Source organism: Papio anubis, chromosome 13 (assembly GCF_008728515.1).
Source record: "Papio anubis isolate 15944 chromosome 13, Panubis1.0, whole genome shotgun sequence".
Lineage (NCBI taxonomy): Eukaryota > Metazoa > Chordata > Mammalia > Primates > Cercopithecidae > Papio > Papio anubis.
Window position 1 is genome coordinate 42,569,984 of NC_044988.1, and position 144,179 is coordinate 42,714,162.

General features: G+C 37.9%; 1 long non-coding RNA gene across 1 annotated transcript; it reads left to right on the plus strand.

The window, feature by feature from the left end:
- The first annotated feature begins 48,053 nt into the window (after nucleotides 1–48,053).
- On the plus strand, nucleotides 48,054–113,237 carry LOC110741423. Its single transcript, XR_002517591.2, has 3 exons — nucleotides 48,054–49,178; nucleotides 100,970–101,057; nucleotides 110,499–113,237. It is a non-coding gene; the product is annotated as an uncharacterized LOC110741423 (long non-coding RNA).
- The last annotated feature ends 30,942 nt before the right edge of the window (nucleotides 113,238–144,179 follow it).

Below are 144,179 nucleotides of genomic sequence, written 5' to 3' on the forward strand. Positions count from 1 at the left end.
CCCAATATAAATTAATTAAAGATTTTCATTAAACCTCAATCCTGGAACATTGAAATAGACTGCCTCAATTGTTTTCGTTTTAATTTGTGAAACACAAGTGTTCCTGAATCATGATTCCTAATATTTTCCTAGGAATGAGACTACATTAAAATCTTAATTAGTCCCTTAAGCTTTACAGACATTATTTTATTTTTATGTCCGATGCCAGTTTAGCACAAAGTACTTTTGCAGTAATTTTCCTTTGGTATTCTATTTTTTTATCTTTGAGGTTAGGCTTTGAGGTTTATGGAGAACACGTACGGGGAGGGCAACTGTTACATCAATCATATTTAATCAGAACCTCTTTTCAGAGTTACTTGCATGGTGAAACTGAAAAAAATCTAAACTGAAGTAAAAATTATTATTTGAAATCCTTTTTAAAAACTATACCAAAAAAGTACTTTATTTATTGATGCAAGAATGCTATTCACTTTGCTACTACTACATGTTGAGTTTTCAATCAGAAAGTGGTGTGTTATCGTTAGGCAATATAGACTAACATTTTAATTTCAAAATCATTAAAATACAAGGCAGAAAGGAGGTCTTTGTGTTGTAAGTATGATTTTTTTTTGTCTGATTCAAGACAATTAAAATTAGTCCTATCTTCCTGAGGCTGTCCCAATGGGATATATATATATATATGTATATATGTTTGACTCTATTAATACACTATATTGATCTACAATTCATCTAATTGGTGAGAGGATGTTAATGGATTCCATTAGTCCATTTTCTAATTTCCACATGTTCTAAGGACCATAAATCTTTACTTCATCTACTTGTAAGGAAGACGCAGTTCCACTAGAACTGGCTAAAAACAGGAAAAAGGAAATTTCTAGGAAAATTCATTAGTACAAGTAGGATCCATTCAAATATTCCTAAAGTCTCTCCTTTAGAGATGTCAATTCCATTAAAAAAAAACACCTGCTGATAATAGCATATTACAAATGCAAATTTGTGCAAAATCTGTTCTGTGATATTAGAGGTTATTCAGTTGGTCCTGAATCCTCAATCCCAACTGACCTGCACCATTTTTGCTTGTGATTGTTACAGTGATTTTAAGAAGTGTTGTCTAGGAGAGATACTCTATGCAGCTAAGACAAGGAGGTCTACTCATTAGGGTTACTATAAGCAAGAGAGAAAATGCTTGTTAAATGACGAGCACAGTGCCTGGAACACACAATAAGTACAGTGGCTATGATTATTACGAGGGCCACTTTATCATCTTTAGTAGTTTAGACAATAGTGACGGGAGTTGTAAACAAGTGCTTGCTGTCATCCTTCTTTGAGAGTATTCTCTCAGGTATTTATCTTATACCTATAACAACAGTAGAAAACCAGACATAATCTTAAAGAACCCTAGAGCAGAGCTGATCGAATTGTTGGCTAACAGTGCTAAACCCATCCACGCCAAATAAAACCATCTGGGAATTTGCAGTATTAAAGCATTAGACTTAAGAGTCTTGGATGGCAGGGAGAGATGACCCAGACAAGGCCCTTATGATGCTGAGAAGAAATCTGATGACCAAGGAAGAAAAGAAACTTGCTGAAGATTCCAAAGCTATTGAGTTTAACAAGCCATGAATATAACTGAGATTTTCATGTCATACAGCCCTGTACTCTTTCCAATATTTCACAATGTTTCCACCTTAGTAAACGCTGATTTGGGAACCATATTCCTTTGTTTGGCTTTACTGAATATTTGTTGAGTGCCTGCCATGTGCAAAATGCTATGCTTAGTGTTGTGGAAGGTGTGAAGATAAACAAGAGTTTGGCCTTCAAAGAAACTTACATATACATATATATATGTTCCTTATATGTAAATTTACATCACATATAACACCTGAGGTTCCAGATGGTCCAATCTCTATGTGGTGTAACATATAAAAAACAGCAGTATCTACTGGCTCTTTGAAGAAAACTTCAATCTTGAACATTCCTTAAAGGAGTTTTATACAGTATACATATCTATTAGAAATATTTCCTCTTTTAAAATTTCTTATTTATAGATGGCACTAAATCTTTTCATCTCTCTCTCATCCACACAGCCTCCTCATTACCACGGTCCTACTTCATCACCATCTTCTCTGTTGTATTTTTTTAATGGAAAAAAAAAAAGGAAAAAGAAAGAAAAAGAAAGCAAGCAAGCAAGAGAGAAAAAAGGAAGGAAGACAGGAAGTGGGGCAGTGGGGTAGAGGCCAGGCACAGGGGTTTATGCCTGTAATCTTAGCACTTTGGGTAGCTGAGGTGGGAGGATCACTTGAGATCACGAGTTCAAGACCATCCTGGCCAACACAACAAGACTCCATCTCTACCAAAATAAATAAATAAATACATAAATGCATAAACATTAGCTATTTGTGATGGCACACTCTTGTAGTCCCAGCTATTTGGGAGGCTGAGTTGAGGGGATCGCTTGAGTCAGGAGTTAGAGGTTACAGTGCACTACCACTGCACTAAGCCTGGGCAACAGAGGAAGACCTCGTCTCTTAAAAGAGACAGAAAGAGAGAGAGAGAGAGAGAGAGAGAGAGAGAGAGCTTTGTATCGACTGCTTTCTTTTGGTGGGGGAAGAGTGGTAAATGTTAGCTTTCTGTCTTCTTGAATTCTTTCTAGAGTCCTGGTAAAATTTTTCTTTCTACCTTTTAAAAAACAAGTAATATATAACAAGGTGATTATTGATGGCCACAAGATTCATGGCTGAGTTTCAATTGCCTCTCACACCCTACTTTCTAAAGCTTTTTGATTATCAAAGTAGAGAGAGGAACCTATGAGAATCACTAGAACTGCTAATGTATTCTTCGCATTAAAATAAAGAACACAATATTCTATTAACAGGTTGCACAAAAATTTATTTTACATGAAAAAAACTGATTTATTTGAGAAGTTATTGATATGCCTGCTTGGATTAGAAGCTACAACTTTAAAGGAGCCAGATGCGAATTATCAATCATCTGTTTTGTATGAGATGACAGGAAGACTTGGTGATTCTGGAGGGCAGAAATGTAGAAAGTGGGGGTTTGGGGTTACTGAAAGGATGTGATCAGAGTCTCTTTCATGATTCATAAATTCTTGGATCACTTTTTGTTTCCTTTCAGCTCATTCCACATTTCTTTATCAATAAAATAAACCATCCCATGCCTTATAAATGCTAGACTTTAAGCAAGAAACAATGATTTCTCACCCCAAAAGATCCACTGGCTTTAATATATGAGCTAAATGTCAATTTGGCATCTGTCATTTGCAGTAAAGACTTAGGAATTTTAACTTTTCTTTTAATCTTCCAAATTAGCAAGGTGACCAAGGGTCTCATTCTGTTTTATTTCTGCTGGATATGTTTGCTGATTCCTCTTGTCTGCAATCTATTTTAAAAGTTATCTAGGTGTTAACATGTCATTGCATGGTTTTCTCCCAAATTTTCCAATCTTTTTATGGGTGCTGTTTCAGTTTTTTCAGGTAGTATTTTCAAGCTCAACTTCTGGATGTTTCTTACCAGTGGTTTCATGACACCTGCTATCATTAATCTTCCACACCACAGTTTTGTCACAAGGAGTTTCATGCTGCCTGCTAAGACTCTGCAGACAGGGTTTGAGGGTCTTCTATTATGAATGTTTATTGACATGTCAGCCTGCTCTGTGAACCCTCCCACGGGAGGCATTTTATCATTTCCCTCCTCTCTATACCTATCGCAGTATTCAATAAATGTTGATTTTCTTGAATTGCTGAAGGCTTTTGAAACTGATGTTATGAAACATACTGAGACATTAGAGCTAAACTACCCAGTGTATTCAAGTCACATAGAACTAAAAGGACGAGCTATCACTACTTTTTAAGTTACTCTAGGATTTATTTTAAACAATCAAAGATTGAACATATTTTATGTGTCAGGTGCTTTACATACATTAACTTGTTTAATCTTATCAAACTATATGAAGGTAAGTACTATTATTATTATTTTATGGATGCCGAAACTGAGGCTCAAGGAAGCGTTGTAACTTGCCAGATGTTAGAGAGGTAATATGTAGCAAACAAGAGTTCAAATATTGTCTTTTCAGACTTAATCATCTTTCCTGCATGTCACGAGACCCCTGGCTATCTTTGTAAGAGGCAAACATTACTATAGTTAATGGAGGTGAACCCTAAGGAAAACATTAGTTAGATTGTTTTCCCTAATTTCCAACGAAATTGAGAATTTCTTAATTATGCTATTTTTTGTTTAATTATAAAGATTATGAAAATAAGATAATCTGAAGAGTAATATCAGGTAAATGTGGAATTTGTAGATGCACAAATATTATTGAAGTTTTTGGAGTCTGAACATATGTTGGACATTTAATAGACACAAATTCAGATGTGTTGTGCTGTTGGCTAGAAACGGTACAGAAGAAGCTTCATCTACCAAATTCTATCCCTTACCTTAACTCCTATCTTCACAGACATAGAAAACGGAGTTTATTCTATAGAGAGGTATATATATATATCAAAAATTCTTATTCTATGATAGCTTGCAGATTTGTTGGATTCCAAATCTTGAATTCAAATGGTATTGAACTGTGTATGTTCCATGTTAATATTTAATTGTGACTTTTTACATAAATTGTTTAAAGTTAAAACAAATCCCTCCCAAAAGTGCCCCATTCTGGGAGATTAGTCTTATATAATCATGTAATCACATTTTTAAATTTCCATGTTTTATAAATTAGAAGTGGGACTCCCAGTCGTGTGTTGGTATTTGGGGATAATATAGTCAGACGATTCTGCTAGGCATCACATTTTACTGAAAGAACGAAGCATATTTATCCCATTTATTATTATTTGATAATAAAAATATTTAGGCCAAGTAAATATCTTCTTATCATTCAGGATAACATCAAGGGCATAGGTTCTGAATTTTATATCTTGATATATCATAAAATTTACTTCATTTTGTTGTTGTTGTTGCTCTGCCTTTGTCTCCCCCTGTTGTCTTCGAGGTGTGGAGTTGGTGTTACATCCAGAGATTAATACTAGATATGATTGAACCTATCTGAGTGGCTGCATATAAAAGTTATTCTGATAAAGGCATTCTCTTATAAGTTCCTCTGATAAAAGTTAAAAACTTTTTTTTTTTTTAACTTTAAGTTCTGGGATACATCTGCAGAATGTGCAGGTTTGTTACATAGGTACACATGTGCCAAGGTGGTTTCCTGCACCTATAAATTTAAGCCCCACATGCATTAGGTATTTGTCCTAATGCTCTTCCTCGCCTTGCCCCCAACCCCCCGAGAGGCCCCAGTGTGTGATGTTCCCCTCCCTGTGTCCATGTTTTCTTGCTTTCAACTCCCACTTATGAGTGAGAACATCTGGTGTTTGTTTGGTTTTCTGTTCCTGTGTTAGTTTGCTGAGAATGGTTTCCAACTTCATCTATGTCCCTGCAAAGAACATTAACTCATCCTTTTTTATGGCTTCATAGTATTCCATGGTGTATGTGTGTCACATTTTCTTTATCCAGTCCATTATTGGTGGGCATTTGGATTGGTTCCAAGTCTTTACTATTGTAAGTAGTGCTGCAATAAACATATATGTGCATGTGTCTTTATAGTAGAACGATTTATAATCCTTTGGGTATATACCCAGTAATGGGAGTTGCTGAGTCAAATGGTATTTCTGGTTCTAGATCCTTGAGGAATCGCCACACTGTCTTCCACAGTGGTTGAACTAATTTACACTCCCACCAACATTGTAAAAGCATTATTGAGTCATTTCTTCTTCCCAAAGCTATGCTTCATTGGTGAAATAGTGATTCACTATTTCATCTCCATCACTTGGAGAGTAGAAAGAATAATCTTTTATTATTATTATTTTAAAACAAATATCTCCACTGCTTTGTTATAGCCTACATATACATTCTCTTAAAATTTCTCATAGGTTTTACTTCCATAAAATGATCAGTGTCTGTCCCATTCAAACATTTTCAAAACTGGTTAGTGGTGATAAACTCATTTTCAGAGGGACAGTGGTGACTGAAATGGGTATGAAAACATTATCAACTTCTGCCACCTAAATGATGATATGGTCATATTCTTGGAGTCATTCTGCATTTTCACATAGAACTTTATTTTCAATATTTCAAAATAAGTTGTCCTGCTATATTTCAAAAATTGAAGATGCCATCAATACTAAAATGTAATATCATTTTGTGACAATGAGAGAAAAAATGCTGCCAAAAAAGCTCAGGCACACCATCAATTATACGACATCTTCTTATTTTAGAGACATTAAAATGTGAAAATCTTTGCTTCTTAGAACTGATGAATGCAATATATATTTTTATTATTAATTATCCCAAATGACAGCAAAACTCAAAGCATATCACTTTTATTTGCTGGATCAAGCTTAATTTGATTCATATTTAGTACATAAGATGAGTGATTAAAGTAGGAGGTATCAAAACTTAACCAATTTACTTAATATGGATGAAACTCCGCTGTGAATGAAAGAATGAAGAGAAATATAAGCATCTGTCAGAACCTCCAGAATGTTTAGCACACTATTTTAACATTGGATAAATGTGTTTTGCACTACAGAAAAATGCAGTGATATGGATCTGGAAATCCTTACAGCTATGAAGCATTACTAATTACGATAAAATGTAACACAGTCTTGTAAATTTAAAAAGTGAAATCCAAAGCAATAACTGTTTTATGAGCTATACTTTTATTCTATGGATAGGCTAGATAACATATTTGTGAACATTTAGTTTCTGCACTAGCATGACAATTTTATCTTATTCTATTCAATAGCTGTTGTCTTTCTAAAAACATATTTATAAGCATACGCAACCTCTGAATGCATAAATTATTTAGTGGGAGAAAATTAAGAACTTTCAAAACAACATAAACTTTTTGAGGTCACCAAGGTACTATTAAGTAAATTATTGCCCCACAGTTCTAAATGGTACCTAGTAGCCAGGAAGAGTTTAATGCACCCTTCAAAGTGCCTAATTTACTCTCAGGGAGGAACAGAATAGTGGACAGGGTCTGGATGATGAATTACACATCGAGATGCATTTTCCCAAGTGAATTGGGCTCAGTGTTGTCTGAATAAAATTAATGCCTCACATTTATTTCAAACTTGTGAAGGCAAAGGTCTACAAATACTTTCAGAAGTCTAAAAAAGACCATTCCATTTACCTAAATGCAGTAAAGGGCAAGGCAAACTCAGTTACATAAAATTGGATTGTTGGAGATAAAATGTTGGCCAAGGCAACTGAATGAAAAGAATCCTGTGTATAATTTGGAAGGGTCACGGAACAAGCAAAACTGAGAATGAAATCTCATTTGAAAGATAGCTAAACTTTCTGTAATTCTTGGGTGTTCCAGAAAGGACTTACTTGCAAGAATTTAACCTGTTCAACCTTGTAGAATCTATCACATCTGACATCTGCCAGGATCACAACTGAAGGTGGTATGTCTCCAGGCCATCAATGCTGTTGTGTGTATTTGCTGAAAATTTTGTTTCTTTTCTTTTCTTTTTTTCTCTCTCTCCTTCCTTCCTGCCTGCCTGCCTGCCTTCCTTCCTTCCTTCCCTCCCTCCCTCCCTCCTTTCCTTCCTTCCTTCCCTCCCTCCCTCCCTCCTTTCCTTCCTTCCTTCCTTCCTTCCTTCCTTCCCTCCCTCCCTCCTTTCCTTCCTTCCTTCCTTCCTTCCTTCCTTCCTTCCTTCCTTCCTTCCTTCCTTCCTTCCTTCCTTCCTTCTTTCTTTCTTTCTTTCTTTCAAGTCTCGCTCTGTTGCCCAGGCTGGAGTGCAATGGTGCAATCTTGGCTCACTTCAACCTCCACTTCCCGGGTTCCACAGATTCTCCTGCCTTAGCGTCCTGAGTAGCTGGGATTGTAGGCATGTGCCACCATGCCTGGCTAATTTTGTATTTTTAGTAAAGACAGGATTTCTCCATGTTGATCAGTCTGGTCTCGACCTCCTGACCTCAGGTCCACCTCGGCCTCCCAAAGTACTGGGATTACACGCATGAGCCAACGTGCCCGGCTGAATAATTTCTATTGCAAATAAATGATAGAGTATTTTTGCCTTTTGAAAATTTTCCTTTGTTAGTCTTACAGTTTCAGAGAGATTACATGAACGTCTGGTAACTTACTTATTATTGCTTTTCCTTTGGGGAGTGATAAAAGATTCTGGAGTTATTTTTGAATCAGGGCTCTGAACTCATGTGATCCTTACTTCCAAACAGCCTTAAGCAATTGAAACTTAAAAGCACACTGACTTTGTATTATCACAGTTTCACTTTCACAGATGTCTGGCTATTCAATTCATTCAGTATCATATTTAAGACTACTATAACTAAACATAACGCTCTTGGACTGTAAGACCATTGAGGACAGATTCTATAACAAAGTAGATTGTGTTACTATTCACCAAATATTCGGGTTTCTCTCCCCGTGGTGCCCTCCCCCATAAGAGATTATGTGTCCCTTTTGGCTGAATTTAGGAATAGTCATGGGAGGAAGTGACATGTAAGTAGTTCTGTGCAGAAGCTTTGAGATTAGTGCTTGATTCACCATTTCTCTTTTCTCTCAATATCCTGTCAATATACCATGTCAAGGCTCCTCAATCGAACTGGGTGTCCTAGTGAAGATGATGATGGAGTAGATCCAGCGTTGACCTGTGAGAGACCTATAGCATAAATGAGGAATAACATTTGTTGTTAATGAGTGAGATTTTGTTGTCCTTTGTTACTACAGTATAATCTATCTGACTTACTCGTGCAAGTGCATAAGACCTGGCATTTTGTAGGTATTCAGTAAGTATCTGTTGAATGAATCAATTTTTAGACTTTTGTAGCAAATCATTGTGCACACCACCTGAAACTTGGTTTTGATATATCATAATTGCCTGTGGGTAAAAATAAGCATGACAAAACATGATTTCCCTCTAGCTCTGACTCTACCTTCAGAAATAGTCCCTCTCCTTTGAGAACTTTGGGAACATTCTTTTGTGCTTCATCTCATATTTTGTTCTTCTCCCCAGCTTCATTGGGAATGTGTCATTTTTTCTGTCAGTGGCAAACTGGCATATATGTCACTAGTTGTTACCTCAAGGCACTGCTGTTGATGATTTTAGACAAAGACAGCATCAAAGATGAACTTGACTAATGTTGAGGATACCAGTGTCAGCATCTACTGGGCAGAATGCTTTGCCTTGCTGCTTTTCTTCTCAAGAACCAAACTTTTTAACAAAACAATTCTTTTGGGGTTGATTTTTAAAAATTTTACTAGATTTCCATACTTAGAGTCAGTCATGAGTTCCTAGTTGCTGAGCTAGAAGATAATCAGAATGACAGGCATCATGCCTTATCCAGAGTCTGCTCCAGTTCCACTTCATGTCTTTGAACCACATTTGTAGTATAATAGCTAAAACCCACTGAGGGAGTACTTATATCCTAGCCACTGTTCAAAGAGCTGTACATATTTATTCTGTTGAATAAATCAGCCATGTGATGAAAAAACTGAGAAACAGAGAGGTTAAGAGACTCTGCCGTGGTCACACAAAAAGGTCATCCAGGCTGTCTTCTTTAGAAACCAGTCTATATTATACTTCTTAACTATATTTTGACTTTTTTAAAAATTTACTTTAAGTTCTGTGAATGTGCAGGTTTGTTACCTAGGTATACATGTGCCATGGTGGTTTGCTGCACGTATCAACTCATCATCTAGGTTTTAAGCCCTGCGTGCATTAGGCATTTGTCCTAATGTTCACCCTCCCTTGTCCCCCAACCCCCAACAGGCCCTGGTGTGTGATATTTCCCTCTCTATTTCAACTCTTAAAAAAAAAAATTCCTTTTGGCAGTTCCTTAGACATTCACATAAGCAGAACCCTAGTGGCCACATTCCATTTGCTTTCCATTTATGCCCAGTCAAGGTGCATTTCTATAGGATACGACCCAGTGTGCTCTCATGTTGTTGACAAACATTAAGATGATAATAATAATCTCAGACGTCATCTTGTCATTTTATCATGGCACATTCAGTATACTATTCAAAATCCATGAAATATTTGGAAGCACTGAATTTGCATTTATTATAAAATATGATATATTTAAAACGTTTTAGCTAGGACATATTCTCAATTCTTTGTTTTAAAATGGGATATGGGACTTTTATTTTTATTTTTCTTACAAATTGGTTTTTTTCAACAGAATGAGAAGACAGTTTTGTCAGTCTGTGTGATTTCCCATGTTGGATTGTGTAGAAAACAGATCTAAGTTGAAATCATGATTTGGCCTTGACAATATAAAATCCCTATCAGAAGTAAAATGCTAACTAATTATTACCCAACCACCAGTGACATACTGTATTGTAATTAAAATAACCTCATTTGTTTATAATGAAGATGGGAAATGTGAGAGAATATAATTCTTTCTGAATGATTACAATTCAAAATTATACATGTATTGTATTTACAACCACTAAAGGTACTTGTACATATTCTAATACACAAAAACTAGAATGGAATGAATCCCAATCATGATGGCTAGGTTAAAGTTGTGAGATTTGGAGCCAATTAAAAATTATGTTTTCAAAGTATTTGTTATTTTTAATAATAAAAGTAAAAAACAACAAGAAAATAGAACTTAATATTTAAAAAATCAGTTTCAACAAATTTAGCAATTATATCTAATAATACATTTAATTTCTGAAATTCTACTCTTAGTTATATTTATTAACAATTGGATTGTTGACATCTAATATCTTCCAACTGTATTGTTCTCGTTCTCTTCCTAAGAAATTCAGAGGAGTGAAGTGAGGTGCGTGGAATGGTTTATAGAAATAAGATAAGCAGAGATCTTATCCTGGCTCCTCTGGAATATATAAGGTAATAAAACTCCATACAGTTGTTTTTACTGGCAAATATTCAAATACCAGCCCTTGAGTTAGAGCTTCACTGGTCACAAGTTGGCAAGGTAAGCTTCTGTGCAATGTCTGTGAATAAGAGTCCCTAAACTGACTAAACCGACTAGGGAAATTGCCAGGCTGTATTTGAATGTTATTAGTAATGCTTTAAAGTGCTAGCAACAAAGATCCTAATTAGGTTTCCTTAATTCTACCCAAGGTAGTTCATGAACACAAAGGTCAAGTTCAAAACCAGAGGCTTTTGTATCTGGGAGGGTTGAGAAACGGGCAGCAGCACATGTGCAGCCACTTTTTTCCTTTATCCAAGGTAGACAAGAATCAACTACTTAGCGTTTTCATGATATTCCCACATTGGGTTTCAAACCTTTTTCATGAACGCTGTAAGCAGTTCATATCAATTGCTTGGAGTTATTACATGGAATGAAACTATTTGACATTCCACACTTAACCCACTGGCTTTTCAGATGAGAAAAGAGACTCATGGAAGAAGGTAGGAAACTAATTCTAAGCGTGTTCTGTTTTCAAGGTACTCTGACAGGTATTTGGCATGTGTTCCTTCAAAAAATATCATTAACATTCCCATTGGACAGATGATGAAACCGAGTCTCAGAGACGCTAAGCAATATGCACAAGCTTATAGTCCTCACTAGCTACAGATGCACAATTGCCATATGATTCTCTTAACCCTATCTAGAAAATTAATATGTTTTGCTCTACCACCAAACTATAAGGTAATGTTATTCTTTCTGTGAAGAAATTAATGTATGATGTTAAAAGAATCCTTCTTGGGTCAATGACAGCCACTCATCTCCCTGTGAACCAGAGAAACAGACTCATAAATAATAAAACACTATGCATAGCAGCCACCTGGCACCTAAATATTAATAGTGTGTATGTGAAACACTTTTATATAACCATACTAAAGGCATTAAATAAATGTCAGGGCTTGAAAAATTACCACTTTGGGTCACTGCTGGCCACTAAATTCTACAGTCTGACTATTAAAGCAGTGATTTTTTTTTTTTTTTTTTTTAAAGACATTTGCTTTTCTGGGCTTTTCTTTCCAGGAAAAAAAATGTATCTTTCTGAACCATAAGGAGAGCAGTTTGAAGCTTAAAATTTGCAAACATCATTACTATTTATGAAGTTTGAGCCATAGTTACTCCTAACAATTTCCACTCCTTTTCTCCGCACTCAGTGTTTGCAATCTCTCCGCAACCTGGGCAACTCAGACTGGCAAATTCTCCACAGCGCAGAGCAGAACCAGGACCCTCTGCCTGCATAGAGGACAGGCTTTTACCATCAGCGATGAAGTATTTGTTCCTTTCTCCAGCTCCTTCTGGGAAAATGGACTTCCCAAGAGGGAAGCTTTCTGATTAGGAAAGTTTTTCAGATTCCCTTTTCCTAGATAAATCATATTGTGAATTATTTTGTTGAATTCCTTTCCATTTGTTTTCTATTTAGTTCTTGTTTCATTCCCTGTAGATCTCATACATCCCTCTGAATAGTAAATTCTAATCTGTTTTCAAAATAAACATGAAATCAAAGAAAGAAATATTAGGAGGAAGGACAGAAAGGAAAGAATCCAGCTAATCTTTATTATATATTTAAAGCTTATTTAGGAGCTAAATCTTCCTCCACAGCTCTACCCTCACATCAATATATTATCTGACTTCTGTAAAAACAAAGGCAAACAGATACCAATTTTTTTCTAGTTAATTTTACTCAAAATGCAGAACATGTCATCTACATACCCCTGGACCTCGGCCGATTTCCAGAACTCTAGATCTGTTTCCAGAAACTTCTGCTGCTTTGTCAGTACAATTTCTGCTAGACTGACCTTATGATCTCCAGCATCATTTTCTAGTCATTCTTTTCCAAGCAAAGCCATAAGGATGGGAAGAAAATTCTCTGGAATGTGACAAAACTGGCACAATGAGAACCTTATAAGGTTTGTGCTGGCAGCAACACAAAAATCACACTGGCTAGGAGAATTAACCATACCATGTGTAGTTTCATGGTAGGTACTTAGAGTTCTCAGTAATTAATGTCCATGGTATAACCAAAAGCATATCATAATTTTATCCATGTTCTAATAGGAGATATATTGCTTTAAATATAATTGTATGTAATAGCCTAATTTTCTAGGCCACTTTTTGAGCTCTTCTACATTTTAGGACTAGAAAAATAGTGCCAGCATCTGACAAATATGAAAAATCATGTTTACAATGGATTTTAACATATTTTATTTCCTTAAAATAATATTTATCCTGAAAAGTATTCATTAGTGCCGTGTATATTTTCTGTAAGAAGAAAATAAAAATACCCCTATTCTGATTGCTAGGATAAAACCACTGATAACATTTTAGCTATTTCCTTCTAGCATTTTTCTGCACATTTAGTTACATATCAATAATCACATAATTAGAGAATACTGCACAATTTGCTTCATCCTTTTTCACTTATGTGATAATAGCTATTTCCCTATATCCTATTTGATGTTAAAATAATGAATCTCTTTGAGGAGAAAAGAAGTTAGTTTTTGGGAGACACCATTAAGTAGTTGCCTCGTTACTAATTCTTTTTAAATTAATGATAATTATTTATACTTATAATTTGTGCACTTTTTGTTCTGTATATTACACTTCAATAAAAAGCTTATTAAACACAAAATCTCAAATTAATTAAAACGTGATTCACCATGACTGCATAACATTCTATCATACATCTCAACAATGATTAATTAGGCCATTCTGCCATCCTTAGACATTTAGTTTGTTTTCAGTGTCTAATACAAATAACACTGCTGTAAATACATTGGTATTACATATTCATCTGTATCACATTCACTTAGGGTAGAGTTGTAGCATTATTTGCCTCTTTCTTGAGAAGAAATGCATTATAATGAAGGAGAACGATTAATGTAAATACATTTTCTGCAATGTATTTATTGATAGGGTAAACTGGTAGAACTCTTAAATTCCTATAGTTATAGCCTGAAAGAGAAGGTGGGACTGCAAAATCCTGAGTTGGACCCCACATGTGAACCAAGTTTCACCTGTATGTGAAACTTGTACACATAGGGGAGATATTCTTCATCCTAGCAAACTGAACAATTGTCTGTTCAATTCAATTGGGTAAACCATTTTTGAGCACCAAGTACATAGCAGGACTCTCCTAGACACTAGAGACAGAGATGCAAAAGGTACAGCTCTGTACTTGTTTAGAAATAAGAGTTGATCCCAGAGGAAGAGTCTCAAACTAGTGTGGACATGAATGTTCCTCCTCATTTCCCAATCCCTTTATCTGTATATTGGGATAATAATACTTAACCTTAGTGGCTTGTGGTGAGAATTAAGTCAAACAGCATTTACAGAGCACTAGCCAGTGGTGCTATTCAAAATATTTAACAATCCATATAAACTGGCATCAATCAATTGGAAGAAATGCTGGTTTAAACGAAGTGGAGGCAGGTGGTAAAGAATTGCTCTCCGACCTGATGCTTTCTGGCCGAGTACTTTGTGCCCTTGTGTAACATAGGTACTGACAATCATTAGTTTTTCTTTCTTTATTCCTTTTGATTTCCTCAGGTAAAATAAAATATCCCAAAACTCATATTTGCTTTTGAATGAAATTATTTTGCATTCACAATATTTGGAGAAGCAACCTCAGAGATATGGTTTGTGATCTAACACTCTTTCTTTGATTTTTACCCAATAGGAGTCACTGGGCCTCTTCAACTGTTCTTCCATTTATTTCCTTTGTGTCCAACTCCTATTTTTTTCTACTGCCAACAGTCACAGCAGCTTGTTAGGAGAAAAATTACATCATATATTTACTCCTAAAAATATTGGCAGTGAATATAGGAACCATGTGGGAGGTAGGGATGGGATATGGGCCTAGTCATATAAATATAGTAAATGAAAAATAAAAAACCCAAAACCCTATTTTCTGGGAGTAAGCTTTAGGTTTTTGATTACCATTTAAACTGTTAAATTTTACCTAATTTACTAAAGTAAAAATAAATAAAAAGGATTATTACAGAAGTTGAATAACAACTACAAGTATAAAACACACATCAATTACTGTAGATTTTTTTTAGGTGATTATGGTTAAGTAACTACAGTTCAATAACAACAACTTGGAAATACGTTAACATTTGCTCTTCAAATTGAGAAGATAAATACTTTACACTACAGGAATGAACCATCTGAGCTGCTCAAATCTCATATCGCCTTTGAGTTTCAGTAAGATTCCCGCATCTTGCTGCCATCTGAAAAATTTCTTTTTGGAAACATAGGAAATGTGGAGTCAGGAATGGAAATATTAGGTGGTGCAATAAGGAATGAGAGTTTTCTGTAAGTTCATGTCAAAGATGTCATTCAAATGCCCACTGCATAATATGGCTTTTATTGTACTCAACATGCTGCTTTGCCTCTGGTAAGTGCTTAATACACATTGAGGGAATGAGCAGGGACAGAATGAATGCTTTGCAGACACCATAGGTAAAGTTATATCTTTGGAAAGAATATTTGCTCTGGAACCTGAATGTCCATCAAAGGTGCACTTGTTGACTAATGTTGAGGATACCAGTGTCAGCACCTACTGGGTATGATGAAACTGAGTCAGAGAAGCTAAGCAATATGCACAAGCTTATAGTCCTTATTACATAAATATAGGGCAGAACCCTTTGCTTTGCTGCCTTCTGTTCTCATAAGCCAACATTTTTAACAAAATGATTCTCTTGGGTTTGGTTTTTAAAAATATTTTACTAGATTTTCATCATTAGAGTCAGTCATGGGTTCCTGGTTGCTGAGCTAGAAGATAATCAGAATGACAGGCATGTGGTGTCTATGAAGCATTCATTCAACACAGGTTGAAGATCTCCAATTCTATTGGTTACTATCTAAATGAATATGGGAAAATAATTTAAACTTTGATCCTCAGAGTCCTCATATGTAGCGTGAGAAAAATAATATATTTGGAGAATTGCTATAAAGTTTAGAAACAATGTGTATATAGTGACTGGTCAGAGTAGAGTCATAAGTAATAATAACTATCATTTATTTGCTGTTTATAAGTAACATAAAAGTCTAGGAACTATGAAGTTATGGGACTTTAAAAACACAACAACAAACAAACCTCTCCTTATGGTATCCTCAACACAAATGTAAATGAGCAAATTCAACAGTTGTGACATAAGAGAGGTAAAATTAGGAAAATATCTCCAAATAAACATTTTTAAAATGAAGGCTTTACTTCTCTTTGAAGTTTGTGTCGAGTAATGTTGATTTCCACAGTATTTCAATTTTTAGTATAAATAGCAATGCTTTGATCTTGGTAGGAGGCATCCTCTGTGAGTTCTTGTACAATATGCAGGTGAATACCAATCTAAATATTTCACATTTCATCTACCTTCTCATGAAGCTTTACTGGATCAAACACTGTAGGAAAGCTCATTTTTTGAAAACTCTGATCCAGCCAAATTAAAAACTCTGATCCAGCCAAATTCTCTGGAGGCAAAAGAATGCTTTAGTTTGTCAATACAACATCTAAGGTGGAAGTAAGGTGGAGTAGAAAAATAATTACCTTCTTTCAGGAGGGCTTCAGTTACAGCCTCCTTTTTTTCTGTCACTATTAGATAAACTCTATGCAAGATTGTTCTCCAAGGTTTCTCTCTGTTCTTACCCTTTGGCTTCTTACCCTTCGGTCTTGCATTGACTCTGCTTTGCTCTCTGTTCTCCTGGTCATCCTCAGACCCAGAGCTACAGGTAGGGTAGGCTGCTTCTCGGTCTTTCTCTTCTCTCCAGCAGAGTCAGGGCCCAAATTGGGACCTTTGTGACAGAAAACAAAAACCATCTTAGAAAGGTAGGGAATCAGCAGGATTGGGAGAAATTGAATAAAAGAAGAAGAGTTACATGACCATTTCAGTCTATGCATTGGGGTGGGTGCACCAAGGAAACAAGCATTTATTTGCTGCCATACCCTTCTCCTCCAACACCCATCAAATGCAGCTCCAGATGTCTTTAATTTCTGTAGTTATTTCTGTAATTGTTTATTGTGGTCAGGTCAAATTGTTTATAGCATACTTTCTTTGGCCACCAGCATCAGTTAAATAATATTACTAATAGTCAATTTTCTCACTATGTGCCTGAATATATGCTGAATACATTAATCACTGAAGTTACTCCTCTCACTGACTGTTCAAAGTGGGTATTATTATCAATATCTTACAGAAAAGAGGAGCATACGCCCATATTTCAATCCAGATAGCTTGACAATAGAGCCTGAGCTCTATGTCATTCTACTGTATTCCTCTTTAGCTATGTCCCAACCAGTTTGTATTAAAAAGAATGAGGTGCCAGGTGCGGTGGCTCATGCCTTATTCCCAGCACTTTGGGATGCTGAAGCAGGCGGATCACGAGGTCAGGAGTTCGAGACCAGCCTGGCCAGCATGGTGAAACCCCATCTCTACTAAAAATACAAAAATTAGCTGGGCATGGTGGTGCGGACCTGTAGTTCCAGCTACTTGAGAAGCTGAGGCAGGAGAATTGCTTGAACCTGGGAGGTGGAGGTTGCAGTGAGCCAAGATCATACCACTGCACTCCAGCCTAGGTGACAGAGTGAGACTCTGTGTCAAAAAAAAAAAAAAAAGGAGTGAGGTATAGTGACTAATGAGATGCACACATCATGCATGATAAGATCTGACTTGTACTTGGTGCCTGCCCTCAGCAAAATTTCCTTTGCACAAAAATTGGGACACAGGAACACAATCAGACCTTCCTGGCTAATCTTCCTGCTTCTATTCTCACTACTCCATTCTAGCTCATTCTGAATATGGCCACTGATTGATCATGTTACATCTTGTTTTAAAAACTCCTTGGAAAAAAATGCAAAACAAAATCAAAATCAAAAACCTTCTCCATCATTAAATTCTTCTGTAAGGTCCCTTTGCATTGGAATTGTTTTGATTGTCTTGAGTGTATTTAAGGTCTACATTGTAAATGAGTGCTTGTCAACTTAAAGTCAGGTAAGCCAATGACATGTTTCCTCACATACACTGAGTGCAGAAAGAGCACTGTGCTCCATATAGTATAGTTGCCAATTCTGGGAAGTTAAAGATAAAACTGAATATTTTATTTTATATAAAAATCAGAAAAGTCAATGACCAGTATGTTGAATTTCCTTGTTTATTTCAGCTGATTATCAGAGCTGATGGTGTCACTCAGATTCAATTTATTGAATATTGGCTTGTGTAAATCTACAATCCACATGCAATATTAACTGAATCTGAGTATCTTTTACAATTGTTTCAGATGTATACACATTATTTCCCCAAGACAATATTACAGATAGTGAATTTTTATAAACTAGCATGGAAACATTATATTTTTGCATCGTATTTTAAGTGTTTATGGCACAATAGATGTATATTATTAATATTTTATGAAGTAAGCCATAGGTAAGTTTATTAAGTTCTTGATGCCTGATGTAGGAGCACTTGAGAGAGGACCTTTTCTTCATTCCTAATAAACTAAAAACAGTATTATTTTTGGTCTAATTGGCATAGATCAAGGTAAATTATATGACATATATTACCAATTAAGTGTCTACTGTAAGCATCGTTATTTAAACATAAACTTTTTAAAGCAATCACTAAAATACTTTTTCTTCTTCAACTTTTCCCTTCTCCTGCAAACCTGTACCGGTTTAGCTTCAAAGTTTACTACTGTCATTTAGGATTATTGGTAATCAGTTTCCATCTATCTTGCCAGTGCCTTTCTCTGGCACTCCCATCTGTAAATCCTGCCCTCCACCCAAACTGGATACTTCATTTTTCTCCAGGATGGTCATTGTATTTCCTTCTCTGTATGTATCTGTTGATGTTTTGCCCTTTTCTCTCACCCAAATGGATCCTTTCTTTTCTTCAGGATTCCATTCAAATTCCATTTTCTCCCCTGAACTGATCAAAACTTTATTTCCTTCCATTTAATATAGACAAAATCAAATACATCCACAGTTCAGCTTAGACTTATTGTTTATATAATTTACCAAATACTTAAATTTATGTTGTCTCACAGAAGACAGCGAGGAGTAAGCCAAAAAGTCAAATAACAGAAAGGGAGTTCCTCCGTACCCCTCCATAGTCCCTGAGGACATTAATAACCAACCTCTCCCATACTCTTTGCTGAGCCAAGACACCATGCAGACTTCTCAAGGTGGCATTCCACTACCAATCAGAGTGGGTGCAGATGACGGAGCAGTCAAATCAGAATCTGGAAGCATCTGTTTTGCTTCTGGCTGCATCTCTCAAGAGCTGTGTGAATGGAAGCTTCTATTTCTTTATTTGAAATGGTATAATGCATATGAAAGCATATGAAACATTTTTTGAACTTAGATATTATAAATAGGCCAGGTAATATGGTCTCAAACTATTATTTCAGTCTTGTATTGAGATAGAGCCAGTGGTGTGCCCATTTAACAACCAGGTCTCCAGGAAAAAATAGCTCTGATTTGTAGCATTTGCTGACTTCCTTGGTGCAAATACCACATGGCAGATTTTAAAATACCAAAGAGACATCATTGAATACAGACTTGGAATTCACAGCAATACACTGTTATGCAGTGTTTTCATTGTACAGATACAGTAGATGTCAATCTCCTCAAGAGCACAAATAATAGTAGAAGGTAGTAAAATAATTCAGAAGTGATGATGTTTGAGTATTGCCTTTTGTTTTAGATCTACATTTAATTTAATATTTAGTATTTAACAATGGCTGTTTTTAGCAACTGGCCTGCAAAATTTCTGACAATTTAACAATTGGCTTTCACGAGTGGGCATGAGTCAGCTCTAGCACACTCTGGTAGCATCCACATTTTCTTCTCCAAATGTATTAGCGCAAGGCGAGGCACAGTAGCTCATGCCTGTAATCCCAGCACTTTGGAAGGGCAAGGCAGGTGGATCACCTGAGGTCAGGAGTTTGACACCAGCCTGGTCAACATGGTGAAACCCCGTCTCTACTAAAAGTACAAAAAAAAAACCCAAAAAACCAAAAAAACAAAGTTAGCTGGGCGTGGTGGTGGGTGCCTGTAATCCTAGCTACTCGGGAGGCTGAGGCAGGAGAATCGCTTGAACCCGGGAATCAGAGGTTGCAGTGAGCTGATTTGCACCATTGCACTCCAGTCTGGGCAACAAGAGCAAAACTCTGTCTCAAAAAAAAAAAAAAAAAAAAAAAGTATTAGTGCAAGAGCAGTGTTTGACTGAGTATTATACTCCAGTGTTTACACATAAGAACTTAATTTCTATTTTTTAAATGAATTGCAGTGTACTTAAAAAAAAAAAGACTGATTCCTCGACATATTTAAAATATGTATTTATTCAAAAACTTTGTTTAGTGTGCACAATTTGCCAGCTACTCTGTTAAGCTAAGATAGGAGGAAAAACATCATATGGGTTAATATTTAATCATCAAATATTCAAAAGCAACTGCTCAAAAAAGTCTGATCAATTATTTGTGAGTTCCTTATAGGTCCTCTGCCCATGCTTGCAACTAATAAAGGCAATAGCCAGGAAGCTCTGTTTTACCTTCACTCTTTCACTTTGTTCAACTTCACCAAAGGTGACGAAACAGCAAGTACTGGTTTACAGTTACGTTTCCATTTTCCTCAACTCCTTACTTTTCTGATTTCCTCCATTTTCTGATTCCCTTACACCATTGCTCAGCACAGGGGACCTTAGCCCAAGCAGCCCCCTCCATGGCAAACTCTCAGATATACTACTAGGCCTGGAGTGGGAAATTGTCCATGGCTGGGAGATCTGCTCACCTACCATGCCAATGCCCACAAACTCCCTCAGAAGCAGGTCCTGCTATTATTCACACTCTATGAGTGATGAAACTGAGGTTCCAAGAGATTACTTATCTTGCTCAGAATCATTTCACTAGTATGGATTACAGCTGGCAAAACTCTTATTGTTCCCCGTCACAAGACTTTGATTTTTCCTCCTTCATATAACAGAAGAATGTCTTGCTCCAAGTTTGTTTTTTTTATTTTTTTTATTTTTTAATTATACTTTAAGTTCTAGGGTACATGTGCATAACGTGCAGGTTTGTTACATATGTATACTTGTGCCATATTGGTGTGCTGCACCCATCAACTCGCCAGCACCCATCAACTCGTCATTTACATCAGGTATAACTCCCAATGCAATTGCTCCCCCCTCCCCACTCCCCGTGATAGGCCCCGGTGTGTGATGTTCCCCTTCCCGAGTCCAAGTGATCTCATTGTTCAGTTCCCACCTATGAGTGAGAACATGCGGTGTTTGGTTTTCTGTTCTTGCGATAGTTTGCTGAGAATGATGGTTTCCAGTTGCATCCATGTCTCTACAAAGGACACAAACTCATCCTTTTTTATAGCTGCATAGTATTCTGTGGTATATATGTGCCACATTTTCTTAATCCAGTCTGTCACTGACGGACATTTGGGTTGATCCCAAGTCTTTGCTATTGTGAATAGTGCCGCAATAAACATACGTGTGCATGTGTCTTTATAGCAGCATGATTTATAATCCTTTGGGTATATACCCAGTAATGGGATGGCTGGGTCGTATGGTACTTCTAGTTCTAGATCCTTGAGGAATCGCCATACTGTTTTCCATAATGGTTGAACTAGTTTACAATCCCACCAACAGTGTAAAAGTGTTCCTATTTCTCCACATCCTCTCCAGCACCTGTTGTTTCTTGACTTTTTAATGATTGCCATTCTAACTGGTGTGAGATGGTATCTCATTGTGGTTTGGATTTGCATTTCTCTGATGGCCAGTGATGATGAGCATTTTTTCATGTGTCTGTTGGCTATATGAATGTCCTCTTTTGAGAAATGTCTGTTCATATCCTTTGCCCACTTTTTGATGGGGTTGTTTGTTTTTTTCTTGTAAATTTGTTTGAGTTCTTTGTAGCTTCTGGATATTAGCCCTTTGTCAGATGAGTAGATTGCAAAAATTTTCTCCCATTCTGTAGGTTGCCTGTTCACTCTGATGGTAGTTTCTTTTTCTGTGCAGAAGCTCTTTAGTTTAATTAGATCCCATTTGTCAATTTTGGCTTTTGTTGCCATTGCTTTTGGTGTTTTAGACATGAAGTCCTTGCCCATGCCTATGTCCTGAATGTATGGCAGTCTAGAGAACCTTTCCAAAGTGAAGGAGAAGAGGTAGACAGTATATTATATTTAAACCTGATTTTCAAATAAAATTGCCTTAACAGTTTGTATTTGACTTTCTCCTCATTTAAACATAATAGAAGGCTGAATAGTGATGTTTTGATGTTTGAAGGCAAGTAACCACAGGATTTGAAATTCTCTTAAAGAGGTGGGTTACAACCTGCAATTGGGCATGTAAACTATGAACCAAGTGGAAAGTCAACTCTAACGAGATTTTCTCCTCCTTCTCCTTCTTCTTTTACTTTTAATTTTTATGTAAACACTTATATTACTGAGGTATACCATAATTATTGTTTACTTCATGGTGCAGGAATACCACACATGCAGCACAAAGTGTAAGAAAAATGTTACTCCTGGGATTTCAAGCTCAGGTTAAAAAATAAGACAACAGTCTCATTATTATAGTGGGGAAGGGACAGATGCTGCTGACAGTTATGACTCCAGAAAGCCAGATTCATTTTTCAGGAGACTGCTAAAGCTAAACACAAGATATTTAAGAACAAAAGATGCAGAAAAGGAAGATTTTTAAAGGAATCTATCATTTGGAAATATGGGACTGGTGGAACCATAGCCACTGTGATATGAACTCAACTGAAATAAAGCAAAGCAAAGTTCAATAAACAAAGCAATCAAACCCAAATCATATTATGTTGGCTCAGATTTGCATTCTGATAGCACTAGAAGAATTTTCAACTTCCGGAGGGATATATCCCCCCAAAACCTGTAAGAGAACAAAAATAATGTGACAAGGAAATTTTCAGAAAAAAAGAGAACAGAAAGTGCAGCTAAAATATCAGTTGGGATATGATTCTCTGACCAGAGATTTTTATGAGAAGGAGGGCAAAAACCAATAGAAATGACTAAGTTCACCCTTTACTGGATTTTTATGTAATGTGGCTATTTACACAGTAGGCCAATACACAGGTGCCGAGAGAATGTGGACCAAGAAAGTGACAATGGAGTAGAGAGCTAGGTCCCAACTCATCCATGCCAAAAGCCTACTGAAGGTCTTCCACTTTCTGGGTAAGACATTCTGCTGCTAGGCACAAAAGGGCTTGTATAAGCCACAGTCAGAGAAGACACCAAGCCTCCATTTAAGGGAGCAGCTATGGTTCTGTTTTGCCTACTCTGTATGCTAAGGAGGATGAGGTTTTGTGTTATGGAGCCAAGAAAAGGAAAAGTCAAAATGATTAAAAACATGGAAGCGATTTTAAGTTTCAAATAGAATTCAATGCTGGAGAAAAAAGTCAAGCATCATCAGATATGTCTAATTAATAACAGGTCAGTTCCCTTTCTCCATACGTTCTTCCCTTCTGTGAGACAAAAATGATCTGTTAATTTTATTCCAGAACAGAGAGAACCTCTGTGACTTTCGTAGACATTTCTATGCATTTAAAAGGATAAAGTAAATAATTTTCTGTGATTTTTCATTCTGGATAAATGTACAGTCGTTTAGTTAGGCCAGTCTAGGTAATAATAACAATAAAATATAGGGACGTACAAAGTGTTCTAGCATTTAATTCTCATCACTACCCTACAGTGGAGAAAATATTGCTATTATAATTTACAATAAGGAAATGGAGGCTCCCAGAGTTCAATTTACTTGCTCAGAGTCACATGGTAGTAAGTAGTGACTATGGTTAGGATCCCAGACCTTTTGTGTCCTTGTCCAGCTAGATCACATGTCTTTCTTAGACCAGTGACAAAACTCATTGAAATTACACAGGAGGGTTCATTCTTGGCCTTTTGGTGTTTTGCTAATATATTTTGGTACCATGGGCTGAATTAATTTAACAGAGTTGTCTATTTTTTTCAAACATTATTAAAAAATGGACCTGAAGGAGGATTATGAAAGCCTTTTCCTTACAAGGTCTGAATCACAAATGTTACATTTGAGAGATTACAGAATTATCTCCTTACGATAATAAATAATTTGCATGTTGAAAATTATAATGTGCATAATCCTCATTTGTGGTAAATTAAACCTGAAGAAAAATTATACAGTAAGGATTGAGAATCATTTGAAAGTCAAAGGGGATGGTTCAATGAGGAGAAAAAATGCAATATGTAGTCACTACTAAAAGCATATATCCAAAGAATGTTTATACCAGTAAAGTGGCAATGGGAAAAAACTACATATATAGCATGATCCCAATTTTGTTTAAATAAATACCTGATAACTCTGTGTATGTATGTGTGTGTATATGTAAGTTGTGTGTGTGTGTGTGTGAATATACAATTGGAAGGAAATATTGGAACCCACAATATCTTAATAGTGTGTGCTTTTGCTCTATGATGGGACATAGTTGATTTATGAATGATTTTGGGAGCTATGCTGGCATGTAGTTATGCTGTGGAGTGAACAACTTTGACTCTGAAGTCCATCACTTGTTGTGTTCCCTTAGGTACCCTTTGCCTTCACTGTTTCATATGAAATGGGACTAATATTAGGAACTACCTCATGGACTGCTGCCAAAATTAAAGAGGATAAATATTAAAATCTATTAAACAGTATGGTCATTGCACACAGTAATTCTTCAAATATGGCAGCTGTTAACTGAATTTTCTTCTTTTATACTTTTCTGCACTTTTCACATTTTCTAAAAACTTTGTTTTTGTTTTATAATCAGAAAATAGAAATAAATCCACAAAAGTATTTAAAAGTGAGAGAATTAATTTAGCTAAATTTTTAACCAGTGAGTTGGTAGGAGGAAGTGTGGTAAGACAAACTTTTTGGTTTGCCACATTTTAGTCTTTTTAATTTAACTTAATTTAATTTTTATTTATTTATTTAATTTTTTGGAGACAGGGTCTCACTCTGTCAATCATACTGCAGTGCAGTGGTATAATCTTGGCTTACTGCAGCCTCGACCTCCTGGGCTCAAGCTATCCTCCCACCTCAGCCTCCTGAGTAGCCAACACGCCTGGCTAATTGTTGTATTTTTTGTGGAGACCAGGTTTTACCACATTCCCCAGACTAGTCTGGAACTCCTGAGCACAAGGGATCATCCTGACCCGGTCTCCCAAAATGTTGGAATTACAGGCATGAGCCACCATGCCAAGCCTTAGTCTATTTTAATTTTAACAATAATTTGGTAAGATAAGGAATGTTCCCTGTCTGCTTTTATAAATGAGGCTTGGATCCTGGACCAGGCTATCATTGGTCGTTAAGGGTTAAGAAATGAAATTCCAATTGGGTCTTGCTGTTTCCAAATCTAAACATGCATCAGTGGTCTCCACTTTTCTTACCTACCCCTCCTCAAAGGCATGATCCCTATTCCCTGTGTCCCTACCTTTCTAGGCAGTTGAGTGAGAAAAATAAATCTCTGAAATCACTAGCAAAAGAATGAAACAGCAAAAAGCATGATGGGAATTCAGAAAAATGGTCAGAGTATCCTGGGGTAGTCAGAACAGGGAGGAAGCAGAAATTGTGTTGGGTCCTGAGGGATCAATATTACTAACACAGGTTTAAGGGATATGTCCGTAAAGGCATGTGACTAAAAGGCCAATAAAGTGACAACACTTCCTACCCTTCATCTAGGGTTTTCTTTTTTTTTAATGTATGGGAAAAAAAATGAAATGTTCTCCAGGTTTGCCACTACGCTTTCTTTCTTGTGCTGCCACACTTCCAGCGATGTTTGTTATGGCATTAAAATATTTCCCAGACATTTTTGCCACTTCCATCCAGTGACAGAATTTTAAAGGAGGTATATAGTGGAGTAAATATGCAAATAGAGAACTAAGGAATATCTGAGTTCTAGGAACTCGCACCCCCACAAAGATACACAGCCTCTCACAGTATACAAAGACTTGCACAGAAATCCCAACAGGATTCTCTTCACAAAGTAAATCACTGTATGAAATCACATGTTGGAGTGCACAGTTCAGAGTTACTGTCATCACATTTGTAGCTCTTTGCAGCTGAGAGATTGTTTTAATTACAAAAAGGAGTTCAATTCAGGAGAATCAAGAGAAATGAGGATGCCATTGGATAATAGGCTTGGATTTTAATAGGCACCCACTGATTTTGAGGCCTTGTTTTCCTGCTCACTGATCTTAAGAACATGTGAACCTACTGGAGACATTTTTGAAGGAAAAGCAGTTTGGAGTAACTTCTAGAAGATGTCTAACATCCCTGTGATACTAAGATTTTATAGTAATTACTACCGTTTTCCAAATACCTATTATGCGCTGGATTTCCATGTACTTATTTAACAGATAATTATCAGGTATCTAATCTTTGCTAGGCATTGTGGATACAATGCTGAACAGAACGGACACGCTTTGCCCTTAGGTGTCTCATAGTCTGGTAGAGAAATGCTCAATCAAATAAATGGTCAATCAAATACAATTAAATCTCTGTGCCACAGTGCAGGAGAAGTATATGGTGGTGATATGGGAGCAGGGCAAGGAAGTGCTGGGTAGAGCAAGGGCTGGTCCCTGGGTAGGGCTCCACCCCGGGGCCTGTGCCCACAGACCTAAGTAAGGACAGGCATTTCTGTTTTCCTGCCCAAATGTTGCATTTCCCAAGATCACCCTGGCCTGTTAACGCCCCCATCTTGTGCTTATAAAAACCTGGAGAACCTAGCGGGCATGCACACAAGCGGCCGGACGTTGAGAGGAACACATCGGTTGAAGAAGATTCAAGCAGTTGGACGTTGAGAGGAATGCGCTGGCATAAGAGCATGCCAGCAGAAGTCAGCAGGGAGAACAACGTGGAGTTTGGCCCGGGCGGTCGGAGGAGAGCCTGGCTGCTGAGCAGCCCGACTCCAGGGGAAAACCAACTTCCCACTCCATCTCCCTTCTGAGTCCCCCATCTGCTGAGAGCTACTTCCACTTAATAAAACCTTGCACTCACTCTCCAAGCCCACTTGTTATCCGATGCTTCCAGTACACCAAGGCAAGAACCCTGGGATACAGAAAGCCCTCTGTCCTTGTGATAAGGCGGGAGTCTAATTACGCTGATAAACACAAGCCAACTGTGGACAGCTGAACTGAAAGAGGACTTGGTAACACACTCCCACTGGGGCCTCAGGAGCTGTAAACATTCACTCCTAGACACTGCCGTGGGCTCAGCCCCACAACCTGCCCGTCTGCCTGCTTCCCTTAGGGGTTTTAGCAGTGGGGTGCTGAAGAAGTGAGCCACACCCCTATCGCGTGCCCTGAGATGGGGACAAGGGAACTGCTTCTGTTTCAGTAGTTGAAGACCACACAGAAGGGATCTACTTAGCAAGATCAAGGAAGGTTCCACAAGGAAGTGCGGACGGAGCTAAGATATGATGAAGGAACAGGAATTAAATACTTAACAGAGTGTGAGGGAAGGAGGCAAGCATGAGGGTCAGGCTTCCAAAAAGGTCAGTCTGATTACATCAGACAGAGCAAGAATCAGGGTTAAAGCAGAAGAGACTGCAAGGAAGGAAGGAGCCAGATCATGCAGATCTTTTAGAAAAATCCGTGGTCACCAATTTTCACCCAGCTCTGTGAATTAGACTATATTCTCACTTTGTAGAATAGCAAGATGAAGCTCAGAACTGAGGAACTGGCCTGTGGTCACAGAGCCAGTAGGTGCTAGAGGTGGGGTTGGAATAAAATCTATCTGCACACTTCAGCGCCTGGATTTTGAACTGATTGAATCTTCCAGGGTTTCACAATCTGACATGGATGCATTGTCCAGCAGATGTTCCCCGTGTGTGACCCATTAGGGACAACTTTATTCCCTGGGCTAACTCGTTGCTCTCCTGTAAACAGTGTACCAAAGGGAGGATATCCTGCTGTGCTCTGCCAGGTAAAAATTATGTCTGCTTCAAAGTTGAAACCTTATTTTTTTTTTCTTTTTTTCTTTTTTTTAAGACAGAATCTCACTCTGTCACTCAGGCTGGAGTGCAGCGGCACCATCTTGGTTCACTGCAACCTCTGCCTCCCAGGTTCAAGGCTCTCATGCCTCAGCCTCCCAAGTAGCTAGAACTAGCGATGCGTGCCACCTTACCTGGCTAATATTTTTTGTATTTTTAGTAGAGACAGGATTTTGCCATGTTGGCCAGGCTGGTTATGAACTCCTGGCCTCAAGTGATCAAGGAGTTCACTTTTGGGAGGCCCACCTCGGCCTCCCAAAGTGCTGGGATTACAAGCACGAGCCACCTCACTCGGTCTTGAATCCTTATTTCAAACAGTGTCTACTTTTCAGTTTTCTGATCAAAGTCATCAGTATTCAGAGCTCCCCTGGATTACTATGGTGCATGTTTTTCCCCAGGAAATAAAATAATCAGTTACATTGTTTCATTTGCATAAGACTTTCTCTTGTTTATTGAGCAGAAATAGCAACATTAGATGTTTATTATGTACCAGGCATTCTGCTAAAGCATGTTATATATATTATCTCAAGGCAACCCTAATTAACCACACAATGAGGTAGAGGTGTCCCATTATTCCCTTTTCACAAATGGGGAAATTGAGCATCACTGAGTTTAAATGGTTTGCCTTAGGTCACTCATTGTATAAATGACAGAGGTAAGGTTTGAATCCAGAAGACCTGTCTGACTCCAAAGCTAAAGTTTTAACGTAATGTATGAAAAATTCAACTTTAAAAAGATAATTCGTGTTTTTAGAGAATTAGTGAAATAAGAAAATTCCTAAAAAGATTGCATGCCAGGATATACTGTAATTCAACAATAATTACATTGTTAAACAAGGAAGAACTCATCATAAAAAGATTCTCCTTGGCTATGATACCAATTATGGATGCTTTAAGAAATCAGTAATTTCCTAAATTAAGATACAAAGTTTAAGATGCAGGAATAGTTCTTTAAACAAAAGTGATTTGCTTTTCAAAGATGAAGGATACATATATTTTGAGGCAGTGTATGGGGGGCTGGGGTGGGGAGGAAGAAAGGGAAAGAGAGGAGTGAAATATTCTATCTAGGTAATGTTTAACAAAATTACAAGTTTGTTTTCAAAGTTTATATGGTAAGAGGGTATGGTGAAGAAAGACCTCATCGTTAAGGCAGAGAACATCCATAGAGCAAGATCTTGTCTCTGTAGGGTTATATTTCTTCCTTTCTAAAAAAGAAAGGTTTTCCTTCACAGTGCATTTACGTCAAAATTCTAAAACCTCTCACAAGAGCCTATCATATCAACCTTGTCAAGTCTCACTTGTTGAAATGAGTGGGATTTGAAAACTTCTGAGTGTGCTATTACATTTTCCATTTATGTTCAGGGAATATGGCTGTGTGAAAAGGAGGCCAAGAGTTGTGGGGGTGGTGGATTTGAGGGAGAGACAGCTCTAAATGAGTGAAACCAAAGAGACTGATTGTTTCAGGTGCTGGAGGGTAGTCTCCATGAAGGACTGGGCAAGGACTTTGAGAAGAAAATTCATTTTGCTTTTTACATTTCTTAACATTTATTGCCCTCACTAAACTACATGTTACCTCAAATATCAGAGTTTAAATACAAGAATCCAATGTTTCTTTGCTTCAAAACTTGTAAACAATTTACAACTGATCTATTTATTCTCGATGAAATAACAATAGACACTTCTTTTTATTTTCTTCTTGTCTTTTTTAGAGCTCATCAAGAGACAAGGAAGCATCATGTAGAAATTTGATACTTCTATTGAGATTTCTCAGCTTCTGGAAAACAAATTTGGTATTTGTGTCAGGTTAGAGAAAATGCAACCCTAAACCTAACCTTCATTATATTTTAACCCTAACCCAAATTCTATGTAACAGAGGGTACTAGGCAAGGGAATGACCAGATATTTTTGAGTGAGGGCAGAAGTTGTTTACTGACGTTAGAAAATTCACATAACTTGGCCAGGCGAGGTGGCTCACGCCTGTAATCCCAGCACTTAGGGAGGCTGAGCCTGGTGGATCACCTGAAGCCAAGAGTTCAAGAAAATTCATGTAACTGTCAACTTTTAAAATTCTTAGTATTTGTGTTGCTATCATTATAAGTGAATATCTTTCAGGTTTACCGAGAAGCTTAGCCATTTTTTAAACAAAATTTAATTTGGTGAAGATGCTTTTTAAATAAGTAAACAACAAATTTCTGATTGATAGAGATCAAATGTTTTCTCCTAGCAACCAGTAGAGGGAGCTGTTGGCATTTGATTTGGCATTATAACTCGACCTGGAAGTTCCCTTAATTAATTCAATGTTTGAAATCAAACCACAGTTTAAATGTAATGATATTAATATGCAAGAATAGATGTGTAAACGTGGAGATTTTCCATTCCCATTAAACTTACTACACAACCACAGATTTCTGGTTCTTCTGTGGGCCCTTTTTAGAGAGCTTATGTTATAGAAATGTTGGCTGCTGTGAATTAAAGCTGCTCAGAATTGAGTTCATGTACCTAGGCAATGATTCAACATTTCTAAGACTGATTGCAAGTCGAGAAAGAAAGCAGCTTCTTTCTCCAGCTCATAAAAAAAGAAAGCAAAAAAAGATGTTTGACCTAGAATGATACTTGAAGTTTTCAAAAGAAAAAAATGTATATATTAGGTTGATAATAAGTTTGAGTATCTCTAATCCAGGAGGAAGAATCCTCTGCAGTTAAGGTTCTGGGTATATTTGATGCCGTCCTTGTGGTGAAATATAGCATATTGATTTTTCTTATATTCCCTTCACCCCAAGTTCATTTCCACAGTTATAGTTTAAAAAGCAGTTATTCACAGCCTAGTGTTTAAAAGATACTTCTCCTTTTTGTAATAGATTTAAACTAAAATGGATTATAAGTAACAAGTCCAAGCACTTCACCAAGTATTATCTTTATCTCAATAAACCTTAATATGTAATGTACACACAAAGTTGTAACTATCTCCAGATAACCTAGCAGAGAGCTAGGGAAAGGATTACTCTGATAATAGTACTTCTCAACCGGCCTCAGAATTCAGTTGTAAACTCTCTAGGTAAGAGAAAGGTCGAAGAGAGAGTTGGAAATAATCATTCTGATTCACTTAAATGTTTCCCCTCGCTAATGTAAACATAAAAATAAACTATTGCATATTTAAATCTATGATATTACAGACATGAAATCTTACCAAACTTGAAATAGAAAATTACTTGAAAAGATAAAGAAGAAAGCAGTGTTCTGTTTTGATACAGATTAACAAATGAACATTAAGCACTCTACCCAATCGTTACCAATAGATTTAAGAAGATTACTCCTTAAGGCTACACTGAAAGCATACTAGAGATAATAGGGTTAATTGTGTTCTGAGTACATAAAGAAGTGCCACTTTCTGGGGACAGTATGCCACATTGCAATTTGCACATTAAATGCTAAACCAAAATCACTTCCCCTGTTCACAAAACATGTGGAGCTTCTTGGAAAGGAAAAAAAGGTGTTTTTTAACTGAGTGGGGACAGTGTTCTGTGCTATTTCCAGGAAGTGTGTATTTTCTCAAATTACTTATGCTTTTTAATGTGTTGGACCTGGTCTGTGTTTTGTGTTGATTTCTGGGCCTTCCAATCAAAATTAATTTTGCTATTCTTTCTGAGAGAACTTTTTAGAACGAAAAATGAACCACTCATACAGAGTTGAAAGACAAGGACCAAAAGTGCTGTATTATACTTCTTGAATGGTTTAAATCTAGCTGGAACAAAAACCCCCAGCACTATTAAAAATATAATTTTAGGTGAAATTTCGTTCCATGTGAAGCATTAATTTTAATAGAGACATATATAAGCTCTCATTTGAATAATAATGTAAAATTAAATTTAAATTGTAAATAACGTCCAGATACTAGTTGTTTCCTGGCTCAAATTCTTTAGCACATATGGTGCTAGCATAAGCTTGTGCCTGTCTGCCTACTCTGGGTAATTTTGCATGCAAATAGTTTTAGTGCCTATGTTGAGGTGCTAAAACGTGTTTAGTACACTTGAAAATATTTGCATTGCAAAAGGAGAGCGAATCTCCTGAGGAAAATCAAATTGATATTTTGTATTAAGAGACCACTTTGGACACTGCGTGGTATTCTTCTAGGGAGAATTCTGTTTACAGTGCAACTAGCATTTTTAATTGACCTTTAGAAAAGAAGGTCTGGCTTCAGCTTTGCCAGGTTTATAAACCGTTGGACCATCTTCTGGCAGCATTCACCACATTAATCAGTAGGAGAGAGAAAGAGAAGGAAAGAATCTCCTTGCCTTGGCTGGACTGTAGTGTGTCATGCCTCAATTTGGTGGATTGGTAGGATAAATATGTTAATTATAATTAAAAGTTTCAGCTGGAATGTGCCTAACTAATTAGCTAACTAACTAACCAACTAACTAAGGAAAGGCTTTAGTACAGTGGAGCGGCAGTGGGTGCTGGGTGTGAGGCCCCACACACTCTTCCATTTGCCTCATTCCCATCTGCTGCATTTATGGGAACCAGTTCGTTAAGAGTCTGAATTGAATCCAAATAAAATGCATTTCTGGTGCAAGCCCGATGACTGGTGCCATTCTACACTGCATTATGTCAAATTAGAGTTTGTTTGGAAAAGAGGTTACAGGGATCCTACGTAAATGTCGCTTGCATAGAACACTGATCAAATAAGAGTTGTGCACAAATTTGCCATCTAAATTCCTATAAACAAATCAAGCACCCCCTTCCTTGATTTTGCTCCTATTCACTATGAGTGATTAAAAAATTAGCGCTCCTAATAATAAATAAAATTCAAGAGGCAAGCTAGTAAGAGGCTTGTGAAACTTTTCTTGTAACAGTTATTTCAATGTTTTTAGATAATTGTATTACATAAACCAGTTCAGATGTAGTATATCCCTATAAAATGAAAGTGAGTTCAATGTCCATAAGAGAAACAGATGATACTAGGTCTACAAGAGGAATTGAAATCATGACACCCCTCTGTCTGCAACTCCCTCCTCTGTCGAGAAATGATGCCAGATGGAATCCTAATAACTCCCATTGTTAAAGCAGCTCTATCGCTTCCAGCCCAAGCACCATGCAGGAGTTACCTACTATAGATGCTTCTATTGGCTAAAATCTGCTGCAGGATCCAGATTTTTTTCTGCATATTTTACTCCTTCGTGCTTAATATTTTATTCTTTCATCCCTGCCACTTCTCACAGTGTGCAAGGTGCAGTATTTCGTGTCAATGAATAGCCAGAGACAGGTAGCAGGCAAGAGCCAAAAGGAACTCATTATGAATACAAACCAGTAAGGAGGAGCTGACTTACTGTGTTACTGAAACTTTGCTTGCAATCTAGTTCCTTTAAAACAATCTTAAAAAAAAAAAAAAAAAAAGCTTCTGTTGTCTGTGGGATCCTAGCACATCAATCAATCCATTAAGTAAGTAAATAAAGCAATAACTAAACAATAAATCATTTTGAATTTCACGCATGCACAAATCTTTTGATACATAAATGACAAGGTTTAGGTTCGGAGGCTACCACCTCTGTTCCAGTAGTTTAGCATACAAGATAAAGAGTTGTTTTTAAACTGTGATGCACTGCTCATTCTGGTCCCCACATCATGGGGCTTCTTTCACCCCTTTGGTGGTGGTGTGTGTATGATGCACGGCCTGGGAGTTGTTTGCATGTGTGTGTGGTGTGTAGGGGGGGCCATGCTGTTAGGGGGAAGCCTACCACACATTTCTGCCATCGCAGACGGTGGGCAAACAGCTGTCTCCACAGCTGAGACCACTGGAGCTGCTTGCGCTGCTCCAGTAACTCGAGAGCACACGGCTGGTCCCTGGATGGCACAGAGCACTGTGCCTGCAGCAAAGCGCCTGAGCTTTCCTGGGGCTGAGCGGGCGGGGTCTTTGCCACCAGACACAATAAGCATGTGAAATGGGGTTCATGAATTATTCATCCTTAGTGTCCTATGAAACAAAGAAATGATATGTTTGCTGGTAGATAACTGTGTTGTGGCATTTGTAAATCTTTCTGAATTTGGAGTTGATCATGTTTCTTGTGTTGGTGGGGAAATATGTGTGTGTGTGTGTGCGCGCGCGCGCGCGCGAGCATCCGTGTGTGTGTTTTTTCCCTAAAACAAAAATTTGGGATTTCAACACAATAATCTTAGAGCAAAGGTCTTCCATGAAATATTGGATGGATTGTACTATTTTGGCTCATGATTTACAAATTTTTAAAATCTCATTCAGTGAAAAAGGATGTTAAAATGGTTTCACTGCAATAAACTACAGCAGGATACCAAGTTCTCAAGGAGATTATTTTTTTTCCTTAGTAGGCATCCAGCTCACTTTTGCTAATGCAAGTTTCATTACTGTGAACTAGAGAACAGTGGTGCCTCCAGCATGATACTACGGCATCGAGAGAAACGATTCTTCACTTTCAGTAAAATATTAGTAAAAATGATACTTTGGCGAATTGAGCCCTAAATTGTTTTAGTGACAGTTAAATACCCACTAATTTAACATCAGTTAAATTGGCAATAAAGTGACCCCCAACTGAGTTAAGCCACCATCCTATTCCTGCACATTAGCTCCAGACCTGATGCCAGTGATCTATAAAGCCACTGGGTCGAGTTTATACATTTGCATAACAAATATTTCTGGAGCGTTGTATAAAGTAGGTAGCTACTCAAACTTATCATAATTGATATTTATAATTAGCATCTGCACATTCCTTTCATTTATTCTTTAATATCTCAAAGAAAAAAAATGATTTAATAGTTCTTCATTATCTTTGAAACACAACCTGGTGAAACAAATCATGGTAATGTTCACTGTCACCTCTTCACTAATCATCTCAGGTCTGTCTTCCAGTAGTCACTCACGCTTTCTCCATCACACTTTTTTTTTGCAGTATCGCCTCGCAGTCCCCCTACCTTTCAGGTTGCCCGTGAAGCATTGTGTATCCATAAACCTCCCACAATCTGATATATTTGGCAGAGAAAATCAGGGAGAAGGCACATTGACTGTGCTGAAAGAAAAAAAAAAAAAACAAGCAAAAACAAAATATGGATCTGCCAATTATATGCTGGAATGAAAATACAATTCCTTCTTGCTTTCCAGGTGAGGGAGTTGGCAGTTGGGGTGTGAATTGGTAGGTAGTAGGATTTTCAGTAAAAAGAAGTGCAGCGAATGCTATATGATGGGTGTTGTTTGGATTTTTTGTTGTTATTTGTTTCCTTAAGCTCCAATAATGTACCAGACAGTAGACTCAAGAGATATATATACACACACACACACACACACACAGGTAATGATTACCTTTCTTTACCTTGGACATGTGGGATTAATTAAGATTGTAAATAAAGTTATAATAGGACATAAATTGCTTCTTACCTTTTGGAAAGAAAATAGATGTCCAGTGCAGATAAATGGTAACAATGTCCTGGAACCAATGAGATAATCATTGGGCGTAGAGGTGACAGCCTTAAGAGGAACAAAACAGAGACAGAGCCCTAAAGGACTTAGGCAGAGGTTAATGGAAATTTTCCTGATTTCCCATTCACTGCTTGCATCACCTCTACTTCCTCCTTGTGTATTTTGTTTTAGTGTGAAGACAGCAGAAGTTGCTAATAATATTTCCTCCCCTCAGCCTGGATGCTTTTTCAGCTTCAGCTGGTCATTGAAAGAGCCCATATTGCTATAATTTTCTGGAATATTATCACTTGGTCTTCCAACATTTTGTTTTTAGTATATAGGAAAAAATCCTTTATGGGAATAACAGGCAAATTCATGTTTCTAATTATGTATATTATTCCATTTATATATCTGAGAACTAGGGTTGGGCGTGGTGGCTCACACTTGCAAACTCAGCACTTTGGGAGGCTGAGGTGGGTGGATCACTTGGGTCAGTAGTTTGAGACCAGCCTGGGCAATATGGTGAAACCCTGTCTTCTACTAAAAATATGAAAATCAGCTGGGTGCGGTGGCGGGCGCCTATAATACCAGCTACTTGGGAAGCTGAGACATGAGAATCGCTTGAACCCGGAAGGCAGAGGTTACAGTGAGCTGAGATCATGGCACTGCACTCCAGTCTGGGAGACAGAGCGAGACTCCATCTCAAAATAAATAAATAAAATAACTATCTGGGAACTATAAGGACATTTAAGTAAAAAGCATTTAAGGATATATGCTATAATAGCAATCAAAGAGAAGAATCAGCAGGAAATTAATCAACAATTTATAAAATTGATAGTCTATGTAAAGTTAAGAAAACCCAGGATCTTTGGATCACAGACACTTGGATTTGAATCCTGTCTCTGCTACATTTGTGCTACCGTGACATTTAACCTTGATGTTTAACCTTCCTAAATATATGTCCTTATCTGTAAAATGGGGACAGAAAGACATAGAATATTTGTTAAAGTTCAGAACTAGTGATCTAATATTTTTGAAGCATGCATGGTAATCTGTAACCCTCTAAAGACATTAACATCACCTGGAGAGCTTTGACAATTTGTTGATGCCCTGTTACCATCTCCGACCAATTACATTCAAGTCTCTGGGGAATGGACCTTCACATTACAGGTTTTAAAACCTCCCCAGGTGATTCTAGTGTGCAACCAAGGATTTCAACAACTGGTGGAAAAGTCTAAAACTGAATGAGCACTCACTAAATATTTTCCACCTTTCCTTGTCGATGTGGTGTGAACATTAGCCTAAAAAGGATGCAGATTTTTATGACTGGAAAAAATTCTCGAGGTCAATTCAAATCTTCGTGCTTTCAAGGTAAAGAAGATGAAACCAGGAGGTTAGTGGACTCTGGTCATATTGTTAATGGTGGCATTAAGACTGGGATCCCAGTACTCCTTTTAGAATTTCAGAGTTTTCCTTCCTACCACACCTTTTAACAGGGAAAGAGTTCTCAGATGAGGCTAAGCTGATCTTTCCTTTTCAGGAGTATTTTATGGCAATGAGGATGAAACTAATGTCAGAAACGAAGGATTAAACCTTTAACTATCATCTTCACCTTGGCCTAGTAGCATTCATTCGTAGAAACTTTTGAACAGAAAAAACAAATCTCAGCCCTGCTTCCACATGGAGGGCAATGCATATGTAGTGTGGCTTCTGAAATTTGGTGTCTTAAGGCTTCTCCATCTCACTGAGCGTTTCCTGTGTGATTGATATGGAAAATCTGAGTGATTTACCGCAACACAGTTATGAGCCATCATACAGGTGCATTTAATTTTTAATTACTCTTAAAAATGTTTTTAATAATTAGTAGCAATAACCACTAATTGGTATATAAGCCATTCTTGCACCAGCAGGCAAACTGTAGGTTTACTTCAGCACACCCACACCCAATCAACTGAAAATTGCTTGAATGCTTATCTTATAATTACTGTGCTTAATGCTGTTTGCATTGTTTGGAAGCTTTTGTGATTAATTGATTTTTTTTTTTTTTTTTTTTTTTTTTTACCTCTGAACCTGTAAATGAATGGCAAAGATTAGTCTTTTGCTCAGTGACATCTTATTTGCATTGAGTTGTTAGACCCATTAAACAGGAGAAATAATGGGTTTTGTTTTTACATGCCAAGTGTATTTCCTCTGTTTATGCTATGGTTATATAGACCCCACATGGAAGTTGCAACTGCTCTTACTACCTGCATGTCTTGTGCCAACGCTATGCAGAATGGCACAATTACATTTTTAGGCCAAGTATTTACCTCTACGCACCTTTATACCTTCCGCTTATTTTTCTGGATAAAGGGCAATAATTTGAGAATGCCTCTATTTAAATAGATAATTCAAGTTGTTTAGTTTATTCCTTGAGCATCAATAATTGATATATATGCATGCTAGTAATTGTGCTTTTGATCTGAAAGTGGCAGTCACAATTAAGCTCAGAAACAATCATAAAATAAACAAGATTATTGGTATGCTAAGGCAATGTTAGAAATAGATGATAGATCTGCCAATGTTTGCATAGTACTAAATGGCAAATAAAATTTTATGATGACAGAGGCAAAGGATAAAAATGTGACTTTGTAATTGTAGGCCATTTTATATTGGTGATGAACTGATGAAGACATGGACGTGGATATTTCTTACTCTATTGATTCACTCACTCACTGAAGAGTTATTGGGAATATGATGTGCCAAGCAATGTGCTAGACAATGAGGATCTGAAAAAAATAAGTCATTGTGGGAAAATGTGGTCTTGGAAATTAGAAAAACTCAGTCAGAAAATCTTGGTCCCTAACTAGTAACTGTGTCTAAGACATAAAGAAAATTATCTGATGTCTCAGAATATAATTTTTGTCATCTGAAAAGCAGGGAGAATATTAACTACCTTGAAAGCTCATTGTGAAAATGAAATGAAATACTGTACATGAAGTATTTTGTACTTGGTTGGTGTGCAGTATTTAATGCACGCATGCTGTAATTTTAATTAGACCAAAGAATCACAGTCCAGTGAGAGAATGCGATACATCTGTCACTTACAGGGTTCTTTGATTGCAGGCAACAGAAACTCAGAGGATCAACTAGAACACTGGAGAATCAGGCTTGAAAAGAGAGGAAGAACTAGGCACATATCTAAGGATTTGGGTACCAGGAACTTCTCAACAGTTTTGGAGGGCACTGCTGGTGTACAAATGCATTCAAAATTCCCTGCTTGTTTTTTTTATTTTTGTTCTCAAGATTGAAAGTCAGAGAGTGGGGAGAGGAGAAAAAGGCAGACACAGACAGAGAAAGGGGGAACTATGGATGCCACTAGAAAATAAAGAGTGATGAGTGATTAATAACCCAAAGTCAACACAAAATATTATGTAACACAGAAACTGATTACAGTGCCATGAGTAGGGTTGCCTTCACAGACATGTGATTTTGCAATTACAAAGGGCCCTATGCCTAGCAGGCCCCATACTTTGTTTAATGTTCTGTGTCACCATTTTGAAATTCTTAATAATTTATGAACAAGGGGCTCCACGTTTTCATTTTGCTTTGGCTGCACAAATTTCATAGCTGGTCCTGGTGCCATGTTCTAAAGTGGGGGTCTAGCGTAGAAGTACAGAGAAGGAAGAACATCCAGGTAGGGATTCATACAAAGACCAAGGAAGCATTCAAGGAATTAAAGTATCAGGCAGAGGTGGCCACATGGAGAAATGGGGAAACGGCATTTAGATGATAAAAACCTAGAAACAGAAGCCATCAGCAGTTCTTATTATGAGAGATATTAAGCTCAGTTCTGGCATAATTTTCACTGAGTCATTCTCTTTAAGAGCAGTAAAGCAACTAAATTATGATTATAGATTGCAGAAAACTCCCTCTGTCTAGAAGTCTGCAAAACAACAGAGGAGGCCTGCAAGAACTATAGGCACAATCCCACCAGTGCTAAAAAAAAAACAAAACTGGTGTGTTTTTAGGCCACTAGAAACTTATGACTTAACTGTCATCTAGGTCTTCCTTCCATCCAGCTTCCTCCTGAAGTCACTGGAAGTATGAGCTGTCCCCAGTGTAGAATCCTGTCTTCTTGGTACCAAGCTCATGTATTTATGGTAGTGCTTTTGAGTGGGACTGTGGGGCGAAGAAGTAGAGCAGTTTAGTTGCTTTCCATGTATTACTTTAGAATTTATGCAACTCTGCTTCTCAGTGTTCCCATAGACCATGACTTCTCCCATTCTTTTATCAAATGTTTTTATAGAATCTCAGGATTCTAGCTCAGCTCTTTTCCAAGGCATGAAAATCCTTAATGTGCTCAACAAGTACTCCTCTGGTTCATTCCAGTTTTGATTTTTTTTTTTTTTTTTTTGAGACAGAGTCTTACTCTGTCATCAAGGCTGGAGTGAAGTGGCACAATCTCAGCTCACTGCAGCCTCCACCTCCTGGGCTCAATTGATTCTCCTGCCTCAGCCTTCCAAGTAGCTGGGACCACAGTTGCGCGCCACTATGTCCGGCTAATTTTTGTATTTTCAGTAGATACGGGGTTTTGCCATGTTGACCAGGCTGGTCTTGAACTCCTGACCTCAAGTGATCCACCTGTCTCAACCTCCCAAAGTGCTGAGATTATAGGAGTAAGCCACTGAGCCCAGCCTGGGTAGATTTGATTGTCAAAAATTTCTTTCTGTTGAGCTGAATTTGCCCTCTCTGTAACATTCACCAAGACGTGTTTTGGAACCACCCAGATTAAGCCTGACTCTTCTTCCTTATGCAAATTCAAAACATATTCTCTAATTACAGTGAAAATGTTCTTTGCCCTGCCCCATTCCAGTGAGAAAACATGTATAAGATTTCTTTTGAAGAAAGCTTCTTAGAGTAGTTTGAGAATCTCCTATTAGCTGAATAGGATTATGGTATGTTTCCAGGATAGCACAGACCTGGAAGTTTCCCCTACAGATTCATTTTGTCTTCTAAACTTCATACTCTCTGTGGGAAACAACTTCTCCATTCCCTCTGTCATATGCAATGCACCCGGCACATATCCAGCTGAAGCCATTGCATGAGAGACAGAGCCAGTCACAAACACACTTGTGTCAGGAAGGATAGCCCAGACATTTGCCATCTGTGTCTCAGCTTTCTCCCGCTCTCTTCTTAGGTTGCTTGTCTAGGGACACACCCACACACTATTTTCCACCCACCCTGACAATGGGAAAATTGGCACATTGCACGATTTTTGAGAGAGGCCTTATTGTGCAAGATTTCCCCTGAATTATAGTGAGGTTTTTTCAAGGATATGCTGGAGTATCATGCATTCAGATGGGTAAGTTCGAGTTAATCTACTCAATAATAACAAGAAAATCATCTTCAAGATGACTTTTGTTTGTTTTGTAGGGAAATCAAGTCAATGCCTACAGGCTCTTTTCATGAGCATAAACATCCATTGCTTAAAAGGGAATTAGAATTGTAAATATGTGTATATTTTCCAGAGAGTCATGTTGACCAAGGGCCTCTTCCACAACCAAGAACTAAATATCACGTCTCCTTTTCTTGAGTTGCATGGCAATATGCTGCCTCTTAATGCTGAAACCAAAACCATGGCATTGTGCTTCCCTAGCCCTTGACTATCAGTTTCAGGAATACAATAAGAGATCGCCCAGTTTTCTTCCCTTGATCGTCTCTTTCTCACTTCTTATGCTCTAATTTTCTTTGTACAATTTTTTTTTTTGCACTTGAGTATTTGATCCCTAGCCAAGGAAGAACTGTTTAATCAGGAAGGACTTAACTGGAATTGAGATGATATCAGCAACGGATACAGAATTTCAGAGAATGTAAGGTAGAACTAATTATAAAAATAGAAGCCAGACTATTTATAGAGCACCTACCCTGAGCCACGCTCTCTGATGGGAATGAAGCATACATTTTCTTTAATCCTGCCTTGCAACTTGGAGGCAGAAATTATACATTTTAAAGATAAGTAAAAAGTAAACTGAGGCCCCAAACATTTACATAATTATCCTCAATTCAGCTTGCTTTTAAATGGTGTATGTAGGATTCAAAGACATTTGACCTAACTTCTAAAGTTAATGTTTCAAGTGAAGAAATGAATTAAAAATTCTGGTCTTGAAATACTTGGACTTGGCTGCATGTGATTTATACTATCTTATGATGCTACAAGATGCAGTGTGCATGCATATATCACATTATTTCTGGTGTAATCTGGAATTCCGTTGGCTAAATATTGAACTTCTAAGATTTTATAATGGTGATCAAGATTTTGGTAACAAATGTCTTGCTTTAAACCATTCCAGATTGGATGACAAGGACATTTATATGTAGAGCTATAGTTGATTTTGCAACAGAGAACCCTAATTTTTGTTAATTCTGCTTAATGCTGTTGGCATCATCATTTGTTTTCTTGTAGCAAATATTTAAAAAACATTAAAATATATATTAAAATATATTTTGGACATACACATTTATATCTGTTTATTTTTGTTGAAGACAATATAGAGCTGTATTCAGAGGTAATCTTTAGCTTCAACTCCATTTACTATTTCAAAAGTCATTCACAGTGTCAAATCACAATGTGCTTCACTTTTCTTTTTTTGGCCTAAGCATACTGTGTTTGCCTGTTCTTTTTTGCCTGCCTTAATAAAATAGAATGTCAGTCCTCTAAGGCTGGCAATGCAGAGAGATTTAAAATATAGGCAGGATGGCCAGATTGGGCAACTATAACGTGGATCCAGCAGGTCTGTCTCCTCTGTGAAGGAATTACTCATTCCTTGGCCACATTTGAGGGGGCTAGATTTCCTTTTATTAATTGAACTAGCAGTTGACAGCGGTAGACCAATACAGACTTACCTAATACAACGTAAATAGAGGCTCAGAGATCCATCCCAGGGGAAGATTATTACCGAATTTGGAGGATCCGGGCTTACTATTCTTAGAGGATCTAGTGGATTTTCTTGCTAGTATTATAGCGGGTTAGTATGTAAGTATTAGAAGGTTAGTTTCCTTAGAAATTATCTAAAATAGGAATTACAGGCAAGAGAAGGAAAGGCTAACAAGGCTAACATGTACTTTTTAAAAACCCAGGTTTTTCTTACTTCTCAAGGTCATTGGGAAATTCAAATCAGAACAAGATGTGAAATCACAATTCAAATAGTAAAGGATTAAACTAGCTGGTGACAAATCGATGCATATTATAGTCTGATTTAATAGTCATAAATCCTAATATCTGGTTGGGAAGCTTTTTTGGCTTTGCTTGTAAAATGTGTTGTTTGTGTTTATTGCTGGGGTTAGGTCATGGTGTGGCTGCTAGGACTCTGGGTTCTCGAGTTAGAGGAAGCTTACATTCTTCACAAGCTTCCTCACAATGTGACCTTAAATGCTTTATCATGTTTGCTGTCTGAAATGTGATAAAAATGCCCATATAGGGTTTGGTAAGGAGCACATGAATTAATATACGGAAAGCACTTAGAAAGTAGCCTGGCTCAGGCTAAGTGCTCAGAACTTGTTCTGTGTTATTTACCATTAAGCAGATAGAATATTAAATATTTTCAACACTCATCCATAAAAGTCTTTGGTGCTAGAGAACCTTTGCAGTGCCTGGGTATTTTACTTCCGCAAAGACTTCAGCTGAGAAGCACTTCGTTCTGAATGGTGTTGATATTGAGGACAGTAGGCAGGGGAAAGGCATAACTTCAGCTCCCAAGAGAAAACTCCATACACTACTGTGCCTTGGTTTAAAAAAAAAAAAAAAAAAAAAAAAAGATTAATTTAATTCTATGGAAGGGATTAAAATACTCTGGAGAGCCAAGAACGTTGATTGTCTAGAGAGAGGAAGTCATATATCCCTGAACACACATCTGTGGTCTGTCACAAACCAGGGTTGGAACTGCAGAACTCTTAGTCACAGTTGTTCTGAGAGAGCGAAGAGTTGCGACTAGGGATTGTAAACTCAGCCTTAGAACATAGTGACACTCAGCTGTATGGTGGCCCCAGTATTTCATGCTGTGGCACCTTGACTGGACATAGCGGCATTACATGTAGGCGGCAAAATTCTCTCCAACATGAGATGTTGAAACAACTTTCATGCTTCTCAGTTCTTCTGCCCTGGTCTTCAGCTCCTCTATGTCACTTTTTTCTTTGTAGTATCAATAGACGTCTTCAGGGAACTTTTGAATTACTTTTAAATATTTATGTTATAATAAACAACCAGACTTAGAAATAATCTTTCAACTTTCCCTAATTTTATAGGTAGAGAAAGCAGGAAACTGTGACTAAATGAAGATCACAGAGCCAGTTGATCAGTGGGGAAGCTGCATCTGAAATCCAGGACTTCTAGATCCTGGGTCAGCTGATAAGCAGAAAGATCTACTAGTAACATACTAGATTTATTAGATAATAATATGATGTTGATTATTATGGTAGTAAATATTTTTTGAGTACTTATTATATACCAGCCATTGTTTTAAGTGCTTTTTATTTATGAATTCATATAGTTCTTTTCATAAGAGTATGAGGGAAGTATTATCATTATTCCCATTTTACAGTTGGATAAACAGACATAGGGTGAGATTGAGTGACTTGCCCAAGCTCACAGAGCTATTAGGGGCATGACTAGGATTTGATTTCATGTAATCCAACTACTGAGTCCATCCTTTTAAGTACACAGATATGCTACATGTTATTTAATTCTGCCCACACATAGTATAACTTATTCCTGTTAATCTGCTTTACTTTTTAAAAAAGTCTACATCTTTAGATTATTGATTGGAAACCAAAAATTCATCAAAAACCACACATGCCCATTTTATACCTTTCATGTAGTTAGCTATGTACACAGAAATCTTTTTTAAAAAATTAATCCGTTTCTGTGTATATGTTAAAACTACCACATAGAGGGCATTTCTCTGGGAAGGAGTGAGCAATACTCAGTTTGTTAACATATTCTGACCAATTAAGTTAACAAAACAGTCATGCATAGAGTATGCACTTTTGAAAAATATTGAAGTTGAAATACACTTGACACTCAACTGTACTCATCATAATTCATCTTAATTTTAATTCTGATTTTGAGGGCATGGCGAGTTTTGTAATGGCCTCCAGTCTTCCCTATTAATGTAATTTTACATTCCTAAGAAGGATGGATACAGAAGAGGTTGGCAATTAAACTGTCTTTAAATGATATTTCAGGAATCTTTAAATGATATTTCAGGAACTTTTCTATGAATTATTTCACATGGCTATATCCTGGGGGTCCACTTTTTCTATTTGTCACTTCCTCACATTAAAAATGCAAAAGGTGAAACAAATTTGAGTTATTTAAGCCTAGTGACTTGTTGGAGACCCTGAAATGAGAATTTACCTGCACCTTTACTTTATTCACATGCCACAGTGGGATTCACAAAAAGGGGAGAAGAGTAGGAGATATTGTTTCAGTAATAAAAACATCAAACTTCATAAATGATAGGATTTGCACATGAGAGCTAAAACTTCTGAATAACAACCAACATTTATCATCCACAAATTAGTAAGATAATATTTATGCTCCATATCCCAATACAAAATATTTTCTATGTGGAAATTTGGTTTTCCTTCCTCAGACAGTATCCAGAGGTTGTTATTTCTTTGTTATTGTTGTAATTGTAATATTTTTACTCACATGTCCAAATACAAAACTCTCATTCAGCTCATCCTAATATGAAAAATGTCTGTGTAAAAATCCCATCGAAAGAGTTCTTTAGAAATCAGAATAAGATGCATACTCTAATTTTGCTATAGAATAGTTTTTTTTAAAAGTGAAATACTGAGCATGGTCAAAAATAATTATTTTCTTTGCAGGAGTAGTAATGCTAAAAACTTGCTGTATTCTTGCAGATCTCAAACTTCGACTCTATTCTGTATTTGGAATTTACCCTATAGCAAACTAAAAAATAACAATAGGGAACACACACACGGGCACACATACACAAAGAGACAACTTACACTGAGGATCCAGTCATCCATCCCCTGAAGAGATGTAATCTATGCGTAACAATACTTAAATCAGCACGACATTTACAACACATATTAAGTGGTTTGTTATTTATTTCAAGACTTTAATTGGCACAATATATTAACAGCATTGTTGCAGGGGTTCCACTTAAGGTTTTATTTTTTTCTTTTTCCTAAAAAGAGAAAGAAGAACAGGGAGAAAAGCAATCAACCAGTATTACACTATTACCCCTGTTTTGTTATTCCTTTAGCCTTAATGAACTGCTAAAGTTAAAGGAAAAAAAAAAAAAAACTAGCTTCAGAAACCATATTTTAGATTCAATTCAATATTTTTAAACCCAGACCAGTGTTTTTTTTCTGCCATTCTAATGGAACCTATTATGGGATTTTTTTTTTTTCCCAGGGACAAAAACAACACCAACTTTCCCTCCCTAAGAGCTTCTTATTGTTCATTTTCGTTGCTATTTGGAGAAAAGGCTCATTAAAATATTATGAAGCGCATAGCATAATTACGTGCCAGCCTTTGCCAATGAGGAACATCTGTAGCACAGTGTATGTATATTTATATTACAGTAAACTTGAGTGCAGACTCTCTCTTTCACCCCCTTCTTTACTTTGCCTCTGTTCTACAATTCTTTGTCCTGACTACAGAACCCGGCAAATGTGTGAAGCGCACAGGCTACAGTGAGCGCATTGTCAGCCTCTCGGGGCTCCAGCGCCAAATGTTATTATTCTATCATTAGCCTGTAGCTCACGCCAGGGTAAACTGTGCTCTGCTAAATGCCTCCAAACCTTTTTTGCTCTTTTTATTCCCCCAGTTATTTTTAAAATGTATCTTTTCCCTCGTTCGCTCTCTGGCACAGAAAGCTTTGCAAAGTGCATCCAACACACACCCAGTTCCCAAATTCGTGCTTCTCTTCCTTCTTTACATTATTCCACTTGCTTTAAAACCAAAGAACCTTGGGCATAATAAAAACATTGAGAGCTTGCCTATACCACAAATATTTGTGGAAAGCACATGGTGCCATTTTGCCAGACTACTCTTATTTGTTAAACTGAGTTAAGTGTAACGTGATTCCAAAAACTGCCTTTAGAATGAAAGAAAAGGCTTCTAAAGCCAGGGAGATAATTACCGCAATCTGGGTTACAGAAAATGCAAAACAAAGGGGCACAATCCCATTTTGTGTGTGTGTTGTGTGTGCGTCTTTTTGTTTTGTTTTGTTTTGTTTTTTTCTTTGTTGATGTACCCAAACATGTAAATATTCCATGGCGCGTGTTGTACAGGGATGGAAATCAACCCGAATCCTTCACAGACATAACAAAACATACTCTGTAGTGGACAGTGGCATGTTTGTGGTGGGAATATCTTTTCAGGAGGGAGGGCTTTCTGTCTGTCTTTTTCTCTCCCCATCTAGCAAACACACACCCAAAAGTTGCAGTTATCACTAGTTGCCAAGACTCTGACACCCACGTAACCTTCACTTGAAACTGTCAATCTATTTTTGCACACATAAATAAACGTTGATTTGCAAAGAATTAAGTTTCTAAAATCTTTCCTATGAATCCATAAACATGCTAAAGAATCTTCTAATTCCCCTCTCCCACATTATTTTTATGGCGATTATTATGCTATCAGTCTCCCTATTGTTGGGAAGCTTGTCCTCTGGGATAGTTTTGTAGACTGGACCGTTCTCAGTTTTCCTTTCTTTGTCTGCCAATTGTTTCTAGATTGAAACCACTTTCGGAGAGACAATTATTACCATACGTGTGTGTGTATGTAAATATTAATAATCAGTGCATGTGTTTATATTTATGCATACAAAAATAAATACTATCCCCACACATATTTCTCATTTTAAAGTACTAGTTCTTACTCCATAAAACGATTTGTGTTCCCCAGTTTCTACTTCATAAAATGTACTTTATTAAAGAGAAAGAAAGAGCAAATCTTATACATTTCCTTGTTTGATGTTTAGAGTAAGTGAACCTTGCAGGTCTGAGCTAAGCTTTTTGGTATGTTTTAGCTGAGTCCAGATTATGGGCTGTAGGTTTCGAAACTAACATCATCCAGTTTTCTCAAAAACCGTCGCGGCAGTTCTCTCTTTGAATTTCATCTGGACTGTCTCTAAAAGTCCCAACTGACCCATCATTTCCTTCTTTTATTACTAAACATGCTTCTTTCCACGTGCACAACAATAAGATATTTTTCAGGGCAAAAAGCAAAAATATATTAGGGGTTTCTTTCCTTCCAGATGTAGACATTTTGTTACCCGAAGAGCAACCAGAGGACGTGGAAAATGAACCTGAGCTCAGATGAGACAAAATAGAGCATGCCACTAAGGTGCATGTAAGGATAAACCCATGCAGCCCTAGAAGCAGGATTTGGCAACAGAACTGTCCCATTGAGCCAAAAAGCCAGCCAGGGCATGGAAGCTTGTTATTATGGCTTGCTCTGCGAGTAAGACCCGCAGGGAGGATGTGAAGGCTGCTTAGTGGGAAGCCTGTTTAGAATATGGGGAAGTATAAAATGAGATGGGTCTTGAAGGATTCCGAGTCTAATCAGGCTGTGGATGTTCCTAACCTTCTTAGAATCTAAAAAAAAAAAAAAAAAAAAAAAAAAAAAAAAAAAAAAAAAAAAAAAAGATACAAAGCAATTGTTTTTAATCCCCAAAGAAGATCATAGATCCCATCTTGAAATTCTGTTACATTAAATACAGGTAGTTCTTAAACACAGAAATGTTTCAACTACCCATCAGAAACTGGGTGAGAAGGAGTGCACTGGAGTGAAAGTCCAGCCAAGTGCCCATGATTAGAAATTAGCACCAGGCAGGTCGTGAGGGAACTAAGGTGAGCCACATTGACAGTTTTGGTTAAGAAAGCCTAAAACGCTAACTATCACTCTATGATCATGTTTAGCATTGTTGGCTCTTTTCTCTGTATCTTTCATTTTTGTTTCTAAACATAATTGAATTCTTTTTATCTTCACTTAATATTAGATTGAACTATGTGTGACATTTACAGTTTGACATTTTTGACTTACAAAAATGTAATTTATATAGTTCAGCCTAACAATTCTGATAATCTAATTTCTTGTGATTGTTAGAGTCCAGTATTATTTTTATGTGGTTTTGTTTCTTTTCCTCTGCTTTCACATTTAGTCATCTTTCGTATTTTAATGCCTGTTAAGATTTTGGAGAAGTGAGTATTTGGTTAAATGAAAAGAAACCATTTGAAACCTGTGTTTAATGTGGGCTCTAAAGGAGATAGTTTTCCCTTCAATTTCTATTCAGGGGGCCTCTGTATAGCGCTCAGTTTTCCAGATCATTTGGCTACTGCACATATTAGGGCCAGGATGTCATGTTTGATGGCCTCAAGGCCTCTACTTCTCTTCAAGTTTTGAAAAAAGGACAACTTGATTTTAAAAATAATCCATGTAAAAGAATTAGGGTCAGAGAGACAAATGTGTTTATAAGCTCTATTACAGAAAGTGATCCTTTCATAAACTCAATTCTCCCGAGGGTGGGGAAGGGAGTTTCCATAAAGTATTGTCCATATGCTTCCTAACGTGTGGGAAAGGGAAAGAATGGCTCTTTCCTCCCCTGTTCTCTAGGAGGGGTCATGCATTCTGGAAAAAGATGCGGACTGGTACAGGCTGAAAGCGCAGCGGAGACGACACTGTTTCAAGATTCCTGCACCAGCTCCTTCGTGGTTATAGAAGTTGGACTAAATAAAAGGGTAAGGACTATCTGAATCAGAATCTAAAATAGCCAATGCTATGAGAGTTTATTTTAGTGAGAGATTTTCAGCATCTTCTCCAGATTTTAGGGGAAGAAGACATGAATGGAGGAATTAAAGACCAGATGTATTTTAACTCCTCTGTTGCACTTGGACACTAGAAAAAGCGGAGCCCAACACACATCATCAGTTTAGGAACAGCAATCAAAAGGAGTTTTGAAAATTTTTATGTAACATGGCACAAGTAATGTGTTCATAAAAATCCCAATTCTATTTTACTTCCCTGGCATATAACAGCTTTAATTTATATTAGTTTAAAAAGTCATGTTGGCATATCTCCTGAATATGAGTTTTGCTTTAAAAATTTTCATAGCTTCACAAGGAACTAAAAAAAATTAACCTTCATATGTCTCAAAATAATAATAATGCATCTTTATACTGTTCTTTATAATTACTAAAACTAGAAAAAAATAATATTTATTTTGAAACCAATAGGTGGTGCTATAAATTTCCACATTTTAATTCAAAGCAATATGTTCATTTTACTTTCCATTCCTCAGTGGCATTAGAAATATTCCTTATTATCATAGTATGATTTTTTACGGCCAAAAAAAAAAAAACTCCTGCAGTTAGCCACTGTGATTTGTCTCTTTTCCAACAGAAAACTCACCATAACTCAGAGTGTAAGATAAAGGGAAGCTATATGATTTTTGACAGAAGAGTTTATTTATGGAAACAGACCCATATATCATTCTTTGTGGTCTCTCTTTTTTCCCATAGTTCTTCAACTAATGGGAATGCTGTGGAAGAACATAATTTAAATATTTAATTTAATATTTCATTGTATGAACTCTCCCTAGGTGTTAGATTTATATAAAAAGCCATAACCACAGTAGTGACAGATCACGATTCTGTGTTATGGACTCCCAGAATCATGGAACACAGCTTAGAGAACCTTAGAGATCAGGCAGCTGCAGATGAGACAATTGACAAAACGAAAGCTGAAAGTGCTAGAAATAGGCACTTGATATTTGTCATCATGGGAACCAACATGTTTCTGGTATAAGAGAAGTTCTGAACGTTCAAAGACACTGACAAATGAAAATCCAGATTGTATTGCATCTTTCAAGTGTAAATAGTATTTTCACGCTAATATGTTTCCTTAATGTATATACCCTGAAGGTATACATCTAAATCCTTCCCTTCTGTTAGAAAAGCTATGGAAATCTTTCACAACTTCTCTCTGTCTTTCTGTGTGTGTGTGTGTGTGTGTGTGTGTGCATGCATGCATGTGCACACATATTATAAAAGTGGTATGTTGAAGAAACATAAGAAGTTCAACGAGATCTTGTAAAAATGCCAAAAAGGACTACAGCAGCTGCAACTAGCTGCAATATCAACCCTATCATTCCTCAAACATCTGGGTGATTTCCACCTCTCTTCTTCCAGATGTTTTGGTATCTTGTGGAGATAGCCTTAAACACTTGTCAGTATTGAATGAACAGCCTTATTTCTTATTGGAAGATGTGTTTGTAGAAGACATCATAATTTGCAAACGATTATACCGTGTGCAGCAGACAGTTTCCTCCTTCCCACTGGGAGACCTTTCTAGGCTGGCTAGTTATTTCCTGCTTCCCCCAGGCTTGCTTTTCTCTGCCCTTCAGGATTCAGCTGCCTCCTCCTGGCTTAGCTGGTAGAGATTGGACTGAACCAACTGTTATCATTTTTATACTCAAAAAATATTTTATAATATTTAAGATATAAAAAAGAGGAAAACATGACTTAACAGTAGAAGTAAGTGTCTCTTAGGAGACATTAATAGAAATGTGGGGAAAGGAGTTGAGATCTTGTTCTACGCTATGCTACACAAAATTCAACTGGAGCATTACATTGAAGACTGAGCACCACGTTTCAAAATGGGTTTTGACAAATTAGGGCACAACTGAATGGAAGTAGCAAGAATAATGAAGAGACATGATAAGCCATATGAAAAATGGTTTAAGGAACTGCAGACTTTTAGTTTGAATAAGAGAATATTGGTGAGGTATAGTACGGTTGGATATGATAACTGTCTCCCAGTAATTGACAAGCTGTCATATGGAAAAGGCATTAAAGATATTTGATGTGATTTTAGCATACTTATCAAGGATTAATACAAAGAAGTTGCCATTTGGCATCTGATTTCACTGTCAAGATATTAGCATGAGATGTAAATAGCTTTCTTTCACTATTATAAAATGAAATACAACACAAAATGAATCCAGCTATAAATTGAAGTGAAATAGACTTAAATAATCATGGCGTGTTTGGGCACAATAGTAAAAATGCATTTCTTAAAAATTGAACTATTCAGTAAATATTTATTGTACACCTATTATGTACCAGGTATTTTTCTAGGCACAGTAAATAAAGCAGTGGACAAAGTAAAGTTTTTGCTCTTATAGAGCTTTCATTGGTAGCTGAGGAGTATGGAGTCAATAAATAGAGGAACAAAAATATGCAATATGTCAGGAGGTGCTAAGTGCTATAAAGAAAAAATGATAAAGTGGTGGAGTGCTATTTTGGATAGAGAAACCAATCAACACTACCTGTACATTTGAGGCAGAGGCTAATGAGAGCAGATCACAGAAAATGTTCCAGTAGAGACTGGTTAACCAATTTGGGAGGGAAAAAGTGTTGGCATGTATTTCTGAGCTTATCTACCCCACTAGCTTATACATTTATTTTGAGCATGGGTAAAATGGGATGAGTAATACATATTTCTGCACATCTAACCCTTCCTACCTGCTACACTAGGGTGGAGTGAAAAGTCTACAGGGAATTAGGCATTGGATATATTGTATGACCTTGAAAGTCCCCAATCAATGATATATAATTTGTTTCCTTTTTAAGCATTCACTCTCTTCCTTCTTTTTTCTCAATTCTACATCTTCCCTTTCTTCTCTAAGCCCTGGACAAGTGAGTATTAGTTTGATTTTTTTACCATTGCAAATATGTAAGACCTTCAGTGGTACGGTTGACAAAAAGAAGTGTAAGGAAGATAAGGTTGCACAGAAAATCATCTAATCCCTCTAGTCTCAGTTACTTTAAATGCAGGACTCCCTTCCTGATACTTCTTATAAAAACAGGAAAGGTAATTCAGCTTTTTTGCAGGGGAACACAACTTGTTTAATTAGGATTAGATTCAGCTGCATGGAAATAAAATCTAAATAACTGTGGCTTAAAAACTAAAGGTTTCATTCTCTTGTAAAAATCTCAGAAGTTGGAGATGCAGTGCAGATAAGGCAGTAGTATAAAATCCTCAGAGATCCAGCATCCTTTGAAGATTTCATCACACCTAGAGTGAGGCTTTCTTGTCTATATGGTCCTAGGAGTTGCTGGAGGGCCAGTCAACCATATGAATTTGAACTTAGAAAATGAACACTAATATCTCAATTACTTTCATCTGCTTTATATGTAAGCATTTCCATTTAGTAAATGAATTTGGATGTTAAAAAATATGGTGAATACTAACCTCTTTAACAGACAAGAATTATGAGACAAAGAGAAGTTAAGTACCTTGTTTGAGACCCTAGAATTAGCTATTGACAGGGAAAAAGGAAAATTTAAAGCTCCTGATCACATCTGTCCCATTTTCACTGTTAGGATAGTGAGTATCTTCTCCAAATCACATGTAACAGTGAATATCGAAGAGCTGAGAAATACCACACCATTGAATCTACCCACCAGACTATGCATACCTTTAGTGTTCAGTATGGTGAAGAATATTAGAAAATAGTGATAGACTCCATCTGTAGCAACATCACACTGTTTTGAAACAACTTGACACCAGGACAACAAGAGAAAGTAGAGGAGATGCTGTTCCTGGGATCATAAGAATAATACCAGTGTACCTTTAAGGAAGTGTCATTCAGTTACTGCACCAATTTGTTCTGAAACATCCTTCTTTTGCCCTTCTTTTATTTCCTTTTTCAAAGAATTTTCAAAGATGTTTGGAGTAAATATGGCCCATTAGTTATAGCAGCCATGAAAATGTAGGACAATTGATTTGGTAAGATCATATGGGAATTGCTTCTTTAATATCAAACCTATTAGAGAAAATCAGTGCTTTGCCTTTATATAATATCCAAGTAATGCAAGCCATTAAAATACAGCCTCCATGAAAGCTGGGCAAAATGGTTTCAAATAAGGGTTGAATGTGTCTGAAACAGAGAAATTTGACAGAATCAGTTCCTATTTTGTGTATAGTTGAACTGATTGAATTACTATTTCTGCCTAGAACCACAGAAGCTCAAGAGACTCAGGGGCCTAAACCACAAACAATGGCTCTTTTGTCTAAGAGGAACCCGTGGTGGAGCTATTACACACAAACTTGTGTGATTTCAACCTAGAGCAGAATAATTAAGAATTCAGCTTCAGTCCAGAGCAGCTTATGCATCTGCCTACAAGCACTCAGCCCAAACCTTGATATAAGAATAGAACATACTACCACACACGAAAGTAGGGAAAACGTTTTTCCTTTTCTCAACTATTTAAAAGCGACAATTAATTGTACCTGTGATTTGCTCCATCTCAGTTTTGAGACATATAAAGGAACCAATTCCTCACATTTCTGGGAGAATGGTGTGAAAGTCATTGAAACTGGCATGATACAGAGCATCGCCACATTGGGATCTACTGGGGAAACCAGACAGTGGAAGGTGATCCCCAGATGACACTGTTGGAGCAATTCCTTCCATGGGGCTGCACATCTGGATTTTGCTGCTGCCAGGAAGAAAGCAGGCACTTCATTAGCTGTAGTTCAGAATTAAAATGTGGAGAAGCAGAATGTGTTCTGCAACATGGCAATGACTTAAAAATGTTCAGAGTGAGATGTTGAGTTTTGTTTGGTGTGTGTGTTATGTGTGTATATGGCAGAATAGTTTGCAATATTAGGTATTCATGCTTCTGAACAACAGCATGTGCTCCTCTAAGCACAATTTCCACCATGGGCCCAGCAGGTTTAGGCACAATTCATGGGAAAAGCCCACTTGATGTGTGTCAAGAGAATAAGAAAATGACAGTTTGTCCAGAAAGTTTTTGTCTGCAATTAAGATAGACATGTAGCTGGTTGATTAAATGATATTGAATGATGTTTTGTAGAAGGTGAAGAAAAACGTTGTAACATTTTAATAGATTCAGGTATGCTTTGAATGTAGTAGGCATTTAATATTTATTCACTTAGTATATACAGACCATATATGCACATTTAAATATACAATTATTGCACTGCTCAAGAATAATATTGTTTATTTTCCTATTAACATCTATCTAGAAGAAGAAATATTTAAGTCATATAGTAGAGCCTGTCATTGATCAGGATTAGCAACTAATGAGGCCCATGAATCTGCCTCATTTTGTTCTTCATTATTGCTGTTTATACAGTTTGTATTCAAATTCAAAGACCAGGTTCCTAGTGAGTGGTTAAAGCCTATGATGGTGTAATGATGCGGTTGGTTTGGGGGATTATATAGCAACAACCTGGATAGCTAGAGTGACCCAAACTAAGCAAAGAACCTTTTCATGTGTCACTGCATTTCATTGTATGACATGATTCTACCACAATATTTTATAGATATAGTGACATGATGCAGTAACAGAAAAAGAATAGTTATTCTGCAAGACGTATCTTGTCTGTTGAATGGACATGTAAACTGAAGATCCTATAAGTATTCTTAGAGCCATGGACCTGCTATAATATTAAGGAGTAAAGAAAAATGAGGCAGAACGCATGTTTTCTATTCTCTTACTTTTGATTCTCAGATAAATCACTGTTGGTGCCCTGAAATGGTGGCAGCAGAATCATAAGTTTATTTAAGTTGTAATTATGGAATCTGAAAGCTGGAAGGAAACTTGTAGGTTTCCAGTCGACTTTCCTTAAGTTGAGATCCTAAGATGAGAAACTCAGGACCTGGAAAATTTACCCTTTGTTATCTCCGGAAACTAGAGTCTGAAATTCAAGCCACAATTCCTATGGCTTTTGTCTCCTTTATCCGCCCCATTGACTCATTAAGGCCAAATATATGTTATTAAGTAAAAACAAAGTTTACGTGTGTTTTTGCTATCTAGATAATTTATTAAACCTCCAAACTTAACTTCCATCTACTTCCAAACTCCCCAGTGCCACCCAATTCTCTCTGGTTACCAGAAATTTTAATTTTTGTCCATGGCTGAAAATTCTTCCTTCTACAAACATTATAGCAGTCTTAATTTTTCTGGAAATTACGTAAGAATATAGAGGAACCCCAAAGAAAGGAACATTTCTAAAGTTATTCTTAAAATTTTGATTGGCTCCATGAAGATTACGTAGTGTGTAGACAAAAGCCACTTCTGATATGTATCCCCTTTTATTCGCTTGACTGCTTCTCCAGAATCCATTATGTTAGAGGAGACTCACCCACACCAAAGAGTCCTGGCCACACTGAGGTAGAGAAGAAGGCTATGAGGCCCGGTGAACCAGATGCACAGTGCTGTGGAATTGGATATAAGCAATGAGGGCTCGCAATGCAATGCAACAACAGGACTCATGATGTGTTACAGTGGTTGGTGATGCAGTATTACCCTATGGCTTCTAAATGTGCAATGAGAAGCCACCAGCTACTTATGTATCTAATGAGTAAATCACACACACACACACACACACACACACACACACACACACGAGTTTTTATTTATTGTAAACTGGTTAGGTTCTTCAAGCACACAGAAAAAATCGAGTCTTAGAAGTATTCAATTTGCAATTTGCTTCTTATTTATTGCCAAAGTGAGCACAAAACCAACAATAATGAAATGGTAGAGCTCTGCTATCCTGCTTTGAGAGTTGCTTTTTTGCACAAGAAGCATTTTCCAGAGTTGTTTTGTATAGGTCCTTAGACACTACTTCAGTGTTAATGGTTCTGAGATGTGGGGGTTTACACTGAAGTAGACTAAACGTCCATGTATTTTGCTTAATATTGAAAAAGATCTTGTCTATATTTAACTAGAGGGTTGCATCAGTGTTCAGAGTGCATACTTTTATTTTCTTCACATCTCAATGTATTCTAATGCTTGTTGGGGGGGCACCCCTTAGACCCTGTGTCACCTGGGAGGGGCTGCCTGGTAAGATTTTCACATGGCATAATTCTGGCAGTACCTCTGGGGATTCCACCATGCTGACCCAAGCCTGGTCTCAGAGTTTTCAAAAGGTCTCCAATTTTATAAATGCACTTTCAATTAAAGATAGTCATTCCCCAGCAGTTAACTAAGGAAGTTTTTATTTTGTCATTCCCTGCTTGGAACAACTGAACAGCTCAGTTTCAGTGTGGGAACAGGAGGAAATAAAAGAATGCAGTAAGGGCTTGTGAGGGCACATCTGCAACTAGAACTGAAGACTGGACAGTCCCCATATAGGCAAATTCTATTAAGGCAAGGCTGTGATCACATGAAATCAAGCAATACTGTTATATTAAAGAATACAAATAAAGAGACTTCTCCAGAGAATATTTTGTCGGAAAATGTAAATAGGTAAAAAATAAGTATAAGTCTTGCAAAATTTTAAGTTTGATTGTCTGGGAATTTGCCACATGATAAAGCCTAACAGAGAATTCTAGATATTATTCTAAAAATATACCGAGTTTACAGTTTTATTTGCTTTTTTTATACTTAAAGGGGGTAATAATACTTATTTATAAAATTCTGAAAGTGAGACATGCCTTAAAGAATTGACAGATTTCAGAGGATAATTGCAAGGGCTATATGTAAAAGTTCCAGTTTGGCTGAAAGGTCATTGGTTGAGAATTGCATCTTTATGCTGCATCTTTATAGCATTTATAACTATATAGTATATTGTTTCTATATATCTATATTATATATAGATATCTTCAAATATGCATCTTATATTTTTGCTTAAAAAGGCTTAGTAAATAACTCTAATTTCAAACCCTTAGTATACAAAGTGATGCACAATTTCACCAGAATTTCAGAATAAAAAAGGCTCAGAAGATGTTTTTGGAATTAGAATAATCTTTGAAGGAAATTCCCAAGTTTATCATAACCAATAGGAATAAAAACTGCCCCAGCTAGAGGGAGATTCAACTCTCTGGTAGATTAGCTAGTGGGCTAAATCGCTAGTAAATTAATTTTATATTCCCTAATAATTAGCTTTGTTAATCTTGTGCCATCAGAGACTTTCTATTCATGGAATCACAAACAGCATTTGTTGTTGAAAAATACTAACACTAGTGAAACCTAACCCAGAAATAGACCCTATTAAAATATGGCTAATTGAGTTTCATGTCAAGGCTAAGTAAAAAATACGGTAAAATAAAATAAAGCCAAATTTATCTAAGGTGGTGGAATGTGTGGGAGGGCATGGCAGGGTATGAGACGTTTAATTTTCTGGAATAACATCCTGTATCTCTTCCACCTCCTAAATGGCCACTGTGGAAAGCAATGTCGTAGACCCACCATTAACATACTGCGTTGCTGTCTCTCACATCTGATTTTGTCCCCAAATCACCCAGTGAAATCAGCACAGCTGGCAGGATTTTTTTTTTTTTTTTCAGAGTCTCACCCTGTCACCCAAGCTGGAGTGTAATGGCACCATCTCGGCTCACTGCAATCTCTGCCTTCAGGGTTGAAACGATTCTCCTGCCTCAGCGTCCTAAGTAGCTGGGATTACAGGCACCCGCCACCACACCCAGCTAATTTTTGTATTTTTAGTGGAGACAGGGTTTCAGCATGTTGGCCAGGCTGGTATCGAACTCCTGACCTCATGATCCACCCACCTTGGCCTCCCAAAGTGCTGGGATTACAGGTGTGAGCCACCACGCCCAGCCTGGCAGCTGGTTTTGATTGAGAACTATGGTGTTAAAAGCAATAGTAGCAGCCGGCTGCTGCCAGTAGTGAACTACCTTTTCCTGTAGAATGAAGAGCTAATTATTTGTCTTGAGATTTCTTCCTCTCTTCAAAGGAAATCTGTTTGATTCCTCCAAAGTTGTCAAGCATAAAAGAGCCCTGCCCCTAAATTGGGATTGTCTTTTTTCATTTTCCTCATGTGTTCTGAGGTTTTCACTGTTGTTACTCTGGTCTGCATATCCTGTTTTTCTGCTTCTACTCAGACACGTCAATTAAAGAAAGATATGGTTTATTAAAAAAATATGGTTCTAGTATTGACTGTAAAGAGAGCTCTTAAACAGGCCTGAACTCTTCATTGGGATTAGCTGAATGTAGTAAGTAAATCCCATGTTGAATGGTGACCTTGTAAATTCTCCAACAAAGCAGAGCTGTACTGAACTTTGTAGCAGCCTAAGTGAAACAAACCTGCTTCTTCCCTTGGGTCTTACCAGTCCTGGGGCAGGCTATGTAATGGGCAAGATACCCACTGCAAGAGGCTACAAGAATGGTCTAATGTATTCATTTCCAAAATGTGGTGCCTAGACCAGCAGCTTCAGGGTCATTTGTTAGAAATGCATATTCTGAAGCCCCTGACAAATCTGGGCGCTCAGCACACTGTGGTTTAGCAAGTGCTTCAGGTGTTTCTGATGCATGCTAGCACTGGAGAACCACTAATCTAGTGCATAACAGGCTTTCTGTTGACACCTGTTGAAGTAAGCGTAGTTTAACTTCACTTTAGGGCAAAGACAGCATTCTGAATTGTAAGAAAAGTTGGATGGGCGGATAAGTCAATGGGGGAAACCACTCTTATATTTTGACTGTATAAGGACAGCCTGATACTTAGATATTTCTTCTTCTCTTTCTTTTTCTTCCCTACCACACTCTTGTCACACACACTCACAGACACACACACACACACACACACACACACGCACCCCAGTTTGTAGATACTGTAGATACTGTACATTCTTTCCATAATTAGTTGTTACTATACATTAGACACCATTGCAGAAATTCAGAATACTGTAATGAACAAAATACACTAAGCCCCTGATGTCATTCTGCTTATAATCTCATAGGGGAGAACTTCGAGCCCATAAGCAAGTGAATGCATGCGGTGCTAATAATGGGGCAGGGAGTGTAGGGAGTGACAGGGTAGGGATGGGGTGCTATTTTGGATAAAGTGGGTAGGGAAGTATACATAGCTCTTGAGTTCCAGCTCATATCTTCTTAGCTCTTTCTTATTTCATCCTTCCCTGCAGCAGTCAGATTCACATAGGCATCAACTAACGACACTTCAATTTAGTTACTTTGCATCTCCAGTCTAACAGCACCTCAGTTTAGTTGTACTTCGCATCTCTAGTCTGCACAGGGGATTCTCTGCCCTTCTGAGGATTATCCCTCGTAGTCATCTTGGTACATGCACGTGCTCACTTGTTCAAGGAGGGTAACATGGCACGGGGCAACCCTTGACCAATTGGAGATGAGGGGCTGGTTGATGAATGCTCCCTTTTTTCTCATCTGGGTAGATAACTCTGGGGAGCATTCTACATGATTCTTGAAGGGAGCCATCTAGACTGAACTCTGGTTACCTACAACATTGGTCAGATTTCATAATGTACCTTGATTTAGATTTTTCTACTTCATCCCTGACTTATTTCCCTGGGATCAAGTCCCTCCCAAACCACTTGAATTCAAGCCTTTTCTTTGGCTGTGCTTTTGGGAGAACCCGGGCCAGGACAGTAGCCATCCCCATTTTGGTTGAGACATCAGAGACATGGGGAAGTCATGCACATAGTTTAAGGAAGAGTGTTCCAGACAAGAACAAATGCTGTGAGACAGGAATATGCTTGGCATGCTGAAGGATGAATGTGCAGGCTGGTGTAGCTTGTGTGGAGTAAGCATGGGGGAAGAATGAACGTGGTAGGGGATACGGTGCAAGAGGAAGCAGGATGCCACTCATGCGAGGCTTGAAAGGCCATCAGAGAGATTCTGGCTTTTCCTCTGAGTGAAATGGAAAGACAGTGGGGTATATTGGGCATTGGAGGGGCATGAATCTGAAAGATGGTTTTAAAGGATCACCCTGGCTCCTCTAGGAGAGCAAGGGTAAAATCAGCAAAACTATTGAGGAGGTTTTTGTAGTAATTCTGGTAACTTGGACTATGCTGGTAGCAGTGAAGGTGATGAGCTGAGAGAACTAACCCTTGAATTGGATATGGAGTGAAAGAGAGGAATTAAGGATGTATCCAAAATTTGTTTCCATTCATTCTGAATAATTGAAATGAATGGGGTTGCCAATGAAATTATTGATGAGAGAATTCCTTAGCAAAATACACGAAACCTGATTTTAAGAAAAGAAAACCAAAACATGTTGATTTGTATTCTGGTTTATCAATAACAGTCTAACAGTTATGACCACTGGAGAGTCAGGTATTATTCTTATTCTATAAACTAAACAAGTACATTGCCCAGAATAGTGGAAATTAAACAAGCCACCATCTTTTCTGAAGACATAGCAGACATCAGCATGATAGAAGCAAGTTTTAAAATAATATAGTATATAGTTTCAATAATATTTATAATAACCACTTATTACATCAACCACTCTTCATGAATTATTATAGTTAATCCTTAAAACAATCTGAAAGTTAGGTATGTTTATTCTAATTTTATAGATTATAAAATTGGCAAATACTGTAGCTAAGTAACTTCTCTAGTCCCACTGCCTTAAAAAGAACAGATCTGAGATTCAAGCCCACATCTTCCTGACTCAACTAGTATTTGCTATTGACCACCAGATCTCCTTGTCTTCTTCCCATCTTTATCATAACGGCCTTCCAAACCTTAACTGCTCAACTTCTGCCAGCTTAGGTGAGGCTGACAGTTTCTTTCTGTCATGGTTTTAACATAGAAATTTATTTCTGTCTCCTGTAATAGTGAAATGCAAGAATTCCATAGATTCACAGTAATGAAACTTTGACTCTTTCTGTCTTGTTGCTGTGGTAGTTTGTTGTTGTTGTTGTTGTTTTGTTTTGTTTTGTTTTGAGACAGGGTCTCAGTCTGTTGCCCAGGCTAGAGTGCAATGATGTGATCCCAGCTCACTTCAGCCTCAAGTGATCCTCAAGCAATCCTCCCATCTCAGCCTCCCAAATAGCTGGGACCACAGGTGCCTGCAACCACTCCTGGCTAATTTTTGCATTTTTGGTAGAAAGGGGTTTCTCCATGTTACCCACTTTGGTCTTGAACTCCTGAGCTCCAGCGATCCACCTGCCTCGGCCTCACAAAGTGCTAAGATTATAGGCGTGAGCCACCGTGCCTGGCCGGTAGTTTTTCTTTAACCACTTTTTTTCCACCTTCTCTGCAATAGGACTTTGACCAGGCTTAGTAGATATATTCAGCATCAGGTGCAAAACTATTCTACCCTAAATATGCCACTATAGGTGATTATACCAAATTGGTTTTCTTTCACCTTTTCACTCATCCCTTCATCACCTACCTCTATACTCTTCTAAGATTGTTTTCTCTTTCTTCATTTCAATGCATCTTTCTCTCAAAGACCTGAATACTAATGGTAGAATCATTTTTGGGGACAAATGCAAATGGCTCTAAAATGGAGCAAAATATACCAGCTGACATGGTGTAGAGACTGTTTTTGACTCAACTTCCTCCCTTTCTTTCCTAGTATTTGCAATGTGTGTCAATTTCGCGCATTGGGAAATTGAGGTGAGTCACATAGTGTCTCAACTAGTGGGTCAAGGTAATCCCCTGCATTTGCATCCCATTCAGAAGGCTGGGAGTGAGTCCAGCAAGACCTCTAGTCAAAGAAGTTCTGAGGGCAGGCTGGATACTAAGAGGTGCCCACTATAGTCAAAAAGAAGAACCCAAACTAGTCAGAAAGCAGGACCAAGTTCAGGCATGAAGAATGTAGTGAGCTTGTAAATAGGAGAATGTGTAATGAGGCTATGAGCCAGAGTGGTCAGAAACACATGAAGTGTAGTGTGTAAGGTAGGTTAGGACAAGTGGTTCAGACTAAGATTGTGTCTGATCAGAGGGTATTGGAAACCTGTTTTTATGAGATGCCAGCTGCTTGGTACAAGCATAGATTTAATGGATTAAAAGCCTGGAAACCAGACCTTGTTCTTAAGTAGGAGATTTCAGGAACTATAGGATAATAGCTTAATTGTTCATCATCTAATTAGCCAAGATCAGCTCTGACAGCTAATTCTGTGTAAATATCTTCACCCTGTTGATCCATTCATTCCTGCGTTGCCATCAGCATTTTCATACATGCATCCAGCCTGTTTTGTGTCGAGTACTCTATTGGGGAGCAGAACTGGAACTAGAAAGATGAACCGGCATCACCCATATTCCCAAGTTTTTAGTTTTCTTTGGCAATAGATTTAAAGCAACAAATGAATAGAAATAATATGATTTCATAAATGCATTGGTGAGAGCAGGTATAAGACTCAGTGGAAACATAGAGATAGTACTATGCTCCTAAATCAGAGATGGTTTCACAGAGAAGGCTGTGCTTGAGTTGATTTTGAGGTATTAGTTGAAATTTGTTGAGCAGACAGAGGGGAGAGGAGGAGTGATATAGGAGCAGGTTTCTAGGCAGAGAGAACACCTGCAACTGAGAAATGGTCAAGCATGGCATGCTCAGGAGACTTCAAAGAAGTTGAAATCTCTATAGTCAAGTATCCCTGGTGAGTGGGCGATTAGTCAAAGGTGAGGCTGCATAAGTTAGGAAAAGGCCTGATCTTAAGAATTGTGACTCTGTTAGGTACATGAAAGTGTGTCATTTGGTAATTGTCCCATGAATTGAATGTTTGAGGAGTCTTCTAGGGGCAGTCATGGCCTTTTTTTTTTTTTTTTTTGAGACAGAGCCTCACTCTGTTGCCCAAGCTGGAGTGCAGTGATATGATCTCGGCTCACTGCAACCTCTCTGCCTACTGGGTTCAAGCAATTCTCATGTCTCAGTCTCCCAGGTAGCTGGGACTACAGGCACGTGCCACCATGCCTGGCAAATTTTTGTATTATTATTATTACTATTATTTTGAGATGGAGTCTCACTCTGTCACCCAGGCTGGAGTGCAGTGGCACGATCTTGCCTCACTGCAACCTCTGCCTCCTGGGTTCAAGTGATTCTCCTGCCACCACGCCCAGCTAATTTTTGTATTTTTAGTAGAGATGGGGTTTTACCATGTTGACCAGGCTGGTCTCGAACCCCTGACCTCAGGTGATCCACCGCCTTGGTCTCTCAAAGTGCTGGAATTACAGGTGTGAGCCACTGGGCCAGGCCTAATTTTTGAATTTTTAGTGGAGACAGGGTTTCACCATGTTAGCCAGGCTGGTCTCAAACTTCTAGCCTAAAGCTATCCATCCACCTTGGCCTCCCAAAGTGCTAGGATTACAGGCATGAACCACTGAGCCTGGCCAGTCATGGAATTTGAGCTGTCCTTTTTAGTATGTAAAAAGCCATTACTAGGTGGAGCTGCAGGGACAAGAGGATCTTGAAGAGGCATTACAAATACTCACAAGGAAAAGCAGAGGATTCCCACTTCCTCCCAGGAGTTTAGAATATTCTAGGACAAACAATTCTAAACCACTTGAGCAATAGTGTTTCTTCTCTTAGGGTCTGTTTGAGCCTATATTGTTCAAAAGCACCATTATTCATATATTTTTATTTAAATAAATAATTTTCTGATAATTTAAATAATTCATTTCTTTTTTGCAAGACCCCAGCATTTTGGTTGGAAAGATCTGTCTTAAAGAAAACCCATGTATTTTTTCAGTGCTAATTTTTGACTAGTCAGAAAAATTACTTCTGTCTCTAAAAAGAGCTTTTTCTCTGGACGTGGATCAAAAAGTCTCTGCCTGAAGTACCCAGGATGTACTGTAATTTCTGGTTGTATTAGTTAAGTATTTTTTTTACGCTGAAAGTGTTAGGTGTGTTTACCTCCATTTTCCTTAGAGGAGTGTAAATATCACTCCCAATTCTTTCAAGGTTGGCTTTAATTGAAGAAGAAAGTAAAACAACATTCACTGGGGAGTGGTTGAGTGACTATATTCCTATAAATAATATGTGCTTAAGAGTATGGTCCTTTGAATTCTCTAAGGGAAAGTACTGCCTGTAGCACTGATGCCTGAGATGAAAGATCATTTAGGCAGAGACAGCATCTGTACGTCCTTCTTTTGCCTATGCCTCGTACTGCTCCTTATTCCTGGCTATATCACAGTGCTGGCCACTCCTGAGTGTGAAGGAAAATTGCAGGAGATGGAGAATGACTCTGTGATGGTTAACCCAGTGCTTACCAAACTTGCTCGATCGTAACAGTCGTCTAGGGCTTTAATGATCCAGATTCTGAGTTCCATCCCAGACCCCTGGATAGGTTAGAATCTCCATGGCAAAGAGCCTGAGAATCTCTATAAAAAGCAAGTATCTCAATGACTTTTAACATCAGGCAAGTTTGAGGGAAACAGGCTTATTGTATCTTCACTCTATATAAGGTATAAAGTCCTAGAGGTAAGTGGGGGAAGATACATCAAAGTTCAAATACAGAAACAACATTTGTAGTTGAAAATTCACTATAGTTCCCTCCTATAACTCAGAGTGTGGTCCAAGGACCAGCAGCATCTGCCTCACCTAGGAGCTTGTTAGAAATGCAGAGGTCCACCTCACACCGACCGAATCATAATCTTAACTTTAACCAATCCCCAGTGATTTCTGCACATTCAAATTTGAGAAGCACTGATCTAGAGCAAGGGTCAGCAAAGTATGGCCAAAGGGGCAAATCTGGCCTGTCTTGTAAACAAAGTTTTATTGGAATACAGTCTCATCCATTTATTCATATATTGTCCATGGCTGCTTTTATGCCACAAGAGAAGAACTGAGTCAATACGGCCTATGGAGCCTCAAATATTTACTATCTCACTCTTTATAGAATAAGTTTTCAACCTCTTATCTAGAGTATATGGAATGCTAAAGAGTTTACGGATAATACTATATAATAATAATTACAAAACTATTTACATCAAATATAACTTTTTATTCAATCTTACAAATTCCATTTTTCACCCTGTTCATTGTCCGTAAGTATGAGGTGTGAGTGCTCATTGCGATGAGATATTATTGCTTTACCATGTATGACTATGTGACAAGCATCTCAAACACTTTAATCAATCCCCACCAGCCAGTGAAATCTAATTCATAACATGGCATTTAGACCTTTCCTGTATCTGGACTCAACTTCCAACCTCTTCTCCCATAAATCTCTCTGGCACATCACGCCTCTTGTCAAAGCATATTTCTGGTCTTTCTAGAAGGTACACAGTTGCCTCTATCTAAAGATTACCATATTCTTGCTGTTCAAAATCCAGTCAAATAATTCTTTATCCATAAAGGGATCCCATTTCTCTCCTATGATGTTTGATGCTAATGTTGGACTCTCTTGTGCAATGGCTATTTTGTGCCTACCTTGTCTCCTCCAGTAAAGTAGAATGTTTTAACAGGTGAGATTTTATTTGGAGAGTTTTGTAATTTCAAATGAGCCAAATCTCTCTTTTTATATAGATATAAAAAGTCTGGGCCATAAAAACTCCAGGTGACTGTTATGATCGAGCAAGTTTGGTAACTACTTTCCCTCCTTGATTCTCACATCCCATTCACATGAGGCTGAATGAGATCTGGCCTCGTGTGAGTGGGATGTGACAGCTAAGGGAAGAAAGTCCCAGGAGCCAGGTTAAATAGACAGGAGTAGGCCAGGCATGGTGGCTCATGCCTATAATCCCAGCAATTTGGGAGGCTGAGGTGGGTGGATTACCTGAGGTCAGGAGTTCAAGACCAGCCTGGCCAACATAGCGAAACCCTGTCTCTACAAAAATACAAAAATTTGCCAGGTGTGATCGCACGTGTCTGTAATCCCAGCTGCTCGGGAGGCTGAGGCAGGAGAATTGCTTGAGTCTGGGAGATAGAGGTTGCAGTGAGCCGAGATCATGCCACTGCACTCCAGCCTGGCAGACAGAGCGAGACTCTGTCTCAAAAAACATATAATAATAATAATAATAATAATAATAATAATAATAATAGACAGGAGTACTCCTTAAGGCAACTAGAGCAGACATTGCTTGTGTTTGTCCATATCCTTGCAGATAACTCCAGGTAATCCTAAAGATGCATGGGACAGGATATGGCGAATAAATACTCCAGTTTTCTTAACCCCTTGGTGGGACAATTCTTTTTTTTTTTTTTCCTTTCTTTTTTTTGAGACGGAGTCTTGCTCTATCGCCAGGCTGGAGTGCAGTGGCACGATCTCAGCTCACTGCAACCTCTGCCTCCCGGTTCAAGCGATTTCCCTGCCTCAACCTCCTGGGTAGCTGGGATTACAGGCACGCACTACCACGCCTGGCTAATTTTTTGTACTTTAGTAGAGACGGGGTTTCACCATGTTCGCCGAGATGGTCTCAATCTCCTGACCTCTTGATCCGCCTGCCTCGGCCTCCCAAAGTACTGGAATTACAGGCATGAGCCACCGCACCTGGCCGATGGGACAATTCTGAGCAGTGTTTCATACAGTCTCTCACAGAGACCCCAGCAGGATGGAACCCAGTGGCCCAGAGCTGTAATCCACTCATTAAAGACCACGTGTTGTTTGCCCTCCATTTCCTGTCTTGCTCCCAACTTCCTCACAGTATTGCTTGGGATCAGTTTTCCAATAAACTGCTTTCACCTACATCCTTATCTTAAGATGTACTTTCAGGATAACACTAACTGTGGGAGGCAACCTCTAAGACGGCCTTCAGTGATCTCCACTTCCTGGTATGCATGCTCTAGTATAATCCCTTCCCCTTGAATATAAACATGACTTGGTGATTTGCGTCCAGTGAACAGAATATGGCAGAAGTAAAGATATGTCACTTCTAAACTTAGGTTATAAAAAGACAGTGGCTTCAGTCTCGGAACACTCTCTCATGATCTTTGGAATCGTTCACCCTGAGGGAAAGTAGCTGCTCTGTTGTTAGGTAGCTCTGTGGAGAAGCTCAGATAAGTGAGCTTAGAAGCCAACCTCCTCAGGGTGCTTAGAAGTGGATCCTTTCCCACTTAGCCTTGAGATGACCACACTTCAGCCAACACCTTAATTGCAGCCTCATGAGGGACCCTGAGCCAGAATCACTCACATAAGCTGCTCCTGGATTCCTGCCCCACAATAACCGTGAAAAAAAAAATCCACTGTTTTCAGATCCTAAGCTATTGTTTATGGCACTAGATAATGAGTATATAAACTAAGCCAATTGCATGAATCTGCATTATTGGGGTTTCCCTTGGAAGACTGTTTCCCTAACTCTTTTGACCAGATTAGTCCTCGTGCTTTGTGTGTCCAGAGCACCCTGTAAGTTTTCCTTAGCAGTTAGTACTCTTGTGTTCTCTTGTTTGAAATTTACCTTCCTGACTAGACTATGAGAACTGCTTCCATCCTTTTCACTGTTTATTCCCAGTGCCTCTAAGAATTATCTATTAAACAAGGAAAGGCATTAGTCAAGTTGATTTTGCCTGTAGTTAGTAAAAATTCAACCATTTGTTTAACTAATAAAAAGTCTGAAAATGGATCTTCAGGTCCACCTGAATCTTAAAGCACAAATGATTTATCGGAATTCTGTCATTCTCTCCCTCTATCATTCTTTGTCTTTTTCTCTGTGTTACTTCGCCTTTCTCTTCCTCCTGTCTCTCGCCTTCCATCCTGTAGATATGCCCTGCTTTATCAGTCTCATTTCCAAGCGGACCCTTTTAAGATAAATGATTGCTGGCATATCAGACTGAAATCCTCACAGGTTTCAGTGCAGAAATAAAGCATCCTAGAAATTTAGAAAATGTCCCGGGATTAAATCATTCTGGATTAACCTGGGCTGTAAGGCTACCTGTGGGCTAATCACTATGGCCAGGGGAATGTAATACACAAACTGTCCAGGCATAGGTCCAAGATCTAGTTCTGGAGTGTGAAGAATGGGCTGCCTACCCAACCCATACAGATTGAATAGGTAACTTCCTAAAAGAAAATCAAGGTGGTGTTACCAGAAGAAGGAGAAGAGTAATGCATGCTAGGTAGAAAACAAAACAAATGTAGAAAACAAACAAAAAATGAAACAAAAACAACAAGATAGCTCCATACAGTGGGGATCAGAGATATAATTGAGAAGATCCAAGATCATAGTTAGAAGAAAGACAATAGTGTTAGTCGAATATGGAGGGCAAGATGCTAAAAAACCAATTGGAGCAATTGTAGAGAAGAGAAGAGAGTTGTGAGTTTTATCATGACTTAAGATTACATACAGAAAGAATGTGTCAGGATCCTTCCCTATATCTCACCCCTACTCCTCTCTTGCCCTACACATGCATTCTCGGGCTTAATGTACACCGCAGGAGGAATACTAAAGGAACTGATCAGGAATAGTGAAAAAGGGCTATTTAGATGTAGGTTTTCTGTGTGTGGGGGGGTATAAGGTGGCTTTCCCCACAACCTACCCATTCACAATACCCACATGGATAGTCCCTGCTGTTATCTCTGAAAATTGACAATGCAATAATTTATTTTCAATTTCTCTCTAAAGCAACTAATTTAAACCGTAAGTGTCATGGAATCATACCGGTAAATCTGGACACACCCTAACACTAGATGCAAAACAAAATTTGCAGAATAGACATTTGGGTGTCTATATGTCAGCAACTCTTCCAGGGCCTACGAAAAGGCATTAACTTGAAGAGTTATTCAATTTGGGATTAGCAGATGTTGAGCATCTGCATGCTATTCACAACTCTATTATCCTGAACATAATTTACTTGTGTTACTTCATCTGAGAATCATCACCCTGACAAGGCAGTTGCAGAGTAAAGATGGTGGACACCACTCGCAAGACAGTATGATGGCCTTTTTAGTATGCCCTGAAATAATGGAAATAATGCGAGCCAATTTGTACTTCTTGTATTTCTGCATAATACTTTTAGAATGCAGTTCAACTCTCTCTCCTTGCAGAAATGCTGATTCTCATCCTTTTCTCAATGATGTTTTCTTCAGTCTCTTCCTTGATCCAATCTAACATAGGTTTTCCAATCACAACACTGCTGACATTTTGGACTGGGATCTTTGCTCTAGTGCCTGTCCAATAGGACAGCTCTAACTCATTGTTCCTCTCGTATTCATAATTGAAGACATATAAAATAAATTTTCTTCTTTCCCCAAATCTCTTCCTCTTCCTTTTTTTCTTTTGCCTCAGTTATAGGTGACACTCCCACTTCATTCTTCCAAACTAGAAATCTTTGGGTTATCTTTTATCCTCCTGATAATATACTTTCAGGGGCAGATTCAGCTTTTGTGGAATCTAAAACTTATACAATTTGACAGAGCTTCTTTAAAAAGATTACAAGTTTGTAAATTAGGTATGGCGACTTGGAAGGGGGTCAAGCAGATGAATGAACTTAAAGCCTAAGGTTTATTAGTTTCATGATTACTCCTCCTTCCTCCGTGTTTATTAAAACATTACTTACTAAGGCAAAGCATTTTTATTAAGTGAAAAGATCAATAGCCTTTCATCAAAATAGGGGAAATTTTTATCTAGTAAAAAACAACTTTTACACAATGCCTACCTTTTGTCAGGGCCAATATGCATTTTTTTCTCATTTAATTTTCCTTACCACCTATAAGGAAGGAATTAATATACTTTTGTGAACAGCATGACCTCAGAGGCTAAACAGCCTCAATCATCTGATTTATGGTTCTAGCATTTACCATGTGATTACACAAATCACTTAGCCAGTTGGAGTATTGGTTTCCTCATCTATGAAATGGAGATAAAATAGAGAACCTACATCATTGGGTTGCTGTAAGGATTAAATTAGTTACTATGTACTATGTACAAAGCACTTAAAACAATGCCCAGAAAGTAAGGACTACATTATGTTAGCTACTATTATTTTGCTGTTAAGAAAACCAAGGCTCTGAAATTAAACAACCCATGTCATACACTTAAGACTTGGGGCAAAATCGGAAAGTAAACATAAAAGCTCAGGCTTTTCTCTCCACACTAGATCTGAAGAGCAGCCTTTCTGGGTTTTGGCAAGGAAAATATATGTTACTACTAGTTCAATTTCTTTGCAAATTCCTATGCTAACATGAAGAGATTAGACTGTGAGGGGAAATAAAAAACTAAAAACTAAATGTTAGTAGGTTTGTTTTTAATAAAAATGGTTTGGATTTAGGTATACATTTAACAGGAGAAGTGCAAAAGTTATACTTAGAAAACCATAAAATCTTCTTCCTGAAAACATTTAAGAAGACCTAAATAAATGAAAAGACATCCTATGTTCATTAACTGGAATACTTAAATTGTTAAGATGACAATACTCCCCAAATTGGGCTACAGATTCAATGCAATCTCTATCAAAATGCTTGGTGTCTTCTTTACAGAAATTGGCAAACTGATTCTAAACTTCATGTAGATATAGAAGAAATCCAGAATAGTCAAAACAATCTTGAAAGAGAATAAAGTCAAAAGACTCACATTTGTCAATTTCAAAACTTACTACAAATCTACATTAATCTTGACTGTTTGGTACTGACATAAGGAAAAGCATACAAATCAATAGGATAGAATTAGAAGTCCATGAATAAACCCTTACAGAAAAATTCCCTGTCCAGTCCTACTCTAACATATGGTTCCAAAGCTCAGTAACCTATCCAGAGATGTCCCATATAGCTGGGATACCAGCTGTGTCCCTATGTGGAACAGGGCCATCTTGTATGTACTTTTCATGCTTCTCTGCCTCACTCTCTTTTTTCTCACTTTGGCTGCCCTGATTCAAATATTTTAATTCTCCATAAAATATTAGCACTTAAGCTTTGCTTTAGTTTTATATTTCCTAGAAAAACTGAGCTAAGACAAGGAGTACCAGTGCTTATCCAGCAGTTAATAAGAAAGTATTTTAGTTGCAATTTTCTTGTTGTTTGTAGGTGAGGTTTTTTGAGAGATGGGGATGGTAGGGTTTAGAAACCAGACCCTCTCACTTATCATGTGTGCTTCCTCCTTCTTCTGGTGATTGAAACATCTCACAGGGATTTCTGCTCCACTGTTTATCCAAAATGACAATTCTGAATTCTGTGATCTTTTTCATGTATTTTTACTGGGAGGAATAGTGTTAGTTATTTTATGGAGTTAAGAAAATCACTGTAGTTAATTCAGCAAACATTTTATGCAACCTATAGTGCAACTAGCCCTTATGATTAGATAAAATATGGTTTCTGTCTTCTTGGAAATCTCAGTAAAGAGGTGAAAATGGACAGATATACTTAAATCCAAATTGACTGAAGCATTTCCTACTAGATGAACAAGTACAAAGGAAAGGGAATCTGGAAGAGAGATTAATCCCAATTGGCAGAAAAAAAAAGCAATGATTTGTAGAGTAGTTGGTAATTGATCAGGCTTTGCAGTGTATGTACAAATGCAAAAGGTAAGAGTGGTAGAGATGGGCAATATAGGCATAGAATAAATAGAGGTAAGCAGACAAGAAACTGCAGAGTGAATTTAAGGAGAGGAACATAGAGTTTATGTGTGAGTGGGTTGTGAGAGGTTTAGATTAGATACAGTGAGTGACAATTAGAAATAGCCAACATCTAGATCATAGAGAGTTGTGAATGTGTTGAGTGGTTCTATGCAAACCTAACCCCAAAAGCCCAAGGATGCTGAGAGGCCAAAGAAAGAGGCTGATAAATTCAGTTTCTCAGAAAGAAACATTGAATAGGAACTTAGCAACAGAAGTCATGTCTATGTCTCTGGCAGTGGCAAGACAAGATAGAAGATCCCCATGGCATTACCATCCAGGCCAAGGAATGTGTAGGACAATCATAGGGAAAGGCAAGAATGCTGTGTGAATCTGCCTAAAGGCAGGATTTGTAGTTAAGTGTATTTTGACCTAAGGGCAGAATTTACAGTAAATACATGCCCTTACACAAGGAATCAAAAAACAGTAGACAGAATAGAAATCTTAGAGGCATTTTCTGAACTGGGGTTCATCAGAAGACAACATGACAGATTTGTATCCAACATGGAGTTGCTTTAGCCTCCACAGACTGCCAGGCTGGGGATTTTAGAATTAATGTAGGTGAATTTGGAAGATATTGAGATGCTTAAATAAAAACGTGATATAATAATGTCTGTACTTTATAAAGATGACTTGGCATATGTTAAGAATTGATGAGGGAACAGTTTGCAGGTGAGAACAATGACGATCCTAACACAGCATTTCAGATGTTGCTGATTTACTGCAGTAGCAGTGGAAGTGCCAAAGTGTAAATTTACACAAAGGAGAAAATAAGAAAATTTAAAAATCTATTTTGTGAATTTGGGCAGGAGAGATGGAACCTTGGTTAGCAAAAATGTTTAGCTGAATTATTTAGATAGTGGTATTAACACAACCCCATTGTGAGGAAGTTAAAATGCAGTTGGTGCTAATGGATATTTGATTAAACTAGTTTATAATATTTGATATTTTTGCGTGTGTCCTTCTTATCAAAATCGGTCATTATGCTATAGTGAGGGAATGCCTCCAAATGCTGGTTTTAAGGATCTTTGAAAAGGTTTTGAGCTATTCTTTCCCCCTCATGGCTATGAATACTTTATGTTGTTTTCTTGAAAACTTTCCTTTTTACAAATGTTCTTTACAGTCCTTTCTACAAAGAAACCTCCTTTTCTATAAATAATTTGCCTTATTTTTCATTTTTATCATGAAATTTTTTAAAACTTGCACCAACATAAGCAGAATTGTATCATAATCCCTCAGGCGATTATCCAGCTTTTAATATTACCTACTCATAGCCAATCTGTGACTTGTGTTCTTCTACCCATTTACCCCTACTTCTGCATTATTTTGAAGAAAATCCTAGACATCTCATTCGATCTGTGAAAAATTTCTCTATGTAGCTCCAAAAGAGAAGAACTTTAAAGAAAAAACATAATGGTAGCATCTTAACACCTAAAAATTAGCAATGATTCTTTCAAATGATCAAATATTCTGTGAGTGTTCCAATTATTTATTTATTACTGATTTTCTAGTCTGTTTCAATGAAGATCCAAACAAGGTTCACATATTGTGATTAGTTCATGTATCTCTCAAATCACTTTTAATTTATGGGTTTCCATTTCATATCTGTTTTCTTTCTTCCTTGCAAGCAACCAGAAAAACTGTTTATCCATTAGAATTTCCTCACTGTGTGGAAATTGTTGATTGCAACCCCATGCTGTCATTTAGCATGAGACTTAGGTATTTCTTGTAACTTGGATTTGAATCCAGAGCAGTGAGCTTTAACATGGGGTGATTTTACTTCTCCCTCCCCTACCCATCCTCCCATGGGAAATTTGGCAATGACTGGAGACATTTTCACAACACAGGGATGATACTAGCACCTGGTAGGTGGAAGCTAGAGATGCTGCTAGACACTTAAGAATACATGAGAAGGATGTGGGAATACCTTGCGCAACAAAGAATTATTTGGCCCCAAATGTGAATAGTGTTGGGGTTAATCTAGAGGCTTGATCAGATTAAGGTTCATATTTTGGGTAAGACTACTATAGTGGTTTTGGGTGGTTACTTCAAATTATTAGTGATATAAGGAGCTATTGATTAGGAGTTGTAAAAAGTTATACTCTTTTTTTAACTTAAAAAAATCTTTATTTTAGATTCAGATGTACATGTGCAGTTTTGTTATATAGGTAAATTGTGTGTCATGTGGATTTGGTGTACAGATTATTTTGTCATCAAGGTAATGAAAATAGTACCTGATAGGTAGTTTTTTAATAGTCACCTCACTGTCCTCCCACCCTCCACTCTTAATAGGCCCTGGTGTCAGTTGTTCCCTTCTTTGTGTTCATGTGTACTTGCTGTTTATCTCTGACTTGTAAACAAGAACATGCAGTATTTGGTTTAATGTTCCTACATTAGTTCACATAGGATAATAGCCTCCAGATCCATCCATGTTCCTGCCAATCACATAATCTCATTTCTTTTTATGGCTGCATAGTAATCCATGTTATATGTGTACCACATTTTCTTTATCCAGTCTACCATTGAAGGGCATTTAGGTTGACTCCATGTCTTTGCTATTGTGAATAGTGCTACAATGAACATACATGTCCATGTGTGTTTATGGTAGAATGATTTATCTTCCTTTGGGTATATACCAATAATGGGATTGCTGGGTTGAATGATAGTTCTGTTTTAAGTTCTTTGAGAAATTGCCAAACTGCTTTCCACAATGGCTGAACTAATTTACATTTCTATCAGCAGTGTATAAGTGCTCCCTTTTCTCTGCAACCTTGCCAACATCTGTTATTTTGTGACTTTTAATAATAGCCAACCTGACTAGGTGTGAGATAGTATCTCATGGTGATTTTGATTTGCATTTCTCTAATAATTAATGATGTTGAGCATGTGTTCATATGTTTATTGGCTGTGTGTCTGTCTTCTTTTGAAAACTGTTCATTTCCTTTTACCACTTTTTAATGGGGTTGTTTCTTGCTTGTTAATTTAAGTAACTTACAGATTCTAGATATTAGACTTTTATCAGACGCATAGTTTGCAAATATTTTCTCCCATTCTTTAGGCTGCCTGTTTACTCTGCAGAAGCTCTTTAGTTTAATTAGGTCCGTTTTGTCAATGTTTGTTTTTGTTGCAATTGCTTTTTGTGCCTTCATCATGAAATCTTTGACAGGGTGTATGCCCAGAATGATATTTCCTAGGTTATCTTCCAGGATTTTTTATAGTTTTAGGTCTTTTATTTAAGTCTTGAATCTATCTTGAGTAGAATTTTGTATATGGTGGAAGGAAGGGGTCCAGTTTCAATTTTCTGCATAAAGCTAGCCAGTTATCCCAGTATTATTTATTGAATAGGGAGTCCTGTCCCCATGAATTGTTTTTGTTGACTTTGTTCAATATCAGATGGTTGTAAGTATGTGGTATTATTTCTGTGTTCTCTATTCTGTTCTATTGTTCTAGGTATCAGGTTTTGTACCACTACCAGGCTGTTTTAGTTACTGTCATTTTATAGTATAGTTTGAAGTCAGGTAGTGCAATGCCTCCAGCTTTGTTCATTTTCCTTAGGACTGCCTTGGATATTCAGGCTCTTTTTTGGTACAATATGAATTTTAAAACAGTTTTTCTAATTCTGTGAAGAGTGCAATTGGTAGTTTGATTGGAATAGCATTGCTTTGGGGAGTATGGCCATTTTAACAATATTGATTCTTTTTTACCCATGAGCAAAAAATGTTTTTCCATTTATTTGTGTCATCTCTGATTTCTTTGAACAGTGTTCTATAATTCTTGTAGAGCTCTTTCACCTCCCTGGTTAGCTGTTTTTGCAGGTATTGTATTCTTTTTGTCGCTGTTGTAAATGGGATTGCATTCTTTATTTGGCGCTGAGTGTGGACATTGTTGGTGTACAGAAATGTGACTAATTTTTATTCATTAATTTTTGTATCCTGACATTTTGCTGAAGTTGTTTATCAGATCTAGGAGCTTTTGGGCACAGACCATAGGATTTTCTAGTTATATAATTATATAATTTGTGAAGAGAGATAGTTGGACTTTATCTCTTCTTGTTTGGATGCCTTTTATTTCTCTTGTCTGATTGGTCTGGCTAGGACTTCCAGTATTATGTTGAACAGAAGTAGTGAGTGCTTCCTTGCCCTGTTCTGGTTCTCAAGGAGAATGTTTCCAGTTATTGCCTGATCAATACGATGTTGGCCCTGGGTTTGTCACAGATGGCTCTTATTATATTGATGTATGTTTCTAGTTTGTGGAAGGGTTTTACCCTAAAGGGATGTTGAGTTTTATCAAAACACCTTTCTACATCTATTGAGATAATCATGTGGCTTTTGTCTTTAGTTCTGTTTATGTGATGAAATAAATTATTATTTTTTTAATCAAAAATTTATTTTTCTGTGTATTTAGGAAGTTTGTGTATTATTTGGGCAGCTACTTTCTTTTTCTTTTTTTAAATTATTTGATTTGTGTATGTTGAATCAAACTTGCATAAGAGATAAAGCCTACTTGGTTGCAGTAGATTAACTTTTTGACATGCTGCTGGATTCAGTTTGCTAGTATTTTGTTGAGGATCTTTGCATCTATACTCATCAAGGATATTGACCTGACGTTTTCTCTTTTTATTATGCCTCTGTCAGGCTTTGGTATCAGAACGATGCTGGCCTCATAGAATGAGTCAGGGGGTGTCCCTTCTCCTCAATTTTTTGGAATAGCTTCTGTAGAAATGGTCCCAGCTCTTCTTTATACATCTGGTAGAATTTGGCTGTGAATCCATCTGGTCCTGGGCTTTTTCTGGTTGACAGACTCTATTACTGGTTCAATTTTGGAACTTGTTTTTGATCTGTTCTGGGATTCAATTTCTTCTTGGTTCAATTTTGGGAGGCTGTATGTTTCCCAACATTTATCAATTTCTTCTAGGTTTCCCGGTTTGTATGTAGAGGTGTTAGTTGTAGTTTCTGATGATTTTTTGTATTTCTCTAGGGCAGGTGGTAATGTCTCCTTTGTCATTTCTGATTGTATTTATTTGGATCTTCTTTCTTTCCTTATTAGTCTAGCAAGTTGTCTGTCAATCCTTTTTATTGTTTAAAATAATAAACTTCTGGATTCGTTCATATTTTCTATGATTTTCCACATCTCACTTTCATTCAATTCTGCTTTGATTTGGGTTATTTCTTGTCTTCTACTAGCTTTGGGGTGGGTTTGCTCTTTTATCTCTAATTCCTCTAGGTGTGAGGCTAGGTTGCTAATTTGAGATCTTTCTAAGTTTTTGATGTGGGTGTTTAGTGCTATAAAGTTCCCTCTTAACACTACTTTAGCTGTTTCCCAGAAATTCTGGTATATTGCATCTTTGTTTACATTAGTTTCAAATAATTTCTCGATTTCTGCCTTAATTTCATTGTTTACACAAAAATTATTCAGGCTTACATTATTTAATTTCCATGTAATTGTATGGTTTTGAGCAATTTTCTTAGTATTAATATCTGTTTTTATTGTGCTCTGGTCTGAGAGTGTGGTTGGTATGATTTTAGTTTCCTTGAATTTGCTAAAGATTGTTTTATGGCCAAATAGGTAGCCTATTTTAGAGTATGTGCCATGTATAAATAATAACAATGTAAATTCTGTTGTTTTGGGGTGGAGAGTTCTTTTGGGGTGGAGAATTCATCTGTCTCTTAGATTCATTTGGTCAAATGTTGAGCTCAGGTCCTGAACATTGTTGTTAGTTTTCTGCTTGATAATCTGTCTAATACTGTCAGTAGATGTTGAAATCTCCCACTATTATTATTGTGTGGTTATCTGAGTCTTTTTGTAGATCTCTAAGAACTTGCCTTTTAAATTTGGGTACTCCAGTGTTAGATGCAAATCTATTTAGGATAGTTAAGTCTTCCTGTTGAATCAAGCTCTTTACCATTACGTTATGCACTTATTTTCTTTTTTGATCATTGTTAGTTTGAAGTCTGTTTTGTTTGAAATTGGAATAGCAACTCTTGCTTTTTTCTGCTTTCTGTTTACTTGGTAGATTTTTCTCCATCCCTTTACTTTGAGTCTATTTGTGTCACTGCATGTGATATGGGTCTCTTGAAGACAGCATACAGTTGAGTCTTGATCCTGTGTACAGACTTGCCCTTCTGTGCCTTTTAATTGGGGTATTTAGCCCATTTACATTGAAGGTTAATACTGATATGTGTTAGTTTGATTCTATCACCATGTTGCTAGCTGGCTATTATGCAGATTTGATTGTGTGATTGCTTTATAGTGTCAGAGGTCTATGTGCTTAAGTGTGCTTTAGTGGTGGCTGTTAATGGATTTTACTTTCCATGTTTAACACTTCCTTAAGGACCTCTTGTAAGGCAGGTCTGGTGGTAATGGATTCCCTTAGCGTTTGCTTGTTTGAAAAGAATCTTATTTGTCCTTTGCTATTGAAGTTTAGTTTGGCTGGATATAAAACTCTTGGTTAGAATTTCTTTTCTTTCAGAATACTGAATGTGGGTCCCCAATCTCTTCTGATTTGTAGGATTTTGCTGAAAGTTCTGTTTTTAGCCTGTTTGGGTTCACTTTGTAAGTAATCTGCCCATTCTCTCTAGCTGCCTTTAATATTTTTTCTTTCATCTTAACCTTGGAGAATCTGATGACTCTGTGTCTGGGGGATGGTCATCTTGTATAGTTTCTCACAGGGGTTCTCTGCATTTCTTGAATTTGAATGTTGGCCTCTCTAGTGAGATTGGGGAACTTTTCATAGATGATACACTCAAATATGTTTTCCAATTTGCTTGCTTTTTCTCCCTCTCTTTCAGAGATACCAATGAGTCATAGATTTGGTTTCTTTATATAATCCCATATTTCTTGGAGTCTTTGTTCATTCTTCTTTATTTGTTTTTCTTTATTTTTGTCTGACTGAGTTATTTTGGAAAACGAGTCTTTGAGTTATGAGATTTTCCTCAGGTTGGTTGATTCTGCTGTTAATACTTGCAATTGTATTTTGCAATTCTTGAAATGAGTTTTTAGCTCTATCAGATCAGTTTGGTTCGTTCTTAAAATGGCCATGTCATCTTTCATCTCCTGTATCCTTTTATTGTATTCCTTAGATTCCTTGGATTGAGTTTTGACTTTTTTTCTGAATCTCAATGATCTTCATTCCTGTCCATATTTTGAATTCTTTTGCTGTCATTTCATCCATGTCAAACTGGTTAAGAATCATTGCTGGGAAACTAGTGTGGTCCTTTGGAGGTAAGAAAACACTCTGGATTTTTGAGTTGCCAGATTTCTTGCACTGGTTCTTTCTCAAGTATGTGGGCTGATGTTCCTTCAGTCTTTGAAGTTGCTTTCTTTTGGATGGCTTTTTGTTGTTGTTTTGCTTTTTTTTTTTTTTTAGACGTAGTCTCGCTCTGTTGCCCAGGCTGGAGTGCAGTGGTGCAATCTTGGCTCACTGCAAGCTCCACCTCCCAGGTTCATGCCATTCTCCTTCCTCAGCCTCCTTTGTAGCTGGGACTACAGGCACCCACCACCACGCCCAGCTAATTTTTTGTATTTTTAATAGAGATGAGGTTTCACCATGTTAGCCAGGATGGTCTCAATCTTCTGACCTCGTGATCCACCCACCTCAGCCTCCCAAAGTGCTGGGATTACAGGTATGAGCCACTGTGCCTGGCCTGTTGTTTTGCTTTTATCTTCTTTAATGCCCTTGGGTGTTTGATTGTGGCATAAAGTGAATTCAGTTGAATGGCTTTGTTTCTGAAAGATTTTGGAGGGCCAAGGCTCAGCTCAGCACTCCTGGACTACATGCTCTATCTGGTGGGGGGCTGGTACCATCCTCTGGCTTTGCTCTCTGGTCCCTTGAAGTTAGGAACCTGCTACATTGGAGGGATTGAGATGTTCCCAGTCTGCTAAATACAATACTCTAATGGATGGTGCCAGCCAAAACTCGTCATCAGGGCGGTGGCAGCAGGATCTATGCTCTCTCGCATGTACTAGCAGCCATGTCAGTTTGGCAGGGTACATGCATGCTGGCTGGTGTGGCGTATTAGTGGTAGTGGGGCTGCAGTGTTCCTGCACACACTTGCCCATATGTGCATTCTGGCAAAGTAGTGAGGGGGTAGCCATGGGTGAGTGCATGCCAGCAAAGCAACCTGGGGAGGTTGTGGTGAGTGGAGCATGAAAGTGGGCTTGTATACATTGGTGAGGGCCACTCTGCTGAAGATCTCTGATGGTCAGGCGTGGTCTGCTGGCAAAGCAGCTGTGATGAAGGTCCCAAGGAGCACCCTGCTGGGCATCCAAGGATGTGCCGCAAGTGAGTGGAGCCAGGCTGGGACCCTGGGAGAGGTCAGCGGATAGTGAGGTGCTCAGATTAGCCTGGCCCCATCTCATGGACAAGCCTGCCCTGCGCTGTCTAGGTCTGAGAGTCACCCCAAATCTAAAGTCTCCTAGAGGAGCATGGCAAGCCTTATGAGATGGGAGTTCCTGACCATGCTCCACTGCAGACATTCTTGCACCAAACCCTCTGGGCTCCACACAGGTTGGAGTCCTGCCCCAACACCTCTCTAGGCAGCTTTCCTGCCAGCTCAGGTACTGTGGGGTTTGTGGTGTCTCCTGCTGCCAGGATTCCAGAGGTCCATGGTGAGAATGGGTAACTCCTTGGCTGTTCAACTCACCCCTTCCCCAGGAGTTGGTGGGGCCCAGGAACGAGTCCTGGTGCTTAGCCCCATGCAGCGTTCTCATCTTCCTCCTACTTCAGCCCAGCATCTGTGTCATCCCTCTGTCTACTCTCAATGCATTCCCTCTGAATATCTGCTCAGAGTGCACCAGTCTTTATGACATCCTGGTCTCTACGTGGCAGATTTTCCTCTTGGCTCCATCTGGTCAGCCATCTTGACTAAAATTCCAAAAGGTAATATACTAATTGTATCATTCCTTTTTCATGTCTTAGCTGGAAAACATCTGTAAAGAGAAATTTCTTCTCTTCTGCTTTTTGGTTACCCAGAAAGATGACTTAGTTTAAAGCATTAAAGTCTATTGAATATCTGACAAATGAATAGGATTCAGCCAGCATGCCTGCATATGTTTTCCTTTCAAAGCACTTAGACTCAGATCCAAAATAAGTGGAATTATGTAGACAACGTCAAGATTAATTGGTTTAGAATACACAAACCTTTCCTTTTTAGTCTTACTAGACAATCTATTAGAGTATCTCTACTGAGAGTTTTTCCCCTCAATAACTTTAGCTGTATTTAAAGTTAATGAGCTTTTTAAATTAAAGCCACAGATATTTAGCCTTTGGATAGCATTTAGATGAATCAGGGTGTATCTAATTACACTGGGTAAATTCTTAAGAAGCTGAGAAGATTCTTTATTCAGAACAAACACATTTTAAGTCAGAGTCATATAGTAGACATCATTCCAACCTGTATGCAAATCATCTTTGTGAAACGAGCCTCTAGATGTAGCTGAGTGTTTGAGAAATGTATGTAGTAGAAAGCATAGAAAGTATTCTTTTTGACAGAAATTTGTCAATTCTAGTGCTAGAAGGCAAAACAGACATATTCTATTACATGATTGTTCATAGAGCAATTGTAGTTCGTTCGTCAGGAGGCCTCTAGTTCACTGACTTATTGGCCTAAATTCAGGGATAGTTAGAATCAGATGTCCAAATAAAGTAGGAATTTGTTCCAAAATGAGTTTTTCAATGGTCTGGCTAGAAAAAGTGAATACTATGATTGACCAGGCTTGGGATTTGTGGCCACTTCTAGAGTCATGGGATAGCTTCAGGTCCTCCACAACTATTTGGACTGAGATAGAAAGAGGATGGTTTCCAAGCTGAGGTGCTTCAGGCAGTCAGATAAAATAGATGTTCACTAGGCTTAGGTTTTGTGGTTTTTCAATTTTTACTGTCTACCACTTCTTTCCTACCAAGGATCTTACTGCTGTTTTGTCTTTAGTGTCTGTCTCCCTTATGCGGAAAACTAGAAAAAAGGTTCTCAATGTGGTTATTAGTTGTTTCCTGAAGAGTTTAGTATTTCATTTTTCAGCTTGCCAATTGTTTCACACACATAATTTTAGTAAATTAGTCTTAGTTAGGCAGTGACAGTTGTTGAAATTACAATTGTGCAATTCTTTTCTGAACATTGAAGTTAATGATTAGATCTCTTTTTCAAGAAGGTTGATTTATTTCAATAATTACAGTATATCATTCAGGACACTAGGGAAAAGTCTTTGTGTTTGTGTGTGTTTGTGTGCACATGTGTTTCATTAAATATTGGAGGAGAAATTTAAACTTTCTCTCTACCTAATGTCAACTACAGTAAATTCTTGAATTTTGTACTTTATGGATGTTATTTTAATAATTTTCATTAGTGGAGATAATAGGGAAGGTATTTGTAGCAGCAAAATGGAAATAGAAAATAGTTTGAAGCATTTACTAAAAAAAGAAAAAGAAAAGAAAACTTTAAGATTATTAAGTATTTTACGTAACACCAATAGGTATTAACCAAACAGTTATTGAAGGTAGAAATAAGATTTCATGCGGTGACATTTTTCATGAAGATATATTTTTCTAAAATTACAGGTTAATTAGTGATAAGTGATCATCTGTAATACTAATTTTGAGACCCTCTAATAATCATATTATTATCCCTTATTTTCCAAAAGGTCTAGCAGAGTTTGGGAATGATATTTCAGGCAGAGATCTTGGGACCTGAGTCCTTCATGCCATTCCTCAAGTCATGCACACGCAAGTGTATAACTCTCAAATACTACAGCATATAACCAAGTGATCACACAATTAGCTGAGAATAGTTATTAATTTGTTGTGCATTCAAAACTTTTCATTTTTATTTAATTGTGTTACATGCCCTTATATCCCCTGGAGGAAGTGTTATAACACATATCCTAGAATGTGTGGGAATTAAATTGATTTACATGTACTAAATGCAGAAGGGTGTATAAAGTACAGTGATATATTTAAATGCCTAGGGTAATACCTTACTCAGTTTATTGAGAAGGTACTCAATGGATGGCAGCTACTACAATTGTCATGAGGTGGCGGGCGCCTGTAGTCCCAGCTACTCGGGAGGCTGAGGCCGGAGAATGGCGTGAACCCGGGAGGTGGAGCTTGCAGTGAGCTGAGATCCGGCCACTGCACTCCAGCCTGGGCGACAGAGCGAGACTCCGTCTCAAAAAAAAAAAAAAAAAAAAAAAAAAAAAAAAAAAAAAAAAAAACATTAAAATAAGAATATACCTTAGTTTTTAAATACCTCCAAAAAGGAATAGCCCATAATTTATTAAGTAATTAACTACTAGATTGTTCAATTTTCACTATTAGTAACTTTTCCACTGGTTGAAATTCCTAATTCTTTAGTTTCTATTGTTTCCTTAGGGTAATATGAACAACTGGTTATGAATTTTAATGGTGGAAACTTCATACCTATGTTGACCTTAACTGATCATCTTTTAAGTGTTTGGGAATAAACATTCTTTATGCATATTTTTGAATATTGTTTTCATGCATGTGTCTCACTTTCTTTATATGCCTCTTAGACTCCTCTTAGACTGAAATGTCACAGTGATGTCAAGGAAGATTTACCTATTACTTAGTGTAGTAGGAGGATTTTTTTCAATGTTCCTCACTATACTGTCGTCTCTCTGTCTTCTGACTGGAAGAGAACACCAGTAATTTAGGTCACTCATGACATTTCTGTAGAAAAATGCAAGTAAGAGATGCATGCTATAGTAAATGTTGTTGTGTAGTACCCAGATTTCCCCAATGAGCATGGAGCCACTCATTCCCTCAGCTGCTGGGAATAATGACTGCTAATGGCTCCCAACTGAGCAGTCCCCTAAGCATGGCTGTCTACTGCAAGGGGCATTTAAAAGTTACGCTCCCTCTCTCAGTGTAGCACACATCCAATGACTTGTTGTGCGGGGCTATAATTGCCTCATTTTGCGACATCTTTGGAAGACCATCACCACTTCAGCATTCCTGTGGGATCACCTCCAGTCTCTGTTGGACCTGCATCATGATTCAACTTGTCCCTATGCCCAGGCCTGCTTTCCTTACTTTCTTACATGTGTTGTTACCAAGAGCAAACCTTAGTAAACATCTTGCATGCAAATGCCTGTCTTAGAGTCTGTTTCCCAGGACTCTCAATGGCCAACTGTTGGTGCCAGGAGTGATCCTTAGAAGTGAATGAAAATGAAATTTTGGAGCTGGATCTGTGTCTATCTGGCTGGCAATGAGGCTCCCATTACTGGTGATAGGCACAATATTGATAGCCCTTGGAATATGGTAGCAGTAGAACTTTTAATACTTTCACCAGTGGTGAACTAGGAAGAGGTACTATGAAAGAAAATACACTAGCTGCTGCGACATCACTGGTATTTGACAAAGTAGATGTGTGTGGGGACGAGGAGAAATAGTTGTTATAAGAGCTAAGAATTGGATAGCTGTTACTCTGGCAATCAATGCATTGGAAAAATATATGGTAAATGCCTGTGGGTGAGTAATCACCAATTTAAAGCTAAATATGAAAACCAGAGTGCTTCTTTGGCAGCATGTAAAGAGACTCATCTTCTGCAGCTGGAGGACAGAAAAGCTGAAGATCAGGCTAGTTACTTCACTGTTTTTTTTCTTATATGGTTCCCCAGGAAAAGAGGCCAACCACAACCCTGGAAGAACTAATCCCAAATGGAACAAATTTATTACATTAAATGAATGACTGCAGTGATGCAAGGGGTGCAGTGAAAGCTGTGTTGCTACATGGCCTCTTTAAGGATTAAGACATTCATTCTCCAGCGACTGGGAGTGTTTCGGCTGATGGTTCACAACTGAGGCCTTTCTCAAGCATTGCCCTAAATTAACAGGAACTGCTTCATGCAAATTTACCTCATCCCAGGAGGCCGTTTAATTCAATAACCAATCCATGCAGGTGTAGAAAGACAAGTTATATGGCTGCCACACAAGCAAACAAACAAGAAAATAAAAACAAAACAAAAAACTCACCCATGAGTTCAGTATTGAAGAGTATTAACCATAAGGGCCACTATTCTTTTAATGGGCTACATCATACTATTCTGTTCTGTTTCGGATGCCAACACTTAATAAAGGCATAAACAAATGATGCCTAATAAACAAACACACATAATCCAGATCATAGGTTTTCTTAAAACTATTGTAAAGTAATGGAACTCTTTTTTGTCCAGATCAAAAAAATATATATATATTGCAGATTACCCACAAGTAACAAGGCTGAGAATGGAGTTGCTCTAGTTGAAGAATTCCCTTTTTCCTTCTTTGAAGTAGTTCATAATTTGTGTAGCAGGAGTCCTCCTTCTTCTTTTCTTCCTTTTTTTTTTTTTCTTCTCCTTATCCTCTTTTGCTTCCTTTAATGGACTTCTGGCGCATGTTGGAGGAGCCCCTACATCTCCTCAGAACAATATTTGCAAATCACTGCTCAAAATAACTGCATGATAAGGATGCTACTGTGGTGACTTAAACACTGAATGGGGTGTGGAAGTTGGTTTCTTAGCTTCTCTAGCCTTTAATTCTGTAATATTCATTATATCTGCTTGGTCTTTTATTCTCTATACACCAAATCCTTATTTAGCATCTCTTTGGCAATCACTTTCTTTTTCAGCATCTTGGAATAACTAAATTTTTGTTTTTGATTACATCTCCATTTCAACTAATCGAATGGTCTACTAACCAAATTTGCAACCTATTCCTCTGTTTACTCTGAAGCATAAACTGATTATCACCCATATCTAGAGCAGTCACTGGTGAAAATGTGACATCAATTTCTGTTAGAGATCATCTCACTTTTTATAAATGATGAGCTTGGGCACAGAGAGATTAAATGACTTGTCTATCACATAATTAAACAGCAGAGCTGGGTTGGAATATAGATTTTTATTCTCTCAGTCAAAAGTTTCCTATGTACATTTTGAGCACACCAGCATATGAATTCAAATTTATTTCACCAAGCATTGCTTCTCAACTGCATTACACAAATTTTAAAAAATTAAAAAAGAAATTAAGAAAAACAAAATCTATCCCAAAGTTCTAACACATCTACCATCCTCCTTTTTCCATATTCTCTTTCATACAAATAGTAGTTTTCCAGTTATTATCATAATTATTACATCCAGGGCCTTTTTTTCCTCCTCGTTCTTCCATTTTCTTCTTTTTCTCTTCATCCTCCTTTTCTTTCTACCTTTTCTCCTTTTACTCCCCCTACTCCCTTTGCCATCTTTTCCCTTTCTTTCCTCTTCCTCTTTTCCATGTACTTTTCCTCCTTCTCCTCAGGGATATCTTGTAGCAAACCTTCCAGGTTCCTCTTTTGATTGAACAAAAGGAGTAAGAGGATCTTTTTGTTTAATCAAAACAAGCCCCTTCCGTTGGATGACAATTCTGGGAAATGGTTGGACAAACTTGCATATGATATGCAGAGATTTGAGGAGACAGGAGAAACAGATAAATTAACTCTTTTTTTCTGAGATTTGGATGGAGGTTGTGGGTTCGGTTAGCTACAACCAAGGCCTAATGACTGTAAATGCCTAACATCTTATTTCTACGTGGGTAAGGACAGAAGGAAGTATAATAGAATAGAAACCAAATGACTATGCCTGGCCTGAGTAAAGGTGAGGAGAAAAGGGGGGACATTGGTTATGTATCAGGAAAGAACTAGTTCTGATCTTGTCTTGTACCCTACAATGGGATTGTGAATATGGTTAAACAAAGAGTTAGATGTACAAGGAACTAGTATATTTGGGGTCTCAGGCTACTAATGAATGGGTTCTCTTAAGTGAGCATGACATCAGGGAATAGTCTTCAATTGAAGAACTTGCTACTACAAAAGGGCTCCAATCTGGCCTTCATGGTAAAGACCAGAAGAGGGGGAATATAGCTATATCCTGAGAACAATACTTACCTCCCTGCCACCAAGATATCCCATCAGAGTCCCTTTGGTGTTTGGCAATTTCCACTCAGCTCTGCTCCAGAAGCAGCACTAGTTCCCACAGCCTCCTTTTTCTCCTGGAGAAAATTTGGCTATATGATTTCCAATGAGTTTTTCCCCAAGAGAGCCACAATTCCACTTTGACCCCTTTCTCCACCAATGTTGGCTCATAAAGCAATCAACACTGGAAATGTTCACAGCTCCTCTACTCTGGAGCATCTTCATATGCTGTGGGATAGCTGGTAAGGTAATGAAAAGAATTTGGAGACCAAGGTCTCTCTCTGTTTTGCTAGAGAGTTCCCATTGCCAGGTGTCACTGGTGAGCAAACATCACTTTGGTCCCTCTACAAGTTACTGGAGCTGACTTTCCCTCAGCTACTTTTCTTTGGGCATAGCCAGAAAAGACCATATTATATTCTGCAGCTAGAAACTTCCAGCAACAGGCAGCACATGGAGAAATGACTCAAGTAGATCAGATTTTTCCCATCTCTCAGCCCCCAGAGAGCATATGGAAATTTCTGGTAATATTTGGGAGGCGGTTGAGGACTTGGTGGACTCGCCTAAACTTTATGACATACCTGGCTAGAGGCACTTGACAAGGGTACGTAAGTTGCATCCTAAACCATAAAATGGTGACCTTAGCTAGGTTTGCATTCTACTTCTTCACTTACTCGTACATTATGGACGTTTCCCATGTTGCTACTTGGTTTTCTGTATTTGTTTATTGAATGATCTTTATAATTATAATTTGATTGCAGCATAATGATTCCCTTAAGAGGATGTGCAATAATTTGTTAGTCATTCATTGATTGCTGGACATTTCGGTTTTTTCCAATGTTTCATGATTATAAATAATGTTGCAAAGATATGCCTATTGCTTCTTTTCTTATTTTAAATCATTTCCTTAGTGTGCATTCCCAAGAGTGAGATTACTGAGTCAAGTGTAAACATTTCGGTTAAATAAATCCAAGGGGAAGAACATATTCTATATACTTGAAAAGTAAACTATGAATCTGGAAAATACCAGTTGACTGGGGCTGAATCTGCACCATTTGCATTAATTTAAAATGAAGGTAAACCTTCCTTTTCTATAACTAAGTCCTGTGAAATAGCATCAACCACATCGGCCCTACCAACAGGCTGTCCAAACAGACTAACTGCAGGCCTGTGATACAGCACAACAGAAATTATCTCACCCTTGGGTTCAGTACAACATCCAATTGCATTATCATTTTCCCAGTAAATAGCTCTTGCCATCTCTAACTACAGCTGTGTGAAACCAACAGCATCCACTTGGCAGGGAATCACATTCCGAAGTGTTACTCAATTATTATCCAGAAATAAAACTTAAATCATCTCTCCTGGCTGACTGAATGTAAGGTACGTTTTATTTACCAAAGGGTAAAATCATGCCTTTTAAGCAAACTTTGGCTTTAAGTGTCAGTTTTCTGACAGGGGAGGGTATTTTTATGGCCTCAGAATGTAAGGTGAACTCACAAAACTCTTCCTTCTTCCTCTTCCCATGGTTTTTGGCATTCAGAATGTATTCCTGGAGCTCTACCTAAAGGCAAATTCCACAGTTGTCTTAGCATCTCCCTAAGGGAAACATATTTCACAATAGTTACACTAAGGTGATATTTGTTTCACGTCAATAAAAATTTATTGAGTGTGTATGCAGCAAGGCATATAGGAAGAATACAGGCTTGAGTATCATACATACTTGCTGTGTATCCAAAGACATTTATGAAATTTTCCTAAATTCCAATGGCCTCATCTATTAAATGAAATGAACAATGTCGCCTTCACAAAGTAATTGTGAGATACAAATAATATAAATGAGAAAAGTGCTCAGTATACAATAAGCAATCAATACATGTGAATTCTTTTTCCTGGGTCCTAAATGGAATACTGAAATGAAAGACACAGTTTCTGTTCTCAAAACCTACAGAATGGCAGATGAGTACAAACGTAGCTATGATACCAAACAGCCTGTGACAAATACCATAAAACTAAAACAAAGTTTGGAGGGAAAGAACAAGGAGAGAGAGATGTCTACAGAGTGGTCTAGAGTCAGTACTAGATATGTTTTAGATACCAAACCGAAAATAAGCATGTATCTGGACAGCGGTCATGGGTTTCACGGAGTAACCTAACTTCTTTGAGACTAAGTTTCTTCATCTGGAAATGAAAGAACTTAGATTCCCACTTTACAGAGATTTAAAAACATGATTCTCCTTTGTAACTATAACATTGTTTGTATTTTGTTAGTTATTTGAATAATGATAACTCCAAATTTAAGTATCTGGATGGCTGGGCGCAGTGGCTCACACCTGTAATCCCAGCACTTTGGGAAGCCAAGGTGGGCAGATCATCTGAGGTTGGGAGTTCGAGACCAGTCAGGCCAACATAGTGAAACCCAAACTCTACTAAAAATACAAAAATTAGCTTGGTGTAGTGGCCCACGCCTGTAAGCCCAGCTACTCGGGAGGCTGAGGCATGAGAATCTCTTGAACCCGGGAGGCAGAAGTTTCAGTGAGCTGAGATTGTGTCACTGCACTCCAGCCTGGGCAACAGAGTGAGACTGTCTCAAAAAATAAAATAAAATAAAATAAAATAAAATAAAGTATCTGGGAATGCTTTATGAAGGTGGTGGAATATGAAATAAATTGTATAAAATGGGTTGGGTGTTGACCACATATTAGAAGAATCAGCTGAGGGAGCAGCTTAAGTAAAAGATCTTGGGTAAGAAAACGCACCATCGGATGAGTAAATGATTTAAATGGAAAAATATTGTAAAGTGACTTGAATCCACATAGGATATACTTTGTATGGATGGTTACCTGAGCATGCGTTTGCATGTTATTTGACATCAGGGGAAGCTCTTGACATTTTTTAAACGAGAAGTAAAACCACTCTCATCTCAAATTTTAGAAAATAATTCTCACAGTAGTAAAGAGACAGCACACTCCCCCATTCTTTGTTGAAAAACCATTTATATCACACAACAAGGAATCGGCAATTGAATTAAACAGGTTAGTTTTAAACATCCTGTGGCCTGAATTATGGTCTCCAAAGATTTTTATATTCTGAGGCCCAGAACATGTCAATATGTTATCTCACAAGAAAAATAAATAAATAAATAAATAAATAAATAAATAAATAAACAAATAAATAAAAGGAGAAAGGGGAGATTTTGCTGGTATGATTAAGGATCTTGTGATGGAAATACTATTTTTGGATTATTCAGGTAATCACAATCTTAGAGATAAGAGGCAGGCAGGAACGTGAAGATCAGAGAGAAGAGAGATGTGCACCAGAAGTTGGAGTAATGTGCTTTGAAGATGGAGGAAGGGACCATAAATCAAGGAATGCAGACAGCCTGTAGAAGCTGGGAAAGGCAAGGATGAGGATCCACTCTAGAGTCCCCAGAAGAAATGCAACCCCACCAACACCTTGATTTGAGGACTTCTGACCTTCACAGTGAGAAAATGATACATTTGTGTTGTAAGCCACCCACTTTGTGAAATATGTATCTACAATTGAAAACTAGTACATAGTCACATACTCTATCTCTGTTTTTTTAGCTTATTATTTTCAATCTCTGTCTCCAACCCACAAACCACATGGATCATAAATAAGTTAAAATATCAAAACTTTTCTTCTGGAATGTTTTTGGGAATACAAATTCGTATCATTGAACTAAATATTTTAGAACTCATTAAAAAAAGGTCAGATTTAATCTTTAAAAAAATCCAAGATATGTTTGCAAGTGGTGCTTTTGCCTACTTGGTTTTGTTTCATCAACTTGACACTATCTGGAGTCAGGGAGTCACCGAATTGTCCATTGCAATGTACTCTCAGCATAGGACTGGAACTGGAAGGTCTCCACAGACACAAAGTTAAATTCCTCATGCTGCTTCTCCAAACAGCAGTACCCTTCAAGATGTATGCCCATTCGTAAGACCTTTTTTTTTTTTTTTTTTGCCTATTCAACGTTCAGTTTTGCCCTTGTACAGCCTGTAATTTGGAGGAGGAGAAACTCACTAACTTCTAAGCACAGTTAAAGTTACAAGAACCTAGAAAGGGGGAAAATGTTTCACAAACTAAGATGCTTTAAGAACTTACCAGGATTCCTTCGTGGCCATTCTTTTGTTATCGTATCCCCTATGACTTCAGCCAGAAAACATTAAAATGAGTTCCTTATACTGTGCATGGTTTGCAGGTGAAGGTTGTCTGAGCTTTAATTTGCTGTTTGATTCGCCCCAGGAATTTCAGGTGTTGCACGAGGGACTAAAGTACAGAGTGTACCTAAGTTCTTGGTTGTCAGCCATTGGACCATGGCCATAGTATTATTAAACCATCCAAGCACGCTGGGTCTCAACCACAAAATTTAATTTTCTCTGCTGCAGGGACTAATCAACTACCATAGACTTAAAGAGACTGTTTTTATCTACAAACAATTTCCCCCTTCAGACTGATGTGGAGCTAATTTTAGTTTTGTCTATCCTCAGGGTTACAAACACTGATAGAAATTCAGCTTGATAAGAAACAGATAAGAGGTAGAATTTATATGAATACAATCTGTAATATAAATTAAAGAAAGATGAAAGCTCCAAGGTTTTTGGTGACACCTTAGTAAATAATGCTTAAGAATTCCACTGTAAGCAAACTTTACCATACTTGTTAACCATGTATTTTTACACACTCCAACTACCAGGGAATGCCTGTTTCTTCCTGCTGTCCCCATAGGGATTTCCCTCTTCTTTGACTCCTTTCCTTTTTGTTAGCACATCCTCAGTCTCCACTCTTATCACATCCCACCTCTAACCATGTGTCAGGGTTCAGAATTGGTGTTATGGAAGCAGAAGCAGGGAAAAGGAAACTATTACATGTATTGAATGCCTGTGATACTAATCTTGGGCTATCTTCAGACCTCTTTTATGATAGAGAAAAATAACCCCTAATATGTCGGGACCACTGGTTTTCAGGTGCCTATTACTGGTAACCAAATGCTTCTAAATGATTCTCATAGCATCACATTAAACAATCAAGATTTTAAAATGATCCCCTTTTTTTAAAAAAGAAACTTGTAAATATCCTTCAGCCTTCCAATTGTTATTTTTGAAACTATTTAAATAAGACAGACCCAAAAGAAATAAAATTCGTATTTTTGATCACCTAATGGCTGCTATGGAAGCAAGGGATGCCACATGGCATCAATTGTTCCTCAACTGATGCAATCAACATGGAATATGAAAATGGAATGGGCTGCCTCTTGAGGTGGAAAAACTTTTGATTATGTGGATTACACGATCAGAAGCAGCAAATCCACATGGCTCTGTGCCAAGTGACAATTGAGGAAGGGCACTGCATCGCTTTCAAATATTTAAGGATGAGCTCATTGAGACATCAAAGAAACAAGTTTCAATTATAGCAAAGGACTGATTTGATTGCTTTAGGACACAAATTGTTTGGCATAACACCAGAGATTGGGGGTAAATTCCAAGTACTTATACAGGTGACCCAAGACTTACAGCTGCTTAACTTGTGACTATTGTTCAGGAAGCAATTAAGAAGTGAGTACAGAGGTGCAGTCAGCAGTACACTCCAGGGACCTCCTGGGAGGTACAGAGTTTGGGGGGCTGGCTAGAAAACCAACTATAATCTTTGATAATTTCTGTTGAAACATATAAAGTTCTGTACAACCAACATAAAAACTAGCTTTTCAAAGCAATTTGCATTTTGTAATGTCAGGCTTGTCCAGAGAAAACAAACTAGTGCCTTCCTCATTGCAAAAATTATATATATATATACACACACACACACACACACACACACACACACACATACGTTTTCCAGTGGAGCAGAAAGTTGATTCTGATTGCAGATCGAAATACCTGATAGCCAGACTACCTTCTGTGGTGTTTTAAATCTGATTAAAATTATAAATATATACCTGGAAGGGTAATAAGCTTCCTGGTAAGAATCAGAATGGCTTACTGGAAGGAAACAAAAGGACTAGTAAGGAAGCACTTCATTTCTTTTTTACCTTAGTAGGAAAAACACTAGCGTGTGTCTGTCTGTTATCATTGCACCCACCTTTCTTCTTTATTTGAGGAAACTCCAGTTTTGTTAAGTGGCAACTTGCTCAGTCCCAGGAGGTGATTCCTGATTGTCACAAGTAAATCACAGGTAACCTGTTTTCCTCCACTAGTTATTGGTATGGGCGTGGATAGAAGAGCCAGTTCTGGTTGGTGGAGTATGAGCAGAAGTATGAAGAAGTAAGTCTTTTTCTCTGCCATTACTTCCCACCCACCTCCCCTCCAACTGGGGATGTGGTTTCATGAAGCTTTGATGATTAGTACTTTGACAGTCATTTTGAGACCATCAGGGGAGATCTCAACACCCCACTGGAGACATGCAGAGGAGAAGCTTGGAAAGAGACCGGCCCTTATTGATATCATTGAGTCCCAAGAGCAACCCAGCAATCACCTCCTCTGGCCTTCTTGTTCTGAAAATAATAAATGTTTTAGATTTTATGCAATTTGGTTGAGTATGCGTCCTTCCAGGGAATGACACAGTGCTTTATCATGGAACTCAGAGACTTAAAGAATATTATTAGGAAGATTTGAGGTCCTTTGGACCAAAGAACCACAATGATTACCCAAAGATTTTTTTTTTTTCTTGCAGGAAATCATAGGAAGAATTTGAAACAGAGCAATCTTCCTTTTGTAAAAATTAACCCAACTCACAAATACAGGAACAAGTGAGTTCAAGAACTTCATGTCAGTCTGATATTTTGAGGGATCAAAATTCCAGCAAAAGTGTAGGATGTGCTGAATAACATTTGATTTAGTTCTCTAAAGTGTTTTCATTTGCTATGTTTGAAACCTCTTTGGTAAGTTTCACACCTGTATTCCAGGAAGTTGGGACATCTTAATTTTACTTATTAAAAGAGACATGGTATCAATTACCTTCCAAAGGGAGAAAAATCTTAAGAAGATCACTATGCAACTCCCAGCTATAAAATATATTAATGTTACCTTTAACCATAAGAAGTATTTTTTAGAGAATTCTTGAGAAAAAGAGAGGATAAGAGGTAGAAATAAAGGGCGGAGAAGTGGAGTGTCAGAAGTGGAACTGAATGAAATAATGAGCCCTTTAATTTCACTAGTCTGGCAATAAAGGTTGTACTATACACATGTTAAATATATCAAGAGGAGGCAGGACAGCCCACATGACTAAGAGAGAAAGTGATTTTAAAGAGTTCTTTCAAAATGATTGCTTTACAGGAAACATTAACTTTAAACAAAATTGGGAATAGAAGAAAGTTCTTACTAAAGAAAACAATTGTAAGTATTCTTAATTGCCTGGAAATAATTTGTCATGCAAAATTGGACCATGCACGATACATTTATAAAAATGGTTTAGAGGTACTGATGTTGTAATGCTGCGTATTTTCTTTGCACATAGTGTTCTGATAATACATTCAAGACAAGGGATCTGATTTTCACTTTTATCTCTCCTCCTCTCCCTTCTCTGCAACCTCTACTTGCTTTTTGGGGCTAGGGAGGGACAGAAGGAAGAGCAGGCATAAAATAACTGCAAGAGCCAATGCTGCTACCCAATGTATTTTATTATTTCAGGAATTCATTCAAGGCTGGGTTGCAATTACATTTAAAAGAGGAGAATAATGGGCTATTGACATGTATATGGTTTTAGAAATATAAGGCCTCATTTTCTCAGCTGGAATTTCCCCTACAACGTGCATTTGCATTACATTAGAGAAGCTCTTTTGGAAAAAGAGGATCACATGCATTCAGACATTTTGACATTATCTGGGTCAGAGGGAACATTTAAAAGCAATAGCCCTACAAGTACCAAAGCTTTCTTACAGGCAAGCATCACAATGCATTAGGGAAGAAGGAGGCCAGCCCTGAGCATCTCCCTACATTGGCCATGTTTTATGACATACCTGCCTAACCCGGACATTAATCTACTGAAGATGGATTGGCCTGGTCATGGTCCTCTGCTAACCTTCAACGGCATGTACATTACCTAAATTGAAATCTGCACTTTTTCATGCCACGTGTGGTTTGATGTGATGGTCCAAGGAATGTAGGGTGCATTAGAATTGGTTTTTATGTGAAGAGAATCTCCCTTCCTATTTACCTTTCAGCAGGGCAGCTGCAGGCTTTCCTTCTCACTTGACAATGAAGGCATTCTTTTCCACCGCTTAACCCAAGAGCAGCTACCCTGGCTGGCTCAGAATTGCATAGCACCAGTCAGGTATGTAAGCAACTCAGTGCCTTTCCTATTCCCAGAAGTGCCAAAGACATAATGAAAAAGGAATGCAGAAGTTTTCACCTGTTGTAATTATCTAAAAAACCCTGTAAAATGAAATCTTTATCATCTTCTGAGAAGAGGTCAGTTGTAAGTGTCAGTGATTACATGAGCTCTTTATGTGAACTGAAGGACCTGCATAATTGGTGTGATATAGCAAGAAAATCTCGATGTTGCATAAGGTGTCTATAATTTTCTCATCTCCCACATCCTAGTTCCCCAGACATGACACTCTTTATTTACCCTGCACTTACGTTTCTTTCCTGAATAGGCAGGAGAACTAGACTTGTACTGGCCCCTCTGTAATTAGTGGAATACGGAGCAGTATTGTGGGGAGCTAGGATACAGTGAGTCTTTGTGAAACTGCCATCGCTGAATTTTCCTGTAATTTTACAGGTTAAAATTGAAAGAGTAAATGAACACCATAGGGGTCAAGGGTAAAGGCTTTATGAATGGACAATCTGAGTTCAAATCCTCCTTCTCCATCTGTTAGAAATGTGTGACCTTTGAAATTAGTTTCCTCATCAGCTCATCAGTGACATTATGAGAATTAAATGAAATGCTGTAATTATTCATTCATTCATTCAACAAGTACTCAGAAAACACTTCCAAATATGAAGCACTGTATGTGCCTCCAGCGTTGGGCATACAATGCTATGTTCTGCTTTCATGAAGCCTACAGTTGTTAATCCAGGAAAGCATTTAGGATACAGTGTTTGGCACATACTAAACACACCATAAATTTGCTATTATCATAATTACTGTAATAAAAGTATGCAGAGTCACATTTCTATACTTCCTTTTGAAGACATTCCATGCTGTCATCTGGAAGAGCAACAGAAGGGTTATTTTAAACAATGGTATTGACACCCTCCAGAAAAGCATAGGTTAGTAGAACTTTGGTCGTGTATTCAGTGCAGATACTTTTGTAAAACCATTAGGTCTGTTTTGGCAGTTAAAGATGATGGTGCGCTGGTGTACTCTGAGCATTTTCACTTCAAGGTTATTGAGAACCAACTAATGTGCTAGACACTCTTATGTGGGGTGAGTCTGGAGAGACTTTTTCCAATTATTAAAATCATTTTTGCTGCCCATGTTCATGGAACAAATTCAAAGACATTGTCTTGCTCCTGGGTATAAACACTGTCAATATTTTGATACATGAAGGACCTATTCAACGTTGGTGATAAGTGCCAATGCTGACATTCAAGCAGCTGGCCTTTTCCTTGACCCATTAACCCTCCCACTGTAGAACTGAGTTCACTTGTTTACTGAAAGCACTTAAAGTGGGAATGACATTGCATAGTAGGGCTCCCTGGAACTATGTTGCTAATGGTTGTGGCGTAAATAAGGAATCTCTGGGAAATGGGTGGCAAAGAACTAAAGGGAGCTAGGTTGATGTAGCCAGGCAGGAAAGCTGTACACCTGCTGGAGTTACACCTGGCATGAGCCAATTCCATTTGTTCTCTCTTTCTTAGGCAATAAATTTCCTTGGTGAGTAATGGTGCACACCTACCAATTTAGAAAATTAGAGAGATAGTTTCCGTCCCAGGGAGTTGACTCCAAAGGGTGTGTGGAGAGCTGGAGATTCTTTGAAGAATCCAAACTCTCCACAGAGTATTCCTTAGAATTTGTCTCACTGGCATTGGGAACGATTTGCAGAAAGTACAGAACATGACACATGCCTTTGATGACTAGAGGAGGAAGGGCTGTGCCAAGAACATGATGAAATGCTGTACACCTCTACCGAAAAATATCCCGAAAAGGTCATGGGACAGTTTTGTTAAACATTATTTATTACCTAGACTTTGAGAATAATGGCAATTAAGCAAGACCTCGGATTTGATCAATCTTGTGACTAAATCACCAGATGATTTTAGAAGTGCTGATTAAAACAAATACTGGTAAAAGCAAGCCCAAGTTTACACTGAATTTTATTGAAATGCAGCTTTCTGGTTTTTTTTTCCTTTAAAATTGTGAAGGCCTTAGTCTGTTTTCCTTTTCCACTGCTTTGTTGTTTTCAGGAATTTTGTGGGTATAAAGTATCTCTATAAGGATATTCTGTTATAGAAAGCATCTTTACAGAAGTGAAACCAGCAACTGTGTGTTTTTTGCCTCTCATCGAGATCCGAATGGAACCCCGTCTCAACATCACCAGAGCTTTTGGTTCCCAGTTCCTTAATTGGCACCTGGAAGCACTAACAAAAAAACAAAAGCTCTGCCAACCTCATCTGCCTAGATAGCTTTTGTGCTCACATTTTCTCCTAGCACCGAGGCATCAGGGAACAGAAGACACAGAGAGGAAATAAGTAATTTTCTAATTAAGCTAGTGTGCAGAGGCAGCATTATATTTCTCTTATTGTGTAAACTGAAATATATGAGTCAAGATAGACCAAATGATGCATGATAACAAAAATTCAAAAATTTCATTGGCTTAAAATATTAAGTTTATTTTGTAGTTTCTACTACACTGTCAACTTGGCTTAGTAGGGACTCTGCTCAACTAGATCACTGTAGGATACTTGGGCATTTTAACACATGCTTCCAATGTTTCTACAGCAAGGGAGGAAGAAGAACAAGGATACATGAACACTGGCTTTTAATGCTAAATGCAAACACATATCATGTTTGCTCCCATTTCTGTGGCCAAATAAGACATGTATCTAAGCCCAAGTCAGGGAGGCAGAGAGGTCAATTCTTTCGTGTACCAGAATGTCTACACTCATCATAAATTACAGTAGGATTTTTTTTGGTAATTTTATCTTTTTGTGTATGGAGTGGTAGCCTAGGTGAATATAGAAAAGCTATGACAGCATAAAAGTCAGGTTCAAACTAAAATACAAATTAAATTCTCCCTTCCTTCACCAAGATTTTTTTAAAGTAATTTCAACTTTTATTTTATATTCAGGGGTTACACATGCAGGTTTGTTACATGGGTATATTGCTTGATGCTGAGGTTCACGGTATGATTGCTCCTGTCACCCAGGTAGTGAGCATAGTACCTAATAGTTTTTCAACCCTTGCTCCCCTCTCTCCCTAACCCCGTTTAGGAGTGTCCAGTATCTATTGTTGCTATCTTTATGTCCATGAGTATCCAATGTCTAGCTCCCACTTATGAGTGACTACCATTTTACCTAGCAATTCTGTTAATGGGTATATATCCAAAAGAAAATAAATCATTCTGCCAAAAAGACACATGCACTCATATGTTCATTGCAGCACTGTTCACAAGAGCAAAGACATGAAATCAACCCAGATGCCCAACAATGGTGGATTGGATAAAGCAAATGTGGTATATACACACTGTGGAATACTATGCAGTCATAAAAAAGAACAAAATCATGTTGTTTGGCACAACACAGGTGTAGCTGGAGGCCATTATCCTAAGCAAATTAATGCTGGAACAGAAAATCAAATACAGTAAGATTTGTAAGAGTCTATCATTCCATATACACTAGAATTTGTTCATTGTATTGGGCCAGTGGTTCTCAACCAGTGGTTCTCAACCAGGAGCAAGTTTGCCCCCTAGAAAACATTTGGCAATGACTGGAGATATTTTTGTTTGTTGGGAGGGTGGGAGATACTGGCATCTAGTGATTAGGGGACAGGGATGCTGCTAAACATCCTAGAATGTACAGGACAGCCCCCACTATAAATTATCTGGTCCAAAATGTCAATAATAATTAGACTACTGGGTTTCTTGAAGCTAGTGTAAAAAAGAAAACTCATGCTCACACAGAAATAAAAACATCATTTCAAGCTCTAGTAATTGAAACTGTGTGGTATTGATAAGGGAATAGACAAGACAAATAGATTAATGGAGAAGAAAAGAAAGTCTTAACACTGACATTTTAAAACAATGGGGAATGGTGTAAAGGTAATTGTCTATCCATGTGGGAAAAAGATAAAGCTGTATCTTTACATCATAGCATTTGCAAAAATAAATTCTAGATAGATTAGAACATGTAAAAGTAAAAGCAAGATTATGTTTATTAGAAGAAAACATGAACATGTTTCTATGATCAAATGAATAAAAATGTAAAAAGAAACAAAAAAATTTAAGAAAAATACGCATAATTGTGATAATATCAAAACTACACAAGCCAAGAAACTGAGAAAACACTTGTAAATATCTATACTATATTAAAAAAATAGCTAAATATATAAAATTTCATCAAACATAAAAGCAAAAGAGGAAAATACAAATTGAGCCCAGGGCATCTGGTAGTATCTCAAAGTAAGGAAATGCTCAAAAAACAAACAAACAAACAAACAAAAACAATGATGGTATGTCTAAAGGACAGAGAAACTAACCCGAAAGAGCTTACAGTGGCCAAAGCTGGAATAATTTGAGTAATAAAATCAATAACATGGTACAGGGTTATAGCTTAAATTACAAAATAAATATACACAAGCCCATATTGATATAGAGAAATGATTTAACAAATAAATAGAAGAGAAGAAACAAGTCTTTTTGCAGAAGAATTTCAAATACTTTAGTAGATAGTACCCACCTAGAAGGTGGAGCTTGGCCACTACCAGTCCCACTCCCACCTTCCTCCCCTCGCCTTGAGTGACTTGCTTCCAAAGAAAATAATATGGAAAAAGGAGAAAGTAACTTTACAGTGGTAGGTGACTGAGTTTAACATGAACAGTCATAAGTCATGTTGATATCATGACCCCCTTGATATGATGTGAAAAGGGGGACATGTTAGCTCTGTGAAACACATAACACCAATCCAATCATGAGAAAAAATAGGAACATTCACAAAATTCCTAACATATACTTCTCAAACTGCCAAGGGCATAAAAAGTGGGAAAAGACTGAGAAGCTGTCATGGACCAGAGAAGACTAAGGAGACATGGTGACCAAATCCAATGTGGTATTCTGATGGGGTCCTGGAATAAATAACCTATGCTAGTGAAAAACTGGTGAATTCCACCTAACTTCTGGAGTTTAAAGTAATGTGCCAGTGTTGATTCCTTAGTTTTGATACATGTATCATAGTGATGTGAGATGCTAACAGTGGGGGAAACTGACTAAGGGGGACATAGAAATTGTCTGCACTACCACTGCAACTTTTTTGTAAATCCAAAATTATTTTCCATTAAAAAATGTGTATTTAAAAGGTGGAAAGGGGTAGAAACAAAAGAAAAATAGCCTAAAATAAAAATGGGTGAAGGTCATAAATGGAAAATTCGCAAAGGAGGAAACATAAATTGCAATGAATTTATCAAAAGATAACTTTATAACAAATAAAAGAAATGCAAACTAAAATGAAAATGAAGTATTTTTCAAGTTTGATAATGTAAATTGGGGAAGCGAGTATTTTAATAAATTACTAGGAAGTATAAACTAGTACACTTACTTCACAAAGCAATTTGGCAGTATGCATTTACATTTAAGGCAGTGGCTCACACCTATAGTCCCAGTACTTTGGGAGGCCAAGGTGGATGGATCACTTGAGCCCAGGAGTTCTAGACCAGCCTGGGCAACATAGTGAAACCCCATCTCTACAGAAAATACAAAAATTAGCCAGGCATGGTAGCAAGTGCCTGTAGTCCCAGCTACTTGGGAGGCTGAAGTGGGAGGATCCCTTAAGCCTTGGAGGTAGAGGTTGCAGTGAGCCAAGATGGTGCCACTGCACTCAAGCCTAGGTGACAGAGTGAGACCCTATCTCAAAAAAACAAACCAAACCAAACAAAAACAAAACAACAAAACAAAACAAAACAAAAACCCACCACCACAACCACCAACAGCAAACATTTAAAACATACAACACCCCAGCAGCCCAGCAATTCCACTACTTATTAGCCTAGAGAAATGCTTTATGTGTTAATATGGTTTGGCTCTGTGTCCCCACCCAAATCTCACCTCGAATTGAAATCCTCATTTGCCCATGTGTCAAGGGTGGGACCAGGTGGAGGTAATTGGATCATGGGGGTGGTTTCCCCCATGCTGTTCTTCTGAAGTGAGTGAGTTCTCATGAGATCTGATGGTTTTATAGGCATCTGGTGTTTCCCCTGCTTGTACTCACTTCATCCTGCTGCCCGGTGAAGAAGGTACCTGCTTCTCCTTTGCCTTCCACCATGATTGTAAGTTTCCTGAGGCCCCCCTAGCAATGCGGAACTGTGAGTCAATTAAACCTCTTTCTTTTATAAATTACCCAGTCTTGGGGATTTCTTCATAGCAGTGTGAGAACAGGGTAATACATATGTACATAATCAGTCCTACATGTGAGTATTCATTGCAATGTTGTTTAAAATAACAAACAATTGAAAATAATGTGTCAATCAGTAGGAGATTATTAAAAATGTTCATGCATAATCTGGAATACTATGTTTCATTAAGAAGCTAGACTTATGCATAATGTATAGTATTGCATAATGTATATATACATATAATGTTTATGTAATGTGTAATATATAATGATAGATATAATGTAATATGTAATGGAAAGATCCATGAAATATATTGTTGAGTGATAATAATTCATTTACAGAAAGCCACATCGTCATCGAGGTAACTCATAGAAACCCATGTAAAATAATCTCTGAAGTACACATACTGTATGCAAATCTAAGAAAAAGATCTGCAAGGATACATGTTGAAGTAAAAATAGCCTTTACTTTGGATAGCAGACTAGATAGAAAATGCAATATATGGATATCCAAAGAAGAAGGCAGTGATACTTTGAAAATAATGTATTTTTATTTGTTATATAATTAAGAAGCAAGTTAAAATAAATAACCTCCTTGGGACTTGTTAAAGATGTTCAGTTTTCTAGAAATTAGAAATTCAGTAGGTTGTTGGTGGGGCCCAGAAATCTGAATTTTAAACAAATGCTTTGGATGATTCTAAGGCAGTAGACGTATGAGACACTGCATTCAAGAATCTGGAAGGTAGTAAGTATGTTTTCAAGTTGTGTTCCAAATATTACTGACTTTTCTGAGCCAGGCAGGATTAATTTTATATGTCCCACAACCAGTCTTAAAATTTGAAAGGGTCCAAGCTGTGACCCAAATGAGAAACAAGACAAAAGATTAAGGCAGATGGAAGATAAAAATATCACCTTAATTATCTATAAAGCTGATATTGGAGGATGATTCTGTCGATTGACAGACCTTCATAACATTAAATTGCAGAATTAAACAAACTTACCTACTCAGTCATGCAGGCCGGTTTTCACTTTTATTTATGACCAAGAACATGTGTTGTCTTCAGTCAGATTCACCTCCATGGGTAAGATAAGTACTACCCTATATATTCTTTTTTGAACTTTTCATTCCTTTTCTACTGAGGAGCAGTGAGTAAGGGACTGCTCACTGGATCATCCTCATCAAGGTCTTCTCACATGGAAGGAAACATCTTAGAATAGTGAAGGATGGAACCCCTAACAAAACAGAAAATACGAGAAAAAATCATGGCATTGTTCAAAGAAGCTGTACTCTTAGGAGACAAGTCTATCATTTAAATCATAAACTCTTCAAACTAATGGTTCAATCTTTCAATTCCATGTTTCTCCATATTTTATTAAAATTGAATTTACCTTTTTACATGTGATACATTAGTAAAATAATAGTTCTCAATTTTTTACTTCTTTCTGTATCCATGACCTTTTGGGGTCTCCAGTTAACACTCATTCTGGGTTTAACCATATTTTTTTGGCCAATGGAACTTGAAAATGAGACTTAAAGTCTATTTGCATGCTGGGTCTTGGAACATTTGCCAGTGCCACCATATGAATAGGCCTGGGCTAGTTATTGGAAGATCAGAATCAGATAACCAAGATACTCCCTTTGCCCCAGCTGAATATTGCATGCAGCCTCTAGACCTGTGAATGAGGTCATCTGACACCAGCCAGCACCAGATGACCCGCCAAATGACTGCAGACATGCAAGTGAACCCAGATGAGATCAGAAGCCTGGCCTGAACCAGAGAAAGACCCACCCAGCAGTATTGTCAACTAACAAAGTGGCTACGTTTTGGGGTGGCTCTGCAGCAAAAGCTAAATGATACACTATATTGCAGGACGTATATAGCTACATAATATCCTATATTTTCCTTGTGTACTTTTTAATGTGGAAATTGTGAAACTTCCTAATGCTGAAAATGTAAGTACTATTTTATGATCTGATCTTTATGAAATAAAACTAGACAAAAATTTAACAAAACCATTTTATATCTGTAGGGTTTTTATTTCAGTTTGCTCTCCTGACACTCGTACCCAAACCCTAAGTGAACATTCTATAGTTAAATATAAATTTGACAGTCTCACTTCTAAGGAACTACAGTAATGGTCATGGAGTCAACTTGCGTAATAACTATATTTAAATATAAGCATCTTGATTAGTTTAGTCTTTGTTCTCAGGACTATGCCCTTGGACAATACTGAGAAATATTCTGAGTCCTAGTATGCTCCTAAGAAGAAATTGAGTATATACTTCTTTCCTGAGTGATGGCTTAAGGAGTGCATTAGTAAGCCTGAGAGTTGCAAACATGCCACCTTTCCCAATCATGTTGTTATCAGGGGCTAGTTTGAACTGTGTATTGGTGGGGAACTGTTTGAATATTCAAACATAATGAATTTCATTGTTTATATAAGTTTGCCTTTACATAGTTATACATGGTTTACCTCCTCTGAGGAATTGTTACAACTTTGCCTATAAATAATAGGACATTACTTAACTTTCCAGAATTCTCCATGAAAGGGGGCATCAAAATGGAACAGTCCTCTCAGCAGATCTGAAAGGAGTGACTTCAGATGCTGCCTGCCAGGAATAATCAACTACTGCTTTCCAATTCATAAACAGTCCAGGACTCAAACCCCTCCCCTATTCTATCTCAGTCCAACCTCAGTGACTCATCTAACATGGTGCTCCAGCACCCAGAACCACCACCAACAGTTCTGTCGTCCTCCCCTTTGTTGTTCTTCTCCCCAAATTATCCAAGCTACCTTGGAGATCTTTGGTGAATGCCATCAAGGTTGACAAATGCATACTGTTGGTTGCAATCAAAGCTATTTTAGCACAATTGGCTATAGTGGAGAAACATCCAGATGAATAAGGTTGAAGTATTTGAAATTTCTCACTTAGTTTTAAGTTGTAACTCACCTCATAGAAACACCAAAAGCTAAAGGGAAATTTCTTTGCCAAAATCAATCTTATGAAATAATGCATTTTGGTATATGCTGAGAGATTACCAGTAAGAACTACAGCAAACCCCATTAAACATCTGCACCTACTTAAAGCCACAAGTTTTTGCACTGGCATGAGTGTCATGCATTCTAAAGTGATTCTTATTGTTTAAATTAAGGGAGGTGGCATCCATTTTGTTTACTTGTAGCATTGTGACTGCCATTAAAAGAATACATTTGATTGTTTTACATTTTCATTCCTAAGAGCAAAGCAAACTCAAAGCAGGAGATGCTTATTGTGCACAAGTGTAAGCATATATGCTCACCACAGGAAAAGAGAGTGGAGTTTTTGGTAACCATTGCAAAATGCTAATTATGACTGTAACACCACCTTAGGTAAAATACTGGCTTTGGGGGTGACAGAAGTTTAACATGCATTCTTTTTGGAAGGAAGTGATTCTGAATATTAGTGCCTTGTCCTCTCTGCCTCTTTCTAGCTGATTCAATGAGAGAGATAATTATTTATTTTGTTCCTAGAAAAATGAGACATCCTTACCCAACTCTATTTATTGTTGTTTTAAGCCGAGGCAAGACCTTTAAAATAAGAATTCAGTGGTTACCTCTGCAAAATTGAGGGTGGATGGAAGGACAGGCAACTGCAAAAATATACAAGAAAGCTTTTTGTAGTGAAGGGAATTTTTTTGATATCTCAATCGGGGTGGTTACATGGGTATGCGCATTTGTCAAAACCCATCAAACCGTACACTTAAAATATGTACCTTGTATTTTTAAATGAGAATAAAATAAGAATGAGGAGGCCAAGTCAAATAGGATTTTATAGACTGTGGTAAAAGATTTGGGTTTTGCTGTGTGTGAGATGCAAATTCACTGGAGTTTTTTCAGTGAAGGAGTGATACAGTCTCATTTGTGTTTTGAGGCAAACTGTCCGTGGCAAAGCCTGAAGGTAGGAGACTGTCCAGGGGGCTGCTATTGCAATCGTCCAGGAAAGACCGGATGTTGGCCAGGCAGAGGTGATTGTGGTGGAGGTGGTGAGAAGTGGTGGTACTTCTGCTGTGGACTTTGTGCTGTTCTGTCCAGATCTGCCTAGACATGTGTGAAGAATTTAAGCCCCAGCTGCTGGGAAGGTTTCGTTGCCAGCACTCAGAACTGTCTCTTCTGAAGACAGCCACTTGCTCGTTTCCTGGGGCAGCCCAAACACAATGATCGGTTGATGCAGGGCTATAAAGGCCTGCTCTGTGGCCAATCCGGAAGGGCCATCCCAGCCTTCAAGTTCCCTGCAGGGTTGGCAGAGGCCTTGTGACTGCAGCTCAGCCCACTCCTCTCCGCCAGTCTGCTTCTCTCCCTTTCCCCATGCAGGAGTCAATCCTACAAACGCTCTCTGATAAATGCTCACCTCTGTCTCAGAAGCTGATTCCTGGGGAACCCAATCTGTGATGATTTCTAATAGAAGGTGATTCCATTGCTTATTGGTCTATAAATGAAAGATCAGGATCTCATCCCTTCATCTAGTGATGTATGATGGGTTGTGATGGTCTAGATATATTACTCAATGATGAGCCTCTCCCACCCTCTGCTCCTAACTGGCCATGGGGCACCGGCAGCCATTTAACTTCTTTGCTCCTCAGTTTCATCTTCTGTAAAGTAAGGAACAATTTAATCAAATGAGATATTCCAGAATTTTTTTTTTAAATTTTGTGATGAAATTCATTAGAAATATTAAAAGTAACTATAAACCAGCTTATTATTTTGTTGACAGGACTCTTGATCTTGTCTTTTCTAAATTAATTCCCTGCTTATTAGCTGTTTTGCAATGGTCATGTATATCTGTAAAAGGTACATAGGAGACATGAAAGATTAGACTAAGCCTACCAACTCTGTAAACTATTTGCAAAACTAAGACTGAGTTGGAGAAGATTGTTGTGAAGAACTACTAAGCTTGATTTCTTGTTTTTTGTTTGTTTGTTTGTTTTCTTTCTTCTTTTTCTTTTTTGCATATTTGGCCTCTGCCCTAATGATTCTAAGTGACTCCAGGTCACTGCCTGACTTGATTTCGCTCTCCTGGGTCTTGATCGTCTCTCATGCCATTTGATTAAGGCAAACTTGTTTCACTCTTTACACATACTCCCGCTGCCTGAAACACTCTAAACTCTTAGTACAGTTAACTCTTACTCATCTTTTAGCTCTCAGCTGAAAAGTTCCACCTTCAAGGAATTTTTTTCTTGACTACCATTCTTGCCTGGTGATTAACACCGGCTTGGAACATTCCCATAGGCTTACTCCATGTTGCGGGGAGATTTCTAGGAAACTACACGTAACTCAACATGTGAGTGACAGTGACAGTGAACCCAACTCTATTATAAAATTAAGTGAATTGTTTAAAAAATCTTTTTTAGTTACTAATAGCAACACATTACTGGTAATACATTTCAAAACAAATTATAGGTAATTTGTTACATAGCGCTAGTTGGTCACTATAACAAACAAAATTTAGAATCTTTGCTTTAGAGTATTTTATACAATGTAAGTAAGGAAAGAAAGTAAACAAATGCATCCTGATTTTGTAAATTTAACTTTTCTTTGAAGGCTTTTTCCTCTTTGTGGCATGGGGAATAAGGATGGAAAAGTAATGATTACGTGTTCAGCCACCTTTGATGTGTTAGCAAGGAAAGAAATATTTACATGCATTTCTGCAACACTGTGTGATAGACTTAAGACCTCAGGGTGCAAATTCATTGACAGTCTTCTCCTTAAGAAGTGGGGTCTATGTCTCCACTTGATTCTGGGCAGGCATTATGACTGCTTTTACCAATAGAATAAGAAATGACATTGTACCAGGTGCTAGTCTCAGACCTTAAGAAACAAGCAGCTTTGATTTTCTGTTTCTGGGAGACCCAAGGCTACATTTAGATGCTCCAGATGACAAGACTAGTTAAACTCAGGCTCCTAGCCCCTTCTTCCAAGAAGCCAGATATGAGAATGAAGTCATTTTGGACTTACTAGACCAGCCCACCTCCAAGCTGATACCTCCAAGTAGCCTCCATTGATACCATGTGGAGCAAAGGAATCATTTAGCTGAGCCCAAGCCAAGCCACATTTCTGATCCACACAAATGTGAGATGCAATCAGATGATTGTGGTTTTAAGTCACTAATTTGGGGATAATTTGTTACACAGCAATCGATAACCAGAGCACCCTAATTGACATACTTTTTCTTCTGTGGTTTTGTTTTTCATTACTCATGTTGTCAATATATTTAGCTGCAATGTGTCTACACCACTAAAGAAAACAAATTGTCTTTTCTTTGTTTCCAAAGTCCTTTTGTATTCAGAGTTGAAAAAGAAGTTTAATGAACAATGGAGCCATCCATTATTGGTTGGCGAATTAGTCTGTTTTCATGCTGCTAATAAAAACATAACTGAGACTGTATAATTTATAAAGAAAAAGAGGTTTAATGGACTCACATTTTCTCGTGGCTGGGGAGGTCTCATGATCATGGCGGAAGGCGAGAGACATGTCTTATGTGGTGGCAGGCAAAGAGAGAGAATGAGAATCAAGCGAAAGGGGAAACCCCTTATCAAACCATTAGGTCTTGCGAGACTTATTCACTACCACAAGAATAGTATGAAGGAAAGTGCCCCCATGATTCAATTATCTCCCAGCGAGTCCATCACATGACACATGGGGGTTATGGGAGCTACAATTCAAGATGAGATTTGGGTGAGGACACAGCCAAACCATATCAGTTGGTAAAGCAAAAACTATTAAAAAAAATAAGGCCTAGGAGGAAGGAGGATTGCTTGAGGCCAGGAGTTTGAGACCAAACTGGGCAGTGCAGCAAGATCCCATCTCTACAAAACTGAAAGAAAAAATTAGCTGGGTGTAGAGGTCCATGTAGTCCTACTACTTGGGAGGCTGAGGCAGGAGGACCACTTAAGCTCAGGAGTTCAAGGCTGCAGTGAGCTATGATTCTGCCACAGTACTCCAGCCTGGGCAATAAAGTGAGACTGTCTCCAAAAATAAAAAAAAAAATTAAAAAAAGGAGAAAAATCCAAACAACTTGTTTCTAAAGAAAGATGAACCAGGCATTGTGGCTCACTTTGGGAGGTAAAGGCGAGCTGACTGGTTTAGCCTAGGAGTTTGAGACCAGCCTGGGCAACATAGCAAAACCCTATCTCTACAAAAAAAGAAAGGAAGAAAGATGAGTTTTGTTGTACCCTGGACCCTGTCTCAGAGGAGTATCCATTTTGAATGTAACACCTCCCACCTTGCCCTTTTTTGCTTGCTAATATTGAATTCAATTTAACCTTTTTTAAAAAGATGCACCATGTTCATTGCATACAGTGATGGTCATTTTCAGTGCCGCATATTTGCAATAGTTGACATACAGCGTGGGGTGTAATGCTTAGCCGGCCCCTCTCTGTGCTTACAGAACTTCCTCCCTCTCTATCTATTCTTCTTTGCCCTCACATTTTGCTAGGATAATCAAAAGCTTCTCAAAGTCTGGCTCACATTCTATTTGCATTAAAATCAAACACTTCATGAATTAGAATCCCAGGAGTGCAGCACAGGAATTTACTTTTTTTTTTTTTTTTTTTTTTTTGAGACGGAGTTTTGCTCTTGTTGCTCAGGTTGGAGTGCAATGGCATGATCTCGGCTCACTACACCCTCTGCCTCCCGGGTTCAAGCAATTCTCCTGCCTCTGCCTACCGAGTAGCTGGGATTAAGGCATAGGCCACCACGCCTGGCTAATTTTTGAATTTTTAGTAGAGATGGGGTTTCTCCCTGTTGGTCAGGCTGGTCTCGAACTCCCAACCTTAGGTGATCCACCTGCCTCGGCCTCCCAAAGTGCTGGGATTACAGGTGTGAGCCACCGCCCCGGTGGAATTTACATTTTAAACAAGCTCCCAGGTGATCTTACACTCAAATTACTGTCTTTATGAACATTTAACTGTCCTTGCTTTTAGCCCCTCCCCATTATGGCATTACATTGTGAGTCTTTTAATATCATTTAACAGCTTTAATCTGCTGTGGCTTGTAAGTTATCTGCTTTCCCTTCGTCTCCTGGGTTATTTCTGTGTTCTGTCATTTTAGGTCTCCTTTGTTTCTTATTTATTAAACTGACTAATAACCCAAGGGCTCTAAATACAATATTTAAATCTATTGGTGTCTTTTTTGCTGATCTATTTGTTTTTGATTCTATTAGAGGTTTAGAGTTTTTCTCTCTCAAAGACATTATAATGGCAGAGACATTTAATTGTACTTAGATTATCACATTTTTTTTCTGATTTTAATTGTTTCAATTAACTAGAAAAAGATCTGCTTGACCTTCCTCTGACTATTTTGATATTTGTATTATCTGCTTTTCATAACACACCTGTGTCTTTTTCACACAAAAACGGGTGAATATTACAATATTTAAGCATTTCAGTGGCACCAATGCATATCTGAACCCTGAACTAGCCAATCAAGACTCACAAGGAGGTCAGGCATAGTGGCTCATGCCTGTAATCCCAGCACTTTGGGAGGCCAAGGCAGGTGGATTGCCTGAGCTCAGGAGTTCAAGACCAGCCTGGGCAACATGGTGAAACACCGTCTCTACTAAAACACAAAAAATAAGCCTGGTGTGGTGGCGTGCACCTATAGTCCCAGCTACTCGGGAGGCTGAGGCAGGAGAATTGCTTGAACCGGGGAGGCAGATGTTGCAGTGAGGTGAGATCGCACCACTGCACTCCATCCTGGGTGAGAGAGAGACTGTCTCAAAAAAAAAAAAAAAAAAAAAAAAAAAGACTCACAAAGAGTGGATTTCAGGAAACCAAAATGATGTGTCCTTAGCACCTGAAAAAATATGCAGAAACTCAGGTTACATATGGAATTCATTAGGTGTTTTCTTTGTCCATTCCTGATCAGTTTTCTTACCACCCTCCCCATGAAAAGTAGGTGATCTGGGTGAATTCATTCACAACCTGGTTCAATTTCTCAAGAACATGTATTGATCACTGCCATAGTTCAAAGGAGGGTCTCGAGTAGGGAGGTGAGAGTGGGGGTCTTTGAAAGCAGTAGGGAATGAAGGGAGGAGCCCACTGGGAGCTGGGATTCTTGAACTCCCAGGTAATGCAGAGAATGCGGTGATTTATGAACTGTATTGTACTAAGCTATAGTAAAATTGTTTGGTACAACTTAGAGCACACTATATTTCTTCAAACACAGTGATTTCATTTCGACCTGAACAGTTACTCTGCAGTCCATAAAATATTAACATTGCCTTTCTAAACATATACATTATTTACTGTACAGTGTATAAAATATTTATGTGATTTTCTCTAAAGATACTGTATATAGTGCATTATTTTTATCCACTTTTTCCCCCTCCTGGAAGCAGGCATGCCGTGAACTGGAAAATGTTTTTGAAATCAAGGAAAAGCAGCAAAAAGGAAGGAGTTACCATGGAACTGAGAGAGGAGATAAAAATCTTTGTTCCTGATGGTCTTGTTCCCACCTGCCTGGGTGCTGCAGCTCTGTGCTGCCTGAGAAAGCCAGTGACCAAGAGGAGCAGAAGAGTGCCAGGTATCAGGTGCTTTGGGTTGACTATGAAGAGCTAGAAAAGAAACTCAGCATTCACCCATCCAAATTTTCAAGGAAAAAAGCAAGAAAAGCATGCATATGCACAACACCTAAGACATAACGAAACAGGAATCACTCACCTGTTACGATTGCCTAAGGTATAGTATAAACTTCATACGCACCATCTTGACCAAATAATTGCTATCCTCTGACTTCACTTGGTTTAGCTTCAGAGACATTTTCTCTGAGGTGCAGCAAAAATGTGAATGAGAGAACTGAAGCATTCATTGAGAAACTTTAAGCTGATAAAATGCAACTGTGATTCCCTAAATCCTTAGTAAAATTTACACGGCACTCCAAGTAAATGAGATTTCTAATTTCTCCAATAGCTCTTAAACTTTTCACATCATTTGGAATAAATACTTTGACATGAGGGCTATCTATATCTATGGGTTGCCAAATATCTGGCTAGTAAGTAAAAAATAAATTAATAAATAACAACCATGAGAATGTTTTGTCTTCATGATAGTAATTTGGTTTGAAGTTATCCAGTTAGGGTCCAGACTTGGTTCATATTCATTGGAATGCAAAGTACCATTAGTTCTCCAGATTATTTTTTAAAAAATGGGTTTCATTTGCAGAAATTCAGGATAGAGGGGGATGGTACAGAGTTCATTAAAAACCATTTAACACTAAGCTGAATGTCAGCATACTTTGAAAGAGGCCTATTAGTTAATGTACACAAGAAGCTATCAGCACTTGTGATAAGTCAAAGAAACCAAACAGTGAAACCCATTAGATGGTACTTGTAAGGCAGTTGGGTTTTATGAAATGTTTTAGATAAATTAGATTGGGATTGACAGAAAAAAATGGCATTAACAAGGAAGGATTTTTATTTAGAGCCCTTACTTGGAGCCAAAAATCCTCAGTTTTGACTGACCTTAAATGATTAACTTGGCCACAAAAAGTTGATGACCTCACAGGAGATACAGAGGACATAATTACACCACAACTAGAAGTGTATTTGTTTGTTTGTCTTTCTGTGCCCTTTTCATGGATATAATGGATATAATAGACAAGATTCTCACCAATACAAAAATAGTGTTACTGCTTCCAAAGACCATAATTCAAAACCTCCCTTTCTTAGTGTAGTCTGCTGGCATTAGAGTGAAAAAGCAATTCTGGAACATAATTCTGATAATCCAGCTAGACCTAAGAATAATACTTACAACTTTTAGATTAATATTATTTCTTTCCAATGTACTTGCACAAAATGCAAGGTCGTTGTAATTTCTGATGAGAATATTCTATGGTGACAATTCGGGGGAGATGCTTATGATTTTACAAATAGCTGGGGCGGGGCATAGAGGAGGTAAACTAATGAGCCTAATCTGAAAACAGCCAAAGTGGATGCTCACTCCACTTCAAAGGAAGATTTAGAGGAAGATCCAACATTTTCATGAAGGGATAGAAACTGAAAGGATAGTTATGTGCCATACTAAGTTATTATAATACATTGTAGATAGTAAAAACTCAAAATAGGCATTGTTAACTAGCTACTTCCAAAGAAAAATAAATTAATGATACATATGCCCATGTCAAATTTTTATTAATGTAAGTATTTGTGAGGCCTCTATGCTTAGCTGATTAAAGACCATGCTTTTGGGTAACTGAATGATTTGACTCCATATAAAATGTTTTGAATCAAAGCCAGTTACATGTCAAAGAATATCATTAAAGCTGATAATTTTGGATTTAGTATAGTTGATCTTAAGCTAGTTTTTCTACTAATGAGTAGCTAGCAGACCTAGTTGTGTCTAGTAAGGTTACTTCTACTGCATAGCAATAGAAACATGTCATTGACATAAGGAGAAACTTAATCATTTTGCTTCTCAGTAGTCAGGAGTTATTTGCTTAGCTCATCCGAAAGTCAAATATTATTAGAATGAGAGTTAAGAGAAGGGAAACCAAATTAAAAGTGTTACATTTGTATCTCTTTTTCCTTGTTTCAGTTTGTAGAGGACTTTCAACCAAGTTCTAGTAGCACAATAATAGCTGAACGTTCCATGAATTCCTACTATTTGCCAAACATTGTTCTACATTATCTACGGTATTATTTAATCTTCACAATAATCCCATGAGGCAGGCATCATTATGATACCCATTTTATAGATAATGGAAACTGAGGCAGTGATAGTTTATAACTTGTCCAAGGTCACGTATCAAATAAATGAGAGAGCCAACATTTGAATGTGGGCACATGACACTGCATCTTGGTTTAGCCCAAGTTCTCTGAGAAAGTAGCCCTCAGATAGTCCAATATCCAAAATATGTCATTTACCACAAATAGATATTTATTCAGAAAATGCTGATTCACTTTGATATGAATAGATCATAAAGTAAAATTATTACAATATGATATGGATGTTGAAACATTTAGAAGAGAACATGAAATCGAAAACCAGTGTGTGTGTGTATAGTAGGGGTGAGGGGAACTGTTTGAATGAAGGTAAGATAGATATACCCCCCACCTCCAAAAAAAAAAAAAAAAAAAAAACAAATGCTGCCTTTTTCTAGTCAGGATTATGTACAAAGCATATCATCTTTAGAAAATAGCCCAGAGAAAAGGGAAAAGGTCACAAGTTAAGGGGCAGGGTAAGTTATGGCCTGTTTGATCTAAGTCTTGACCACTGGCAGGATGCCTTTTCTCTCCAGGTTAGAAGCCCAGTGAAATATCTGCAGTGACATTGCTTTGGCCTCCTGGCACTTGATACTGTTTACCTGTCTGTAAGGAGAATAGTTTGCAAGCAGCTATTACAGATACCACATTACAAAGTAGATAAGACAACGTCTTTGGACCAAGTTTGCCCTGGTCCAAAATAAAGATTGTTTTGTTGACTGTTGGAGACATTATTAGATTTATCATAAGGATAGCCATTAAATGTTGGCCTTTTCACTATATATTTGATTTTCTGAGAGATCTCTAAACATTTCTCTAGCTTTCTTTCTGGAGTATGTTTCACAATTGTAATGAGTAGTTTTCATTATTGTTGCACAGTTTTAATGTGAGCATGGCAAATTGATCAAATCATCATTTGCCTCTATTTATCTTTTGTTAAAAACATGCATCATAATCTTTTTTTCTCTGCTCAGGAATGCTATAATCATACATATAATGACTGCACAATTTAAGTTTATAAACATCTATTACTACATTATCTGCCTTACATGTTTGGAGGACGTCAAAAAGAAGAAAACATAAACACCATACAACAAAGCTATAGTTCATTAAACATTTCATATTACTTTAATACATTAAGTCTACAGTATGATTAGATAGAATGTATATATATTTAACAACAAAAGTAAAAAATTGCTCTGCTGAAAGGACAGTGGATTTTAGTTCTGTGACTGTAATAATTTGAGGGCCAAATCACCTGTTATTGGTACTTTAAATTTAGTCTAATTGGCTTCAAAATGTTTCTTCAAGGAATAGAAATGTTTAGCTCTGTTAAAAGAGAAAGCCTTTTCACCAAGTGAAAAGGGTAACTTATGGTATAGCAAGCTTCCAAACACATGAATTAAACTAGAGTTAGTTCTGTTAACTACAGCTAGATAGATGTTAGAAACAGAATTGGTTCTGGGTCTCCCAAGGGTCACAAAATATCTTCACAATATGTCTCAGGGTTTGCATGCTTTATTTCAGCTCTAGTTATCTGTGACTGTCTGCCCACTCTTTCACCAGACTGGCTTCTATTGCCTACACATGGTCCCACATGGTGACCCGCAGTGTGTTTCATCTTAGAGGCCCAATACTCTCATTTGCCAACTGCAGCCCTGATTCTCAACTGAGCTAGCGTGTCTACTCCAGATGGAGTGTGCATATCTCAATCTTTAATTATGGAGAGGAGGGGGATGAGCAGTATGAACATCCATCTTTCATATTTTAATATAACTTTATATTTGGAAAAGTTAAAATATAGCCATTATTTCATTATGCAAATTCTGAAAATGAAAGCTCCACAAAATCTTCTTGGGGAATGAGGGAAAATATTAAAACATAGTGACATGTTTGACTGATTCTCTCTGTCTGTGTCGTTTAGTTTAAATTCAAGACACAGTGAGAGTTGGCCTGAGGGGTTCTAGCCAGCTGCTGAATTGACTGGCCTTGGGGCAGGTTTTTCACCTCTAGTCTAGTCCATTGTACTAGGGAGAAGGATCACGTGGAAGGAACTTGCCCTATCTCTTCAGCACGGAGTGTGATGACGTCTTTCCCAGAGAGAGCACTGTGGGCGGTTAAGTTCCCCTCCCCACCCAAACATGTTAACTAGGTAGCAGAAGTGATCAATTCTATTACATCTTGGGCTCAAAATTTTAAAACGGGATATAATTTAAATGTCAAGAATTGAGAAAAGAGCTTGCGGGATATGAGCTATTTCAAAAGTAAAAGTGTATCTAAAATGAAGTTCATGCAGTATGATTTGAGGAGGATAGATAAAGACCATCTCTTGAAATAGGGTCCAAAGCAGTTTTGCCACTGAAATCATAGATGCAGTTGCTCTCAGACGCTCTGTTTCTGGTGAATATTTCTGATGGGAAAGAATTCTTGACTAAAAGCTGCCAAGTTTGCTTAACGTACTTACCATTAGGAAGAAGCGGGTAGAGGCCTCTAGAAAAGAAGATGCAGGCCAGGCATAGTGGCTCACGCCTGTAATTCCAGCATTTCAGGAGGCCAAGGTGGGTCAATCACCTGAGGCCAGGAATTCGGGACCAGCCTGGCCAGTATGGCGAAACACCATCTCTATTAAAAATACAAAAATTAGCCGGGCATGATAGTGTGTGCCTGTAATCTCAGCTACTAGGGAGGCTGAGGCATGAGAATCCCTTGAACCTGGGAGGCGGAGGTTGCAGTGAGCTGAGATTGCACCACTGCCCACACTCCAGCCTGGGTGACAGAGTGAGACTCCCTCTGGAAAAAAAAAAGAAGAGGAGGAAGAAGAAGAAGATACTGATGTACCCACGCACTCAGCAGGTTTCCTTGCAGACATGGCTTTCCAGCTTTGAATGGAGAGCAGGTTTGCACCTATCACTAAAAGACTGGGAATCCAGGTTTTAATGTTTCAAAAAATATGCCTGGATTGGCCTCTCCTTCCTTTCTTGCTTCCAAAGAAGTAACTTTTCCTTGGAGTCAAGTAATGGAGCCAAAAAGAGGAGAGTGTTCTTGTGTTTGGATTGGGGAAGAACAGGGTATGGGGGAAGGAAGGAGGCTATGGAGGGCAGTAAAAACTAGCTTTTCTTTATAAGTTTACTTCTCAGGGCCATTCCATGTGACCTCTTTCTAACTTATTTTGGACACAGAGAGAGGAAAGATGAGATCAGGGGCCCCCAGAGTCGACAGAGACAGAAAGGAAGTTATTAATTCAGTAAAGCTGTATGCTTCAGAAAACCTTCCCTATTGCAGAAGAAGAAAATGTTCTGTGGAATTTTCTTTTTTTGAAGGTCGGCATCCTCATGTGATATTTACATGATATACTATAATAAGTGACCCAGATAGGATTATGTGCAGCATTTTTATGGCTCTCATTCATTTCTCCTGTTAAACTGTACAGTCTTTATCCCACACGGATTTGCGAGGAGGCTGGGCTTTTCTCAGCCTAGGCCTGCCGAGACAGCTCCTGGTATGCCTCTTTTGACTTCTCTCTCTGTCCCATCTTCCCGGCTGTTGTCAGTTTATTTTGCCTTCAGGCGGAACAGGGCCTCTCCCTTCCTGTTAGTGCTTTGTCACGGCTCAGTCAGCGTGTCACCAACTCTCCTCTCTCTGCACGGTTTCTCCTCTTCCCACCTCGCTTTCAAAAACACATTCAGAGGTGTCCAGGAGCGTCCCATCTGCCCTCTGGACTCATCTGGTTTTTATTTGGTGACCTTGAGGAAGAGCGTTTTAACTTTGCTTTAGGTTGTGGGGAAGCAGGCTTTCGGAGGCCTCTCGGAGGGAGGAGAGCCTATTCCCAGGACTCACACAGGCCTGAAGTTATTGGCTTCGTGAAAGCTGTTCCTCTGTTTTGAAAACCTGTGTGAGTCTGTTATTGTTGGGTACCCCAGAGGCTAATCACTCAGAGGGAGTCTGATCCTGTGCTGTCTGAGTGAGAGCACTGCGAGGCCTTTGTCTCCTTGCTGCCTGCCTGCCCTCCCAACGCAGCAGCGGTGGGCCTCCTGAGGCCCTCCCGGCATTCCTCAGTCACCCTCTCTGAGGCAGAGCAAACCATTCACACCAGGAGCTCACAGAGGTGGGAGTGGCAGAGGATGTGCAATTTTGAAGTAAATTTATCAGGTTGTTTCAAAACACAATGTTATTAGGGTTTACCTCAATTTGTTTTCTCTCTCTCTATATTCATGAAAGTCTTGTTGTATGTGGCTTTTAGAACATTTGTCATTTTTCTATTGTGAAATGCAACGTGCATTTAGAAAAAATACACAAAACGTATTGGTTCGTGTTAAGAAAATATTAAAAAGCAAATAGCTATGTAACTACCACTTTATTATTTAAAATGCTACTTTTTTAATGCAGGGGAAAAGGCCCTTTAAAACATGGTCTTTTTTGACTTATGGAAAATAAGTAGGAATTCATAAGTGAAAATATTGATTTGGATTTTATTTTATTTTAATAATTTTTTGAGATGGAGTTTCTCTCTGTCACGCAGGCTGGAGTGCAGTGGTGCGATCTTGGCTCACTGCAACTTCCACTTCCCACGTTCAAACGATTCTCCTGCCTCAGCCTCCCGAGTAGCTGGGATTATAGGCACCTGCTACCATGCCCAGTTAACTTTTATATTTTTAGTAGAGATGGGGTTTCACCATGTTAGCCAGGCTGGTCTCAAACTCCTAACCTCAAATGATCCACCAGCCTTGGCCTCCCAAAGTGCTGGGATTACACAAGTGAGCCACCACACCCAGCTTTGATTTGGATTTTAATATCTTAATGGTGCAATTGTTGTTTTAAGTTCATATATTTGCTGAACAATTGACTCTTAATTATTTGCCTGTATATCAATCATTTCATGGTTGAGGTGGAATTTTTACTCCAGGTTACCTTCCCTCATGAAACTACTATATTTTAGGGCTATGTGCTACTTCTTCAAGGCTTAACCCATAAAAAAGCAAATGAATCTGTATATTAAGGTATGTAAAACAGAATTCTCTGTACTGATGAAGTAAGACTACTGCAAAATGACCAAGTAAATCTAGATATCATGCATTAATTACTTTTGGAGCATTCTAATTTTAAGATCACTCTCCCTATTCCCATGAATACACTACAGGGATGACTAAGTGAAATCTTTTCACCTCAATAAATGTTTAATATATGCCTACCCTGTGCTGGGCATTGTTCTTTATCCTTGAGCCATATGAGAAAAAAAAAAAAAAAAAAAATCCTTGTTCTTAAGGAGCTTATGTTATGGGAGCAAAGAAAAGGGCCATAATAATGAGCATAATGTATAAATAAATTATACAGTATGACACAAGTTGATGAGTGCTGTTAAAAAAACACATAGCCAAGTCACAGAATTGAGAGTGCAGTGTGGAGGTGATGGACAGCTTACTGTATTAAATAGGGTTGTCAGGATAAGCCTTCTTGAAAAAGTGAGATGTCATCAAAAGCTTGGAGAAAGTGGAAGAATTAGCCATACTAGGGAAAGAACATTCCAGAAGTGTAAGAAGGAACAGTTTGAGCAAAGGCTTGAAGACAGGAAAGTGCCAAAGATATTTAAGAAAGAATAAGAAGGCCAGAGCAGAGTAGCTGAAGCAGAGAGAGTAAGGAACAGAGGAATTTTACACAAGGTCAGAGATCTATGACCAGATCATATAAGGTCCCATAAGTCACTGTAAGGACTTTGACCTTTACTCTAGTAAATGGTGAGGTCTTGCAGGGTTTTAAACAAAGGGACTCATTATCTGATTAACTTTTCAAATCGATGTGCCAGTTCTTAAACTATTGTCTCTTAACTCCAAACTGATCCTTTTAATACTTGATTTTGTGATGCTGAGGATGGGACTCTTCGGACCACACTTCTTTTTTGCAAGTTGCTCCTGTTAGGCTCTGCCCACAGGAGACAGTAGAGGGGGACCGCAAGAATGAACGCGAGAGAAGGGACTTGTTCCTTCCTATTTGCTTCTTGTGGGCTTCCTATGTGTATCACATTTCTAGCAATACTTCTTCAGCCTAGTAGTAGGAGTCCCTTCTCTTAGCAGCAGTTTTCAGTGTTTCTAACAGTCCAGAACTAACCTCATTATACTCTCTCAGAAACCTCAGTGTCTCCCATTAGAGGACTGAGCTAGTTAAGTTTTGATATTTCCAATCTCTTTTCTCTGGTCCCCAGCTGTGGAAGATGCTTTCTGCTATTTTTACCTCCATTGTACCCTTTTTTGTCTGTTTGCTTACTCAGTTAATACCTTTATTCCAGTTAACAATTATTTATATTACATTCTCTCTATTAATATAACTAGTGTGATTCCTGTCTCCTAAGTGGACCCTGACTGATGTAATGAATCACAGTGGCTGCTGTGTTGAGAATAGACTAATGTGAAACAAGAGTAGAATCAGGGAGAGATGTTAGAAGCCTAATGTTTAGGCCAACCAAGAAATGCTCAGAACAGGGAGGCAGCAATAGAGGAGATGGAAAATGAGTAAATTCTGGATAGCTTATGAAGAAAAACGTAGATTGAATTCTTGAAAGTTTGGATTTGAGTGGTGAGAAAGAGAGGGTCAGGGATGATTCCAAGGACTTTTTAGCCTGGGCAAGTAGAAGACTAGATTTGCCATCAACCAAGATGGGGAAAGCCATAGGTAGAGGAGATTTGGGGCAAGGAATGAAAAATTCAGTTTTAGGCTCATTATTTAGACATTAACAGAGATGTCATATAGGCAGTTGGATATAATCAAAGAACTAATTTTCATTCTTTTCTACATGGCCCTGGGCCATGATCACACCTTTTGCTACATTAGAAAAATTTATTGAAAGATTTATGCTCTTGAAATAAAATTATTTGCGGGAATTTAAGTCATTCAGTTAAGAACACAGATGTTGGAATGAGACAGAACTAGGTTTGAATCCTGGTTCCTTGGTTCATCTGTCACACTGAGTAAGATAGGTATCCTTTCTAAGCTTACATTTCATCAGCTTAAATAAAAAATATTAAAAAGAATTTAAAAATGGTGAAATAACACCAAACTTGCACAGTAATTGAAAAGTAGAAATTGAAGAATACAGAGTAGTGAGCACATTGTAACCTTTGCAAGTAAAATATCCTCATTAGTTTCCTTATTTATAAAATGGGGATAATAATATCTATTTTATAGGGTTTTTTTTTTTTTGAGTATTACATCAAAACAACATATGCAAATCACCTAACAGAGGACGATCTGTATAATAGACACTCAGTAAATCTAAGCTTTTCTCTTTATGTGCTATTTCATTGTATGCTGAAAACACCTCACTCATTTACAAATTTAACATCATTTTTCAAAGCCTGTTCCACAAAGCATTCATTCCAGAGGGTGTTAATAGGGATTAATACAATAAAATTAAGTCTGGTCCCAAAAAGGTGGCAGGTGGCTGCACACCATTATTGGTCAGTAGCTGTTGGTATCTCTGTCTTCTGTGGCTCTTCTCTCTTCTTACTCAGTGTTCCCTGATCCCTGTTGATATGGTTTGGCTTTGTGTCCCCACCCAAATCTCATCTTGAATTGTAATCCCATAATCCCCACGTGTCCTGGGAGAGACCTGGGGGAGGTAATTGAATCATGAGGGCAGTTTCCCCCATGCTATTCTCATGATTGTGAGTGAGTTCTCATGAGATCTGGTGGTTTTATAAGGGGCTTTCCCTCTCCTTCACTTGGCTCTTCTCTCTCCTGCTGCCATGTGAAGAAGGTCATGTTTGCTTCCCCTTCCACCATAATCGTAAGTTTCCTGAGACCTCCCTAGCCATGCAGAACTGTAAGTCAATTAAACTTCTTTTCTTTATAAATTACCCAATCTTGGGCAGTTCTTTACAGCAGCGTGAGAAAAAGACTAATACACTGGTTGACCCTCCCAAGCTCTTTTTGGATCAACTGTAGTTACCCAGAAAATGACATTATATTTTCCAAGAGACTACTCTGCCTTCCACAGTCAGAGGAAAAAATGTATCAAGTGTCTGTGGTTTAATCTAACTAAGTACCTCCTCTTTACCAAGCTCTACATACCTGGAACCCAAATATGATGGTTCCTTGCTAACAAGGAGCATTATATTTGGTATCAGGGAAGGAGTAAGTTGCTTCTGGATATAGATGTTTCTGAAGGAGTATGGCAATTTGACTAAGGATATAGACTCTGTACCCAAATCCTAGCTCTACAATTTGCTGGCTGTGATTCTGTACTCAGTAAGTACATTGTTCTCTCTCAGCCTATTTTTCATCCCTAAAATGGGGAAACTAATAGAGTTGTGTCAGGGTGAACGGAGATGCACTTGTAAACACTCTAATGAGAGGCCAGTCCATTACAGGCACTTGGTGTTAGCTGGTAATAGTAAAAAAATTACAATTTGGTTGGAAGAAAAAAGTATTTTTTTTTTTTTTTTTGAGATGGAGTCTTACTCTGTTGCCCAGGCTGGAGAGCAATGGCATGTTCTCAGCTCACTGCAATCTCCGTCTCCCCGGTTCAAATGATTCTCCTGCCTCAGCCTTCCGAGTAACTGGGATTACAGGTATGAGACACCAGGCTGGCTAATTTTTGTATTTTTGGTAGAGATGGGTTTTCAGCATGTTGGCCAGGCTGGTCTTGAACTCCTGGCCTCAAGAAATCTGCCCACCTTGGCCTCCTAAAGTGCTGGGATTACAGGAGTAATTTAAGTTAGTGCTAAGCTGCATGTTACTGCTAAAATGTGAAATAAGAGTTGAAAAAAATAAGAGTATGGGTTACAGAAGTGAGGAGTAATATTACAAAAAGAAAGAATGAATCTGAGCCTTAGATTGTAGGGAATTTGTGTTACTTCTGCTTTTATTTTGTTGTTTTTGGAATGAGGCAAGGATAGTCAGAGATTACGGCAGTACAGGAAGAAGATATATTGAGCAAGAATGTCACATTTTGGTTTCTTTTCTGGAGGTCTGTGTTATTACCTTCTGATTAGAAAACTGGTGTTAGTCTATTGCTCAGTGGATGGGGTGTTATTGTACCATTACACTGCTTCAACTACAGATCTGTTTTTCACTATTTCAAGTTAAAATTGTAAATATCTTACAAAGAAGGCAGGTGTGAGTCCCCTTTCTTTAGTTGGCACGTATCTCACTAGCATTATTATATAATGTAGCTTTTGAAATAATTTCAATTGGGATGAACTACATATTTTCTTTTAGCTGTTAGTTTCCAAAACATGACTACAGTACCAATTGGCATATAATTTAAAGGCTGACATAAAATGCAAAAGAAAGGATTTAGATATTTAATATTTAATATCCCCAAAAGATTATGGTAATTATTTCTTTTTTAAAAAAGAGATGACTAGGAACTTGGTTGAGATATTTTTTTTCGGTGCAAGTGATCAATGAGGGAAACAAAAAGCATTCATTGCAGAGGAACATTGCTTATCACTTGTACTTTGAGGAATGCGGGGAAGCTTTCCAGTTCTGCGGATTTACTTCTTGTCTAATTCACTGTGCTTTTAAAATGAGCAGCTTGGCAATATAGAAATTTAGACTCACGTTTCTATCTATAAATCATCAGTTTGTCCCTTATGTTGACAGTTGCTGTACAAAATCAGAGAATTTCAGAGTGTTCCAGCAACAAAATGTAAGAAATTTCAGAACACATAAATTTCAAGTGTTTTCTACCTACGTCAGCAACATCATTTTAGCAAAATACAGAGAGGACATTCAAGTGCCAAGATGGGAAATAAAATAAATAGGAAAACAGAATTCAAAATAGGGGGCATGCTTGGATAACCAAACTAATTATTGAGAGATGCCATCGTGACTTACTAAGCTGCTTGTTAGTTACCTAAGTGAAGACAAGTTGGAAATGTAACTTGTCCATTAACTGGACAAAACTGAGGATCAGACCAAAAAAGCACTATTTTGAGCAAATGCTATATCTTTCATCGCTCAACTATTGAGCAGTTACAATAATGTAGGCCAAACACTATGAATCATTAGGGATAAAAACAAGATGAATATGACTTAGTTAACCTCCTCAAGGAACTTATAACTTGGTAGTGGTTTTGTGACTATTAGCATTAGCACAACTTTTAAAAATTGCCAGATTCAATTGAAGATGTGGATGAGGGAATAGGACACAATCACATAGCTGATATACAGTAGATTATGCAATAGGACCACCAACCTAACCATTTCTAGCATTTAAGAAGAAATATTCTTGCCCCCATTTTCCTCACAAATTTAACAGGAGAATCTGTGAAGTCCTTTGTGACCCTAAAAAGGAGCAAGCCAACATTTTCATGAATAGCCTATTCATATGCTGGGACCTGGACTTCTATATTGACTTTTACCATTTCCAATTATTTTTCACAAGTGATACCAAAGGGGTGAGAGAGTGAGAAAGAAAAAATACTTCAAAAATTGACTCTTAAAAATCACCTAGTTTCACTTTTCTCTTTCATTTAGTTTAAGTGCCTTGACGATTGCCTTTATATTGTACTTATTTGTAACGATCAGTTAAATTGATGAATAGCAGAAACAGTAAATTTAATAGATTGTGCTTAATATTTTGCTCTTGAGCTAATGTTCTTCTAAATTAGATAGGTTTAAATGATTACGTCTTCCTTTACAACTGCCTCAAATTCTCTAACTCCTTGTACCTGGATTAAGGACATTTGAAGGAAATGTAGCAGCAGGAAAGAGCTGAGTGTTAGAGTAATATCTTAATGCATTGTTATTGCTTTATTGATCGGAATTGATTCTTTCCCTTGTTCATTTTCAAAGGTGCTCCCATCGTGACAGCAATTGTGAAAACCACAAGATTTCTCCTGCTTACAGATTTCTGTATTCATTTTCCATAAATTTTAACAGAAACCTCAAATCTTGCTACAAAATGTTTTAGCACAAGCATGAATTTTTTTGGAGAGCTGGTTAATATTCCCTTTGGCTCAACTGCATTCCTCTTAGTTTATTGAATTTATATGCTTTGGTTAAATATATATATGTATACTTTCTGTGGCTATATATATAATCTTTGGTTTATGTGACAACGGATTCCCCGTTAAGAATAATTTAACAAATATGTCCTTTAAAAGATCCTAATAATAATGATGGGCATTATAGACACACACACACACACACACACACACACACACACACACACACACAGAGTGATCTTCAGAGTACAGGAAAGAGGGCATCTGACGCATAGAAGATCATTTCCAGGCATTATCCTCAGGTGAAAATGGACTAGCAAGAGTAGGAAGGTAGCACTGTTTGGGTTGTAGGCAAAATTAACAATATTATTTCCACAATCATTGTTCTCTTTTTGAATCCATGCTTTCTTCTGACTTTCTGAAAAACACCAGGGCTTTATTCATCTGTTGGCTCTGTATGTGATTTGCAGAGGTGTCATTGTTCTCAGCCACATCCTGTTTTCCTTTAGATGGCCTTTTAGGTTCAGTGGGAGTGACCAGAGGGTCAACTTTGTTGTCTCTTGTAACGGAGAAAAACACTGTGCAGTTCAAGAAAACGATCAGCCAGTTTTAACATGCTCCTTTTAGCTTGTAGTTTTGAAAATGAACTTTATTTTCCATTATCATTAATTGCTGTAAAAACTCATGGCTGTTAGATATTTCCTGATGGATAGCATTTGTCAAATCTAGAGGAGGCAGAATTATTTGTGGTCAGTACTAGTCATTTTTCTACTAGGTACAAATCAATTTTCACTTTTCCCTTGTTTATACATGGTCACCTATTCTAAAACATTTGGGGAAAAGGGAGAGTTTGCCTTATTCCTGCTAGGCTGTTAGCCTTTATCCCTGTGGCTCTGGACTCAGCTCATGAAGAATTTCTGCAAGCTACAGGAAGACCTTAAAAACTGTGTGAATGGGGTGAGTCTCTTCACTCTTACAACTTCACCCCTGCCTTCTGTCATCTGGACATAAAACTATGTTTGAAGTTACAATATAAATGATGATATTTAAAACTATGCAACATGGGCTTATTGTCATATAGTTCCAGAACCAGAAGCCACACAGTTAAAGCCTTTGCAATCTGTTGACATCCTCTCCTGGGTGCATCTAAATCTTGGTGTGCTTCCTCAGGTCTCTGACTTCCTTCCTTTCCTGAAGAAACCTCCACCCCAAAACAGAGTCTTGGTCTAGTCTTCATTCTGTCTTGGTCCTGCCATAGCACATTTCTCCAAATCTGGATGAGCACCTAGTGGGCTTTGCATCACTAATGTCCTACAGAACAGGCCAAAGTGGCCATTGAACCCCAACCGAAGACCAGGCCCCTTGAGTATCTATCAGTGAAAGTTTTTAGGTAGGCACTTTTGGATCAAACTCACATTTCTCCTGAAGACTAACATTAATATTTGAATTTTTCAATCTAATTTATTAAAGAGAATATATGTATATATAGAGAGAATATATATATATATATAACTCATCTTATAATCTGGAAGTTATTGTACTATTATAACATTAATTTTTTTCTTTTCATCGATCCTTCCCATTCCTCAAATCTTCTGTGAACACCAAATATAAAACAAACTAAAGATTCCAAACACTTCTTAATGGTTCCTCTTCTGGCTGTACAAAAACACAGCTGAAGCTTTGAATTTATTTCCCTGGTTTCTGATTGGGTGGGTAGGGTTTTATATATATATATATATAATATATATATATAAAATATATATATATATAAAATATATATATATATAAAACGTATATATATTTTGCAGTTACTTTCAAAAGAAGGGTTGCTTGTGAGTTTGGACAGTTGACATCAGATTAATTCCTCTTTGCCTCATAGTATATGGACAGAGTGTCAAACTTGAAATGACAAGACCTGGGTGAAGATTTCAGCTCAACTATTTGCTTGCTATTTGACTTCACACAGTTTTCTTAAATCTGGTGATCTGGTTTCCTTTGGTATAAATTGTGGCCAATAATAGTGTTCACCCCATGGTTATATTATGGTTAAATGAGAATTTAAGTGAGAACATTTAGCATTACTCCAAAGACCCAATATGGGCTTGATAATGTAGTGAATCCATGTCTAATTTTGCTGTATAATAATAGAAGGTTATTACCAGCCTCACAAACAGCCAAACTTCGAATGAAATTACTAATGACTGGCAATATTGATTATATTTTCATTTTCTTCCTAATTTGGCAAGGTCATGTTACATGACAGCTTTTAGTTTTACGTGCATTTTTAAGAAAAATTCACTAACAATACTGATTGATAAGTTGCTTGTCAATTATAATTCATAGGCAGATATTAGGCTATGATCATTTCATTTGAATTTTTATGTAGGGACCATTCCAGAAACACTTATTTTCATTTGCTATTTGTAATAACAGGAATAGTCCCCACTTATTGCACTAGTTACTGCGGCTATATGGCTGAAAGATTGTTAAGTGCCTAATACACATTATCTCATTTAATCCCCACATCAACTCCATGATGTTTAGAACATTAACACGATTTTACAGATTAAGAAACTGATGATCAGAGAAATTAAATACCTTGCACAAAGTCTTCTAATTAGAAAGTAGAAGGGCTCTATTTGAAGCCAGATCTGATACCAATGCCTGAACATTCAATAACTACATATGTTTTGCAACCTTATACTTTCTTCTGATAATATTTTCTTTATATCACAAATAATTCTTTCTTACTACTACCTATCCCGCAGTTGACTCCCTGATGCCATCATGGCATTCTCAGATGGTGATCAGCTTTGCCTCTATACTTTTCTGAAGGGGAATCTCCTTTCCTAGTGCTTCCACTCTTGGCACCTAAATTTAGATGACATTTGTCACACAAGACCACGTGGGATGAAATATTGCCATGAATAATCTTTGAGTAAGTTCTTTGAATTAAAAGTACTGTAAAACAACAGAAAAAAATATTGAGGATGGGGGGATCCATGTGATGGTATAAAGTTTCAGTGTAAGCAAAATTTTAACAAACCATGCTAAAATGGCAGCACAACTACAACCCACTAGGTTGAAAAAATCAAATATAGTGGAAAATAATCTCTATCTCTTCCTTGATGCTATTTAAAACACATCTTTCCCTAGTGTTTTTGTCCTTCTTTGTCATCTGTTGATTATGTTCTGTGACTTCATACCTACCCAAATGCCATGTTCTTCTCTCCAGATTTCTGCAGAAGGCAAATCCTCTTTTATTTTTTTCAAAGCAATTACTCAAATCTCAGCCTTTCGATATAGTTGCTTTACCAACTTTTTGCATATCTTCAATTGTTTTTTATTTACCTTTGCACACATGTACAGATGTGTTTTCTTCCAGTGCTTATTGCAGTGGTTTCCTACCTGAAAATAATGTATTTTTCTCAGATCTTATAGGTTGACCCTGGCCCTGGAAAGAGTCACAGAGACCACTCTTAGTTTTGCCTGAAAGAGACAGTTTTCTCCATTGTTTGTAGGTCTTTTACTTCTTTCTATTTTCTATATTACAGTATCAGAAATCCCCTCTGTTTACAGAAGGCTGGGATATGTTGGTTATTTCCCCTGACCTTGTCTCCACGGAGTGTGCTGTATTATCGCATAGAAATACCTAAGCCAGTCTGTATTGTAATTCCTTAGGCTATAATGTAATTTAAATTCAAAAGATCCAACTGGGCTGGGCGAGGTGGCTCACACACCTGTAGTCCCAGCACTGTGGGAGGCCGAGGCGGGCAAATCACAAGTTCAGGAGTTCGAGACCAGCCTGGTCAATGTGGTGAAACCCCGTCTTTACTACAAAATACAAAAATTAGCCAGGCATGGTGGCGGGCGCCTGTAGTCCTAGTACTCCGGAGGCTGAGGCAGGAGAATTGCTTGAACCTAGGAGGCGGAGGTTGCAGTGAGCTGACATCAAGCCACTGCACTCCAGCCTGGGTGACAGAGTGAGACTCCGTCTCAAAAAAAAAAAAAAAAGATCCAACTGAACAAAACCGAACATAGATCCAATTGGGAATAGAATAGGCCTTTATAAACATGCAGGCAAATTCATGAAAACATAATAGATTTGAATACATAAAAACTTAAGTTTTCTGTATAAGAGCAGTAACAACAAAATACTCTTAAAATAATTAGGCAAATGAAAAACTGGCCAAAGTATTTGCCACTTTGAATAGATGAATTCTAACAAATTAAATGAGAAAAATACAAATGTGCTGTGAGAAAGCAAAAAGCATGAAGAGGGAATGAACCAGAAAAGAAATTTTATAGACATGAGGTATATGAAAAATGTTTAACGCTAATAGAAATTAGAGAAATAAACATATTTCACTTATCAAAATAGAGATATGCAGAAATGTATATATTCTCTCATATATGTGTGTATATATCTTTGTATCTGATATATATACATATCTATACATGTATAGATATGTATATGTATATGTATACATGTATAGATATATGTGTGTGTGTGTGTGTATATATGTCTGTGAGGACAGAGAGACATAGGGGCACTTGCCCTGCTGGTGGGAATGACACTGGTACCACCTCTTTGGACGTTGTACCATTTTGGAAATAGGTTTCTAAATCCCTGAGTATGTTTTTACTACCTGGTTTAGTAATCTGACTTTTAAAAATGATCTTAAGAAACTAATTTACACAGTATAATAATTGAAACTGGGATCCATGCAAAGATGCATCTAGAAATTATAAATTGCAGACTTGATTATAAGAGCAAAAGTTTGAAAATAATATGTGTTCAGATAAATAGAAAAGAGTTGTGAAAGAAGTTCCAAAGGTACCTACCTAAGAAGACTATCTGTAGCAATTAAGAAAACATGCTTTAAACAATACTTAATAATACAGGGTAATGTTTATTTTGACTTGCTTAGTGAAAAAGATGTTACAGAGTTGTATACACAATGTGATGCTAACTGGAATAAATTATATTTATAAATATTCATAGAAAACAAAGATAAGAAATACTCCAAAATATTAATATCAACTAACCTTTAATGGACATTGGGATTAGGAATGATTTCTATTTTTCTTTATACTGTTTTCTTCATCAGTGTATCTTGGAAAAAGATACACTTTGAAAATAAAACTTTAAAGACCATATAATCCTACCAAAATGACTAAGATATAATACAGTTTAGATGGAATATTTTCTTTACTTGTTGTCCAGATATTTTCATTCACACTCCTAGCCATTAATCTATTCTTCTGTTTTCAAGAGGTGTTCATGAAACTGTATTTCTCACTCAGAACTCAGAAAAAAGATGAAAGGCAGTTGTTACCTTTTCTTTTTACACAGGCAGTAAAATCTATTTTTAATGGTTCTGTTTTAAATCCCTGTTGTTAGAAACATTTATTTAACCTCTAACGCTGTTCTACTGAGACATTTTTGTTTACATCAGGCTAGACCTTGACCTTCCCAACCTCACACTCAGGGGAAACTTGTTGTTGTTGCTTTTAAAAAAGATTTGATTGAAATTGTTTTGGCTGGTTCTTTTAGATTTGGAAATAGCCAAGAGCTATTCTACTTTGGACTATTTGGGGAGACTTTATTTTTCCCTCCTCTGGCTTAAAAAGATTTCATTATAAAAGTGAAATTATACAGACAGTGAACAAGACAGGAACATGTCAAAACTTTTATTCCCCCTGGAGCTTGAGTGGTAAAAATGATCTTTTGCCATTGTGTATCACTTCTTAGTTCTCTCCTCTTTTCTTGGAGGCATATTGGCATGCAGGCAGAGCTTCAGATATGGTCTTCAGGGTGCTGCAGATAATTTGAAAGGATGAGGGTTGGTGTCTAGTTTTAGTTAGCCAGCATCTGGCGGCCTTCCATAGAAACACCTAAAACAGCCTCCAAAGGAACTTGGAGTTAAGTTTACTCCACTTTGCAGAGAATACCAGGAGTCTGCTCATATGTTTGCTACTTAGTCTATGGAAAGTGAGAATATTGTCACTATGGAAAGAGTTTGTATGTGTGTCCAGGGAATGGTGTAACAAGAAAGAATGAGTCCAAATCATTTTCATCCACCTTTCTAACTCCTTTCAGCCTCCCATCTCTGGGAAGATATTCTGAAGGTTACCACTATATCTATAGCTCTCTCATGTTTCACAGACCACTCCCAGGGATACATGGGAATGACAGAGGCCACAAGAACCACCACATGACCCCAACTCTGCTCACTATTGTGGTGTCTCCTGACCATTTATTACTGAGAATGTTTCATGTGTACTCAGGTGCAGTCCTACCAGTTACCACATGGTGCCCATATAATTTTTCCTCTCTAGGAAGTTACAATTTCTTAAAGGATCCCTGGTTTTGTTTTTGTTTTTGTTTTTTAAGTGAAGCATGGCACTTAGAAGCTAAGATCTAGTGTTTAGTGTGCTCATTGTTACTGGGATGCCATTGCTTCTAGGTGTTGTCATTGGACAGAACTAGGAAATAGATGTGTATATATGTACATATAAATACACACACACACACACACACACACATATATCTATCTCCCACACACATACCTCTTCAGTGATCTCTATATCTTTCTGTGTATATATTTGTCACAAAACCATATATGTATAGATGTATGTATGTGTATATATATATATATATGTTCATTTCTCCAACACCTCAGGCTTCTTTCTTTTCTTGCTCCTCTTCCTCAGGTGTTGGCAATCCAATACCTCGGGCTTCTTTCTTTTCTTTCTCCTCTTCCTCAGATGTTGCCAATCCAAAACCTTGGGCTTCTTTCTTTTCTTGCTCCTCTTCTTCGGGTGTTGGCAATCCAATACCTCGGGCTTCTTTCTTTTCTTGCTCCTCTTCCTCAGGTGTTGCCAATCCAATACCTCGGGCTTCTTTCTTTTTTCTCCTTTCCCTCAGGTGTTTCCAAGCCAACACCTCAGGCTTCTTTATTTTTTTTCTGCTCTTCCTGTTTGTAAAATCTTCTCTAGCAGCATAAAATTTAGCTCCCATTATCCTCAATGTATTTAATTATTTACTCAATCAATTTACTTTTTATTAAATGTAGTCGACCTTCCAACCACGATGGCCGTTGAAGAGATGCCATCAAGCCAGGGTCTCTGCTTCTCCCTGCTGCAGCCTGTATCCGAGACTGGCTTCCTGACCTGCACCTCAGTGAAAGGAAGGAAAGAGAAGGGGAAATAGAAACAGAAGGTACAGCAACTTTTTAATAACTTTTTTCCTTATTCCTTTTGCTCACAGTAATTCTCACACTCTGCACCTGCCCCGAAGGTTTGACATCCCAATCCAAAGCACACTAACATTCATAAATATGAATTTTCTTTAATACTTTGTAAAATTATCACTTCAGATAGTCTTTTTTAAAGCTTAATCCCTATATGTATCCACTCCATCCCCTGTAATATTCTTAACTTCTTGCTTTTTAAATCAACATAGTAACTTTACCAACAGAACAATACTTCATTTGACATTAAAATATACAAAATATGGTGCTAGAAAAACTTGACCTCACATGCAAAGATCTTCAACTGCCAGTGAAAGTTAAGAATATGAAGGTAACTGTAGACTTTTCTCAAGTTCACACTTCTGGTAAAGTCTGTGTGTGTGTGTGTGAGAGAGAGATTGCTGTTTTTCTTCTTTGTGGATTTTCTACCCTCTACATGTTTTGAAAACGTCAGTGCTGAAAAACTAAGCTGTCAAGAAAAGGCTGTACATTGCTTTTTTGAAAGTAGAATATGCTGACCCCTTCCTTGAGAATGAAAAAGGCCTCTCTTTTATTGGGCGAATTCTTATCCAAAGTTTTGACCCATAAGACACTTTAAATCTGTAGAAATTGCTAACAACACATTTTCTTTGTTTTCCAGACACAAAACTTCACTGCATTTTCTAGCCTTCTTTGTCATTATACAAGGCCAAAGGAATATGGCTGAAAGTGATGTACAGCAACTACCTCCGAGCAATGTTCCCTCTTCCCTATCTTTGCTCGTATGGTGGAGCAAATGATGAGGAGCACTCAGTAGAGAACTCCAAAACCTAACGGTGGAGCCACTATGGGGAAAGAACCTGATTCTTGCCTGGGGTAGGGTTCCCTCATTCCCTCCACTCCATTCCTACTAACCTGGACAGGACTGTGAAGTGTACAAGTAATAGACATGGATCATTGAGTTTTGTTTGGTATTTTTTGTTATAATGCTTATTATGATTAACAACATTTCCAAAATAAAATACCATGTGGGTTTCTACTAGGAATAAATCACAATGTTCACTGTTGGATAGATTTCTAGAGTGGCAGGGTATAGCAAAACTTGGCTGTCTGGGCAAAAATTTTTTTTTTTTTTTTGAGATGGAGTCTCGCTCTGTCACCCAGGCTGGAGCGCAGTGGCTGAGTAGCTGGGACTACAGGTGCCCGCCACCACACCCGGCTAATTTTTTGTATTTTTAGTAGAGATGGGGTTTCACCATGTTAGCCAGGATGGTCTCGATCTCTTGACCTCGTGATCTGCCTCCCTCGGCCTCCCACAAGTGCTGGGATTACAGGCGTGAGTCACTGCGCCCGGCCGGCAAAATGTTTTTATTTTACTTCACTATGAAGTTTCCTTCAGCTTCAGTGAGTAATGTAGTGATACTTCTTAAGGTTCTGAAGCTTTGCAACCAGAGTTCCAAGCAAGGAGCTCAGATATGCCCAATTTCAATGGCTTATCTGGAGATAAATGACTCTAGAGAAAAACAGTGACGGTCCCTTCTGTGAGCCAGCATACGGATTCATGGAGCTATTTCATGTCTGGTCAAGTGTAAATACTAATAAATGTTACTCTAACACCTCTTTGAGATGTATAAGGGTTAATATTCTTTCCAGCATGACCTAGTTTATTAGCAAGAATGACTAAGTAATAGGGAGAACTAAACTCAATATCACTATGGTATTTCCTTTCCTTGGAAAGAGTTTCTGGCCATGAAAGGTGAGCTCACTTGCATTTTCACTTCTGTCCATGAAATAAGGAGAATGACCAAGACATCACCTTGGTCGTCTCGTTCACAGGTCATCTGTGCTGCTCTGTCTATTTGGGATGCTCCAAGTTGCTTTTTAATCCCTGGTTCCTTTACCCCTTAGAGTAGACCCTGGGGCATTCTCTGTGGAGGGCTCTTGACACTGGAAATTCCTTCTTTGGTTGATCAAAGCTGGTGCAGCCTGACCCCACCCCAGGAAGCTGTGGCAGACGTGTCTGCTCAACCTGGCTTCCTGCCAGCTGGGGATTTACTCTGGGGTGAGTGGGGAGAGGGACTTTCATGTGAGGAGGGGATTTATTGTTCGTTGATGGGGTGTGGCAAGTGTGAAGGGCGGGAACCACTTCAGCTTCTTCTCTGGATTGTCTGTTTGTGAGGCAGAGATGAATCTTTGCATGTGGGTTCCAAGAGTTTTGTGAAAAGTCAGGGTAAGTGCTGAATTGGTGAACTTTAATGATCAACTGAAATGCTTTTTTGGAAGTGAAGTATGGACTTGCAAAAAGCAAGATGACAAAAGTTGAAGGTTTGCTGACTACACACAGTAAAATACTGTTTAGAACCAAACAGCTGGAGATAACATTCTGACGCTCCTCACCAGTTAGCCAATCTAGCTCCACAGACCTAGGGGAAGAATGGAAACTGAGGCTGGGTAACTTGGTATTCTGAAATCCTGCCTTCCTCTAAGGGAAGTCATTGAACATTAGAACTCTTCATAACTCAGTCTTTTCATGGTAACAATGGTAATGACACTAAAACGATGCATCGCATTCTATAAAATATACCATATCTCGTGAAATTATTATATTTTGAGAAAGACAGAAGATGACATTATATAGTGTTGGTCCAGGAACATTGAGTGACTAGAATAGTAAGGTAGTCTGATAAATGATACCAGGATGTGGTTCTGAGCTCCCTGCTGTGTCAAGCATTCAGTATATGAACAGAAAAGAAATGTCATGGGGTTTAATTGAGTTTGATTCTACAGCTTGAGAGAAAGCCAACATTTTTGCACTTTAGAAAATCTTTTATTTTCCTGGCCTTTATATTACCTTTTAAGCCTGCCAAGGGCAGGAATTTTGCATAGGTCTGAATAATTGGCCCCCTCATAGATTTCATCTAGCAAATACTTGTAATGTGGCTTTGATGCCAACTACTGGGCCATATGCTGAGGTATATAGAAAATAAATACAAGCTGTGGTCCCTGCTCTCCGTATAGCAGGAGTTCCCATTTGCAGCATACATCTAAGAATTCAGGTGGGGCCAGTGCTTATTTGTAAATTAGAAAAGAGATGCTGTCTTAGGCGGTCACGGCCATGGCTGCACAATTTGGTGACTGGAGAGTGGCCGCATTTCAGCCTTCCCTGGTTCCTTTATCCCTTGCCCTTGTGCATCTTTGTGTGCTTTGGATTCCATCATATCTTGAGGACCTGTGGGATATGTCTGCCAGGAACCTAAGTTGTGTGAGAGAATAAAAAATCCTTCTAGCAGATAAATCATCCTAAGGAAAGAAAAATTAGAAGCAGAGAACTTTAATCCAACCCCAATACATCACAGTGAAATAGACTGGGAGATTCCAGTGGCAGCATGGTGTCTCTAGACCTTTTGTCACTCTGTGAGTGAAAAACTGAAAGAGCTGTTTCAACAAAGCATTTTCTGTGGAAGAACATGAGGGAAAAAGGGAGCACTTCTTGGGATCTTCCATATTAGAATACAAGGCAGAGATAGGTGAAGGTGGGGAGTGTGTGTTGGCTTTAGCAGTGGGGTGGCCTCCACAGGTTCAATTCAGTGGCCTAAGAAGTCTCTGTACAGATCAGCAACAGAAGATAGAGGCTTTGAGATGGCTTTAGAGTGGCTGAGTGATAACTTTTCCAGCACTGGATCAGCGAGGGAGAGTGGAAATTGTCAGATCCCTAAATCATCATCTATGTATTGTTTGAAGAATTCCGGAAATACCTGGGAGAGGAGCAGGCTTCAGCACTAAATTTCCTGAAACTGTGACTTAAGGAAGTATCCTATGAATATTATGTGTTGCTGTATTGTGGCATTAGTTTTATGTCAGTGCAGAGGAAAATAGGGAAACCAGAATAGCACATACACATATGGAAAATGTCATACCATTGTAGGATAACTTTTCCTTACTATAAGGTGTGGGATTAAAGACAGTAGAGGATCACAAAATGCAAGTTATCTGCATATATTCCATTTGGGTGAAATTTCACTGGTTGGAGATGACAGTGTATGAGACAGTAAGCAACTTCGCAGAATTAGTAAGTGGGGCTTCCTGGACAAAGCTCTGAAATCTCTATTTTAATAAATGATAGGTAGGGAGAAGAGAAGAAAGGAGGAGTGGAACGGGAGGTGAGGAGACCAGTTGGTCGATTACGAGTGGAAGCTACATGGAAGGGAATGTACTCTAAACTGAAAACCAAGATTCCCAGGTTCTCTGCCTAGTTCTGCTCCCGTTAGTAAAGTGGGTGTGGGATAATCAATGACCTTCTTTCTAAGCTTTGATTTTCTCATTTGTTGAATGAATGGATTGAACTTATGAACTTTTAGATTTCCTCCCTGAGTCTCATGTTCACTTCTTTGTCTTTTAATACAGTTGTAGTTTAAAAAAGAGAGTATGCCTACAAATCTTGTGAATGGTTTGTGGCTTATTCTAATAGGATAGGACTGAAACCAAATACAGTGTATCCCCAGCAAAGAATTTGCTGTCTGACTGGAGCTTTTTGACCTGTGGGTAGTTCAAGTCAAGGTTCTATAAGAAGACATTGAAGCCCTGTTTCTGCACTGCTGAGTGTATATGTTTTGCCACCTTTCCCACCCCATCTTTCTTTCCTCTCTAGTTTCCTACATGTCAGTTCCTATTTCCCTTTTGGTCACTGTATAAACTTGTAGGACTTCTCCTAAGCCTATCAGATTGGCCAGGCATGTAGTTTGTGTTTTTGCACATCCTGCCAAAATAAGCTTGGTCATTTACCTCTGTTTATTTTCCCTTTCCAGACATCAGGTATTGTCTGCATTCCAGCGCCCACACAAAAGTAATATCTCCCCAATTAAGGCTGCAGTGTCTCTGATTGTTGCTAAGGTTGGTGGACTTGGAGTCAGACCAACCAGAGGCATTTATTAAACAGCAGCCAGTGACATTTGGTTCCTTCAAGAGTTTTCAAATTCTCTGCAACAGCAATTCAAGTGACATTTTCAATAAACAATCTTAGAGGAGAGGAAAAGAAAGGGGAGGAAAAGAGAGGGGAGGGAAGATGAGAGCAGAAGAAAGGAGGGGCATAGAGAGGAGTTGGAGGAATGAGGGGAGCTAAACTGTAAGAGAAGAAACCCAGAGAAAAATTGACACCTTTGCACATTTCTTTCCAGCAAAATTATTAGAATTTTGCCTTTATAGGATATTGATATTCTAGTTTTTGATCAAATTGCATTTTCAACATTTAAAAAATTAATTTTAGGTTGATTCTGGTATCTGATGTTTTGGTAGTTCACAAAACATCGGTTCTCCCTGCCCTAAGAACATTTAGGTTCTTTTTCAGGATCGTCTTTTGGAAGCAACGTTCCAGAAACTTACCTCCTTACAGAATCTTCATTGACACCTTGACTTCCATATACCTTTGTCGTTTCAAGTCAAGCTGATTTTTTGGGTCTGTTTTCAATGCTTTTCCACAGAAGTAGCCCTTGCATACGGTTGCATCACTATTTACAAAACACTGCTATTCCTATAGCTAGAATTTTATCTATTCCTTATTGAAAAGAGGTCAAATGCTGAGACCATACACATATTTTTTCTTTTATTTCTTTTTCAACTTTTATTTTAGGTTCAGGAGGTACATGTGTAGTTTGGTTACATGGGTAAGCTGTGTGTTGCTGGGGTTTGGTATACAAATAATTTCATCACCCAGGTAGCAAACATAGTACACGGTAGGTAATTTTTTGACTCTCACCCTCCTCCTACCCGCCACCCTCAAGTAGGCCCCACTGTCTATTATTCCTGTTTAGCTCTCACTTATAAGTGAGAACGTGCAGTATTTGGTTTTCTGTTCCTATATTGATTTGCTTAGGATATTGGCCTCCAGTTGCATCCATGTTGCTGCAATGGACATGATTTTGTTCTCCTTTATGGCTATGTAGTAGTACATGGAGTATATTTACCACATTTTTTTCAGTCCACTGTTGACGGACACCTAGGTTGATTCCATGTCTTTGCTATTGTGAATAGTACTGCCATGAACATACATGTGCAAGTGTCTTTATGGTAGAATGACTTATTTTCCTTTGGGTAGATACCCAGTAATAAGATTACCAAGTCAAATGGTAGTTCTGTTTTAAGTTCTTTAAGAAAACAGTATGGCGATTCCTCAAGGATCTAGAACTAGATGTACCATATGACCCAGCCATCCCATTACTGGGTATATACCCAAAGGATTATAAATCATGCTGCTATAAAGACACATGCACACGTATGTTTATTGCAGCACTATTCACAATAGCAAAGACTTGGAATCAACCCAAATGTCCATCAGTGACAGATTGGATTAAGAAAATGTGGCACATATACACCATGGAATACTATGCAGCCATAAAAAAGGATGAGTTTGTGTCCTTTGTAGGGACATGGATGCAGCTGGAAACCATCATTCTTAGCAAACTATCACAAGAACAGAAAACCAAACACCGCATGTTCTCACTCATAGGTGGGAACTGAACAATGAGATCACTTGGACTCGGGAAGGGGAACATCACACACCGGGGCCTATCATGGGGAGGGGGGAGGGGGGAGGGATTGCATTGGGAGTTATACCTGATGTAAATGACGAGTTGATGGGTGCAGCAGACTAACATGGCACAAGTATACATATGTAACAAACCTGCATGTTATGCACATGTACCCTACAACTTAAAGTATAATAATAATAAATAAATTAAAAAAAAAAAAAAAAAGAAATCTCCAAACTGCTTTCCACGGTGGCCAAACCAATTTACATTTCCACCAGCAGTATATAAGCATTCCCTTTTCTCTGCAACCTCATCAACATGTTATTTTCTCATTTATTAATAGTAGCCATTCTGACTGGTGTGAGATGGTATTTCATTGTGGTTTTGATTTACATTTCTCTAATGATTAGTGATGTTGATCATTTTTTCACATGTTTGTTGGTCATATGTGTGTTGAGAAATGTCCATGTCCTTTGCCCTTTTTTTAAAATGAGGTTGTTTTTTGCTTGTTGATTCATTTAAGTTCCTCATAGATTCTGAATATGAGACCTCTGTCAGGTGCATAGTTTGCAAATGTTTTCTCCCATTGCTAGGTTGTCTTTTTACTCTGTTCATAGTTTCTTTTACTGTGCAGAATCTCTTTAATATAATTAGGTTCCACTTGTCCATTTTTGTTTTTGTTGCAATCGCTTTTGGAGACTTCATCGTGGAATCTTTGCCAAAGCCTATGTCCAGAATGCTTTGTCCTAGGTTTTCTTCTACCGTTTTTATAGTTTTAGGTCCTATATTTACATCTTTAATGCATCTTGAATTAGCTTTTGTATATGGCAAAAGGTAGGGGTCCAGTTTAAATCTTCTGCATATGGCTAGCCAGTTATCTCAGGACCATTTATCGAATAGGGGGTCCTTTTCCTATTGCTTGTTATTGTCTATTTTGTTGAAGATCAGAGGGTTGTATGTGTGTAGCTTTATTTCTGGGTTCTTTAACCTGTTTCATTGGTTTATGTGTCTGTTTTTGTGTAAGTCCCATGCTGTCAAGGAGCTTCCTTACCTTCCATATTCTGCATTCTGTGTCTGTCTTTTTAGCCACTTCAGTCTGGTTAAGAATCATTGCTTGGGAGCTCAGGCAGTCATTGGAGGTAAGAAGACACTCTGACTTTTAGAGTTTCCAGAGTTTTTGCACTGGTTCTTTCTCATCTGTGTGGGTTGATGTTCCTTTAATCTTTTGAAATTGCTGTCTTTAGGATGGGTCTTTTTGCTTTTATGTTCTTTGATGCCCTTGAAGTTTTGAATGTGGTATAAATTTGGTTTAATCGATTGGCTTCATTTCTGGATACTTTCAGGGGGCCAAGGCTCAGTTCAGCCTTCCTGGGCTGTGTGATCTAATTCTCAGGGGCTGGGACCTACCTGCAACTTTGTTCTCTGGCTCCTCAAGGTTAAGCACCTGCTGTGCTGGAGGGGCCGAGGTGTTCCCAGTCCACTGGCAGCAACATCCCCAACAAAGGCTATCAGCAAAAGTGTTCCAGTGGGGCAGTGGTGAGACCCCACGTGCACGTACACCAGCACATGAGATCTCCAGGGAAGGCAGAGGTCCTCGTGCACACAGACACTGGTGGGGCAGTGGTGGGTCCTCCTGCATGTGCTTACTATCAAGTGGGCAGAGTGAGGTTTGGGTGGGTGCATTGTTGATGGGGGTCCACCTGCAAAAGCACTCCAATGGTTAGATGGACTCTTCTGGCAAAAGAGCAGTGGTGGTGGCTGCAGTCAAGCTGAGGCTGCACTGTAAGGGGATGCAAACAGACAGGAACCCCGGGACAGTGTGGCAGACAGGTGGGCGCTCAGATCAGACATTCCCTGTCCCATGGTAAGATAGCCCTGCTTTGTCCCTGTCTGGTAGCCAACAAAGGCTAGGCCACTTAGAGGGGTATGACACACCTTGGGGTATGGGCTCCCATAACTATGCTTCACTGTAGTCATTCCCAGGCCAAACCCTCTAGGTTCCATGCAGACTGGAGTTCTGCCTCTGCCAACTCTATGGGCAGTTCTCCCTGTCATCTCAGATGCCAGTGGGATTTATGGGGTCTTCTGCAGCTAGCATCCCAGAGGTCCATGGCAAGAGTGTGTCACTCCATGCCTATTTCACTCACCCCTTCCCTAGGATTTGCTCAGGGCCAGGAAGGAGTCCTGGTGCTCAGTAACCCTGTGCAGGGTTTCCAGCCTCCTCACCTTTTAGCCTGGGGTCTGCATCTTCTCTTTGTCCACTCTCAGTCCCTTCATTGCAAAGATCTTTCAGAGTATGCTAGTCTACTTGATGGCCTTGTCTCACTCAGTAGGAGTAGTTCTTCCTGGCCACTTCTAGTTGGTAATCTCAGCTCTCCCCGCTCCATATCCTTCTTAAATTAGATGTTTTTCAGTTGCCTGTAAATTACCTCAAATATTGTGCAAACACTCTCATGTTCTCTGTTGGGAATTAGGTGAGCCCTATCATTCTTATTTGAAAGTTGTTATAGAGAAAATGGAGAAGGATTATGTGGTTTGAAGATCAATTGACCAATATCTATACTGATGACAGGAGAAAAAATGTGATTAAATGAAGGCAAAATAACTTTTTTCTTATGATATTGAAGATAGGAGATAGTGAAATACTGTGTCCAGCTGACAAGTGTTGTCAAATTTGGTTTCACCTACATCTTCCATATAATGGTAGTAAGAGACACAAATCAAACTGTTTGGAATGATTTAATAAGGATTTAGATCTGGATAAGCCTAGAGGGAGAAATTTAATCAAGTTGACTTTCTGTTGTATATAAATATAAGCAATATTGTCCAGAAGCAAGTGGATGCTGCTCATGGTTTTCTGTTTTTATGGAAAATTAGTAAAGAGAGAGTAACATAGGAAACAAAAATTTTAATTACCTACTATGTGCCAGTCTTGTGTTCTCAATTCCCTCATTTATCCTTACACAAACCTCCCTAGGGGAGTTACCATTATCCTCATTTTACACATGAGGATACCAGCTGGGAGCCATAAAGTAACTGGTCCAAAATCACATAGCTAGAAAATGGCACAGCCAAAATTTTAACTGAGATCAGCCTGACTTCAGAACTGTCTTCTATCTACCTGATAGCCTGTCATAATTTTTGTATTTAATCATTCACTTTCTTCTTGTTTTAGAGAAATTATGGAGGATTTAATCACCAAGACCTGTGCAATTTCATACAATATGTTAGTTACCATTCTAAAATCATTTTAGTATTGAACAGTTCACCAAACTGAATATAATTCACCAAATACTGAAATGCTTTCTCTGGAGAGCCAATGGGCCATTCTGTTCTGAATCCACAGTGTATTGTTAGCTACTGTTCAAGTTTGGTTATTGCCAAATATGTCTTTGGGAACATTCCCTAAATATGATAGAGTCTTTACTAACTTATTAACATCTGAGGAGTTGGGAAATTCTGAAAGCCTTGTTAATGCTGAATCAATTGAAAATATAAAATAGGTGATACTGTCTCCTATTTTGGGAGAGGGTAAGTGGTTACAACAAACTCACAAAAATAGAGAAATAAACTTCAGAAGGATGGTTTCAATCACTGTTGAAAACAGTATACATCTATGTGAGATGCTATATGAAAATCTGGAGCAATGACTTTCCTGGTAGCTGTGAAAAAGTTAAGGCAAGGCACCAATCAGTAGATCTCCAATTCCTTGGGTGCTCTTCAGGAAAGGTATTTCTTACTGCAGTCTCAAAATCAAAAGACAGAAACAGAAGACACACTACAATTATTATCATAAAATTCCATGAAGTATCCATTTAAACGGATAAAATTTCTTGTAACAACTAGGTTTCTGAGCCAAGGATGATCCAAGTTACATATTTTTTAAACACACATGTAAGTCTTTTACATCTTAGAGAAACTTTGGACAAAAAATTGGGAAATATACACATGAAATATTGATTCTAATCCCTGGTGAGTAATCAGGTTAACCCTATTGGTAGAATAGGGTTGTGATAATTAATAGGTGAATGTGCCAAAATGAGTAAATGAATCCATTATAATACATTATGTCACAATCCTATCTTTGCTACCATCACTTTAAAATAAAAATAACATTTAACAAGTTCTGTGCCATGAAGATGAAAATAGAATGTTAAAGATTGTCATTATTTCTTCTTTGGGAAGGCTTGTGACTGATAAGATAACTATTGCCTAAACTATTTTAGTATGTGGAATTGGCACAGATAAATTCTCTGCTCTATGTACTAATTACTGTAATTTGATCATTATAATGATTATAATTTCATATTCACTTTATATGAGATACTCTTTTAACACTGCCTGTCACATCATAGTAAATTTGCTTGCAAGATTGTTTTGGGGGGAGAAACTATTATATCTTATCAACAATGCCTTTGGTAGCTTAATTATGATATGCCTTCAGGATTTTTGTAACACCTGTTATAAAGCCTGTTTCCTGAATGAGAATGTTACATTTCTAAGAACTGTATGAAGATACTATTTTAAATGAATTGCTAATTGCATTTCTAATATTTATATGAGAACAATTATTAAAAACAACATAAAATTTCAAGGAGATACTTATTAAATTAATAATGGCTATCCATATAATAATAGAATACTACACATTTACAAAAAGAATGAGGAAAGTATGTACTGAGTTAGAAAGATTTCCATGGTATATTATGGGATCAAAAAAGCAAAGTACAAAACAGTGTATGTAAAATATATTTTTGATACAAAATAGAGGATACATAAAAATTGACCTCTGTATTGTCTTTTTCATAAAAAAATAACTCTGGTAGGATAAATAAGAAAGTAGTAAGAATGGTTTCCTGAGAGTAAGGAGAAGGGTATACGTGATAACTGAATGAATGGAAGATAGGCTTAAAGAGAATCTTTCACTGTACTCTTCTCCTTAGTCATTGTTGATGGCTCCTGGTGCCATGAGAAGTTTTTGATAGTCATAATCACTGCATTGATCTTTCTTTTATTCCTTTTGGATTTCAAGTCATACATACAAAAGTCTTTCTCTTTTGTCATTTTATCACTTGTATAATTTTTATAATTACTGTATTCATTTTTAGTTTATTATGGCGCATATTATGAGAAGAAGTGGTTATCCAGTTGTCCCAACACCAGTTATTGAATAGATTACCACTTACCTGTTGATTGGAGACACTATCTTGGTCATGTATTGAATTGTCTGTATTTGAACTGTTTATTCCATTACAGTGATTTGTCTGTGAATGTGCCCCTATTTCTTTCTTTTCTTTTATTTTTCTTTCTTATTCGTGTGTGTGTTTGTTTTTCAGATAGGGTCTCACTCTGTTGCCCATCCTACAGTGCAGTGGCACAAGCACAGCTCACTGCAGCCTCAAACTCCTGAGCTCAAGTGATCCTCCTACAGTATCACAAAGGCTGAGATTATAGCCATGAGCCACCGCACCTGGCTTCATGTTTTAATTACTAAGACTTCATGCTTTAACAATGATATGTCTATAGGTCTAATCTGCCCTCATTGTTCTTCTCTGTCAGAGGTTTCCTGGCTTTTAAAATGTATTTTTATAATCATCTAGTTTAAACATGTTGGTCTTTTAATTGAGATTGTCCTAAATTTATAAATTTACCCTTATGATGTTGAGTATTCCTGTCCCCACACCTGATATGTCTTTCTATTTACTCAAGTGTCTCTTTGGCATTTCAGTCATGTAGTACAGTTTTCCTTATATGGGACTAGAATATTTCTTATTCATTTCTAGGTTTTTTTTTTAATTATACTGTAAGTTCTGGGGTACATGTGCAGAACATGCAGATTTGTTACATAGGTATACGCATGCCATGGTGGTTTTCTGCAACCAACAACCCGTCATCTACATTAGGTATTTCTCCTAATGCTATTCCTCCACCAGCCCCCCACCCCCTGACAGGCCCTGGTGTGTGATGCTCCTCCCCATGTCCATGTGTTCTCATTATTCAACTTCCACTTTTGACCGAGAACATGTATAGATTTCGTTTTCTGTTCATGTGTTAGTTTGCTGAGAATGATGGTTTCCCGCTTCATCCATGTCCCTGCAAAGGACATGAACTCATCCGTTTTTATGGCTGCATAGTATTCCATGGTGTATTTGTGCCACATTTTCTTTATCCGGTCTATCATTGATGGGAATCTGGGTTGGTTCCAAGTCTTTGCTATTGTGAACAGTGCCGCAGTAAACATATGTATGCATGTATCTTTATAGTTGAATAATTTATAATCCTTTGGGTGTATAACCAGTAATGGGATTGCTAGGTCAAATGGCATTTCTAGTTCTAGATCCTTGAAGAATCACCACACTGTCTTCCACAATGGTTGAATAAATTTACATTCCTACCAACAGTGTAAAAGTGTTCCTGTTTCTCTACATCCTCTCCAGCATCTGTTGTTTCTTGACTTTTTAATGATCACCATTCTAAGTGGTGTGAGATGGTATCTCATTGTGGTTTTGATTTGCATTTCTCTAATAACCAGTGATGATGAGCTTTTTTCATGTTTGTTGACCACATAAATGTCTTCTATTGAGAAAGGTCTGTTCCTATCCTTTGCCCACTTTT